Source organism: Culex pipiens, chromosome 2, assembly GCF_016801865.2.
Source record: "Culex pipiens pallens isolate TS chromosome 2, TS_CPP_V2, whole genome shotgun sequence".
Taxonomy (NCBI): domain Eukaryota; kingdom Metazoa; phylum Arthropoda; class Insecta; order Diptera; family Culicidae; genus Culex; species Culex pipiens.
This window is the reverse complement of record NC_068938.1, coordinates 72,225,433-72,340,819: the sequence shown is the minus strand read 5'-3', so window position 1 is coordinate 72,340,819 and position 115,387 is coordinate 72,225,433. Positions and strand designations below refer to the sequence as shown.

At 36.8% G+C, this 115,387-nt stretch overlaps 6 protein-coding genes, 1 long non-coding RNA gene and 2 pseudogenes across 8 annotated transcripts; 5 read left to right on the top strand and 4 right to left on the bottom strand.

Moving 5' to 3' along the window:
• The first annotated feature begins 3,094 nt into the window (after positions 1–3,094).
• Positions 3,095–12,721, top strand: LOC120422812 (putative beta-carotene-binding protein). The gene is made up of 5 exons (XM_039586352.2): positions 3,095–3,280; positions 11,050–11,138; positions 11,918–12,209; positions 12,278–12,424; positions 12,482–12,721. Exons 1-5 carry the CDS (start codon positions 3,193–3,195, stop codon positions 12,637–12,639), a joined length of 774 nt encoding a protein of 257 aa, XP_039442286.1. The 5' UTR covers positions 3,095–3,192; the 3' UTR covers positions 12,640–12,721.
• A 9,389-nt stretch (positions 12,722–22,110) lies between these two features.
• On the top strand, positions 22,111–44,561 carry LOC120422978 (transmembrane protease serine 9). Its single transcript, XM_039586590.2, has 7 exons — positions 22,111–22,586; positions 28,676–29,421; positions 43,400–43,545; positions 43,650–43,785; positions 43,843–43,987; positions 44,049–44,194; positions 44,257–44,561. The coding sequence occupies exons 1-7, from the start codon at positions 22,469–22,471 to the stop codon at positions 44,413–44,415; spliced, it is 1,596 nt and encodes a 531-aa protein (XP_039442524.1). The 5' UTR covers positions 22,111–22,468; the 3' UTR covers positions 44,416–44,561.
• LOC120422987 (60S ribosomal protein L7-like) lies at positions 34,907–36,215 on the top strand (annotated as a pseudogene).
• On the bottom strand, positions 39,748–41,051 carry LOC120422996 (60S ribosomal protein L7-like; annotated as a pseudogene).
• A 5,185-nt stretch (positions 44,562–49,746) lies between the features above and the next one.
• On the bottom strand, positions 49,747–69,880 carry LOC120422502 (probable phospholipid-transporting ATPase IIA). 2 transcript variants are annotated; one of them, XM_039585960.2, is made up of 6 exons: positions 69,335–69,880; positions 58,962–59,622; positions 56,639–58,898; positions 56,446–56,575; positions 56,304–56,377; positions 49,747–50,548 (listed from the first exon to the last, which is right to left on the bottom strand). In XM_039585960.2, exons 1-6 carry the CDS (start codon positions 69,511–69,513, stop codon positions 50,415–50,417), a joined length of 3,438 nt encoding a protein of 1,145 aa, XP_039441894.1. In that variant the 5' UTR covers positions 69,514–69,880; the 3' UTR covers positions 49,747–50,414. The 2 variants fall into 2 exon arrangements, with proteins under 2 accessions (XP_039441894.1, XP_039441902.1); XM_039585968.2 differs by lacking the exon at positions 69,335–69,880 and adding an exon at positions 64,929–65,206.
• Positions 69,881–73,296: 3,416 nt separating this feature from the next.
• LOC120422381 (uncharacterized) lies at positions 73,297–74,205 on the bottom strand. Its single transcript, XR_005606122.1, has 2 exons — positions 74,042–74,205; positions 73,297–73,674 (listed from the first exon to the last, which is right to left on the bottom strand). It is a non-coding gene; the product is annotated as an uncharacterized LOC120422381 (long non-coding RNA).
• Positions 74,206–75,414: 1,209 nt separating this feature from the next.
• On the top strand, positions 75,415–82,781 carry LOC120422712 (uncharacterized). The gene is made up of 4 exons (XM_039586240.2): positions 75,415–75,796; positions 77,653–77,776; positions 77,891–78,076; positions 81,904–82,781. The coding sequence occupies exons 1-4, from the start codon at positions 75,647–75,649 to the stop codon at positions 82,761–82,763; spliced, it is 1,320 nt and encodes a 439-aa protein (XP_039442174.1). The 5' UTR covers positions 75,415–75,646; the 3' UTR covers positions 82,764–82,781.
• On the top strand, positions 82,423–99,614 carry LOC120422699 (triokinase/FMN cyclase-like). Its single transcript, XM_052708545.1, has 3 exons — positions 82,423–82,563; positions 97,667–97,762; positions 97,827–99,614. Exons 2-3 carry the CDS (start codon positions 97,706–97,708, stop codon positions 99,582–99,584), a joined length of 1,815 nt encoding a protein of 604 aa, XP_052564505.1. The 5' UTR covers positions 82,423–82,563; positions 97,667–97,705; the 3' UTR covers positions 99,585–99,614.
• Positions 99,608–100,573, bottom strand: LOC120422708 (uncharacterized). The gene is made up of 2 exons (XM_039586226.1): positions 100,329–100,573; positions 99,608–100,272 (listed from the first exon to the last, which is right to left on the bottom strand). Exons 1-2 carry the CDS (start codon positions 100,387–100,389, stop codon positions 99,743–99,745), a joined length of 591 nt encoding a protein of 196 aa, XP_039442160.1. The 5' UTR covers positions 100,390–100,573; the 3' UTR covers positions 99,608–99,742.
• Between the last annotated feature and the right edge of the window lie 14,814 nt (positions 100,574–115,387).

Here is a 115,387-nt window from a genome sequence, read left to right as displayed (position 1 = left end):
CAATTATTTGATTAGCTAACGCCCTTTTCAACTATCATTCTCAAATGCAACTGGGTCCATAAACACGAAAATGGCTATTAGAAGCCTGTATACAAATTACAAAACTAACTTAATCCACCTGTGTGTGTGTGTGTGTGTGTGTGTGTGTGTGTGTGTATGTGCCCAAAATTCTTGCCAAGTTTTCTAAGCACTGGCTGGACCGATTTTGATCAAACCGGTTGCATTCGACTTGGTTTAGGGTCCCATAAATCGCTATTGAATTGTTTGATGTTTCGATAAGTAGTTCTAAAGTTATATATAAAAATGTGTTTTCACATATATCCGGATCTCACTTATATGCATGAAAACTATGTCCGGATCTATCATCCAACCCATCGTTGGTTAGGTTATCAAAAGACCTTTCCAACGCGTCCAAAACATTGAAGATCTGGCAACCCTGTCTCGAGATATGGCCACTTAAGTGATATTTATGTACATTTTTATTCCGGATCTAAAAAATAGATGAAATTTGTGTCCAACCCCATCATATCACCCATTGTTGGTAATGAGTGAGGAAGGCTCCAACCACATAGGTGCATTAAGTTAGTTTTTATGACAACAATGCTTTTCAATGCATGAGAGATTAGTAAGAAGTTTATTCTTTAAGTAATATATCGATTTTTGCCTTCCTCACTGAGGTAAGGCTATAATCCTGCTCTAAAATTGAACTTTTTGTTTAAAGCTCGAAAACCCCCCTTGATGTATACATATCGACTCAGAATCGAAAACTGATCAAATGTCTGTGTGTATGTGTGTGTGTATGTGTGTGTGTATGTGACCAATAATGTCACTCAGTTTTCTCAGCACTGGCTGAACCGATTTTGACCAAACCAGTCGCATTCGACTTGGTTTAGGGTCCCATACAGTGCTATTGAATTGTTTGAAGTTTCGATAAGTAGTTCAAAAGTTATGTATAAAAATGTGTTTTCGCATATTTTCGGAAGATGAATAAATGGCAGTAAACTGAACCAAACATCTTCATGTTATACATCGTTAGTTAGGTAATTGAAAGACCTTTCCCAGGAGTCCACAACATTGAAGATCTGGCAACCCTGTCTCGAGTTATAACAAATTAAGTGATATTTATGTACTTTTTTGTAGCCGGATCTCACTTTAATGTATGTAAACAATGTCCGGATCCATCATCCGACCCATCGTTGGTTAGGTAATTGAGAGACCTTTCCAACGAGTCCAAAACATTGAAGATCTGGCAACCCTGTCTCGAGTTCTGATCACTTAAGTGATATTTATGTACTTTTTTTGTAGCCGGATCTCAATTAAATGTATGCAAACGATGTCCGGATCCATCATCCAACCCATAGTTGGTAAGGTAATCGAGAGACCTTTCCAACAAGTCCACAACATTGAAGATCTGGCAACCCTGTCTCGAGTTCTGACCACTTATGTGATATTTATGTACTTTTTTGTAGCCGGATCTCACTTAAATGTATGTAAACAATGTCCGGATCCATTATCCGACCCATCGTTGGTTAGGTTATCGAAATACCTTTCCAACGAGTCTAAAATATAGAAGATCTGGCAACCCTGTCTCGAGTTATGATCACATAAGTGATATTTATATACATTTTTGAACCCGGATCTCAATTAAATGTATGCAAACGATGTCCGGATCCATCATCCAACCCATAGTTGGTAAGGTAATCGAGAGACCTTTCCAACAAGTCCACAACATTGAAGATCTGGCAACCCTGTCTCGAGTTCTGACCACTTATGTGATATTTATGTACTTTTTTGTAGCCGGATCTCACTTAAATGTATGTAAACAATGTCCGGATCCATTATCCGACCCATCGTTGGTTAGGTTATCGAAATACCTTTCCAACGAGTCTAAAATATAGAAGATCTGGCAACCCTGTCTCGAGTTATGATCACATAAGTGATATTTATATACATTTTTGAACCCGGATCTCAATTAAATGTATGCAAACGATGTCCGGATCCATCATCCAACCCATAGTTGGTAAGGTAATCGAGAGACCTTTCCAACAAGTCCACAACATTGAAGATCTGGCAACCCTGTCTCGAGTTCTGACCACTTATGTGATATTTATGTACTTTTTTGTAGCCGGATCTCACTTAAATGTATGTAAACAATGTCCGGATCCATTATCCGACCCATCGTTGGTTAGGTTATCGAAATACCTTTCCAACGAGTCCACAACATTGAAGATCTGGCAACCCTGTCTAGAGTTATGACCACTTATGATGCCACTTATGAGCCCTTGAGTGATATGTGTGTTTTTTTGGACCAAATTTGTGTCCAAACCCATCATATCACATATCACCCATTGTTGGAAAAGAGTGAGGAAGGCACCAACCACATAGGTGGATTAAGTTAGTTTTTCTTTTTACAATGATTGGTGGTAATATAATTAACTGAATCAATATAAATTATCTTCGTTTTAACCCACCTACGTCACCCATTCATGTATACTTTTCACACCTTCAACAATCAAGTAATTATTATGCAACTGCCCACTACAACTCCCTTCCTGCGAAAGCCTTATCCTACCTTATATAGTCTTTATGGAAATTAGCGGGCATTTAATCATGCTACCTTTTAACGATTAACCGGGGCGTCATTTCAGGATTACCTTTGAACTTGTCCACAATGACGTGCCGGCGAGGCTTCAGCCTCCGTCGACTTTGAGTGTTTAATTTCCGTTTTTCCTCTCCGCTACAGTCACACACCTGTGGCTGAATGTTGTCTACTACTCAGATTTATTCCTGCGATGCTGATGTACTAAAGTAAGTGGGAAAAAGAAGTTCTTAAACATGCATATGCGAACATCAACTCCACAAGATACGAGTCGTCACCGTACGGAGTTTGTGTAGGCTTAACATGGACAAAAAAATACCAGTAATTTTCAATTCAAGGCAAGTCGGTTAAAATCTCCTCACTGCTGTTGTGTGGTACAGGAGAGATATGCAGCAGCAGCAGCACACTACTTGCACTCTGTACTAAGATGTGTTTCAGCGGCGTTCGTACAGTACTACTAGCTACTAAATATAAATAGAGGTTGTTCTCGGGCAACCACTTCCAGATTACATTCTGAGCCGGGCGGTGCTATAGCTTGAAAGTGGTGATTGTTAATTTTTTTTCGGAGGCAGTTGAAAGTGCAACGAATTGAAATGAAAGTTGTGATACTGCTTTTGGGCGCCTTGTGCGCCTTCGTCGCTGGTCAGACGGATTTCGTGGACGATCCCGAGGCTGAGCTGCGTAAGTGAATTCGAGTGTAAAGTGACTTGTGGAAATTGAGCGTGTAAATTATTTGCAGGCGTTTGATTCGCAAAGTGATAAACCGTTTTTGGGACTGTTATTAGTATGATGTATGGTATTATTTTTGGTGAATTACAAAAATCATCATGAGGAAGTGACAGTTGCTCAACAAATGAGAATACTGAAATGATAGGTGACATATCAATCAGATTAAGACATGTTTAAAAGTCATTCAGGTTATTGTGTTCACTCGCACTCATTAATTAATTTACGACTTGGTATAATAAACACAAGCAGTTGAGCTTTACTTCAGAATTGGTTGTCTTATTCCACTTTTTTTTGGCTGTGTTCGCTAAGCTGTAATATATACGTCTTAGTTCTATCATTGTCGTTAACTCTTACGCGTGTTTTCATTTCGAGCGTGATGCAGCTGTTTATTACCATTGTGGTTTGTCATTGTATCAGCTGTATAGCTTGCTTCAACAACTTTTTTATAGCGATTACAAACGAAATATTAACTATACGTACGTGCTTTACTCACATCCGATTATTTATCATTAAGAATATGCCTGTTCCTCGCTTAAATTGCATTGAAGTTTCTCTCAACTGCTGTAAATGTTTCGGCAAGATTCGTAAAGCAGTTACAGTCGTGCCTCGGTTTAGCACCGCATATGGGGGATGCAAAACCGAGGCGTGCATAACCGAGGCACAGAGCTTATAGGATTTTGGCTATATGGGAGACATTGGCTTTAATCGTACGAAAAATCATGCAAACATCAAAAAATTATAGTGTTTTGGAATCGGGATGATGTCAGCTATCCATTAAAATTATTATTTCATGAAAATTTTCACAAAAATACGTATTTTTCCTGTATTTCGAAAATGCATATTTTTTTCTCTAAAGAAACCAAAAATATATTGTTATCGCGATATGGGTATCAAATGATCAGGTTTTTTTTAATACATTTTGGATTTAACAATATAATTTTTTAGAAAATACTCAAAATTTTAACAAAACTACGTATTTTCGAAAAAAAAATACTCAAAATTTCAATTTTTACAATATGGGTATCAAACGATCGGGATATTTTCATACATTTCGTATTTAATAACAACATTTTTAGCAAATTCTCAAAATTTCACAAAACTACGTATTTTCGAAAAAAATACTCAAAATTTTAATTTTTACAATATGGGTATCAAACGATCGGCATTTTTTTATACATTTCGAATGTAATAACAACATTTTTAGAAAATACTCAAAATTTTCACAAAACTACGTATTTTTAAAAAATACTCAAAATTTAAATTTTTACTATATGGGTATCAAACGATTGGGATTTTTTCATACATTTCGAATGTAATAACATATTTTTTTGAAAATACTCAAAATTTTCACAAAACTACGTATTTTTGAAAAAATACTCAAAATTTAAATTTTTACACTATGGGTATCAAACGATCGGGATTTTTTCATACATTTTTGAATGTAATAACAACATTTTGAGCAAATTCTCAAAATTTCACAAAACTACGTATTTTCGAAAAAAAATACTCATGAAAAAATCCCGATCGTTTGATACCCACATTGTAAAAAATGAAATTTTGAGTATTTTTTCGAAAATACGTAGTTTTGTGAAAATTTTGAGTATTTTCTAAAAATGTTGTAATTACATTCAAAATGTATGAAAAAATCCCGATCGTTTGATACCCACATTGTAAAAACGGAAATTTTAAGTATTTTTTCGAAAATACGTAGTTATGTGAAAATTTTGAGTATTTTTTAAAAATGTTGTTATTACATTCAAAATGTATGAAAAAATCCTGATCGTTTGATACCCACATTGTAAAAACGGAAATTTTGAGTATTTTTTTTTCGAAAATACGTAGTTTTGTGAAAATTATGAGTATTTTCAAAAAAATATGTTATTACATTCGAAATGTATGAAAAAATCCCGATCGTTTGATACCCACATTGTAAAAAAGGAAATTTTGAGTATTTTTTCGAAAATACGTAGTTTTGTGAAAATTTTGAGTATTTTCTAGAAATGTTGTTATTAAATTCGAAATGTATAAAAAATCCCGATCGTTTGATACCCATATTGTAAAAATTGAAATTTTGAGTATTTTTTTCGAAAATACGTAGTTTTGTGAAAATTTTGAGTATTTTCTAAAAATGTTATTGTTACATTCAAAATGTATGAAAAAAACCTGATCATTTGATACCCATATTGCAATAACAATATATTTTTGGTTTCTTTAGAGAAAAAAATATGCATTTTCAAAATACAGGAAAAATACGTATTTTTGTGAAAATTTTTAATGAAGTAATAATTTTAATGGATAGCTGACATCATCCCGATTCCAAAACACTATAATTTTTTTATGTTTGCATGATTATTCATAGAATTATAGCCAATGTCTCCCATATAGCCAAAATCCCATAAGCTCTGTGCTTCAGTTTAGCACTGGGCCGTGCTTAACCGAGGCAGCTGAACGGTGCAAAACCGGGGCAGTGCAAAACCGAGGCGTGCAAAACCGAGGCATGACTGTATTTAAGAAAATCAAATAAGTTTAAAAAAATCAATCTTCTAAATACTGAAAAAATATAAAGAGCTTTTTGCCATGCATTGTGTACAACTGTCCGGCAAGAAATGGAACATTTTTAGGAGTTTAAATATTAAATTATTTGTAAATGAAATCAATTGAAATGGAGTATAAAGCATGTTGTGATACTTTTTTTTATAAATGCATCATGCATTTGAACTTTTTTGCATTTAACTTTAGATAGGATTCTGAATACCTTGGTAATAATGTATAACGTTTTATCAAAACTCGGCCCAATAAAATCTTCTTTTCAAGCTCTAAAAGTATGATTCTTTGGAAACTGAACATCGATACTAGGCTAAGTGATTTCTCACGAAATTTTCAGAATTTTTTCAATTCTCTCGAGGTAGAATATACCAAAACGTTAAATGTAGGAAATTCTTGAAAATCGTCAAAATGAAAAGGAAAACTGGTTTTTCTCAATTTCCATTGTGAGACTACTTACTTTTCCTGAATTTTAGAATGGTGAAACGGCCTACTTTTAATTGCCAAAAATAACTCTTTAGCATCAATTTTAGTGCATTGCCTCATTTACAATCAAACTTACGCAAACTCTTGGCTAACCATTGAAATTTTCATCACTTTTATATGTTGGAGTTTGACACATATCTTGACGGAAAATAACATACAAACGGGGAACAAACCTGTCACTGGGAAACCCATTTCAAATGTTATTTTAAGAATCGCAAAAAAAGGAAGGTCATCCCACATATTCGGAACGGTTTACAGATCGGCCGATGTTAAAAAAATCATAGGAAATCGATAGTTGCTATTGACAAATTATCACAAAAGTGTTCCGAATTTGTGGGTGTTCCGAAGATGTGGGATGACTGTAACCGGTTGCAAAACTTTATTTTTTCAGAACTCGCGGTTAAAAAAATCTTCTTTTTGCAACTGGTTTCATATACTACATTTTTAATTAGTTTTAGGCAATCCAAGATACTATAATAGATTAAGCTATGATAGCAAACACGTTATGCAATTTTGTTATTTTAATTTGATGGACTGAAAAATATAATTTTATAGAAAGCAATGTTACTGTCACATGCTTTATGTTTGTCTATAGACATTTGAATCTTTACAAAACAAAACCTTTCATAAGTTTAAAATGTTTTTTGCTTCTTATTCAATACTTTTTAACGGTGCACATCAACCAGAGCTTTTGCACCCAGATTTTTGTTACAGACATTTTAGTATCTTCAAAACTACGAGTACTATTGAAATAGTTTTTTATTCATCCCCTAATGTACTATCCACAAAGTAATTTACAACAAAGTTTGACTAATTTTACAATCCCGATGTTGCAGGAATGGGTCCGTAAGTTTGACAATTTTGGAATAAGAAGACAACAAGTTCCTACAATGAAAAAAAATGATGGTTATATTCACCAGGAAATTCTGACAGATTTTGTGTCAATAAAATGTGTAATATTACATCAGGAATTTGTAAATATTCAGTTTTTGATGAATTTTCATCAGGTTCACATTTTTACTCATTGTTAAGTAAAATTAATCAAATAAGAGGTAATATTCAACCAACCAAAATTTCAACCTTCCAACATTAAACTTTTTTTTCTGTGTATGGGGTGGCAATGTATGAAACATGATTCGTATCAAAATTCATGCATTTCATGACACTAATTTTGTCGTTGACATTGCGCTGTTAGATGGATAACTGATTCACGTTGTTTCAATATCAGGTGACGAGATCATGAAAGATGAGACATTTTTCAATTAGGCTTTTTCAAATATGTACCCAGAAAAAGCATTCAAACTCGCATGATTTCTTTTGAAATGTAACATTTCTGGGAGAAACCCACATTTCACAGATTTCCCTTATTCCATGAAAACGTTAATTTACTGAAAAAAAATCATTTTTCTAAATGAACTTCTCTCACCAACGAAAGAGAGAGAAGGTGAAGGTAAATGAAACTGCTCCCGAGCTTCCAATAGAACATCGAGATTTTTTCAAGATTCAATGTAAATGGGCCAATATCCTGCTCCAAAATATTAAAGATCTGGCAACCCTGTCTCAAGGTACGACCGCTTAAGGTGAAATTCTAGTACAACAGAAAATGGCAGATGTATCTTTTTTTAGGGGCAAGCTTGCAACATACACTCTTAGGCAAAGTTGTAGAGCACCTTCCAGAGCATCCGAATATGAATCCGGTTTTAGTACAGCGTGAAACGTGAATTTTATAAACATCAAATTCCAACAGAAAATTAAATTGCTTTGCCCAAAGTGAGGACTAATCCAATCGTTCCCAAACTTTGGGGAGTTGTTTAGGTCCCCAAAAGGAACTGAAAAAGTGCTGTGCTGGAAAATCAAATATGAATCGTAAGACCTTCCAAACGAGTATAATTATTGAAAATATTGAAGATCTGGCAACCCTATCTGAAGTTACCACTTAAGGGTACACAGCGCTCAACGAAGTTGTTGTCTTCTTATTCCAAAATTGTATAGCTTACGGACCGAATCCTACAACAATCTGAGTGTAGAAACAGTCAAACTTTGTTGTACATAATTTTGTATTCAGTACTTTAGGGGATAAATTGTAAATTACAGCGATAGTTTCCGTAGTTTGTAACAAAACTCAAAACTGCAAAAAGCTCAAGTTAATACTTTCCGTTATGTGATATTTATTAACTTTTTTTTAAAGCTGGATCTCATCCGGATCAATCATCCAGAGTATCCTTGGAAAAGTCAACGAAAAAACGAAAAAACGAAGTTGACTTTATAGCTGTCGGCCACTATTGCTAGTACCAACCACTAGTGTATTCCTTTTATCTACAAGGACTTCGCCGCCCTGGTCTCCTAAGTATTTGAGTACGGCACGGAGCGACGGCGCCGGATACCCCTATTTACACAAAGAATTTTGGAGCGCCCGCCGCGGGATTCGAACCAGCAACCTCTGGTCCAAAATATGGAAGATTTGGCAACCCTGTCTCAAGTAATGACCACTTACGTAATGTTTCTGTACTTTTTTGAAGCCGGATCTTTTGTTTTTTGATTATTATCGACCAAAAACCATTGTTTGATGTTTGATAGGGGTGAGGAAGGTACCAGCAACATAGGTGGGTAATTCTCTACCAACTCACACGAAATCGGGAAAAGTTGCCCCGACCCCTCTTCGATTTGCGTGAAACTTTGTCTTAAGGGGTAACTTTTGTCCCTGATCACGAATCCGAGGTCCGTTTTTTGATATCTCATGCGGAGGGGCGGTACGACCCCTTCCATTTTTGAACATGCGAAAAAATAGGTGTTTTTCAATAATTTGCAGCCTGAAACGGTGTTGAGATAGAAATTTGGTGTCAAAGGGACTTTTATGTAAAATTAGACGCCCGTTATCGCGATTTTACGAAAAAAAGTTTTGAAAAAGTTACTTTTTGCGTTTTTCTTTGTTTCGTCGTCCGTGTCTGTCGCGGGTGACCATGAACGGCCATGATCGATGACGACCAACTTTTTCAAAACTTTTTTTCGTAAAATCGCGATAACTCGTGATGTTCATAAGCAAACCCCTTATGTCTACATATTTAAATTTTTGTAATTGTCTGCTCTACAACTTTGTAGAACATTGTTACACTCTAAAAAATAACCCTGCAAAGTTAGAAAAAAACAAGAAATTTTAAAATGAAAAATTTTGTTCTAAATGAAAAAATGACCCTTCTGGGTCAATGTAGATTCGAAAAGTACATTAAATTTCCCATAAAATAACATGTTCCAAAAAAATTTACAGTCGTGTAACGGAAAATGGGATAGTTTTTAAAACTTTTTAAGTGTTTTTTTCGATGAAAATTACGTTTTTTTTTAATTCTGAGTACGCCATCAAATCGGGCGTCTAATTTTACATAAAAGTCCCTTTGACACCAAATTTCTATCTATTCACCTGCAAATTATTGAAAAACACCTATTTTTTCGCATGTTCAAAAATGGAAGGGGTCGTACCGCCCCTCCGTCACGAGATATCAAAAAAACGGACCTCGGATTCGTGATCAGGGACAAAAGTTACCCCTTAGGACAAAGTTTCACGCAAATCGAAGAGGGGTCGGGGCAACTGCTGTGTGAGTTGGCGGAGAATTACCCAGGTGGATTTAGTCAATTTTTCTAATTAGGTTAGCGGATGCACAGAAAATCAAGAGTAATGTGATTGGATCACGCACGATCAGCAGTGCGCAAATCAAGATGTTATGATTCCCTGCAGGGTTACGATATAATAACAGTTCGATGTATACGAACTAATAGTAGCACACGCGTCCATTGTTTCGCGCGGGAATCAGATGTCTGTTGCCATGTATTTATTGACTTTGTGCTTCGAGGCTTCTCAGATCAATTTGAGGCAAATATTTGATTATTTTTTAACGATGTTGCATCGTAACATGCGTAGATTCAACGACACCTTTTTTGAAACTGTAAGATTCTTTATTTTAATTTTAAAATAAGCATATGTTAGGTTTATTTAAACAGTATCATATTCGAAACACAAATTCACCACCATCCAATGGTAAACGCCTTATGGTTATGCAACTAACTCACCATGAGCAGTGTTTATTCAGTCCCCGAAGATGCGCAATTTCTCAGTCATAAATCATGAATGAACGCACAAGAATAAATTAACTTAAGCTAGAATCAATTACCTGCACAATTAGTACTCAAAAAGATAGTCATGTACGTCGATTCACACGTCGCAAGCCGTGCATTAATACCAGTCACAGCTCAATTCAAGTTTCAGAGCATCAACTCTCTATAAGGTCCGCATGTGTGTGTGTTTTGTGGATCTCACGGTCAACGTAACGGACAGTCGTAGACGTTGTAGATCATTGGCCATTACGTAATACGGGCAATGTCAAGCCAGGCTATTGCACCGGTTAATGGGTATTTAATTTGCATATTGTGCATATGTGCATATTATTCGCAGATCCAAGCAAATGTGGCGTAATCAAGTAAAACATCTTGCTAATCGTTCAAGTGAGAGAAACTCATAAATTAATGAAGATTCAGTGAAGTCAATCAATACCAAGAAAAACCAAAATCACATTACAAAGTAGCAGGAAAGGTGACATGTTGCTCACCTTAAGTTCGATCAGGTTTATAAATCGCTCAACAGCCAAGTCGTTCTGCTTCGATCCCACTTAACTGATTCTGGTTTCTGTCTTCTTTTACAGCATCGTACATGAGCATTTGCCGCCGTGACGACCCTGCACTTGGCGAGTGCATCAAGGATTCCATCCAGCGGCTGCTTCCGGAACTGCATGTGAGTATGATCGAGGATTATCGAATGTTATTGTTTGCGGAAGTAAGGGGCTCGTTTATGTTGACACTGACCACGGGTTAGATTTAACTGGTTGTTAATCGTGATCATATAATTACTGACCAGCAACTTAGAGGCCATTCCTAAATCGTGTGATTTAACTAAAGGTCTTTTTATATACATTCTACAATTTTATGGTACATGTTTTTTCATATATTATGTTTTGAATGTGCTACACTAAGTTGCCTAAAAAATCTTTTTGCAATTCCGTCGTACTTACTTTTCCTGTCATTCTTGAACGACGAAATAGCCTACGTTTCTGTACCAAAAATAACAGAATCGAATAGCAACACTTTTCAAAAGAAATGCTGAAAAGTTCTACTTTTCAGCACTGAAATGGGTGCTGAAAAGTTGAACTTTTCAGCACTTGTTTCGAAAAGTAACACTTTTCAACATTTTTTTGATTTAAACAATTTATTGACAAAATACATGAAAATTCGACTTAAAATTTCACTCAATGGGTGTTTTTCGAAATTGCAAAAAATGTTGTATGGAACTCGTTGCAAAACTTGATTTTTTCAGCACTCGTCGTATTTATAAATGTACGACTCGTGCTGTAAAAATCCTCTTTTTGCAACTTGTTGCATAAACTACTATTTTGAAATTTTTAAAAAGACATTTCATATAATATTATGAAGGTTGATATAATTTTCTGTAAACTAGCATGTCAACAATACAACAAAACCAAATTAATAAGAAATTTAACTCTCTTTTTCAACCAGGCCGGCATTCCCTCGATTGGCTTCCCCCCGCTGGAACCTTACTCCCAGGAGAGCAGCTACTTCGAGTACAAGAACCAGCAAATCCACGGCTCGGTGCACATCAAGAACGGAAAAACTTTCGGCATGACCCGGGCCCAAATCCGGGACGTCCGGGCCACCGCCGACGACGACACCTTCCAGCTGGAGGTGGACGTGCGCTTCCCGAAGCTGATCTCCGAGGGCAAGTTCAAGGGCGAGGGTCGCTTCAACGCCATCAAGATCGTCTCCAAGGGATTCTTCAATATCACGTTCAGTAAGAAGATTGAAAAAAAATTAAATTTTTGAAAAGTTGAAAATTGACAATTTTATTTCCCTCCTCAGCTGATGTCACCACCACTTGGCAAATGTCCGGCAAAACCGTCGAACGAAACGGTGAAAAGTACATGCTGGTGGACAAATTCGACATGACTCCGGAGGTCGGTGACATGAAGGTCTACGCCACTGGACTGTTCCCGGATCCAGGACTAAGTATGAAACATACCTCAAAATTTCTTTACCAAATTTTAAACTTAACCGCAATTTCAGACCAAGTCGCGCTGGACTTTGTCAACCAGTACTGGCCGGCCCTGTACAAGGAGATGCTGCCGGAAACGCGTCGGTCCTGGGAACCGCTGATGCTCGATGTGGTCAACAAGATGTTCAACCGTGTTCCGTACCGAAGGCTGCTGCCGAAGTCGGAATAAACGCGGTGCAGTGTAGTGCTGTGATTTGTGGTTTGGCTATTTTTGAGTTATGTTAAGGTCAATAAAAAGAAGGAAATTGTTTAAAAATGTGTATCTTGTGATTCTTCGAAGTTCAAGTTGAGAATTAAAATTTTGAAGCAAATTTCGAGATTTTTATATTATGTATTTTTTTATTTGGATTGAATTTTTTTTCATCAATTCCTTACGTCCAAATAAGGCCATTGCAAACTTTATTTCAAGTTTTGCCTCCCTTCAAAATTTTCTCATCAATACTCAGGGAGCTAAAAAAAATATTGACAAAATTGAATTTACATTGAAAAAACTTGTAAAATCGATTGTAAACAATTCATAATACATTGCATAATGCACATTTATGCATTCTATATCGAATAAATAGCTTTCAATCTACATATTTACACATTTTTAGTTCAGGGACCACAGATTTGAACAAAACGTAAAAAGTTTATGAAAAAAAAATATTTGAATGAATTCATTGATATTTTCCATTTTTTTTTTTATATAGAAGCATACCTGTAATGATGTTCAAAGCATTTTGGAATACATAATTGATGTTTCGTAGCTTAGAAAAAATAAATTCAAGCCCTCCCAAGCCGAGGGACAAATAATTTCAATAACATTTGTATCAGCCTAAGCTATTTTGCATCATTAACCAATAGTAGTCTCCACACTAGCGGTGGACAAAACTGCTCTTTTATAGCGCTTTAAAACCATTGGTCCTGTCGGTCTCTACATCAAAATTTCTACTCAAACCTTAACGTTTGAGTAATTCAATCGCACCTGAACTAGAATCTAGGATGTTGAAGAAAATTGCAATGAATTTTACGAAATTTTGTATATTTCTGTCATAATTATCAGAAGTTTAATCGAATAAGAGGATTGAATATTTTCCCAAAATCTTGTGAGCTATTCAGTAGATTTTTGGTAAAGTTAAGCAAATTTGAAATGCTCATATTTGTATTCGGGTAATGTGCGATCAGTTGTACATTTTTTTTATTTTGTTTAGAAAATCATTCACTATTGGAACTTCAAAGAAAACTAGGAAACTGAAAATATGAGTTTGAAAACTTTTAAGTATTCTTGAAATATGTATTAGAATAAATGCTATTTAGAGTATTTCAATATATCAATGCCTCTGTGCTTTCTTGTTCTAAGCTTGCTGATTTTCCTATCTTTTTTTCTGTTTGAGTATTAAGACACTGAATCCTGATTACAAGGACTATTGTATCGTGTTACCCATTTTTACTGTTATTAAGCATTTCCAGATATATAACACAGTCCCTATTGAGAGAGAATGTGCTGTTCCATCCAGATGCTGTAAACTCCATTCCTTGTGCCTTGTGCGCTATGTATCGCTAGAACCGCGGTAACAATTTTTTCGTGTCATTTTCAAGCTCTTCCCAGCAGCTATTATTTGCCGCGCGGGGTCTTGTAAAGACAATTGTCTTTTTGCAGCGCTACTTTTGCGGTGTTCCCTTTGCTCTGATCTGGGAAGACACGAGGAATGTATTTTGGGAAAGAGGCGCAAAGGAATATCCCAAGATCGATCACATGCTTGAAGAGCACGTGAAGCAACCGTTTTATACTCATGCGGTTGCTGCTACCTCTGAACTTAAACCTAAGGCTGCCACCCTGAGAAGAACCCATGACTTTCCGCTTATGAGGCGAAACCCGTAACCATTCGGCCACAGGAGGTTGGCGATTTTCCTATCTAGTTAGCATAAGAGAGCAAAGAGGCATCGATATATTGATAATAAACAAGAACGGTTCTTTCAAAAGGCCGAAGTCTCAAAAAATACTGCGGCTCTTTTTTTGTGAGCCATGGTTCGTTTGCTCATTTTAGTGAACCGGCTATTTGAGCAGCTCGCTCTTTTTTGTCCACCTCTACTCCACACAAATTTTTCCATGTAAAAGTGCTATGGAAAAATTCGAAAATCTATTCCATGAAAAGGGATTTTCTGACCGATTTGGTGTCTTTTTAAAGGTGATTGGGACAATTCAGAAAAAAGGGTATACGAAAAAACAATTCCCAAACGTTGTTATTTCTCTTTTTAACACATGACTCAATTTTGATAAACTTTATCCACTTTGTTTTTTTTCTTTGTCGTGTGTTCTAGTAGACCAAAACCCAGTGAGAATTTTGGATTGCCAACTTTTGAGTTACAGTTAATTTCGTCCAATTAATGTTTTTTAATTGTGATTTTTGAAAAAAATACAAACAAAAACAAAAATCGTTTAAGGATGTGAAATTGAATATGCAACTGAAAAGGATTTATGTTTTTTTTTTTTTTATAAAGTAATGGGTTTCCGAGACATACTAATTTTCGGTTATTTTCTTAAAAAAAACCTTTTTCGAATTAAATAGTGTCCATCTTGGATTTTGGGAAATTGTGTACTAACAAGCCTTACCCGACAAACTTCGTTCTGCCCTTTTTAGGTTTCCTGACGTTTTTAACTTATTTGCTTCTTCAGCCTCGTGTGATCTAAATTTGATTTTACGTAACATTTCCCATACAATCTGCAGATTTTCCGGAATCGGTTCCAGAGTGGCCAAAGTTGTAACTTTTTGGCGTAAGAACCTTCCTTCGACTTATACGAACCCAACGCAACAAAGAGCACCTCGATCCGACGTTCCGTGATGAATTGATTCGCGTTCGTACAAAACCGTCGAAATTTTTTATATATATAGATAAAAAAAGTTGATTGAAAAATCGGCAAAAATTTCTGTGTACTTATTTTTTTGCTGAATAGCCCTCATCAATACCTATAACTTTGCCGAAGACACCAAATTGATCAGAAAATTCCTGCAAAAGTAACAGATTTTCAAATATTTACTTACCATTTTTGTATGGACAGATGCCAAATTTTTTTGGAGACTTGTAAGAGTGAACCAATGACACAAAATGGCTTCTTTGGTCATCGTGAAGGTTTGAGCCAAATAAAAAAATACAAATAAAATATATTTCCAGTTTTGGTAGAGAACTGTTCAATTGATTCAAATACATAACTTAATGACCTTAACGTCATTCCACTTCAATCGTAGTCAAAAGAAAGTTCAAAAATTAAATCATCTTGTTCTGATCAAATTAAAAATCTATGGGGCTGTTAATATCATCAAAACAAGCAAGAATTTCGTTTTTCCCACTCTCTCTCTCTCTCTCTCTTTGCCATCACCCCGAAGAAAAGTTTTTTTCATGAATTTTGTGAAAAACATTAATTTTTAAACTGTTATAACTCGGAAACCACAAGTCGTATAAGGTCGATCATGGACTCAATTTGAAGAAACTTGGACGCCTTTCCATTTTTTCAGCATTTTTCTGTCTACATAGGTTGAGGATGACTTTTGGTGAAGTAAACTTAAAATTTGATAATTTATTCACTTCATTGCCTTAAATGTATGGAAAGAATTTTAATATTAGAAATATATAGCGACGAGAAGGCTTTCGGTATTCATGTTTTTTTGTTCTTTTCAACACTAGTTGTACAATACTTATATTTTTTTTTTGTAAATTTCAGCCATTATTATGGGGATTCTGGGAAAACGAAATTTTTTACTGTTTGCTATTCCAAAAATTAAAATTTCTGTTCTGCAATTCCATAGATTTTAGTACGAGAAAGAACATTATCAAACATTCCGAATTGTTCGGACCAGATCTGACTGGTAACTGCTCTCACATATGAAGGCATTCAAGTCAGGTTTAATTTCCGGAAATTCCCCAAAATCCGACAGTCGTCTGTGTTTCGGCTGTTTAACCCACTTAAAGTTTCAACTGAATCACGCAAAAGCACGTTTTCAGATTAACAGCGTGGCGCATTTTGCTTTCTTAATTTGATAAAAGCCACATTAATCAAATTGTTTTCACATTGTCAATTTGTGATGGGAAATTCCATGACTCACGTATATTTTGTAGTTTACCAAGAAAGTTCGCAGTGCAACGCTGAAACTATTCATTAATCGAACCTGACCAGTGTACCAATTAGCAACATCGTAAACACACAGAAAGTTACAGTTACTTAGATGTGCATTCTTTGAAATTGTGCAAACATTAAAAGTTCGCGTATACGAGAGTTCCACTCAATGTAGGGCAGTTCCCGGTCGTGACTTTGCCTGCAGAAAGATAAATAAACAAACGCAAACATCAGGGCAGGAATCTAAATACAAGAAGTACCGTATTTAATGGGTGAATAGAACCAATTACAGGCCTAGTCTTAGGAGCAAGCTCGTAAAAATTCGCAACATTTCTTCTTCCTCAAGAGAGAAAAGGTAACGAAGCCACAACAGATCCTCTTGAAGATACTTTTAATTTGCCAACATAAATTGCCAGCTGAACACGACCAGACCAGGGGAGGGCACGCACTGGAGACTTGAACAAGAACCAGCGACGAACCCGCTTTGATGTTCCTCAATGCAGTAGACAGACCAGCGTCGGTCGGCGCTGCACTTGTGTACTTTCAACGCTGAACGATCGATCGAAGTTGTGGGCAAATAAAAATGGGAATAATGCGAATCGCGCTAATGCACTTTGGAATCGAGGTCCCTCTGAAGTCGCAGGTTGCAGAGTTGGGAACGGTGGCCGCAACCTGTTCCTGACCGCGGTGATTCGCACACAGAATTACAATATCTTAAGGTGTTCTGTTCGTAGAGCAGAGCAATTGTCGTGCCTACGATCGCTACGCAACATGAATTGACAATCGAACATAACAGCCGGTGCGTGGTCTGTACAATTTGCAAAGTTTTTTTTGCGAAATTCCTGCAATTGTAATGAGCAAGTGTCGCAGGACAGAATGAGGGTGGTTACAGCTTTAAAGTTATCGTTTGGCGAATTTTGTGATTTTTAGCGAATTTCTTAAGTCTACTGTAACGATCGCGTACCATCCTGAAGGAGTTCACCGCTGCAGTGACATTCAAGCGACGAACCCCGGCCGTCCAAACAAATGCGCAATACTCGCAATCGCCGGTAGTTCTTGACTTACAAATAAGAAGAGGGGGCAATATATTTTGCAAGAAATCAACAACCCCAATCAAATTCAAACCGAAAAAATATATTTTGAACAAAGACACTTTTTTGTAGGTGCAACGATCGCTTTATATATTATTATTGAACGAATAAAGACAATAAGTTCTGCGCGTTTAAGTATTCAAAGTGTGGCCGGAATTCCCAAAGTTCAGTCACCCCTTCCGGTTGGGGAGGTTTTGTTGACCGCAAATCAGGACGGCAAGGTGTTTCTTTTCTCTGGATTCGCCAACCAGTTGAACGATATACCAGTATTTATCATTTCATATGTCAAGGCTAGTTACTTTTTCTGATTGATCTTTTTTTTTTGTTCTGTGCCAAACAAGGGGAACGAAATTGAGGCAACCAGTTTTACCTGCTGAAGTCGAGATTAAATCAAAAGGGGAGTCTCTGGATGAGTGCTTGGAGGCGTTTTTTTGTGTTCGCAATGAAGTAATCTGGAATTCTGGTCTCTACCTCCTATGTTACGCGTTGATGATTCTTTATTTTCGTTGTTGACTTTGAATTTGAAGTTCAAAATCTTTAAAAAATTAATTGTAGTTTAACTTTTATGAAAACATTACGAAAGTATAAATGCCATGCGTCTCCATAAAAGGCAAATAAAAAGTCAAAACTTCATTATAATCTCCCCTACCGTGAGGATTGCGGTTGATTGGATTATCAAATGGCAAAAGCGTGCTTCCGCCAACCCACGCTTAAAAAACGCAAACAAAATAGTTGATGCCACGATCTCGTAGTACAGGACGAGCCACGATTGTCAAGATCAGCTGAATATTTACGCCCAAGAACCTGCGTACTTGCGTGTGGTTTTAATGTTAAACAGAATCTCTATAGGTGGGCTTGTACGACAAATTTGTGGCCAACCAGAATTAAAAATAATGGTCGATCGTAGGAGAACTCGTGTCTCACGACAAGTCTCAATTTCATGCCGAAAGTTGATCTGGAACAAGAGCTCGATTCTTGTGTGATTTCTGGACTAGTTCACAGCACCTTTGCTTGATCGTTGGCCGAGCAGCTCAGGTTTCTAGTTCTTCCTACGAAGGAACAATCAAGGGGTCATTCGAATATTACAAGACGAACAATTTGGTAAACCTCAACCCTCCTTCACCCTACGTTTAGAATTTTCCAGTGCCGGCACAAAGATTTCCTTGAAAGTGTCACGTAATAGCTGAATGATCCCCTCTAGGGATGAAACTCGATGGGTTTTCCGCGTCAGGTTCTGCGAGGCCAACAAGACCACTAAACCGAAAGCAACGATTTGATTTCAGCGGACGGAATCAGGAAGCCTACTAGGGTGGATGGGCAATTGCTTCGATTTTTAATTAATTTTTAATTAGGATGAACAATGGACTCATTGTGTGTTCAACTGCAAAGTCATCTGATAAGTTGAAAAAAAAATCATATTGATTAAATAATTTTATTATGGATTCTCGGTACATCAGAGTTTTAAGTGAAAAATACTCCAATTTGCAGTTTAATTTGATGTTTATTTTTGAACTTTTTATTTATAGATTTTGTCTTAGTTACAAATTATAGAACTAGGGATGCCAATCAGGACTCATTTTAAATAAAATTTTACGTAAAATAAATTGGTGTAGTCCATTTTTCAAATAAAACTGCTAAATTTTCCCATTGAGAACCATTTCTGTTGCCCAACAAATAGACATTTCCGATTGGGTCCTAAAATTGAGTTTAAATTTTTGATATTAAAGTTCACAACGATAAAGCTTACATTTCTGAGTACAATGACCCTTTGTACGACCGCAAAGGATTTAAAATCAATTTTTAAATTAATTTAAAAAAATAATAACTTCACGACCCTTCTTGACAGAATGGTTCTTGACTTGACAGCTCGTTCCAAGGGGACCATAGTTGACTCATCGAAAAAAAATGTTGTCTTGTCAAAAAAGTGATCACAAATGGTTTTTAATCGTGTTTTATACCGTTGTACACAAAAAATTACATAGTGCTTTAGGACCCTATTTTCAATACTACAGACATCGAGATTATCTCAAACTAACCTTGAGATGAAATTTTCTGAATAGTTCAATAAGAAAAGAACAGAAAAATGAATTTAATTAAATGAAATTTAGTTATTTCATCTTATTTTTTTCCGCTGAAATTTCGGATAAATCTGAGGAAATTTACATATTTTTCCCACGAATTCCCACGATTTTATTTTTCGCGGGACGGGAAATTGAACGCATTATTTAACCCCTTCCCGCCCAGAGCAAAATCGAGATTTTTACGTTTTTCTACCAAACTTGTAACTGGATCAACCAAATTGGATGAAATTTTAATGGTTGTAAGTTAAAATTCTATACAAACTAATGCAGGTTGAACCAGGTTGAAAAAATGCATGGTTGCAAAGAAATTTAATTTTGATGGCAAAAATAGTGGTGCTCTAGAGTAACCATGCGCATTAAAGAATTAAATAAGCTTCTTTGGTCATAGCGAAAGTACACACAAATTTCAGCTAAATCAAAAAAGTTAAAAAATATTGTGTTCAAAGTTTCAGAGATTGATTGATTGATTGATTTTAGAGGAATGGTTGTATAACTACTATTATTTAAAATTTTATTTTGTATTTTTCAATTTGGATTAAACTTTGTGTGTATTTTTTCTATGCCGAATTAGGTTATTTTGCACCATTGGCAAGTCCATACAAGTCTCCATTCAATTTTGGCAATCGTCCATACTTAAAGGCTATTTAAATATTCCAAAATCGGTATCTTGAAAGAGGTTTTTTTTTTAATCGATTTGGTGTCTTTCGCAAAGTTTTATGTACAATCAGAAATTTTCATAAAAAAATTGTTAGAGTCCGAAAAAAATTAGCTAATTTTCAATGGGGCTTTTCACACAAATAATTTAATTGCGCAAAATATCAATTTAAGAAAATACTAATTTTTGAAGATCTTTTAAAGACAAAACATGCCATCTTTTGAGCTATTTTTCAAGTTGTTCAAAACTCATTTGGCAGTGTTGCCAATTTTGAAGAAAATAATAATTCATGAAAAAAGTCGATTTTTTTCCAAATTTTCAATCGATAAGTATTATTTTAAAATTAGTCACATAAATTTCGATATTCTGCGCCGTTTTCAAGTTATAGCCACCAAAAATTGTTTTTTTTTTTGTTGCTAATGTGACTTTTTGCCTTCCTCACCTTACTGAGGAAAGGCTATAAAATCACTCGAAAATTGAACTTTTTAATACGAGCTCCTAGACCCACCGTCACGTATAAATATCGACTCAGAATCAAAAACTGAACAAATGTCTGTGTGTGGTGGGATGTTGATCTCTAAATTTGCACTGGGTTATCTCGGCATTGGCTCAACCGATTTTGTCTTGACCACCTCGGAAAATATTTTTTCGAAAATGTCAGAAAATTTTCTAAACATTTGCTTTTAAGACATTGAACATATGGTTGTTGAGATATAGCCTCTGAAAGAAAAACAAACAGGTACAATAAGGGTTTCTATGATGTAAAGAAAATAGCAAAACAGCGTGCATTTTTTAGAGACGACTCCGATTTTCAATGTCTAAAAATTATAAATCGTGAAACTTCCTGATCTTTCGAATACATATTTAAGAAAAATCAAATCAGCCTCAACTTTTGAAATCTCAAAAACACTTTTTCCGACCATATCAAATAAATAGGGCTGCTTTCAAAATTTTTAAAATATTTATATTTCAAAGATTGGGAAATTTTACAATAAATTAATTTTCTGACATTGAAAATCGGTCGCATATTTGATGTGTTATCACCTCTTAAAATTTGAAGCTATTTTGGTGATGTAGAGAAATCTAATTTTTGTTGCATAATTTGGTTTCGGAAAAACCGTTTCAGAAAAATATATATTGAGAACGGATTTTTCAAGGCATTGACTATTAAAAAAATGAAAATTCTTCAAAAATTACATGATTTTTAAAGAACTTTTTATCTCAAAGATTGTCTGAGTACTAAAAAATTCCAAAAAGTATGTAATATTTTTAAAACTTCAAATTTTTTAGTTAATAATGGGATACATTTGAAAATTTTGAATTTTTGATCCATATATATCTCTTAGACTTGAAAGGGTTAAAAAAAGATCAATTCAGTATTTTTTTATTTACAATCGGGTTTAAAAAAAAATCACGTTTTGCAGTTTTTATATTATATAATCGTGAATTTTAATTCAAACTATTTCAACTAATTTTAATAAAATTAATGATTAGTGGTTGATAAAGTTCATCAGGCAAGATTTTTTTTTAAATATCCAAATCCACCCTAACCACTCAGATCGGGAACGACCACGGCGACGAAGGCGGTGAAGCGTATATCCCAAAACAAGTAGCCTTCTTAAACCCTGGAACAACGAGGGGGAGTCGACGGTGGACCCTCGGCGTTGAGGAGGGAACCTTCCCCCAGAGTATATAAATACATCATCAATAACCAATTCACATTACAGTTCATTTTCAAACGGTTTCGAGTCAATGTCACGGACGGGCGTCGTCGCGGTCTTCGTCGCTGGTTGGCCATTCTTCGGCGGGTCTTGGCAGAATCAGAACTAGACACCTTGCGGACATCGGGGTGGCCACTGCGCTCAGTTGGCAAGTGGCCGTCCTCGGGTTAAGACCTAGGTGCTCTCCCGAGGGGAAGAAGACGGGAGTTGAGTGTGAAGAGTTGAGTAAAGTGTTGAGACAAGTGTGTTGATTGCTGTCAGAGCATGGTCTGAAACAAAGTGAGGAAGATTTAAACTGGGCAGCAACAGGTTCAATTATTTATGGTGGATTAAAACGCGAACAGTGCGTGAAAAATGAAGATATTCGTGGGATTGGTCTCAGGGCTAGCCCTGCTGGGATTGACCACAGCAGCAGCAGCAGCGGTAGCAGATTCCCTGGAAGAAGAACTCAACGATTCGGAGGTTGTGGAAGGTTGGTGTTGATCGCGGAGTTTGTTTGAAGGCAATTTGGCTAATGATGAAGTATTTATGTTTTTGTGGGATTATGCAAAGTGAATAGAAAAGGTGTCAGATCAGCACCCAAGTGGACTATTTTGGAATTCATTAGCGGAATAGCGGGTAGCAAGTGTGAAGACAAGCCAACGGAAAATTTTGAAGCACGGCCAAATCCTGAATTTTGACTAAGACTAGAACGGGATCGTGATGCTGAGGAAAAAAACGATTCTAGCTTTTTGTATGGGATTGATAGCATTGGCGTTAAAAATGGTATGGTGGAATGTGATTTTTTATGAAGAGGACTGTAATACCTGTAACACGCTAATGGGTCCTGTTTTCAGAGGGATAAAGTTAATGGTTAGCGATGCTGATGCAAACAAAGAGGTGAATTTCATCAGAAAAAATCTCTGCGGGATTCCTTTTTGTTGAGTTCTTTTACCTTTTCGACTAAGCGAAAAATTATACAATTTTGAGGAAACGCATTTCTAATTCATTTTGAGTTTTTTACTGATACTTAAAAGCGAAGGATAGAGAAATTGTCTTGAATGCAAATAAGTTTTACTGATTGAATACAATTCTCAGCTCATTAAAATCAAATCATTCGCCAACACCATGTTCTTGGCAGTCTTTATGTCAAAATGTCAACTCGGCTCTAGATGTTCAAAAAATTGAATGGTGAGACAATCATACCTATTTTACACCTATCCTCCCGCCCTTTCACTTCGGGATTCGAACTGACGATCTTTGGATTGTGAATCCAACCACCGACCAGCGAATCTACCGAAGTATGCTTGATCTGGTACCTGCATTGTACCTATAGCAGAGACTGACCCAACGACCTAACCTCTAAAGCAGGTATTAGACTATGGCAAACAAACAAAAAATGACACTTTTTGACAGTTTGCTTGTTTGTTTGTTTGCCTGCATTTGTTTGCAGAAACGTCGGCTGCATACATTTTGCTTTGTTTGCGATTTCGTCGCAAACAAGTTTGCGAGTTTGGCAAACTGTCAAATACGGAAAAGTGCGAGTTTGTTTATCATAGTCTAATATCTCCTTAAGCTATACGGGGACTGAGATTGAACCCAGGCCAACTGGGATAAGAGGTAACCACGCTTACCACTACACCACCGCCTGCGGCAACTCTCAGCTGATATGTACTCTAAAATATAAAATCATCATGCGTCTCCACTAAAGTGATCCATCATTAGGATGTGTGTGAGATTATAGAACGAAACAATCAAAGACTGCTGACTGGGAGGGACTGAAAAATCCATCGAAATAGAATGGTTTGTTTAGAAAACAGAGAGTCGACTATAAAACAATTCATACAGAATTCTAACAGATTTCTTTTAGTCAGCATTCTCAAAGTTTTGGCTGGGCTGCTGTAACTCTTCTACGGGTCTACATGAAAAAAATATCTAAACCATTACTTAGTAAAAAGAAAATTCTCAATATCGCAGACATTTTTCATTCTTTAGTGGAATCAAAAAACAATTACTCCACCCACTTCTGCGTCACGCCAGGCGACCAAACGAATATGACACACAAACCATATTCGTTCTATTAAGCCACAACACAGCTATTAACAAATCGCAACCGAACAATCTTCCATAATAAACAAACGCGCAGGGTTACCAAAAAAATCGCACAATTGAATACTTTCAATTTTAAACACAGCACTATGTTCATGCGTTGAATAACGGAAAACTTATTGCATATATTTTATAAAACATTTTTGTGTAAAAAGTGTAATTTTACACCAGGAACTGGTGAAATTTTCATCAGTTTGTGTTGAACTTCACATTTTAATCAATATTTTGGTAATATTACTCATATTTTCAACCCTCTGTTTATTTAACTGTTTTGTTAACCTTTATTAAATTATTGTAATGGTATACAATTTCAATGGTTTGCTACAAGAAATTCGCTTGATTTTTATTGTGTACGGCATATCTTCAATTCACATCAGGCACGTATGACAGAGTTAATGGATACTTGGCAGCACTTTCCTTCCTTTTGGCCAAGTCTGGGCAGTGCCAAAAAATAAGAATACGAAAAAAAATTCTATCTAGCCACCACTCATAATTATGCAAATTGTTGGAATTGCTGAGACACGCATATTTCGTGAGTAATTCCAAAATAATAAGGCAGAGTCTTAAATTCAAATACCTAAGAGTAATTTTTTACTTTTCTTTGTAATTTAAGATTTGAGTGAAATTTTGTCCAATGTGCATACTGCATTGTAAACAATCTGTGTCTTAAAAAGAGAATTTCTGATCGATTTGACAACTTTTCTCTAATTGTAATCAGAGTAATTAATCGATAAAATTTCGTCAGAAAAATTGCCAGAAAATCAATTTTCGATGCGCCGTCGTTCGAAGCGTTTAAAACCCTTTTTTTGGATACTAAAAATTGTTGGACCTAATCTTTAAATTTTGAAAAAAGAATTGCTGGGTTGCTTTTTCTTCAGGTAAAAAAAGGCGTCTTTGACATAGAGCAATTCCATCTCAAATCAGGATTTTTTTCTGATACTTTTGTACCCGATCCACTCCGATTTCAATGAAACTTTTTAGAAATTTTATCCTAGGCCTATATAAGCCATTTTTGTGTATATGCAGCCAATTGTACTCAAATATGACATTTGAGAAGGGCGTAAGTTATTTAAATATTTTTGTATTTTGTAATTTAAAAATTACTGTAACTCAAATTGCATCGAATCAAAAAGTGATCAAAGCCAAACTTGTAGGAAATTGGACGGGGTTTCTGAAAAAAAAAAACACGCCACTTCTATGAGAGTTTTCAATTATTAGGATTAAAAGATAAATTTTAAGGTTATGTCACGTTTTTTTTCGTTCAAAATTGTTGAGGAAATAGCCTAAGATGTTACAAAAAGACTCACGAAAAATGCAGGATGGTATGTCTCTCCTAACCGAAAACTGCAGGATGGTATGTCTCTCCTAGCGAAAACATTTTTTTTTAGAAAAATGGTCTGAACGTCAAAATTTTGTAAATCCGATAGTGGGAATCGGTTCCCCAGACCATTTTACATAAAAGTCTCCATATTGACCATTGTCCTATGTCCAATCCTTTTAAAGATACAACGGGTTTAAAAATAAAAATGTTGAAAAAATAGGTTTTTTGGTGGTTTTTTGGCAATTTCTATATGACAGACTTGATTTTTCAGTCTCGAAAATATTTTAACCGAAAAGCTCGTCCAATTTCCTATAAGTTTGCCTTTAACAGCATTTGAATTGGATGTATGGGCTTACAGATATAAGCATAACTGAAAATAGTATATTTTTTCAGAGTGGTAGAAACCTGAATAGTAAATGAGCTTACGTAAATATTAAAACGAGTCTAATCTTAAAAATTGAAAAATCTCATAGAAGTGGCGTGTATTTTTCTTTCAGTGTATTTTTTTCAGAAAGCCTGTCCAATTTCCTGCAAGTTTGTCTTTGACCACTTTTTGATTCGATGTAACGGCTTTGAGTTACAGTAATTTTTAAATTACAAAATACAAAAATATTGAAATACCTTACGCTATTCTCAAATGTCATATTTGAGTACAATTGGGTCCTAAAATGAAGCTTAGATTGCTGATATTATTGTTTACAGCGATAAAGCTTACTTTTCTGAGTACAATGACCCTTTGTACTACCACAAAGTGTTTAACAGGGATTTTTAAATCAATTTGGAAAAATTATCCTCGCGGTCCTTCTTGACAGAAATGCTCCTACTTGACAGCTCGTTCCAAGGGGACCATAGTTGATCCATCGAAAAAATGTTGTCTTGTCAATATTTTTTTTTGGCATTAAAATGAAAAAAAGTGATCAGAAATGGTTTTTAATCGTGTTTTTTACCGTTGTACATAAAAATTGACATAGGGCTTTAGTACCCAATTGGCTCCATATACACAAAAATGGCTTATATAGGCTTAGGATAACATGTCTAAAAAGTTTCATTGAAAACGGAAAGGGTCGGGTACAAAAGTACCAGAAAAAATCCTGATTTATGCTGGAATTGCTCCATAAAGTTTCATTAACATTCCAACGCCCAAGGCTCCAAAAAAGTTGGAACGGTAACTTCAACTCAATGGTTCTCGGGCATTACTCAACCAATCAAGATGATTCTTCTTTCCAGTGATTTGTTAGGATGATTCTAGAACTTTGGAGAACTTAATTTGATGAAATCTGTAATTTTTGCAATCAAAAACATCGTTCCAACTTTTTTTTTTCGCGTGTATGAAAAATTCGCCAAAAATTCCGCGGTGGCAGTCGTTTAAAAAAAGGTGGAACGATGTTTTCGGTCGCAGAAATTATAGATTTGTTCAAATCAAAATCTGCATAATTTTAGGATCATCTAGAAATTCTAACAAATCACTGGAAACAAGAATCGTCCCGATTGATTGAGTAATGCCTGAGAACCAGCGAGTTGAAGTTACCGTTCCACCTTTTTTGGGAGGCTTGTGCGTCCGTGTAAGTTGGACATGCGTTGGGCGTTCCAGTGTTAAAATAAAAAAAATATATAAAAATCTCGAAAATTTGTATTTCCGAATCGTGTTTCAACTAATTATTTAACAGATCGACGCTGTCGTGCTAACTTGTCGCAAGTCGCTTTTTGACGTTCCGAGAAAAACGCGTTTTAGTGATGGTGAATAAACCAAAACGAGAGCACGCAATGTAAACAATAACAAACACGTTTTGTTTGGTTGACACCTTTGTGCATTGTCCTGAAGATTGGTTGAATTTGGTTGCTGAAGTCCCGAGTTATAATTACACATGTTTACGGTAGTCGAGCACGTAATTGTGTCAAACGCGTTCTTACCTGAAATCCATTCGACCAGTTGTCGCACTTGCATCAATTTCCACAGTGTGTCAGGATAGCACGACAAGATTGAAATTTCTTTCATATAAAAAGTGACAACAGTGCACGGAGTTTTTTCGGTTTTTATGGAATATCTCAGGATTGAAATCGGATTTTGAGGATTTGTGAAGGTCAAAAGGTGAGGCATTGTGAGCTGCACCAAATGGTGTTTTAAACTCAATTTGGCCCAACATTCACGTGCGACATGTTAGTACGACAGCGACGAGATGATTCTATAATCTTTCCCAAAATTTAAAGACAAACAAGGGATTAAAGAAAGAAACATTAAAGCACGCAGACAATTACAAACGAGAACAGGTCATAAATCAACGTCGAATCAGTCGTGGTCGTGGAATGAATCACCCGCCCGTCAACCAGTCGTCAAACGGCGACTGCAGCCCGCTTTCGGGGTTCATTCACTTTCCGCGGGGGAATTCTACACCCCCTTCCCCGGACAATGTGTCTGGAATGTATCGGCATAAATTTACATCCCAAGCAGCGGCAGCGGCCCACCGTAAGTGCGGTTTATTTTTGTATCCATCAGCGATCGCGATCAAGTTGAGGTGGGTCTCCGCGCGAATTATAAACCTGTTGGATCGCGGGATAGCACGTTACAACAGAATACCACCTCTTGTGGATCGTACAGAGTGCAATGGCAGGTTGTTGAAAAGGGGGGCAATCAAAGCAACCTGCTGCCGGGACGGGGTTGAGTTATTGCGTCTTTAGCTGCTGGTGCAATCACTAAGGGAATCTAGAAGTGAAGAGTTTCCTTTTCTGGACAAATTCTGAACACCTTGACTTAACAACTTGCCAGCTATAAGAAAGTAGTTCAACTTGAACTATGCGGTGAGAATTGGCACCATGTTGCGAAATGGGTCCTGCAAGCACTGTTTATTTATGCCAACCACGGCCGGCTACCGGCGTGAGGAACGTAAACATTAGCCACAGAAGGAAGCTGCCGCTGTTGTGCCGGTCATTATAACAGTACTCTTGAGAGTACTATCGCGAAGAGGTGCAGAGCTAATTGGAGAATTTTGCGCGCGCTTTTACCACATTACGCATGGAGTTTTCTATCAAATGCTTCTTGTAGAGATCCTGTCATATGTAGCTCTTTTCTATAAATTGTTTAAATATTTGAATTTTATTTAAATTATAATTTTTGTTTTGTTTCATTTTTCTGTCCTTGACCCGCAATCCCTCAGCCAGCGAGCTCAAGCCGCGCCAACCACGATATCTCTGGCTGACGACGCGTACGACCACGTGGACGCAAGCACTCGGCGATGGTAGCCCGTGTCTCACCTCCAAGGGACACCTCGGATCATGCACCTCGTTCCGCAAGTGCTACCCATACTTCAAGGTGCCCGACCTGAGCGTCTGGGAATCCTGGGTCCTCGGAAACTACGACACCTGCAGCTACTTCAACGACCAGGGCCGGCAAGCATTCGGCGTGTGCTGTACGAACCCAATCACCCCGATGCCCCCAACGGATTCCTCCGCCGAAACCACAACCGCAGCTCCCCCAATCGTCGTAGCCGGCAGTGGCAACGAACTCGGCAGCGAAACCCAGAAGAAACCCCCCAAAAACAACAATTACCCAAGCTGGCCACCACCAGTCCCAACCCATCCACCGGACCACACTGCGGCCACTCATCCACCCTCGTTCACCTCCTCAACGCCGGCCTCGTTCGTGACGACGGAAGCGCCAACAACCGCCAGACCGGCCTCGACGACGTGGCCAACGAAACCACGACCGCCCTCGGAAGGGAACCAACCGACGAACACACCTCCGGCGATGGTTTGGCCACCGCCAATTCCGACGCACCCACCCATGCCGCAGGTTGAAGTGACCACCACCAGTCGGCCGGGAGCAGGTGGCGGTCAACCAGGGGAAGGGGCAGGAATTGGAGGTGGATCTTTCTCACGGTGTGGAGTCAAGAACGGAAATCCGGTAGGTGATTCTTCCCTGATCTTTAATGATATAGTGTTTAGAACAAGGTTGTTAATCGAAAAAAATATTTAACAGTTGGTCGTAAATCCCGTAAAATGTACACCAAATAATTAAACTAAACAAACTCACTCAACCCAGAAACACAAAGCTGAAAAGGAACCTCCTGAGCACTTGAAATGTACAACAAATGTAAAATTAAAAACAGGAATGAAATTAATTTATCGATAATATTATCGTCTAACGATAACGATAATGGTTATCGTTATCGTCATTTCGATAATACTATTGCCATATCAAGTTATATAAACATATAAATTTGCAATGCTTACACTAAGAATATATTTTTTGAAAATGTAGTATGTTTCAAAGAATGGATACTCTAATTTGTTCACAAAATACCGTATTTTTATAGTGTTTTATGTTAATAGGTCCTACAGTCATGCCTCGGTTTAGCACCGCATAAGGGGGATGCAAAACCGAGGCGTGCATAACCGAGGCACAGAGCTTATGGGATTTTGGCTATATGGGAGACATTGGCTTTAATTGTACGAAAAATCATGCAAACATCAAAAAATTATAGTGTTTTGGAATCGGGATGATGTCAGCTATCCATTAAAATTGTTATTTCATGAAAAATTTCACAAAAATACGTATTTTTCCTGTATTTTGAAAATGCATTTTTTTTCTCTAAAGAAACCATAAATATGTTGTTATTGCAATATAGGTATCAAATGATCAGGTTTTTTTTCATACATTTTGAATGTAATAACAACATTTTTTGAAAATACTCCAAATTTTCACAAAACTAAGTATTTTTGAAAAAAAAATACTCAAAATTTCCGGTTTTACCATATAGGTGTCAAACGATCGGGATTTTTTCATACATTTCGAATGTAATAGCAATATTTTTTGAAAATACTCAAAATTTTCACAAAACTACGTATTTTTGTAAAACTTTTCAAAATTTCAGTTTTTACAATATGGGTATCAAATAATCGGGATTTTTTCATACATTTCGAATGTAATAACCACATTTTTTGAAAATACTCCAAATATTCACTAAACTACGTATTTTCGAAAAAAAAAATACTCAAAATTCCCGTTTTTACAATGTGGGTATCAAACGATCTGGATTTTTCCATACATTTCGAATGTAATAACAATATTTTTTTAAAATACTCAAAATTTTCACAAAACTACGTATTTTCGAAAAAAAAACTCAAAATTTCCGTTTTTTAGAAAGTGGTAATCAAACGATCGGAATTTTTCATACATTTCGAAAGTTATTAAAAAAATGATTATACTTAAAATTTTCACAAAACTACGTATTTTTGAAAAAAAAATTTGATTATTTGATACCAATATTGTAAAAACTAAAATTTTCAAAAAATTTACAAAAATACGTAGTTTTGTGAAAATTTTGAGTATTTTCAAAAAATATTGTTATTACATTCGAAATGTATGAAAAAATCCCGATCGTTTGATACCCACATTGTAAAAACAGAAATTTTGAGAAGTTTTTCAAAAATACGTAGTTTTGTGAAAATTTTGAGTATTTTCAAAAAATGTTGTTATTACATTCGAAATGTATGAAAAAATCCCGATCGTTTGATACCCACATTGTAAAAACGGAAATTTTGAGTATTTTTTTCAAAAATACGTAGTTTTGTGAAAATTTTGAGTATTTTCTAAAAATGTTGTTATTACATTCGAAATGTATGAAAAAATCCCGATCGTTTGATACCCATATTGTAAAAATTGAAATTTTGAGTATTTTTTCGAAAAAAACGTAGTTTTGTGAAAATTTGGAGTATTTTCTAAAAATGTTGTTATTACATTCAAAATGTATGAAAAAACCTGATCATTTGATACCCATATTGCAATAACAACATATTTTTGGTTTCTTTGGTTTGGTTCATTTTCGAAATACAGGAAAAATACGTATTTTTGTGAAAATTTTCATGAAATAATAATTTTAATGGATAACTGACATCATTCCAATTCCAAACACTTTAGTTTTTGATGTTTGCATGATTTTTCATACGATTAAAGCCAATGTCTCCCATATAGACAAAAACCCATAAGCTCTGTGCTTCAGTTAAGCTCTGGGCCGTGCTTAACCGAGGCAGCTGAACGGTGCAAAACCGGGGCAGTGCAAAACCGAGGCGTGCAAAACCGAGGCATGACTGTATAAACATATGAAACACAATAGCTTAACCCTTTCAGGCCTGATTTTTTTTTAAATATTTGTTTATCTAATGATGGGAAAATGATTTTGAGGACCATGCGAAAATTATAGGCTAGTTTAAAAAGAACGATTTTTAGGTCATATATGACCATCAGGCCTGAAAGGGTTATAGGACCTATAAACAAAAAACTCTAGTTATTTTTCTAAAGTACTCAAATTTTCATTATTTGCAATATGCTTTTTGATAGTTTTTTTTAAATACTAATTTTTTTACAAATTACGGTATTTTTTCGAAAATACCCAAATTTTCAAAATTTGCAATATGGGTATCAAACGAAGCAGAATTTTGTGTGCGTATTCCCATCATTCGAGTTTTTTTTTTTGTTGAAAATTAAAATTTTCACAAGCTATCGTATTTTTTGGAAAATACTCAACTTTTCAAAATTACAATATGGGTATCAAACGAAGCAAAATTTTGTTTGCGTTTTCACTTTTTAAGAGTTTTTTTTATTGAAAATGTTCACAAAATACCGTATATTTTTCGAAAATATTCAAATTTTCAAAATTTGTCATAAAGGTATCAAACGAAGCTAAACTTTGTGTGCGTATTCCCTTCATTAGAGTTTTGTCTTCCTCACTTTACTGAGGAAAGGCTATAAAATCACTCGAAAAATGAACTTTTTAGTTAGACCTCCTAGACCTAAAGTCATTTATACATATCAACTCAGAATCACCAGCTGAGCAAATGTCTGTGTGTTTGGCTGTATGTAGACATGTGTACCGAATCAATGTCACTGGAATATCTCGTATTGGCCTCATTCGATTCGTCTTGGGGTCCCATAAGTCCCTATTGAAATTTATAAGATTTAGTAAAGCACATCAAAAGTCATGCTTAAAAAACTGCTGCATATAAATTTCACAATTTGCAAAAAAGGGTGGTTTTTGCATGGAAACATGCCATATTATATATTTTTAGAAAGGTTCTGAAATTAAAATTCTTGTGGATTAAGAATTTTCAAGATCTGACTTACCTATCTAAAATTCCAAGCAATTTAAAAAATGCTCTGAATTTACATAACCTCAATCTATTTCCCCACGGCGTTGTAGTAAAATCTTGACAAAAAGTCTGTAGGGGGGAATTCATTTTATAAATGAGAGGAAGTCACCAACCACCTAAGGGTGGAATATGTAACTTTTTTTTGTTAAATCAAACGATCAAACGAAGCAAAATTTTGTTTGCGTTTTCACTTTTTTAGAAATTTTTTTTTTTTATGAAAACTCAAATTTTCACAAAACACCGTAATTTTTGAATTTTTGAAAAATACTCAACTTTTCAAAATTTTAAAATTTGCAAAGCAAATTTTTGTATGCATTTTCACCTTAATAGATCTTTTTTGTTGAAAACTAAAATTTTCACAAAATACCGTATTTTTTCGAAAATACTTAAATTTTCATAATTAGGGTAGGGTAGTCATCAATGAGACACTTTTGGTTTTTAAACTTCAACGATTTTTGTATTTTTTTCATTAGAATATTTTAAAGAACTTTTTGTTGCATTTTCTTTCTTTTAGTTTGTTCTAACATTGATCGATCTGACGTCTACAGTCAGAGTTATTCAACTGTCTCATTGTAGACGCACTTGGCAGGAACAATGAGACAGCTGGGGAACAATGAGTTCATCATGTTTTTATATTGTTACATTGCAGGTGACTTGCTTTAAATATTTTTAAGCAATTTTGTCAACATGAAACTTCAATTTACAAAAGTTATACTAAAAAGTATTTAAATTTTGTAAAATCTATATATTTTATCAAATAACTTTATATTTTTGGTTAAATGAAGTTCAAACTCAATAAATATGCCAAAAATCACTTCCAATTCATGTTTTGAAAGATTTCCACAGATTTTGAAAAGTTCAATGAAGAAAAATCAAAGTGTCTCATTGTTACCCATGGGTAGAAGAGAGCGAGGAACAATGAGACAGCCCTGGATTCTGGGTATATTCTAAATTTTGGTCAAACCCAATAAAAGGACATTGTAGCCCAACTCATGCCCTGTAAAATGACGAAAGAAATTTGGAGAAATATTAGTTTTTGTGTTAATGGCAGCCTATGAGCGAAAATGTAATTTTTACAAGGGAGCATCCATAACCAAAGCCACAATTACGGCAGACGTGTATCTAGTAGACACACCTTTCCCCCAAATATGAGCCTGATTGATTAAAACTACGTCTTGTGAGAGCCATTTTATCATTGTTCCCCGTGTCTCATTGATGACTACTCTATCCTAGAAATAAAGGTATCAAACGATGCAAAATTGTGTATGCATTTTCATTTTAATAATGTTTTTTTGTTGAAAACTAAAATTTTCACAAATTCGGTATTTTTTGGAAAATACTCAAATTTTATAAATTGAAATATGGGTATCAGCAAAATGTTGTATGCGTTTTCATTTTATTAGTTTTTTTTGTTAAAAACTAAATTTTACACAAAACTTTGAAAATTTTAGTATTATTGAAACATACGGTATTTTGAGAAAATTTTATACTAAAATACTGCAATACTAAAATACTAAAACAATAAAATACTGAAATCTAGAGTAAATTTTCAAAAGGTCCTATGCGACAAAAGTAAACAAACTGAGTTATTTATTGCATTACATTCTGCAAGCTGGAAACTACACTCACCGCTGATCCAATTTCTTCAAAGCCTTTTATTTTTAAAGTTATTGATAAAATACAAAACAACCTAAAAGCATTCTTAATAAATTCTACACCAAATAAATATAGGTCGTTTTACCACACGGGAGTCCTATGTGCAATCGAGTGAAACGTGCACATAGAACCGTAGCAAATCAACCTATGGAACATTAATATAATTTTTTAATGCTGATGCACATACGCTCATATCAAAATGACCTATGTACATGTTTATTGAGTTTATTTGAAAATATGTATAAGTCGTTTTTTAATAAAATTCTAAAACATAAATATTTTACAATCTTCATGTTTGTACAATCCACGCACAACGTGTAGTCATCAGCTGGGAGAGAGCATGAAATGTTTCAATGCTGTCAAAGCAAAAGAGAGAAGTTCAATTCAACCTATCTGCACTCTCTCGAATTTGACAGATACGCCACCCAAAAACTTGGGAGCATAACACCAACAAGGCAGCATAAAAAATCATAACATTTGTGCATATAGGTCGTTTTGCACGGTTTAGTTTTTTGTTGTTTTTAAATGCGATTTTTCATTGATGGAGGTAAGTCTTCATAAAATAGATAAGTCATTTTTTTTTTTTGAAGGGGTGGAGTGATTTGGAGAGAGTTTTAACAGGTTGTAAAGTGAGAGTGATCATTATTTTCTGTTTGTTTATTTTTTCTCAGAAGTGTCGAGGTGTGCTCCACCGGGGGTTTTTAAATCGCCTCATTATGTTCGGCACGGAACCGTAGCCTAGTTTTAAATCCCAACACAAGCATAACTCGAACAAGATACTTATCCGGAAGTTGCCGTCTCCAGCTTTTGTTCGCGGGTGCTGTACAGGTGCGAAATTACCTGCTGATGTTTCACTGCACTCAGCAGTGTTGCTGGCGGAGTTTAGTGACATCATTCATCAGTTTGGACTACGTGTGTTTTGCGTCCGCTGTCAGACCGACTTTCATTCTTGATGTTACGCTGATCGTACCGCTAGTTGGTAAGTTCCTCGATATTTTCCTACTGTGAACAATTGCTAAACTCACACCTCCAAAGACAGCACATTCCGAACGAAATTTCCGCCTTTCACGGTGACCGAAGTGTTGGAAGCGGGCAATCGTCTACGTTCCAAGGAATCCCTAAAACTCCCGGCGGTGCCAGAATCCAAGCTGAAGGCAACGAAGGCTAAGTTGTTGGCCCACCCGGAAAATCTGCGCCGCCAGCTGCAGGCCGTCAAGCTACTTCGCGTTAGGTAGAACCTGCTGCGCGCGGCCAAGTACACCAAGAAGTATGCCCGGATGGAGCATGAGGTGGTGGACAAGGCACGCGAGGTTAAGAAGGCCGGAAACATCTACATTCCGGGCGAGCCGAAGGTTGCCTTCGTCATGCGTATCTGTGGTATCATTATCAAGCTGAACAAAGTCACCAAGAACTTGCTGCGTATCACCGCCCCGACATCACCTAGGGCTATCCCTTGCTTAAGTTCGTCAAGCACCGACAAAACCGAATCCCAACTACGGACTTCTTCGTGATCGACTGAAGCTGCGTGCCGCGTACAAGCCTCAACACCCCGACCGGTGAATGGCGCAAGTACAACCAACTACGCAAGTACAACCACTACGTCGAAGACGGAGACTTTGGCAACCGCAAGGAAAAGATCAATCAGCTGATCAAGCATATGGTTTAAGTGATACATAGCGCGTTGAGGGAGAGTGTTGAATAAAACAAAACCAAGAATATAAATAAATTTGGTTTGAGAAAATCCTGTATGTTTAGTACTTCATTTAGGCAGCAATCGCGTGTAAGTTGAACCCACACACACATGCGCGGTCATGTCCGTCGTCTAGCTTTTGCCACGCGTGTTTCAAGCGCTGGTGTTCTATCTTCCAGGGGAACGCCAACCAGACCAGCTGAGTAACGTACAGAAGATCACCCTGCTGAAAACGCTCCTTCTAAATTCTAACTTTTGCGTCAACGAACACTGTAGAACGTTCTATGTGTAAATTGGCAGCATTCAGCGACAAGTTGTAACAGCTGATGACCAATTGCGGGCGGATCCGATACACTGAACCCGGTTCGTCGAACTGATGAATTCTGATCTCTTGATGACCATGAGCTACCATTTGACCCCTAGCTCATTGCTTTTGATCTAGTCATCCGCGGAAAAAGTAGGCACACACGGCTTCCACGTAAAATAATATTATTTCCTCGACTTGTCCAATATGCGACAACACGAAAATTGAAAAATATATTTAAAGTAGTTAGAGTCAACGAATTCAGTTTTTTATTTTGCAAATCCAAACGGTATGAATAATACGGTCAAAAAATCATCAATCTTCCTCCTCTTCCCTCGGGCAACATCTTCTGGCTTTTGGACATCCTCTGCTAGTACAGCCGCTTCCGCTTCCTTCTGCGTACCTTCCTTGCCGTTAGTTGCACTTTGCTTCTCTTCAACCTTTATCTCCTCATCGCCAGCGACCTTCTCGCCAGACTCCTATCCATTCTGCTCCTCGGTCGATTCCTGCGACTTGGCGTCCTCGTCCTGTCGGGTGCAAATTTCTATCAGTTCGAATACTGCGGCACAATGCTAATCAGCATCAACCGTTTGGTCACTTCTACGATCCCCGAGTTCTTGACGCTGATCAGTTCGGCGAGCGCGTTGGTAACGATCTCGCGTTCCAGTCCGTTGTTGATCATCGGTTGAAAGTGACCGCGAACGTTTTCGGTTCCTTCACAAGTACAGGACAGCTTGCCGGCGCCGTCCATAATGTCCTTCAGGTTGGCCTTGGTGATTGAAACTAGCCGCACAATATTTCTTGGTTCCGGCCGCGTCCTGCAGAATCTTGAGCGCCAATTCCGTCGAATTTTCAGCCCGTCTTAATGAAGCAGATGTTTTTTCGCCCCGATGACTACCGACTCAAACCGGTACTTTTTCTTCTCCATTTTGGCAGATTCGGCTTGTTTTCCCACAAGCAATGAAATGTCCTCCCCCTCCTCGTCTTTTTTTTGCTCTGCCGCGGCCTTTTCGACAGGTTGTTCGTTGGTCGGAGGCGGAGAATCACACACCTTCCCGTACAGATCGTTGGCGTACTCGTTTGTGATCGGTACGTGTCCCGGGTTTAGTTTTGCTCGATCATGTTGCACGTCACAAGGAATCCGCGCTGGCCCGCTTCCAGGTAGGCCGGTTTCTTCCGGTGAAGATTTACGCTTGCTTGTTTTCTGACCAGATCTGTAATACAAATTAAACGAAAAAAAAAAAAAACACAAATTATAAGCTGCCACTGTACTGCATACTTGAAAAAACTCACCTGAACCGCTTACGACAGGATTGAATCAAAAACGCAAAAAAGCAAAAAAACAATTCTAGAGTAAATTTTCAAAAGGTCCTATGTGCAAAAACCTCAATCTAAGTAAATTGATGTCAAAGTTTTGCTGGACAGTTTTAAATCCCATTTAAACAAGGTTGGGTATTTTTCAATTCTAAAAACGCACAAATGGACCTAGAATGATGCTTTTTAAGTGTACTTAACGGGAACTATCAAAAATTTAGTTTAAACTTATTTCTGAATAACTTTGTTTCATACGACCTTTTAGTGCACATAGGACACGCTTCATAGAACTTTTTTTGCAGATAGGATCAACCACATTGGAGCAAATATGTGCAGCATTGCACATAGGATCTTTCTAAACTTAATTTAAATCTTTATTAAATAAAATTAAATTTTAAATTTAAATTTTAAAAAGAACAACTTTTTCATGATAATTATGATTACCCAATCCTCGCGCAACGTGTAGGCAACAGCTGATCGAGACCATGAAATGTTTCAATGCTTTCCAGCGCGAGAGAGAGAAACCGTTACGAGAACAAATCGACCAATCACAGAACTCGTCGGCATCTGCCGGATAGGTGCTTACAAAACATCCTATCCGACAATGTAAACAAAGTTTAACTGAGTGCGCATAGAACTTTTCTGGTTTTTTTTTAATTTTCAATTGTTTTTTTGCTTTTTTGCGTTTTTGATTCAATCCTGTCGTAAGCGGTTCAGGTGAGTTTTTTCAAGTATGCAGTACAGTGGCAGCTTATAATTTGTGTTTTTTTTTTTTTTTCGTTTAATTTGTATTACAGATCTGGTCAGAAAACAAGCAAGCGTAAATCTTCACCGGAAGAAACCGGCCTACCTGGAAGCGGGCCAGCGCGGATTCCTTGTGACGTGCAACATGATCGAGCAAAACTAAACCCGGGACACGTACCGATCACAAACGAGTACGCCAACGATCTGTACGGGAAGGTGTGTGATTCTCCGCCTCCGACCAACGAACAACCTGTCGAAAAGGCCGCGGCAGAGCAAAAAAAAGACGAGGAGGGGGAGGACATTTCATTGCTTGTGGGAAAACAAGCCGAATCTGCCAAAATGGAGAAGAAAAAGTACCGGTTTGAGTCGGTAGTCATCGGGGCGAAAAAACATCTGCTTCATTAAGACGGGCTGAAAATTCGACGGAATTGGCGCTCAAGATTCTGCAGGACGCGGCCGGAACCAAGAAATATTGTGCGGCTAGTTTCAATCACCAAGGCCAACCTGAAGGACATTATGGACGGCGCCGGCAAGCTGTCCTGTACTTGTGAAGGAACCGAAAACGTTCGCGGTCACTTTCAACCGATGATCAACAACGGACTGGAACGCGAGATCGTTACCAACGCGCTCGCCGAACTGATCAGCGTCAAGAACTCGGGGATCGTAGAAGTGACCAAACGGTTGATGCTGATTAGCATTGTGCCGCAGTATTCGAACTGATAGAAATTTGCACCCGACAGGACGAGGACGCCAAGTCGCAGGAATCGACCGAGGAGCAGAATGGATAGGAGTCTGGCGAGAAGGTCGCTGGCGATGAGGAGATAAAGGTTGAAGAGAAGCAAAGTGCAACTAACGGCAAGGAAGGTACGCAGAAGGAAGCGGAAGCGGCTGTACTAGCAGAGGATGTCCAAAAGCCAGAAGATGTTGCCCGAGGGAAGAGGAGGAAGATTGATGATTTTTTGACCGTATTATTCATACCGTTTGGATTTGCAAAATAAAAAACTGAATTCGTTGACTCTAACTACTTTAAATATATTTTTCAATTTTCGTGTTGTCGCATATTGGACAAGTCGAGGAAATAATATTATTTTACGTGGAAGCCGTGTGTGCCTACTTTTTCCGCGGATGACTAGATCAAAAGCAATGAGCTAGGGGTCAAATGGTAGCTCATGGTCATCAAGAGATCAGAATTCATCAGTTCGACGAACCGGGTTCAGTGTATCGGATCCGCCCGCAATTGGTCATCAGCTGTTACAACTTGTCGCTGAATGCTGCCAATTTACACATAGAACGTTCTACAGTGTTCGTTGACGCAAAAGTTAGAATTTAGAAGGAGCGTTTTCAGCAGGGTGATCTTCTGTACGTTACTCAGCTGGTCTGGTTGGCGTTCCCCTGGAAGATAGAACACCAGCGCTTGAAACACGCGTGGCAAAAGCTAGACGACGGACATGACCGCGCATGTGTGTGTGGGTTCAACTTACACGCGATTGCTGCCTAAATGAAGTACTAAACATACAGGATTTTCTCAAACCAAATTTATTTATATTCTTGGTTTTGTTTTATTCAACACTCTCCCTCAACGCGCTATGTATCACTTAAACCATATGCTTGATCAGCTGATTGATCTTTTCCTTGCGGTTGCCAAAGTCTCCGTCTTCGACGTAGTGGTTGTACTTGCGTAGTTGGTTGTACTTGCGCCATTCACCGGTCGGGGTGTTGAGGCTTGTACGCGGCACGCAGCTTCAGTCGATCACGAAGAAGTCCGTAGTTGGGATTCGGTTTTGTCGGTGCTTGACGAACTTAAGCAAGGGATAGCCCTAGGTGATGTCGGGGCGGTGATACGCAGCAAGTTCTTGGTGACTTTGTTCAGCTTGATAATGATACCACAGATACGCATGACGAAGGCAACCTTCGGCTCGCCCGGAATGTAGATGTTTCCGGCCTTCTTAACCTCGCGTGCCTTGTCCACCACCTCATGCTCCATCCGGGCATACTTCTTGGTGTACTTGGCCGCGCGCAGCAGGTTCTACCTAACGCGAAGTAGCTTGACGGCCTGCAGCTGGCGGCGCAGATTTTCCGGGTGGGCCAACAACTTAGCCTTCGTTGCCTTCAGCTTGGATTCTGGCACCGCCGGGAGTTTTAGGGATTCCTTGGAACGTAGACGATTGCCCGCTTCCAACACTTCGGTCACCGTGAAAGGCGGAAATTTCGTTCGGAATGTGCTGTCTTTGGAGGTGTGAGTTTAGCAATTGTTCACAGTAGGAAAATATCGAGGAACTTACCAACTAGCGGTACGATCAGCGTAACATCAAGAATGAAAGTCGGTCTGACAGCGGACGCAAAACACACGTAGTCCAAACTGATGAATGATGTCACTAAACTCCGCCAGCAACACTGCTGAGTGCAGTGAAACATCAGCAGGTAATTTCGCACCTGTACAGCACCCGCGAACAAAAGCTGGAGACGGCAACTTCCGGATAAGTATCTTGTTCGAGTTATGCTTGTGTTGGGATTTAAAACTAGGCTACGGTTCCGTGCCGAACATAATGAGGCGATTTAAAAACCCCCGGTGGAGCACACCTCGACACTTCTGAGAAAAAATAAACAAACAGAAAATAATGATCACTCTCACTTTACAACCTGTTAAAACTCTCTCCAAATCACTCCACCCCTTCAAAAAAAAAAAATGACTTATCTATTTTATGAAGACTTACCTCCATCAATGAAAAATCGCATTTAAAAACAACAAAAAACTAAACCGTGCAAAACGACCTATATGCACAAATGTTATGATTTTTTATGCTGCCTTGTTGGTGTTATGCTCCCAAGTTTTTGGGTGGCGTATCTGTCAAATTCGAGAGAGTGCAGATAGGTTGAATTGAACTTCTCTCTTTTGCTTTGACAGCATTGAAACATTTCATGCTCTCTCCCAGCTGATGACTACACGTTGTGCGTGGATTGTACAAACATGAAGATTGTAAAATATTTATGTTTTAGAATTTTATTAAAAAACGACTTATACATATTTTCAAATAAACTCAATAAACATGTACATAGGTCATTTTGATATGAGCGTATGTGCATCAGCATTAAAAAATTATATTAATGTTCCATAGGTTGATTTGCTACGGTTCTATGTGCACGTTTCACTCGATTGCACATAGGACTCCCGTGTGGTAAAACGACCTATATTTATTTGGTGTAGAATTTATTAAGAATGCTTTTAGGTTGTTTTGTATTTTATCAATAACTTTAAAAATAAAAGGCTTTGAAGAAATTGGATCAGCGGTGAGTGTAGTTTCCAGCTTGCAGAATGTAATGCAATAAATAACTCAGTTTGTTTACTTTTGTCGCATAGGACCTTTTGAAAATTTACTCTATTGAAAATTAAAAAAAAACCAGAAAAGTTCTATGCGCACTCAGTTAAACTTTGTTTACATTGTCGGATAGGATGTTTTGTAAGCACCTATCCGGCAGATGCCGACGAGTTCTGTGATTGGTCGATTTGTTCTCGTAACGGTTTCTCTCTCTCGCGCTGGAAAGCATTGAAACATTTCATGGTCTCGATCAGCTGTTGCCTACACGTTGCGCGAGGATTGGGTAATCATAATTATCATGAAAAAGTTGTTCTTTTTAAAATTTAAATTTAAAATTTAATTTTATTTAATAAAGATTTAAATTAAGTTTAGAAAGATCCTATGTGCAATGCTGCACATATTTGCTCCAATGTGGTTGATCCTATCTGCAAAAAAAGTTCTATGAAGCGTGTCCTATGTGCACTAAAAGGTCGTATGAAACAAAGTTATTCAGAAATAAGTTTAAACTAAATTTTTGATAGTTCCCGTTAAGTACACTTAAAAAGCATCATTCTAGGTCCATTTGTGCGTTTTTAGAATTGAAAAATACCCAACCTTGTTTAAATGGGATTTAAAACTGTCCAGCAAAACTTTGACATCAATTTACTTAGATTGAGGTTTTTGCACATAGGACCTTTTGAAAATTTACTCTAGAAATACTAAAATACTAAAACACTAAAATACTGAAATACTAAAATACTAAAATACTAAAATACGAAAATACTAAAATACTAAAATACTTAAATACTAAAATACTAAAATACTAAAATACTAAAATACTAAAATACTAAAATACTAAAATACTAAAATACTAAAATACTAAAATACTAAAATACTAAAATACTAAAATACTAAAATACTAAAATACTAAAATACTAAAATACTAAAATACTAAAATACTAAAATACTAAAATACTAAAATACTAAAATACTAAAATACTAAAATACTAAAATACTAAAATACTAAAATACTAAAATACTAAAATACTAAAATACTAAAATACTAAAATACTAAAATACTAAAATACTAAAATACTAAAATACTAAAATACTAAAATACTAAAATACTAAAATACTTAAATACTTAAAAACTTAAATACTAAAATACTAAAATACTAAAATACTAAAATACTAAAATACTAAAATACTAAAATACTAAAATACTAAAATACTAAAATACTAAAATACTAAAATACTAAAATACTAAAATACTAAAATACTAAAATACTAAAATACTAAAATACTAAAATACTAAAATACTAAAATACTAAAATACTAAAATACTAAAAAACTAAAATACTTAAATACTAAAATACTAAAATACTTAAATACTAAAATACTTAAATAATAAAATACTAAAATACTAAAATACTAAAATACTAAAATACTAAAATACTAAAATACTAAAATACTAAAATACTAAAATACTAAAATACTAAAATACTAAAATACTAAAATACTAAAGTACTAAATTACTCAAATGGTAAAATAGTAAAAATAGTAAAAAACTAAAATACAAAAAAAAACTGAACTGCAAAAATACAACCAAAACAAAAAAATTTTTTTAACAATTTTCAATCATATAATATGAAATTTAAATTAGTTGACCACAATCTTTCAAGTGTGCATGATAATTCGAATCAATTTTATTAACAACCCTTTTTTCCAGGACACGGAACGCATCGTGGGCGGCCACAACGCCGACCCGAACGAGTGGCCCTGGATCGCGGCCCTGTTCAACAACGGGCGCCAGTTCTGCGGCGGCTCGCTGATCGACAACATCCACATCCTGACGGCGGCCCATTGCGTGGCACAGTAGGTCTACCTTCAAACGTGTTAATCCGGATTCTACAGATTCATACGTCTCATCAAGATCTGTTGTAAGACTAACTCTCCGTGTTCTTCTTTCTATATTTCAGCATGAGCTCCTGGGACGTGGCCCGGCTATCGGTGAAGCTCGGTGACCACAATATCCGATCTACCACGGAGGTGGTGCACGTCGAACGAAAGGTCAAACGACTTGTACGACATCGTGGTTTCGATTCGCGAACTTTGGTATGAAAAGGTCATTCAATTTTAAAGATTCTTGAAATTAAAGGTGTTATTTTGCAGTATAACGACATCGCGGTGCTGACGATGGATCAACCGGTTCAGTTCTCGAAATCGGTGCGACCGATTTGTCTGCCAGGCGGTGATAGCTCCCGGGCCTACAACGGATTGACGGCCACCGTCATTGGCTGGGGTAGCTTGCGAGAAAGTACGGACTTCGTGATTTTACCCCCAGGACTTTATTACCAACCAAAATGCTTATATTTCAGACGGACCTCAACCGGCAATTTTGCAAGAAGTGAACCTTCCGATTTGGACCAACCCGGAGTGCAGTCGAAAGTACGGGGCGGCAGCCCCGGGAGGAATCATCGAATCGATGCTGTGCGCCGGACAAGCGGCCAAGGATTCATGCAGTGTAAGAATGCTCAACGGGTTCGAGTTCGTCGCTTGTTCAAACACTCAACTCGTTTCTTTTAGGGTGATTCCGGTGGTCCGCTGATGGTCAACGACGGCGGCTGGACACAGGTCGGAGTGGTCTCGTGGGGCATTGGCTGCGGCAAGGGTCAGTATCCGGGGGTGTACTCGCGGGTGACCTCATTTATGCCCTGGATTACGAAGAACACGAAGGATACTTGAAGGAGCGGGTTCGCGGGCGTGGGGCGTGATTTTGCTTTTAATTTTTCCAGCAGTAATGCTTGTGATTGCTGCCAATTTTTAACTTGAAAACAGTATTGTGTGTATAAAAATAAAACTTTCAGCGAAAATTAAATTCTGTTTGAATATTAGCAGTGATCAAAATTTACATCGAAATTCCCTGCAAATTGATGGTCTACTAAAAATGTATGTTACTAAATCTTGACCATTTCAGGCTGAACATTATTGAAAAACTCGTCTTTTCCGAATGTTTGAAACTGAAAGGGGTCGAACCGCCCCTTCGTCACGAGTTATCGAAAAACAGACCTCGGAATCGTAATCAAAAACATAATTACCCTTTAGATTAGGAACTATGGTCAAAACCAAAGTATATAGATTAGATAAGGTAAGGCGGGTTTTCCAGCTGTGAACAAATAAAATAGCATAGCAATAGAAATTTGACCATTTTCCGGGCAAATCAAAGGACTTTTTTCTGTAGGGTTGTTAAGCATGCCAAACTGAAGGGACTATTCATAAACCACGTGGACACTTTTTAGGGAATCGAGTTTTACAGCTTTGATATGTTCTACAAAGTTGTAGAGCATAAAATTTTCAATAAGAATCTCACTTTTGGGAATATTTGAATGGAAGTAGCGCACCATGCAGACCAAACCGTAAACCCTAAAGTGTCCACAACCAAAAAACGCTTTTTGCTAATTTTTTTAAATAATATTTTTTTACTATTTTAATGTTGATTGTAAATTTTCTCAATTTTTTTTCGATAGTCGACGTCCTAGTTTTTTGAAAAAGATTATTTTTTAAATTTCTGTGAGTTCCATGTTCATAAATTCGTTAAACTTGAAAAGCTTTAGAAACAATCTTTTCAAATATTTTTGGGATGTTTTGAATTTTAATTCTTATTTGAACATTGAGAATTTTTGTGAGGTTTTACTAAATACTTAATTGAAAATCAAACAATAGCCCCATTTTTTTTTAACTTTCCATAACTTTTCCTAACAAGTAAAAGTTATACTTTTCAACATTTTTTTGATTTAAACGATTCATTGACTCAATGCATGGACATTTGTCCTGTAATTCTGTTCAAATTGTGTTTTTCGGAATTGCAAAAAACATTGTATGGAACTCGTTGCAAAACTTGATTTTTTCATCAATCGTCGTATATAACCATTAGAGTGTAACAAAAATGACTTTTTGGCGGGCATTCAAGGGTTTGTTCCGGTGGGCATACTAAGCCCAAATCCAAAATATGAGCTTGATTGGACGTAACAGGAGCTGGCGCTCCGCCCTTCAATTTTAAATGGGATCTAACCCGTAAAAAAAGATTTTTTCAAAAATGTCACTTTTTAAGGCATTTTGGCCACTGAAGCGTTTATTTTCAACATCATTGGCGTGTAGGCCAGATCCTTGCGCATCTTTTGGTATATATAACATTGAAATTTGGAGCACCCTGGAGCTCGGTACAGACCTTCAAAGTTTGGAATTTTTTCGAAATATCGGCCCCGGCAAAATCAAATGGCGTCTAGGGCGTCGCGAGGCGCGACGCATATCTTTTTTGCCGGGACCGATTTTTTGAAAAAATGCCAAACTTTGAAGGTCTGTACCGAGCTCCAGGGTGCTCCAAATTTCAATGTTATATATACCAAAAGATGCGCAAGGATCTGGCCTACACGCCAATGATGTTGAAAATAAACGCTTCAGTGGCCAAAATGCCTTAAAAAGTGACATTTTTGAAAAAATCTTTTTTTACGGGTTAAATCCCATTTAAAATTGAAGGGCGGAGCGCCAGCTCCTGTTACGTCCAATCAAGCTCATATTTTGGATTTGGGCTTAGTATGCCCACAGGAACAAACCCTTGAATGCCCGCCAAAAAGTCATTTTTGTTACATCCTAATATCCATCTCGGTTGGATAAATGAACGACTCGAGGTGAAAAAATCTTCTTTTTGCAACTTGTTGCATGAACTACTATTTCAGGAGTGTTTTTTTTTTTTCAAAAAGCGTTTTTAAAATGCAAAAAAAAAAACAAAAATGTATACCTAAAATCAGCTTTAACTCAAAAATTATACATTTCATAAAACAAATTGTAATGTACTTTTTGGTTTCAAAGTCGACATTCCTTTAAAAAATGATTTTCAATAATTTTTTTGTCCAGGTTTTCAATTTTTTCCAAAAAAAACACGATTTTTTTCAAAACATTGTATTTCCTAAACCAATTTTTGCACCATTATGCACCGTGGCTCAGAAGATATATTGTTTAATTCCGTAAAACAAATAAAAATCGAAAATTAAAAAATACGTATTTTGGGAACATAACTTTTAGTCAGAAAAACTCAATTAACCCTCTAACGCCGATGGTACTCGAGAGCACCACAAATTTTTGTGTACAAAATTAAATTTCTCTGCAACCATGCATTTTTTCAACCTGGTTCAACCTGCATTAGTTTATGAAGAATGTTAACTTATAACCATTAAAATTTCATCCAATTTGGTCGATTCAGTTACGAGCAAGCTTCCCATGCGCCAGTGCCAACGCACACCGCGGGTTTGGTTTTCTAGCTTCGTTACGTGCCTGAACCCATTTGTGTATTGGTATCTTGGTACATCGTACCAGCGCACCACGACACTCTCGGCTCGCCCCATAGGTTTTGTGTCTGGCACTCACCCATGGCATGAACCCAGCGTGCGGTGGTACGCGCCGTGGTATTGAACCCGTTTTGTACCACCAGCGCGTACCACGGCACGTACCTCGGCTCGTACCGAGTGAATCACCTTGGTTCATACACCGGGTTCATGCCATGGGTGAGTGCCAGACACAAAACCGACGCGGCGGACCGAGAGTGTCGTGGTGCGCTGGTACGATGAACCAAAATACCCTCGGTTCGTGTGAGTCGGGTTCGGGTGTAAACCGAACAAAGCAGGCGCAAAGCAAACCCGAGGTACGAGTGAACCGCGTGTACCGCACGGAGCAGGGAAGCTTGGTTACGAGTAATGGTGAAAAACGTAAAAAACTCGATTTTGCTCTTGGCGGGAAGGGGTTAATAAAATAGGATTTTTTACGTGTACCTATTTTTTTTAAAGTCCAAATCATACAAAATGGGTATGTAAATGTATTAAAATCTGTATTTTGAGAAGAGATTTGTAGGGCAAAGTTCTAGGTTATGATTTGGAATGATTTTATTATTTAAATAATTATCATTAGAAGTTAGATTCAAAAAATACGTATTATTTTTTTGACTACTTTTGATATAAATGCATGGACAAATTTTCATCCAAACAAAAACATACATAAACAAAAAACGATTTGCGAAATCGTATAGAACAACTCTACACAAAATAAAACCAACATTAAGAAAGGTTTTGGTGTTTATGTTACAGACATAACCCGAATGATAACATAAACATTGTAAGATAATAAAAAAAATCAATCACTTTGGTTGACCATATTGCTTTCATGGTTCATTAAATGTCTTCCCGTCTGTACATCCCTGAGGGCACCGACCAACGAGGTTGTTACCAATTCTGTCGAAATAGGATTTTCTGTATGAGCAATTACAGCTCAAATCAGGAATTTTTCTTGTACTTTAGTACCCGACCCTCTCCGATTTCAATGAAACTTTGTAGACATGTTATCCTAGGCCTATATAAGCCATTTATGTGTATATGGAGCCAATAGTACTCGAAAATAACAATTGAGAAGGACGTAAGGAATCTTAATATTTTTGTATTTTGCAATTTAAAAATTACTGTATCTCGAAGCCATTGCATCATATCAAAAAGTGGTCAAAGACAAACTTGTAGGAAATTGGACGGGCTTTCTGAAAAAATACACTGAAACAAAAATACTCGCTAATTCTATGAGATTTGTCAATTTTTAAGCTTAAAACTTAAATTTTAAGGTGATGTCACGATTTTTTCTGCTCAAAATTTTTGAGGAAATGGAAATAGATGTTACAAAAAGACTCACGAAAAATGCAGGATGGAGTATGCCTCTCCTAAAAAAATACAAAAATCATTTACTAAAACTGTTTTTTTTAAGTGGTCCAAACGTCATTTTTTTCAAAAACCGATGGTGGGAATCGATTTCCCAAACAAATTGACATCCATATTGACCATTGTCCTATGTCCAATCCTTGTGACCCTCTGAGAATTTTGGCTCGAGCCTCGACTCGATTCAGGCTCGATCTCGAGCCCTTGTGAAGCCGTTGTATCTTCACAAGGATTGGACATAAGACAATGGTCAAAATGGATGTCAATTTGTTTGGGAAATCGATTCCCACCATCGGTTTTTGAAAAAAATGACGGTTGGACCACTATTCAAAAAAACAGTTTCAGTAAATGATTTTTGTATTTGTTTAGGAGAGGCATACCATCCTGCATTTTTCGTGAGTCTTTTTGTAACATCTAAGGCTACTCCTCAAAAATTTTGAGCGAGAAAAAATCGTAACATCACCTTAAAATTTAAGTTTTAAACTTAAAAATTGATAAATCTCATAGAAGTAGCGTGTATTTTTGTTTCAGTGTATTTTTTTCAGAAAGCCCGTCCAATTTCCTATAAGTTTGTCTTTGACAACTTTTTGATACGATCAACGGCTTCGAGATACAGTAATTTTTAAATTGTAAAATACAAAAATATTTAAATACCTTACGTCCTTCTCAAATGTTATTTTCGAGTACTATTGGCTCCATATACACAAAAATGGCTTGTATAGGCCTAGGATAACATGTCTACAAAGTTTCATTGAAATCGGAGAGGGTCGGGTACAAAAGTACCAGAAATATTCCCGATTTGAGCTGGAATTGCTCGTATGTATGATACCGATAATGACCGAATTTGTATGATTCGAAGATTAATTTAACCTCTTAATAAAAGATAATAAAAATCTTATTATCTTGAAGTTTGTATGGATTTTCGGATCAATAACAAAGCAGTATTTAGTAAATTCAAGTTTTGTTTTAATATTATTTTCCATTTAATAGTCATCATAGAGTCTCTTCTCTGTCATGCATAAGTTCGTCATTGTCTCCTCTCGATTTACATTCTCTTTGAACCTATGCCCTATGATCTCCCTCTCTCGATTAGTTTAGACACGCCTCAGCCCCTCTCGCTCGTTTACCATCGCTTTTCGAATAAATAATTGTGTCGATTTCAGCTACCAACCGTATAAAACACAAATTTAACGACTCATACTCTTTTTTTTTTTTGCTTGACGACGCGAACAGCTATTTTTGTTACTGAATTGTTAATTGTGGTGTGGTTTGTTGCTTGTTAAATCTTTCTCTCCTGATTGCATGTACGACACAATGTGCTGATGTTTTTGTTTTTTAATTGCCACGATTTTTGAAGAAAAAAATAAAGTATTTAACATAAGCTGACGTAACGAGAACTAAAATTATATATCACGAACATTGATCCTTAAAATCACAAGACAACGGCAGACCTGTTAACTGTTCAAATGTTGCTTTTCGTCTCTTTCTCTGTTTTTTTTTTTTTTGTAATAAGGCTTACCATTAATGGAAGAAAAATAGAGGGAGTGGGTTGTGTTTTAAACGTGTACAGAAATATATTGTTGTGCTAAATAAAATTAAACTGTGCGACTGTGTAAAGCAAAACGATAAATAATACTTTGGTGATGATGTAAAAGTGCGTCGAATATAAATCATAGATCCTTTCGTGTTTTGTCTTTTTTAGGAAAATTTAACTAATATATTAAACAGTAAATTAAATAGTAAATAGAAACAGAACTTTCAGCCAAATATAAGTTTAAATTGTGAGTAACGATAAAGGTAAAGCAATAACACTCATTTCAGTTCAGATGTCTCGTAAACCACGTTTTAGCCTTGTTTTATTAGTAGTGTTTTTTTGTTGTTGTTTCTTTGTGAGGGTCGAAAAACTTGCGACGAAAGTTTAAGATTACTTTTTTCGAATTTTCTTTGTGTTGTTTAGTGTACGTGTATCTCTCTTGCTGCTGCGATGCCGTTACCTTAGGAAAGCTTCGAGTACGACGGCGGGGAAAACTTTTTGCGCAGGAATTTCAAAATGTACAGCGGCAAACAGGACACGAGCGTAATCACCAGGACCTTCCACAGGAACTCCCACGACCAGATGAACTCCCAGTCTGTTGAAGGGGGGGATTTTGTTTAATATTTAGTTTTAAGCCAGATTTATTTAAAAAAATATGTTCGATATATGTAGTATGAAAATATTTCAGTTACAAAAATGATTTTCTATTCAAAATACAATATTATGTATTTCTAATAAACTGGCGAGTTGAAATTTTTTAAAAGAAAACTTGGCCTTTATTTATTCTAATTATTAAGTTAGGGGTTGTCCATAAACGGCGATATTTTACTCTCATTGTTATTGTCCCCCAGGAGCTGGACTGGGCACGCTAGTGAACTCTTCTTTCCAGCTTTTATTGAAAAAATATATTTACAAAACAACTATGTTTTATAAGAACAAAACAGTTTTTAGTATGGTGTCCAATAGGGTGTAATATCTAAATCGATTTTCCAGCACAGCAATTTTTCAGTGCCTATTGGGGTCCTAAACAACTCCCCAAAGTTTGGGAACGATTGGTTAAGTCCTCACTTTGGCAAAGCGATTCAATTTTCCATATAAATTTGTATGGGAAAACCAATGTTTTTGGATTTTGATATTTATAAAATCCACGTTTCACGCTGTACTTAAACCGGATTCATATTCGGATGCTCTGGAAGGTGCTCTACAACTTTCCCGAAGAGAGTATGGTGCTAGCTTGTCCCTGAAAGAAGATACAGCGTCCTCAAAACTCGTCTAAAACGTGATTTTCGAGCAAAAACACGATTTAGACGGGTTTTGAACACGCTGTATCTTTTTTTTAGGAGCAAGTTAACACCATACTCTCTTCGGGAAAAATAAATATCAAAATCCACATTGGTTTTCCCATACAAATTTATATGGAAAATTGAATCGTTTTGCGCAAAGTGAGGACTTAACCAATCGTTCCCATACTTTGGGGAGTTGTTAAGGACCCCAAAAGCAACTGAAAAAATGCTGTGCTCGCTAAATTTGGACAACTTTATTTTTTCCATACAACCATATTACACCCTAGTGTCCAACTTTCCCGAGCTTTGAATTTTCTGGGAAACGAGAAAAATATTTTTCAAATCCCGAGTAATCCCGTAACATTTTCTAAATGGTCCTAAAAAAATGTTCAAAATAATTCTTAAGATTTTAAAGCTTGAAATCAAAAAAATGATTGATTAACATTAACTGATAGATAAAAGCATTAAAAATTTATGTAATTTGTAGTGCTCCGGATTTTAAATCAATCACAATTCTTTACCCAATGTCATTCAGATTATTTTATTTCCTTTTTTTTTTTTTCAAGTGAGGCCGTTGCAAATATTTTTCAAGGTTTATGTCGCCCCCCTTTCAAAGTCGGCCTGAATAATCAGGGGGCAATTTTTTTTTTCGAAAACTTAAAAATTTTAAAGAAAATTAAAGTTCAATCAACTGAAAACCAGTTAAAATGTGTTAGCATGTTTGAACTCCTTTGAAAACATTTTAAATTTTCATGAAATAGGGGCAGGGGGGCAGAATGGCCCGGCTAAGTAAAATGTACCGAAAATCTTACAAAAACTTACAAATTTATGAATCCAGTGTAGTAAGCTTATGCTTTGGGATGTTTCCTTCAATGTTGTATACTGCCGTTCTACGCATAATTGTCCCATGTTCGAAAAAGTGCAACTGAGAAAAACGCGATTGAAATTTTTCGATCGATTTCTGTGTTTCTACGCATAATTGTCCCGTGGGTTCCTATTCGCCCTATGTGTCCCTAATCGCCCCAGTTAGCAGTGTATCACTCTTTTTTGTGATCCTCTTGCTAAACAACAGGTAAACACGACATAATGCTTCATAAAACTATTGATTCCGTATGAGAAAATACTTGGTGGGACAATTATGCGTAGAAGTACAACGATGGGACAAACAGACTTGATGTTGTTTTCAGTGAGTTTCCGAACAAAGTACCAGATTTTATGTGTTTTTCTAAAAGTATACGACAAACTAATCATAAAAATGGTAAAAAGTCAAAATCGACAAAAAAATGACATGGGACAATTATGCGTAGAACGGCAGTATACTGGTTGATGAAAATTTTCAGCAAAAAAACTATTTTTGATGCACTTAAAAAAAAGTGTTTTTTCGACTTCTTTTCCAGGGTGCGGGGCAGAATGGACCACCCTGCGGGGCAGAATGGACCACCTTAGAAAACAAGCCATTTCGTCTAATACAACGTCGAAAGGTGATAAGAAATGACTTAAGTAACCTTTCCAACATAGTTTCCATGAAGTTTGATAACTTTTCGCAATTCGCAATTCGCAATTTTCAGTGTAAGAACGGGCCTTGACCGATCTTATGCACCAGGTTCCCGACGAACACGCACTGCCCTTACACCTACATCTCACCCTTGCTCTGAGTCAGTACGAGCAGCACGCTAGAACACGCTTTGAGTGTTCGTGCCAGGCATGCACACCTTCTTTTCCGGTTACGCATTTTAACTCGGCCGGGGGTGGTACATTACGTAGGGTTTGATGTAAGTATAAGCGCCTAACCATTTAAAGTGTGCCTATCAATTTTCATTAAAGCAAGAACTGTTATATTTTTAGTTTGAATTCAAAAACTATTTGTTATTTTACTGTATTATTGTTTTCTCCTGAAATCTTACCTATTGTTGAGTCGTGTTAATCTGTTGCTATTTCTTTTGTCGCGGTGTTTTGTTACAATATTTTGGTCCTAAGCATTTTAGAAAAGTTTTTCAAAAGTACAATAGTAATATTTGTGTTAATCCTTTAATCATTCCATAAATTGAGTAAGGGCTCGAACCTTACTTGTTTGAAAAAAGGGTGAAGATTGAAAACAATAGACAGTAAAAGAGAATATATTTTATAAAAAATCAAGAATCAATAGTAAGAGAATGATGAGCGTATTTTAAAGAATAAAAATGAGAAGCTGGATGTATTAGATGTAAAATAAGACAATAGTTAATAAATAAAGATACAAAACAAGCTTAGATTATAGTAATGATAATTTATAGGACAAATAAAGAATTGTTCAAATAAATAAATTCGCAATAAAATCAAAAAAGATTAGGCAAATGATAAATAGACCTGATATTACTAGTACATTAAGGAAAAGTATATTTTTAAGGTTACAGCAGTATCAATTGGTAAAAAATAGTGGAAAAGTTTGAGAGATAAGACAATCAAAAGTTAGTAAAATCAAAATCAAATGATGGATATTAAATTGAAGAATCAGTAAAGAATTGAGAATCAGTAGAGCAAAATAAAAATAGGAGATAGGTGGTAGCTGAGAATGAAGAGAAGAGAAACCCGTTGTGCGATGTTTCAGGTACATCCACAGCAGTTGACTCAACATACTGCGAATCAAAACAATACCGTCTACAATCACAAATTACTTCCCTTTCCCACACTGTCGCGCCCCTTTCTTTTAGCCGTCTCGACTCTGACCCGCGGTGGTTAAAGGTTTACGATCCGTTTCCACAGGCCACCAGCTAGGTCATCATGAAAACCAAGCCAACGTGGAGGTAAGAAAATAGGACACTCGCAAGGAACCAGAGCTATACTGTTCTGATCAAGATAATTCGGATGATCTAACAGAACTACGGATGTAGTTAGTTACGCTCCTTCCAGGATGTTCCTTACGTGGACGTCAACCGAAGAGCACGCAACAAGGTCAGTGCCATTGCATGCTCTTAGGTATCAATCCTTGGCCTGCATGAAGTTTGATAACTTTTATAAAAATATTCACTTAACAAAACAAACATTTTTGAAAATAGTGTAAATATGTCGAAATAAGACACTATTTTTACAAATAAGCATCAAAACAAGTAAAAAATCAACTAATGTTGCATTAAACGTGATTTGTGAAGCTACCAGGAGTGAAATAATCCATTTAGCTCAAATTTCGTAATTTTTGATTGTTTTTATAAGGCAGGAAAAGAGTGGTCCATTCTGCCCCCAAGTGGATTTTAATTTAACAATTCCACCACCAAGCCTCTAAATGATTTGAAGCTTCCGTTCTTGTTTGATTACCTTCGTAATAGCTTCTGGTAAAAATCCAAACATTGAACAAACTTTTTCAAACAATCCAACATTTCAGAAAGCTAATTTAAAAACAACTTTTGCGTGGTTTTTCAATAAATTTACATTTTTGCGCATAATTTGAAAAATACAATGAATTCAAACGTCGTTTTCGGTATGGTGATGTTATTTGACGTACTTTATAAAACCCTTGCCTTAGAGTTGGTCTAAATCCATTCTAAAGCCCAAAACCAAGGGTGTCCCATTCTGCCCCCATGGTCCATTCTGCCCCCCCTGCTCCTACCAATGTACAGTCCCAACAAACAAAAGTTTGTTTTTTTTTTGTTAAAAAAAATTCCGTCAATATCTCGATATTTTGAAAACTAATGATTGGAAAGCAACTAGACGCGTGAAGAATGCATTTTAAAGCACTTTTTTGATCCAAATGTTGAAGCCTAGGCTTGTATTTTCATTTTTTTATGATTATTATTTGCCCCCCCCCCCTCCCCCCCCCTTGACTTTGGTCAGAGCCGAAGGACATAAACTTCAAAAAATATTTGCAACGGCCTGACTGGAAAAATTAAAAATAAATATTGATAATTTCTAAAAAATAAAACAATATACAAAAGAAACGGAAAGAAAGAAAATAACATCCAGTCAATGTTAAATTTTATACAGTACGAATCAAGAAAAACATTTTTTTTCATTGTTTTATTTTTAATGATCGAGCTTTAGTATGACCCATAAACTACTCCAAAATGATGGTGGCCAAAATGGCGGTGTCAACATATTGAAAAAAAAATGCATTTTTGAAAACCACAATAGGGTCTCAAAACTCTTGTTTAATGTTAAAAGTAAGAAAAAAAAAATCCGATTATCCGAAGTTCGAAAAATTTCGTTTTTTTTTAAATTCCAGGAAATTCTGTCTCGGGAAATCCTGGAATGGACGCACTACACAGCAAAAAATTGTGTAATTTTGGAAGCTGTAAAATTGGAAGGATTCAATATTACCTCTTTTATGATGTAATATTACATCAATTTAGACTGAAAAGTAGCATAACAACGAAAAAGTGGTAAATTTTCACAATTTTAGAGGTAAAATTACACATTTTATCTGACATAAAAGATATACTCATTTCCAGATGTAATATTACCATGATTTTTTTTACTGTGTAGTTTTTATCAATTTGAGTTTTAAACAAAAATGGTTATTTTGTGAAATCCATGTATAATGCGGCGTTTATCTCAACGTTCTCTTGGTATTAAAACAATCACATTTAAAGTATTGGGTTCCTTTCAGTTCCGTTCAAATTTGGCTACTGTGGCTACCGGAAACCTGCCTCGACCGAAACAAAAGTTGTTTTTGAGTCCCAATTTGATCCAATATGGCCGAACATGTTTACCTTCGCATCTTTACAATTCTTTTTAAAAGTCTTTTTTAACTTATTTTGAAACTTTCAACAATTTTAAAGTTTTTTTTCCAAGTTTTGCAGGCCATTGCAACTTAGAAATTCAATCAACCATAATAAGGGAACAGCATCTAATTCCAGCGTGCCTCTAATGTTGGCAGGTCAGAACTTTGACATTCAATTAAAGCTAATTAAAAGCGTTTTCAACTGAAATGGAGTGATAAATAGCTCAATAAGAAGTGAGCAAGCCAGTTTCTATCAAAAGTTTTGCAAAATTAGTTGTTTGAATAGTGAAAATCAACAAATTGGATGGAGTTAGGAGCGAGTGCTTAACCTGCCAAACATACGAGAATTTCCCCTAGATTTAAGCTTGACTTACCAAAGTATTCATGCAACACCGCCAGTGAGATTATGTAGAGCACTAAGCTAAACAGTTCGGCAAGCACCATCAATCTAGAATAGAAGACAAATACATTAAAATTAAAAATTTAAAAGCACATCGAATGTTATATCAAACTCACTTGTGCCATGTTCTGATGGTTAGCGCGACCATAATGAGCTCGGTCAGAATTAGTGCCGAGAAGCTGATCGCCACAATGTGGATGAACTCGTCTTCGAACAGGATTAGCGCGCCGTACATTATGACGCCACCTTAATTGAATGTCAAAACAGGGGTTAGTTTAAAGATTCTTAAGCGAAAGCGATCAACATTACCTTGGTAGATGCTGATTAGCACCCACATGAAGAACGTCTTGTAGCTCAAGCTGCGTCCCTTGGACAGTTCCTTGTACAGCTCGGGGTAGGTGAGCGCAATGTTGGAGCTGATGTCCTGGTCCAGCACGAGCGAAAACACCGGGAACATGGTGTACAGCGTCGCATAGCCGACCATCAGGAATCCCTGGTATAAGGCCACGGAGGAAAGGTAAAACACGGCCGAGAAGACGGCCTGCATCGTTGATATGATCAGACCCCGATGGATGACGAACTGGGAGAGTGCGGCGGATCGTTTGTACGAGCGCCGACCGTGCACGATCAGCAGTTTGGCGATGTGCGAGAACTGCGGTATGCTGAAATCGCCCGCGAGGGAAGCTTGTTTGCCTTCGCGACCCTCGATACCGATACCGGCGTCCGCCTGCTGGATCATGCTGACGTCGTTACCGCCGTCGCCTACGGCGCAGGTTCGCTTTCCGGAGTACTTCTGGATGAGGGACACGACTTGCGCCTTTTGTGTGGGGCTGCACCGGCAGCAGACCACCGCCGGGCAGGCCGTGGCCAGTTCCATGAACTCTGGCTGGTAATACTGCAGACAGATCTCTAAACTCTCGCCGGAAACCACCAGCGCGCAGTCCTGCTTCCGCCGGAACTGGTTCAGCTCCAGATGGGCGTCGGTTCGCGTGAGCACACTCTTCAGCACGTGCACGTTCTGATTCCGGCCCACGAGGTGGGAACTCTTGGCGATGCAAGTCGCCGTCTCCAGCTTGTCGCCCGTCAACATCCAGATCTTGATGCCGGCGTTGCGCAGCAACTCCAACGTTGGCCGCACCCGGTCTTGCAGTCTGTCCTCGACGCCCGTCAAGCAGAGCAGCTCCAACTCGCGCTCCAGACTCTCGATGACGGCGGAAACCTTCGTTCCGCGATCGGTCACGCTGACCTTGGCCGCGTTGAAGCGCGTCTCGAAATCGTTGTACTGATCTTCGGTGAGCACCTTCTTGGCGACGACCAGCGTGCGAAGGCCCTCGCGGGCCATGTTGCCACTTTCCTCCGCCAGCCAGTCGTTGTACTGGACGATGCCGGACATGACCACGTCGGCACCTTTCAGGTAGAACGTGATCTCGCCTGTGTTCAACTCTTTTACGATAATGCCCATGCGTTTGTTTTCACTCGTGAAGGGGAACGTCTGCAGGATTTGATACTTCATGAGGCCTCCATTTAGCGAGTTCAACGAGGTCACGCTGCCCGAGCTTGACGGCGAGTTTAGGTCCGTCTTGGAGTTCACCGACAGGTTCGTGACCGTCGTGTTGATCGAGGCGTTCTCGTTCATCGAGTTCCGTTGGGTTTCTTTCTCCCGGATCTGCAGTGTCATGTGGTTCAAGTCGCGGTTGATCAGTGTCAGCCCAACCGATTCGGTCCACTTGACGAGCGCAATCTCATCCGGGCTTGACGCCTGGTAAGTCTTTTCCGGAAGCTTCGACGGCTCAACGGGTGCCTCAACGGAAATTGATCGCGTCGGGGAGTTCCTCCGATCAGCACCGTTACCATTGATTCCATTACCGTTGTCGTAAGACGGCGTCACGTTGTGACACAAGGCAAGCGCTTTTACCGATTCCCAGATGCGCCACCCTTCGGGCTTCTTCAACCGCGGTTGATACCCGGAAGGCTTCGCCGGCGACGCTTCCCCGTGCACATTTATGCTGTTGTACACCGACTGAATCGCGCTGGAAACCATCGGGAATGTGTCCCGTCCGTAGGCCGCCGTTCCGACGTGAATCTTCTTGAAGATCATCTCGTTTTGAGTCAACGTGCCCGTCTTGTCGGTCAACAGGTACGATATTCGACCCAGTTCCTCTGGAATGGTCGTCGATCGTACCACCGTTCCTTGAATTTCCTCGTCGTTTTGAATCTGCCACGAGTAGAACGCCTTGCCCATGTCCAGGTTAACGCGCAAGCTGATCGGGATGATGTACGAAAATAGCAACACAAACCGGAACATGTACCGATACCACGGCCCGTTGAATCCCTTCAGACACATCATCGCAAAGGACAACCCGATAACGGCACAGAACAGCACCTTCGTCAGCCCGTTGATCTCCAGATCGAGCAGTCCCACCTTGCTGCGCGGCTGCGAGTTGTTCATGACACTTCTTGTTTCCGCCCCGGTGTAGATGACGATTCCAACGGCCGTGCCGGACGCGACCACCGTGTTGGCCCACAGCGTGTTCTCCACGGTCAGACCTTCGTCCTCGGAACCTTCCAACTGAAACGAACAAACCCGTTACAAATCCATCCAATCAATTCCCACACAATACCAAACCCATACCTTCGAATACGTCCCGATGAACGTGTGAATGTCCCGCTGCGGTTTCTCCACATACAGCGACGCCCCAATGCTAAACAGATCGTTATGACTCGCCAACTTCTGCGTCGCCGGCACCGCCAACCTCAGCTTCCAGTCCGTCTCCCCGTCCAACATGTCCGTCCGCACGAAAACCGCCCCACTCTTATCACTGGTCCGCAGCAGAATCAAATCCGCCGGCACCCGCTCATCCTTCTCCACCATCACAATGTCCCCGACCTTCAGCTTCGACGACGAAACCAGCTCCGGCGGTTTATCAACCCCCCCGAACCGCTTATACTTTTGCGAGTTGACTTCGCGATCGCGCTTGTGCCGCCGCAGATCGTCCACCGCCTCGCGACAAATCGTCACGGCCAGCACGAACCCCAGCGGACCCCAGTACGTGTACAGGTAGCCGATCCGGATGTCCGGGATGAACTGGCTGGCGGCCATGATCAGGAAGTACAGATTCAGAAAGAACCGAAACTGCTCAAAAAGGACCAGCGGCAGGAAGGTGAAAAAGTTGTACTTTTGGTTGCGGATCTCGTTCGGGGGGAACTTTTCGGCCGTCGGACGACCGATCAGGATCGTCCGCGGCTTGAGCTCCTTGGAAGCGCACCATTTCCGCCAGGCCCAGCACCAGCAGCTGGAAGAAAGGATAGGGTGATTGTTTAGTATGCTGTTGTTTGAATAACAACGAATCACAATCAATTCTCAAAAGAATCATCTTTTCGGTTAATCTTAGTGATAAGGTCGGCCTGGCCGCTTTTCAAATCAAAGACTTAAGTTTGTGATGCGAATCTTAATTATAATAAAAGAATGCAGACATTTATCGAGCATAGATTCAAAAAAAATCAAACCATCCACATTAACGACCCCCGGGTCTTTTGTAATCTCTATTGCAAGTTTCTGCTCGAACCTAGGAGTCCGAAGGCTTGAATGGGGAGAGCACCCAAACCTCTTTCTACTCCAAGGAACCTTCCACCCCAGTGTTTGAACTGACGACCTTTGGATTGCGAGTCCAACCGCCGCCAGCGATTCCACCGGAGTAGGCTTGGTTTGGTGTGTTGTTTGTACTTATGGCATGGAGACGACTCCTACACCTGGAATGACTTAACGGCCTAACAACCAAGGCCGGGACTGACATTTTACTTTCTCATCCGATGGAAGGTTGGAGCAGATGGGAATCGAACCCAGAATCATCCGCTTACAAAGCGGACAGCGTAACCATTCGGCCACGCACTGCCACTAGATTAGAACATTGTAAAGAAGCCGTCCTAGTAGCAACAAGCGTTACTAACATTTCTTTTTCATTCCCCGAGATCTACCAACTGACATGGTAGGCACCGTTGGTGACCAACAACTGTTAATTAATAGCACAGAGATTCGAGTTTTATTGTTCTAGGCGTTCACAGTTGATACCCAAAACTTGTGACAGGTAGGGGTTGATTTTTTTATGTTAAAGTTTTTCATAGATCACGAATGTGGCTAATTTTCATGCACAAATATCTATAAACGAGTGTAAATAAATGCAACAAGGATTTTTTTTTTCAAAAATAAACCGTTATTGCCTTTTTATAGGATTTATAAAACAATATTGAGTTGTTGAAAACATGAGCAGTTTATTTTAAAATTGTTTTTTTTAAGTGGTCTAAGCGTCAAAATTTCTAAAAACTTATAGTGGGAATCGATTTTTCAGACAATTTTACATTGAAATGAGAAAAAAAACATGCAGAAATTATATTTTTCATGACAAATTCTGGTTTCAGCTCTTGAACAAATGGTAAAGCTTTTTAGTGTTGGTTTTACTCCAAACAACCCAATGTTTTCAAATATTTGAAGCAAGCTTTGAATATATTTTTGCATTTTTTGAGAACAAACATCATTTCAATGATTTTTTTGTTTTATTATGCAACATAATTTAAATTATACGATAAATTAACATCATTCCACAAAAAGTCTTCAATTTTTTCACATTTAACCCTCTAACACCTGTAGTTGCACCAGTGCTCCATAATTCTTTTACTTCAAATTGTATTTTTTTAGTACTAGGTATTCAACCAATTGAATTGAATCTTTTTGCACAAATTCGATTTTCATCTCATTTGATCATGGTAAACAAAAACGCAAAAGAATCTCAATTTTAATTTGGAGGTAAGGAGTTAATATTGTTTTGATGAAATAACATCAATCTGTAAAAAGCTTACCTAATTGTAATAATTTAATAATCATTAAGCAAGATCTATTCCAAGTTGCTTCAAAAATTAATATCATCAGAAATAATTCTGATATCATAATTTCTGATAATATGATTAATTATATATAAACCAAACAATACATTTAATTGAACAAAATCATGTTGAGTTTGTTCATTTATTATTTTTTCAGAGCATTTTCAAAAAAATCTAAAAATTTGGAGCCTAACATTTCAAAAGGGCACATAACTTTTGTAAACAATAGTGTATCCCTTTCACTCAAATGACAGTTTACATAAGGTGTGAAAGGGACACACTCTTGCTTAAAAAAGTTATGTGCCCTAATGAAATGGCAAGCACGATTTAAAAAAATGTATACTTCCGCTTGAATTTCGGGAATTCCCGGGAAATTTACACATTTCCCGGGAAACGGGAAATATTTTTTTCGGGAAATCCCGGGAATTCCCGGGAAATTTACACATTTCCCGGGAAACGGGAAATATTTTTTTTCGGGAAATCCCGGGAATTCCCGGGAAATTTTTTCCCGGAACGGGAAATTGGAATCTCTAAGTTTTGGCCATTTTTGGCCATTTTTATATGACAGACTTGATTTTTCAGTTTCATAAATATTTTTACCGAAAGTTCGTCAAATTTCCTATCAGTTTGACTTTGACCACTTTTCAATTGAGCTCATTTTATTATTTATGTAACGTCAGTGGGTTGTGACATTTGGTCTAGGGGGTGAGATTGGGTCAAAATGAGGTATACGTTTTGGCCAAAAATGACCTCTCGAAAAATCAGCTTTTAAATATTTTTGTTGGAATTGCTCGGAAAGTACCCAAATGTTAGAAAATCTATACTACATAGAAGCATGTCAATACGATTCCCTCGAACAAGAAACACTGTTGGATGACTTGTTTTACCATTTTTTTTTTGTAGTTGAGCATCATTTTTGTTTCATTTTACCCAATTTGGGTCAATTTTTAAACGTAGAGTTCATCAAATTCCACCATATTTTGGGAAAATTTTAGTAAACTATCTAAGAAGAATTCAATGTTGATACATTTTCGATGTTATTTTAATTGTTTTTGTCATTAAAAATAGTAAATTGAAATGATTAGTGCGCTGACCACGGGGACGCGCTGTCTTGTTTTGCATGCTCATTTTCATTTCTTTTGTGTCGCTGTTTGTGTGCTTGAGTGCGTGGTTATTATAATTAAATAATGGCATCATTAGTGCTGAGCGGTCCCGCCCGTGTGGATCAATCGGATCGCGCACTGGACTCACAATCCAGAGGTTGCTGGTTCGAATCCCGCGGCGGGCGCTCTAAAATTCTTTGTGTAAATATGGGTATTCGGCGCCGTCGCTCCGTGCCATACTTTCATACACTTAGGAGCCCAGGGCGGCGAAGTCCTTGTAGATAAAAAGGAAGACACTAGTGGTTGGTACTAGCAATGGTGGCCGACAGCTATAAAGTCAACTTCGTTTTTTTTTTTTAAGTGCTGAGCGAGTTGTGGCGCTATAACCACGGCAAATAGTGTCCTGGGCATTTGTGGAAATTCAATGTCCCATCCTTGAGGGTCCCGGAGCACCAAAACTTCTTAGCATGGTGCTCCCAACGAATAATAACTAAAACCAAAACTCGGAGCGTATGGTGGTGTGTCCCCACGCTTCTTCCTCCCCTGTAGATTCAGAACTGTATTGTGGTTTGAACACACAACCCGTGCTCAAACTCAATTTAATTCAACGAATCATCTCTGCGGTAAACTTTACACAGTAGGCCAAGTTAGAGAAGAAAAGTGTTTGGTTTGGTATTTTTTTTAAATGCTGATTAATTTCATAAAAAGCGAGATCAAAACCCTTCCTTTGAGCAATTTTGGAAAAGAAATTTTAGTCGCATTGAATTTTACCGAAAAATACAATTGTTACGCTTTACTAAACCAACAAATCAATACGAAAACTGAGACAATTCCAAATAACAATAAAAAAATAGGTTCATTTTATTTGAGGTATTTGTCCCCCACCCTTCAAAATTTTCTTTAAAAAAATCAGGCAATAAATAATAATTATTAAAAAAAATTGAAAAAATCTAGAAAGATACTTTATACGTTTTACGGCTGGTACAAATTTTATTTAAAGTTATTGAAATGTTTTCATGTGATTTCACGTCTAAATTATGAAGCAATTCGAAAAAATAGGTTTTCTGATGTTTTGAGCCGATCTTGATAGGGGGAGGGTGTCATAAGCTTTGAAAAATAATTGCAACGGCCTAAAATATCAAATAGTATCAAGTTACAAGTATTAAAGTTTAATTCATTGATTAACTGATGTTAAAAAAATGCTGATTTTTTATTTTTTTCTAATGCGTCGCCAAACAGCACGCGGAAAAAATATCCAAAATTACGAATAAAAAAAAAAATCTGCCCAATTTCATATCTTTCATATTTTTTAAACAATAGAAAAACTCAAAGAAATAATGGTTGAAAATCAAAAAAATATCTAAGAAATGAAAGGAAAATAAATCAAAAAAAAAAAAAACAAAGCAATCCACTTTAACGACCCCCGGGTCTTTTGTGGTCTCTGTTGCAAGTTTCTGCTCATTTCTAGGCGTCCGAAGGTTATGTGTGGTGAGTCACCCAAAACCTCTTATACGCAAATGGACCGACGTTTTACTTCCCCTTCCGATAGAAGGCCAGGAGGATAAGGCGGGAATCGAATCCGCACCCCATAGTAACTTAGGGATCGGCAGCCGAAGCCGCTAACCACCGCGCCACGAGGTCCTTCAGAAAAATAAATCAACAAGGTTTTATTTATCGAATGCTTGAATGAATGCAATATCTTACAGTTATCTTTTTATGGAAAGTCGATTATGTTCTGTTTTTTTAGGAGAGACATACCATTCTGCATTTTTCGTGAGTATTTTAGTAACATTTTAGCTTATTTCCTCAACAATTTAGAACGAAGAAAAATCGTGACATCTCCTTAAAATTTAACTACTAAACTTAAAAATCGAAAAATCTCATAGAAGTGGCGTGTATTTTTCTTTCAGTATTTTTTTTCAGAAAGTCCGCCCAATTCCTCACAAGTTTGTCTTTGATTACAACTTACGCCCTTCTCAAATGCCATTTTCGAGTATAATTGGCTCCATATACACATAAATGGCTTATACAAGCCTAGGATAACATGTCAGCAAAGTTTTATTGAAATCGGAGAGGGTCGGTTTCAAAAGTACCAGAAAAATCTTGATTTAAGCTGGAATTGCCTTAATATCTTTATAAGATCTAAACAAAATTAGATGGTTCCATATTCAATATTTTCGTTGGTTCTATGGGTCTGTATCTTTTGCAAAGCGAATTTAAAGAGTACTCAAGTCCACGTAATTTTTAATCATTCCCGATAGCTGATAACAAACTTCCGGCATCGAAAACCGACGACACTACCAAGAGACAGACAGATACTTCGCGAACAAAACACACAATAGTACTATGTATCGCTCACAGGTGAAAATCGATACAAGATTTTGCCGTGCACTTTATTTTTAGGTCATCGACGTCACTTTTACGCCACAAACTATACCGCAACGCGGTTTGGAACTAAATATTCATAATAATTACTATTCGCAAGTGCAAAAACGGTAATTCCCAGAAACACCAAGTCGTATCGTGGGTGAAAATGAAGTAAGTTCCTGCGCCATCATTGATTCGTCACCATCCTCCTCCTCCAGGTCTCTCTCGTGTGTGTGCCTCGAGTTACGTACCTCAGCCAGAGGCGACTTTTGCGATTTTTCTCAATCAGCGGAACCGTTTCTTTGGTCACGATGGCCGCAGGATTCGACGACGGGGCGGGCTGCGAGGCGTCCTCCATCCCGCGGATTACTTGTAGCTCATGAATTTTGGTGGCTTTTTCTGCGGACGCGGACCGAGCTTCGAGAGACCGACGACGACGGGTTTGTAGAAAGTTTGCCAGAAACTATCGGAGGGGCAGAAAACAGCACTTTTTTCGCGAATAAAGAGAACGAACGACTGACATCAGCCAGCAGCAGTCAGTGACGGTGTGTGATGATGCACCCCTCTTTTCCTCCTCTTCGCTCTCTCACATTCATTGACGTTTCTCTCTGTTGAAGTTTTCAACGCACACAACAACGGTACCGTTTCAGTGGGTTGTTGTGTTTACATGAATGAAGGGAGAAGGCCAGAAACAGCGTTGACACAACCGACACTCAACTCCAGCCGTGGTGAATTGAAGGTGGGTTTACAGTGGATGCGTTAGTTTCATTGATAGATTCAAACCTCAACGTCTGAATTTTGGTTAATTTTGCAATTTTTCAATTTTCTTTCATTTCCAGAGTTTTTTTTTAAAAGGTCCTATAAACATATAAAAGACAATACTTTATAAGACCTTTTCAAAAAAACTCTTGATTTGGAATATTGGATTTTTGTTTAGTTATTTTTAGATGAGCAATTCACTTCGAAATCGGCCGATTTCGACCATTTTTATTTTTTTTTGTATTTTTTTTATTTGCAAAATGACGTCAAAAACGATTTAACGGTGCACATCAACCAGAGCTTTTGCACCAAGATTTTTGTTACAGATATTTTAGTATTTTCAAAACTACGAGAACTATCGAAATATTTTTTTTATTCTTCCCCTAAAGTAGTGTCCATAAAGTAATTTACAACAAAGTTTGATTAGTTTTACAATTCCGTTATTGCAGGATTGGGTCCGTAAGTATGACAATTTTGGAATAAGAAGACAACAACTTCCTTCGTTGCTGTGCACCCTTAAAAATTGCATTTTTAAGTTTAAAAAGCAATCAAACATTTAAATTTTACTGGCTGCCAATCCCAGGGGGACCAAAGAGTAAAAGATAAACATACTCAAGACACTAATATTGGTGCACACAAAATAGAAAAAACAATTTTGCAAAAAAAAACTTATTTTTTCAACTGAAAATCTGTTTTGAATACTATAAAATGATTCAATTAATTGGCTTCTTGTCAAAAGCAGATAAAATAAATATATTTATAGCTCTGTTTTGAAAAAAAAAATGAACCGAATTTTCGGTGTTCACCTTAAGCTTCTTGAAATAAGATATGCGGAATTGTGAATCTTCTGCTTACATCACCCCAAAAAATGTCCAACAAAAATCACAACTTTTGAGACAATTGAGAAGCATGCCGCCGAGTATGATTAAAAAAATGTGTTTTTTAGCAAAAAATAGAAATTTTAGTCGGTTTTTTTAACTTTAGTCTTTAATGTAAAATTAAATATGCAAATTTACAGATTTTTTTTATAAAGAGCACCGTTTTCAAGATAAAGAAATCGAAAGTTTAATATTAAATTAAAAATTTGCTTTTTCTCGATTTTTTTTTAAATAGTGTCCAAATAGATTTTTTTTCGAAAAGTTAAGGAAATTTACAATCAAATTGCCAAATTTAAAGATTAGACCTCGAGGCATCGCTTAGGAAATCTAATTTTTTCCTGTTTTATATTTCTTTGCATGCACTGAAAACCCAACCATGGTAATTGCTACCATATTGTAGGGTTAAATTGAGAACACGCACCAACGTATTTTTGCTGAAAACATTCCGTGCTTGGATTCACTGATTAACGCAGTCAGTTTCACTATGTCGAGAGCGGTATGGTAATTTAACCCTACAATATGGAGAGAATGATAATGATTTCCTAATTGCTGCCATGCAATTTTGTGGAAGCATGGTACATTTTACCATATTTGCGTTTACTTCCACCAAAAAGCCACAGTTAAATTAATAAGCAGCATTTTTAGCAAATGTTCTTTAAAATTACCATGGTCGGGCGTTCAGTGTGGCCATATCCAGGGTGACTACTCAAATCCCATTTTCAAATTCCCGACTTTTCCATAAACTCAAAAAATAGGCATTTCTTATAGAAATAATGATTTCAAATAAAGTTAATATCAACCATCGAAATAATCTAAACAAATAAAAAAATCAAACTATTTACAATTTTCGTTAAAAAAGAAACTCAACAACAAACTCCTAAAAAATACTTTTAAAATGGAAGCACTCATTATTTTGATTCAGGGTAAAAACGTAAACAAATAATGGTCTGTGGAAAATAACTGAATGCTTAAAAATACTTCTAATTTCAATGTTGTTTTTTAAAACTGAAAAATGATAGTTTTTGATTCTTCATTTCAACTTGAAATGGCAAAAAGTTAAAGATAATTGAATATAACATTTTATTTTTAATTTTATTTTATTTAAAATCATAGAACGCTTAAAACATGATTACACGATTTCAACGAATTTAGAAAAATATCTAGAAATTCGTTTATTTTTTTTAGTTCCCTTCTAAATTTTGAAAATATTGATCTGATTTATCCAGTTGTTAGTATTTAACTGTTTTAATTTTTTCAATTGAAAATTTGGTTTGATAAGATTCTATGTTTTACAACATACTTTATGCGCAATGTTTCGAGAGACAAATACTTTAAACAAACGTATTTGCAATCATTTAAATCAAAATTTGTTATTTTTTTTGCTTTTTTAATGTTTTTTCATGTTACAAAACGTAATAAAGTTTTAATTTTTTTTTATTCAGAACGAACAACGATTGGATTTTATTAGATATTTAAGTTTTCCAAAAACTGAAACTTCAAGGTAAACCTTTGGAAAAAAATATTTGAAATGACCACCAAAAAAACCATTGCCAAACTCTAGTTGGAATCTTTTTTCAAATATTCAATCAATATTTAAACAAAATCATAACTTTACTTTAGTCAAAATTAGGTTCTATTTTTCAAGTAGTTTTTGATTAACTTTGTTGTTGTTTCAGTTAAGTTTGTTTGATAAATAGATCTTGTTTGCTGAACAAAAATTAGTAAAAACCTTTTACAAATTAAAAAAAATATATGAAAATCTGTGTTGAATGCATTTAATATTTATTAGGATTTTTTATGTCTTAAATGGCCTTTTTATTCTGAAATAAATTTAAATAATGAAAGGAACCTTGAATTTAAACAAAGTTACTTAAGAAAAATTGATTGAATTCAATTTAAAAACTGTACAAAATATGACAAAATTATTCAAGAGTTAGGAAATAATTTTCGAACAAGTATGCTTGGGAGTCCCGACTTTTTGACAAATAAAAAAAAAACACAAAAATTCCCGACTTTTTTTTGCGGATTTTGATGAATTTCCGACTTTGTCCCGACTTGAGTGGCCACCCTGCATATCTCTGGAACCAAAGGTCGTATCAACAAAGTTTAAGAAAGCAAAATATAGGAAATTTTCTCAGCCAAAAAATAAAAAAATAAGCTTCAAGAATGGGCAAACATGGCCAGTTTTTTTTTTTAATTTCATACTTGCTCCTTTTACTAAAAATACCTTGAAGTGACTAAAACATGAAAACAGTGCACATTTTTTAAATTTCACCGAAGTACTTCTTGATTGCAAAGTTAGTTTTACATTAAAAATAAGAAAAAAAAATTACTTGTTTTTGTTTTTTTAACTCATTTTTTTCAAAATGTAGGACTAGGTCAAATATTTCTAGCCCGTTCTAGAATTTACTGACCAGATGGCAGTTTATCAAAAAATATAAAAGAGATTTTTTCGCAAAATGTAAGTCACGAATTAAATTATTCTTAGGATTAGTAGGAAGTAGTAGAATTCTCTAACACGAAACCAAATTCTTTAAAATGCATTTAAAAATATTAGCTAAGATTTATAGTTTATAAGTGGCGAGATACCATAATAAAAAAAGCTTAATCAGATTAAAGGAAAATTAATTTAAATTAATTTAATGATTTTCCAAAAATAATGAAAATTAAACACAGTTGATTCCTTTATAAAACAGCAAGTGCAAAATGCGAAGAACAGTCAACAGAGGAAAGCAGATAAGACAGCTTTTATTAACACACAAAGGTGGATAAATTGGATATCTTATCAGGCAGATGATTCATCAAATTTTCTCCCTTTTGAAAGCAGTAATCTGGGCTGGCCCTACGCTGCAAGGGTGTTGGCACATAACTAGTTAGACCCACACGCACCGTGCCAAAAAAAACATGTGAAGGCCACACTATTTCCAGGGACCGATTCCGCACCTAATCGATCCACCCAAAAAAAAAGGGGGATGCACACTTTCAAGGACGTTCCAAGGCAAACAAAGCGCTACACTTACCAGAACAAATTTTTCAGAAAGTTCCCCAGCTTGAACGGTTCTTTCCGCCGGTATCGCAAGGAACGTGCACCACCGTACGTGGTTCGCGGGACACCCCGTCCGGACGAGGCAGGTTCGCGTTCGAGAAGTAGCTCTGCTTCTGAGTCACTGATTTCGAAATCGCGCAGTTCCACATTCATCTCCCACCGAGCCAGCCGTCAGAGGGAGGCTAATCTTTATCAGGCCGTGCCAGGGCGGCCCCTTTCTTCCGCGGTTCAATGGCACTGATGTGTTTTTGTTACTTTCTTTCACTCTTGATTGTGTCAGAAATTTTCACTGCAGAGCAATTTGAGACAATTCGACGTTTTTTTTTTCTAAATTAATATTCAAGACACTTTCATTCGTTGTAATTCACCATTTTAAGCAACACTAGTGGCAAATAAACCGCCTAACCGACCAACACACGCGCCGCGCTACTCATCCAGGTTGTTTTCATTGCTTATCAGTGGCGATTTTGGTTCCGGAGCTGATAAAACTTATCACCACGCAATTTCGAGGAAGAATCGACCCCGAACAACGCTACGAATGACCGCGAAGGAATTTGCAACACAAAGCAAAACAAACGAAAATGTCAAAGCAGTGCATGCACTGGGGAAAATGTACCCCGCTCATTTGGATTTGAAACTTATCGTTTGTTTGGTCGATGAGAGCAAGCACAGTGAAATGAGTCGACACCAGCGCCTCGTGTGGGAGATAGCAGAACCCGAGCCTCCCTTAGGCTCTTTTTTTTATTTGCAAAAAATGGCATTTTTGGGCGCCCAAGGGCCTCCTGAGGGCGCTATATCTTTGTCATGAAGACGCAACACAAATCGGCAACTTGGCAAATTTGCAAAATGCAAAGTTTCTCTTGGGCCCTGCTGAGGGCGCCAAATTGTTTAAGGAGGGCGACATTTTTGGTAAAGAACTTGTTAGTCGACGACTAACCTCGACTAACTTACAGCTCAGCCCTGCCCTAGGCAGAACCTCTGTCGCTAAATTTAAAATGTTGACCAAGCTGAAGAACACAATGTCCAAATTTTTTCATACTTTTTCTTGAAATTGGGTTCTAAAATTGCGTTTTGGTTGTTTATTTTACTAAACACAACGATTAGGCTTATTTTTTGAAATTTCATAACTTCATAATTTCATAATTTCGTATTTTTATAATTTTTAAACTTTCGTATTTCTAGTTTTAGAATTAAAGAATTTCAAATTTTCTGTTTTTTTTATATAAGAAATTTTTAATTATTGATAAATAAATTTTATTTATAATTAATAATTGTTGTTAAAAGTTTTTGGATAGGCATTTTTAATCTATTTAGTTTAAACTTTTTGAATATTTACCATCTTTTTATGTTTTCCCTTATTCGCGATTAAAGGCTCCATAATGCCGGCAGATGGCGCAAAGTATCGAAGAATGACGATTCAAATTTTCGCCGTTCGGTTACATAGGAATGCAAACTTAAAATTGAATTTACAGCTCTTAGAACAACTTTTGAGAAAAAATTCAAGTAGTACGAGTGTAAACTTTTTGCCCTCTATAGAGGATCAACATTTTTAGGAAACTTATGCTGGATTCGGATGAGAAAAATTATTTCCAACAATTTGGTGTACAACTTTCCAATATTTGTTTGATTTTTCTATGAGAAAACTGTAAATTTAGAAAGTATAGTAATTTAGACTATTTGGCAAGAAAGTCTGTCAAAAATCAATAAAAATGGTTGAATATACGTTAACGCATCTGTTATCAACTATATAACTCTTTATTTCATTGATCAAAATCAAACCATCCACATTGACGACCCCCGGGTCTTTTGTGGTCTCTATTGCAAGTTTCTGCTCGAACCTAGGAGTCCGAAGGCTTGAATGGGGAGAGCACCCAAACCTTTTTCTACTCCAAGGAACCTTCCACCCCAATGTTTGAACTGACGACCTTTGGATTGCGAGTCCAACCGCCGCCAGCGATTCCACCGGAGTAGGCTTGGTTTGGTGTGTTGTTTGTACTTATGGTATGGAGACGACTCCTACACCTGGAATGACTTAACGGCCTAACAACCAAGGCCGGGACCGAAATTTTACTTCCTCATCCGATGGAAGGTTGGAGCAGATGGGAATCGAACCCAGAATCATCCGCTTACAAAGCGGACAGCGTAACCATTCGGCCACGCACTGCCATTGATATATAGGGCTAATACGCAGCTCCCAAGAAAAGGGGTCAAGAAATGGCTTTACGAACAGCAGAACAAAGAAGAGAGAATGATTTCTTGGGGCTTTTCTTCACTTTTCTTCATTTTTTTCTTGGCCGGTTCCTTCCGAAGTGCGTTTACAGCTATACTAGGAAACTAATTTTTTCGTGTTCTAAAACATGTTTTTTCAAGAAAAAGTTCACAAAAAATTGATTTCAGCTGATTGCACTTAAATTCCCATTAAAATTTTGAAGTTTTTTTGAAAAAATATTGTTTTGCCCCTCGAATAAAGTCGAGCCAAACATTTCATTAGGGCACAAAACCAAAACGTAAACATTTGGGATTATTCCACTATTCCATTCATTAGTACACTCCCTACATGCCCTCCAAGAATCAGATTGATAGCAAACAATTTCCGAAAAAATCAAAAAAACAAAAGGGCACATAACAATGTTCACTCCAAACCAGAAAAAAAGTTCAATTGTGCCCTTTTCTTTTTCGTTAGTTTTTCGTGGTTAAGGAACTTTCTATGTTATAAAGTGAACTTTTCATACATTCTTAACACTAATTCACTTCAAAACAAAGTTTGGTTTAAGTTTCACCAAGGATTTCTGCAGAAAAAAACTTCGTCGAAATACAATATTTAATACGGCCTGCGGCTGCTGTTCAGTACACTTTTGAAGAATTTGTATGTTTCACATGCCTTATCTACACACAAAACTTCACCAATAATCAAAATTTCTACTGAATTCCTCATTATTTCTTACTAAACAAAAGGGCCCGTAAACATCATTCAAAACAACAATCAGGTGACAACGCTTTAGTGCCCTTTCAGCCATAGACTAATAAAAGACTATACAGTGGGATCTGAACCATGACTCAACCTTTTTATGACCCCTCGGCACGGCCGGTTCACTGTCAAAAATGACAGATCAAAATGTCAAGAACTGGCTCCACTGACGATTTTCTGACGTTTCTTTTTTTTTGTTTTGATTGGTGAATCTAAACAAACACACAAATTCGATTTATTTGAGGATGCATTTGCCATCCCAAAAATATCGGAGAACCGGAACGACCGACAGGTTGTTCAGGCTGATCGCCAAAATTTCTAATTTAATTTTAATTTTGCCTTCTATTTCCGTCGATTTCGTAATAAGTCGCCGATTGAACAAATGGCCATTCGGCATCGGTTCCGGGTTGATCAGCAGGTGCTGCATTCGGTCATGTAACATCCCTTGGTACTTCCGATTACCGGTTTCACAAGAAATTAAGCACGCGAGAGCAACGATTGCAAAAGGCTTGTGTGCTTGCCGGAATGAACACGATGGTGGTCGGTTTGAAAGCTTCCGGTTCCGGTACACGGAACCCCGGGGAAAGTCGTAGAATCGAATGTATTTGAACCGATCGGAACCAGGATACGCTGCAGCTTTTCTTAGACGCAATCCCTCCTGATTAGCATGCTGTTCAACTCCACCTTACAGGACATTTCCAACCAAGGTTCCAACTGATATAGCTCTAAGTTGTTTAGTATCAATTAAATTTTCAATCGAAAAGTTCATTCAAACTAAAAAAGATGTCTAGAGTGTTGATTAGATCAATCATCATTTACAATCAAATTCAAAATGAAAAAGACTTGTAACAATATGATTGTATTTTGCTAAGTCACGGTCATCAAAAGACATTTCTGTGGCTAAGGAATTTAAAACCAGGTTCTAACATAACAGCTCGGGAAACGGCATATTTGATTAAACATCGACAAAAAGCTGTAAATTTTATATATTTTCAATTCAAACTTAACCACAAATTTACATCAGTAACATACACACAAATACACCCACACATAAGTCGACGACTTGGCTGCGGTAGCCCTAGGTTGGGCCTTCCCCTCGCGGATGCGGTTCTTCTCGGTGGCAGGGTCTACGTTGGTAGGGAAGCCTTCTTCTTGCACACGTCCTTGAGAAACGGTAACGGCACTCTTCAGCCTGGTCATTTCACGCCTTCCCTCGAGCATTTCTTCTCCGCCAGTTCTTGCTTTTCCTTCAACTTGTTTTGGTGGTAGTGGGCACCGAATGACCCCGCTCCATTTATCTGGGAGGCCGGTGCACGGGCGTGGTCAAGGACATGACAGCGAATTCCCTGGAAAGAGACAAATGATTTCTCGCTTAAGATAGGAAAATCTGGTTAATATGTCGGATTAGTTTTCAAAAGGACGTAAGAGCCATTGGTAAATAAAGCTCTTTTTCATCGGTATTCGACCTACTTACGAAAAACCAATTACGAAAATGCTTGAGATTGTTCATCTACACGTCCTTCAAGTGCCCTGAACTAAACAAAAATGAAATTTTGTTTCAATTTGGAGAAAACCCGGAAATAAAGTCAGAGGTCAAGGTGGCTCTTACGGCTTTTTGAAAACTCATCCGAGATATGTTCAAATCCTCATATCGCAAGAAGAGTTTGAACTACTCAACTGATCTTATGCTATTTAAAAACACATAAATCTTACCATTTTGTTTGAATAATAATCGAAGGAGTTCTGCAACAAAAACAAAAATTCCACCGTCCAGCTGATGCGAAAACAAAAATAAACACGATGCGCGCCTCGATGCGATACGCGCGCAAAACAGCACAAAGCAAAATTGAAAAAGGCAGTGCGGCCAAGGAAATCTGTCATACGGGGGGGTAAGCCGATGCGGTTCAACGTGGTTCACGCGGTTCACAGCATATGAGTCATATTTTTTTGAAAAAAATGTTCGGAGTGTTTAGTCTTTAATTAGTCTATGTTTCAGCTCTCTTCGAAATTGCATTTAGAAAGGGCCCATTATGAACAACAGTTGGAACGTTAAAAGGGCCCAATAGTGAGATTTTTTAAAATAATGAGTTTTATTGCGAAAATCAACATAAATTAAGAAGCATTAAAGCAGAGCTGAGGATAATGATTTGTTTTATCGTATCATCAGTAAAAAAACCACCAGTCAAGCTTTCTTTTTAAATAGGAATTGAAACAAGTTGTCCACTTTTTGCCAGCGATTTTCTCGAATTGCGGTTTTTGGTTTTGTGCCCTAATGAAATGTTTGGCTCGAAGTCTTGTAAAGACTGATAGGCCCCCAAAACCAAAGCTAAAAACTCGATTCGCCACCTACATTCGAGTAGGAGAACTTTGGTGCAAGGTTACGTTTACGTTTTTGCGCGATAAGTGCAAAGGGGAGTGAAAACTATTTTAAGGTTTTTTAAAAGAAAATTGATCTTTTGGAATAAAATAAAGTTAACAGGGGTAAGAAATAAAAACTTCTATCGATTGACTATTTGATTTTTTTGCTAAGTTGCCTTTTTCATTGAAAATTCTGAGATCCGGATTGAAAACGCGAGAATGAGGTTAGATTGCAAATTTTGAAAATCATTCCAATTACCATTTTTCAAGCAGAGCTTTGCTTTTATGGTAGAAGTGACTTCAAAAAATATTTGTCCACTTGAATAATCTACATTCTCAGTTAGGTTTTGGTTGATTGAAACATTCCATTATTTTGAATCAGATAATGAACAGGTTAAATCGGCAATCACAAAAATATTTTCGCTTATATCAATTAAGCTATTCATTTCTTACCTGCAAATGGTATAATTTGCTATAAATGTCGATTTTATGATGAAATAAAACAATTTCAAATTTCAAACCAACTTACTTGCTGTAGGTTATAATGAAAACATCACCCCAAGTTTCAGCGCCCTCTAGTGGGGGGTAATTTTGACGTTTGATTTCCTATCGTACAAAATATTTTTTTTCTTCGTGTATGAACACACCGCGTTCAACGGCTGTGCACTTGGTCGATGAGGCGCGAAATCAAAAGAGAGCGGGAGATCGCGCAGTCGCGCAATGTAAACAAACACAAAGCATAAAACGGCGAGAGAAAGAAGCAAGAGCATCGTCCGCATCAGCAACATAAATGCCTTTGGATTGGCGAAATTTTCGCACATAAACAAACCAACCTACACACGGTCCGGTTCGGTGGTTTCTGGAGCGCGCGCGTACGACTGTGTCCTTGGCCAGTGTTGGGTTGTTCCTTTCGTTGGGTCCTTGGAAAAGTAACTGCTAGTGTTCATTTGTGAAGAAAAAATGTTCAACATCCGGTCGTCCCCGAAAAAGTCCTCCGGCGCTGGTCCACTGCAGGGCTACAAAATCACCAACGAATTGAGGAGCAAGAAATACGGAGTGGCCGCCAATTCGCTCCGGATGCTTCGGATGAAGGCTGAAGAAAAATTCAAGGTGAATGACCCAGATTGTGGTGGGAAAGGGATTTGGTGGTGTGGTGCGAGGAACCGGGACAAAAACCCATTCAGAAATTGCGTGGTGTTTGTTGAGTAAAGTAGATTCTTTTTTCACGATTTGCTACTGTGAGCAAGTCCTCTTATTTGGGACTTCCCAATGACAGGTTTAAATTACAATTCTTAAGTTCTTAAAATGCTACTAAAAGAAATTTCAAATCTCAAATTTCTTAATTTCCGAAACAATGTTTGTGTGTTTTTATTTAAATATTAAATATTTTGAGTGCCATCAATTACAACTTTTACAATAATTTGACTTAAGCTGTAGAAGTCATTCAATGCCTGGTATACAACATGATAGGATTCCATCATAACCTTTGACCATTCTTGCCTTATCCGGCCTTGGCCAAAATGTCTTCTAATGACAAGCAATATATTCAATCCTTTTTGCGTAAATTTAGACATTCAAGAAATTTAAGAATTTAAGAATTTAAGAATTTAAGAATTTAAGAATTTAAGAATTTAAGAGAATTTAAGAATATAAGAATTTAAGAATTTAAGAATTTAAGAATTCAAGAATTTAAGAATTTAAGAATTTAAGAATTTAAGAATTTAAGAATTTAAGAATTTAAGAATTTTAGAATTTAAGAATTTAAGAATTTAAGAGAATTTAAGAATATAAGAATTTAAGAATTTAAGAATTTAAGAATTCAAGAATTCAAGAATTTAAGAATTTAAGAATTTAAGAATTTTAGAATTTAAGAATTTAAGAATTTAAGAATTTAAGAATTTAAGAATTTATTTTCAAAAAAGTTACCTAAAAATGGCTATAACTTGAAAACGGTGCACTTTATCAAAATTTCACTAAAGTACTATTTGATTGAAAATTCGATTTAACATAAAAAAAATTAAGTTGAAATATTTTTGAGACCAATATTTCGATTTTTTGAAAAAGTTAGCATTGATTCAAAAATCATGACTCGGTCAAAGATTTTTTTAACATTCTGGAAATTTTTGATAAGTTGGCATTTGATGTCCCCTAAAACATACCAAAAATTAAAAAAATAAAAATATTGTTTATTTTTGCAAATCAAGGTTTAGTGACGAAAAGTGAAATTATAAATCCCCAAATTTGTTTTTTTTAACGTGTATCATTTTTTTGCAGTGTAGTCCTTATCCATACCTACAACTTTGCCGAAGACATCAAATCGATCAAAAAATTCCTTAAAAAGATACTTTTTTTTTGAAATTTTCACACATCATTTTTGTATGGACAGTTGCCGAATTTGTATGGAAAATTATATGGACAAACTAATGATGCAAAATGGCTTCTTTGGGCATACCGAAGGCACCAAAAAAGTTTCAACCGGATCAAAAAATACAACAAAAATCGAATGACCGAAATTTCAGTGAATTGCTCAGTTATGGGTTCTAAATTAACTGAATAAACCCAACCCTTCTCTCCCCTATCCTAACCCTGCTCCACCATATCGAGAGTCCTCGACGCTTTATGCTATAAAAGGACACAACTGTGAATTGTGCAACATAGACGACGACGCCGCGTCACTTCTCTCTCTCCCATCTCCCCACCCGAACCAGTTCAGTGGCCTTCGATCGGGAGAGACTGCAAGCGCAAGTGCACTCCACTGTGCCGTGAGAATTCCAAAATGCAACGGGCGCACAGCGCCGAGGCCAATGACATTGACCTGGTTGAATGTCCTTTCGGGTTTCGAAGAGTGGAATGCTGATGCGTTTCCTGTCCTTATTTGGGAAGTGACCTAGATTTTTTTTTAGAATGGTTCAAATTTGGATAACTTTAATTAAAATTCAAAACTCATCATTTTTATTTCATTTCAGCTGGAAAATTGTCGCGTATATCTGGCCCAGGACGGCGTAGAAGTCCTAGACGAGGACTATTTCCGCACCCTCCCAGCGCAGGTCCTGTTCGTGGTGGCCGAGCGGGACACCATCGTAAAAACTGGCAAGTGGCGCTTGTTTTATCGACCGATGACCATTATAAATATAACCATTTTCCATCCCTCTCCCCCACCCCGCATCGACCGTGACCCAATTTTGGACAATCCGGATCCGGCAGACTTTGAGCTGATGTATGACGCAATCCAGCAGACCCATAGCGAGCTGATTGAGGCGGGCAGCCTGGCGAAGCAGTTCGTGAGCAACAACCAGACGCAGATCGCCCGGATGCTGGAGGAGGCGCAGCGCGCCCAGGACGAGCGGACCGCCAAGAGCCGGCGCAGCGAGCACGCCGAGTGGTTTGAAGGTACACCTACGCGCAAAGGGAACGCTGGAACACACTTTTCGGGGATTGCAGGTGAAATTAAGGAGAGAGGGCAAATGTACTTCGAGATGATTTGTAGTTAATGGGCTGGGGAAGTACCGAATTTGGAATTCAAGGATTTTACATTGGCCATGAAGACGATGCGCAAAAATGTTGCGTAAAAGCGTTTCTTTGATTTAGGAATTATGCTAGCTCGAAAAAAAATCGTTTCTGATGTAGGAGCTGTGTTGTACTGCATAACTTAATTTGAACATTTCTACGCAGATTATCGAAAAACTTTCTAGTTTAGAATGTGTGGGGCCCAACTAAACTAAAACGATGCCCCATAAAAAAATATGGTTCATCTCATTTTTCAAGGTTGATTTGTACAAAACTATGCATTTTTGGACATTTTTTTTCGACTTTTGCAATCGTTTGAAATCCCATATTGCAAAAAATGTGAAAAAAAGTTTTGAAAAAAGCAGATTATTTTTATTTACCTTTAAAACATTTTTTTTTATGAAAAAGTATTTTTTTTAGAAACGGAACAATTACACATTTACTCCAGATTTTTTTTGTAATTTTCAAAAATACGTAGTTTAGTGTTAATTTGTTATGCAATACAGGTCAGACATAATTATCCGAAGCCTCGATTATCCAAAGTTTCGATTATCCAAAGGTTTGTATAGAACTTCAGATAGTCAAAAAAAAAACAAAACAAAGTTTTAATTTAATTACAAAATGTATTTTGTTAATATTCAATTGCTGCCATTTTGGCCGCCATCTTGAATTTCAAAATTCTAAATTAATTACATAAAAAAGAAAATCTGAATAAATATAAATTTAAAATAGTATTGTTTGTTTGAAATTCGTTGTTTTGTTAAAAAATACGTATTTTTTTTTTTAAAGTCAGTTCTAAAAATTTAAGATTTGAAACTCAATTTTGAGAAAGTCTGAATATTTATAGATAAAAAAAATATAAGGCTGCTGACTTTTTTAAGGTGGAAGTATTTGCGATGGCCTTATCTTCCTGAAACATTTCAAGCTTGTTATTTCAGTTTTAGTATTTAGGAAAGATTGTGTCCAAGATATGAATTTGCAAACAACATAAGCAAAAAAAAAAACTAAAAACTAAAAACTAAAAACTAAAAACTAAAAACTAAAAACTAAAAACTAAAAACTAAAAACTAAAAACTAAAAACTAAAAACTAAAAACTAAAAACTAAAAACTAAAAACTAAAAACTAAAAACTAAAAACTAAAAACTAAAAACTAAAAACTAAAAACTAAAAACTAAAAACTAAAAACTAAAAACTAAAAACTAAAAACTAAAAACTAAAAACTAAAAACTAAAAACTAAAAACTAAAAACTAAAAACTAAAAACTAAAAACTAAAAACTAAACACTAAAAACTAAAAACTAAAAACTAAAAACTAAAAACTAAAAACTAAAAACTAAAAACTAAAAACTAAAAACTAAAAACTAAAAACTAAAAACTAAAAACTAAAAACTAAAAACTAAAAACTAAAAACTAAAAACTAAAAACTAAAAAACTAAAAACTAAAAACTAAAAACTAAAAACTAAAAACTAAAAACTAAAAACTAAAAACTAAAAACTAAAAACTAAAAACTAAAAACTAAAAACTAAAAACTAAAAACTAAAAACTAAAAACTAAAAACTAAAAACTAAAAACTAAAAACTAAAAACTGAAAACTAAAAACTAAAAACTAAAAACTAAAAACTAAAAACTAAAAATTAAAAATTAAAAACTAAAAACTAAAAACTAAAAACTAAAAACTAAAAACTAAAAACTAAAAACTAAAAACTAAAAACTAAAAACTAAACACTAAAAACTAAAAACTAAAAACTAAAAACTAAAAACTAAAAACTAAAAACTAAAAACTAAAAACTAAAAACTAAAAATTAAAAACTAAAAACTAAAAACTAAAAACTAAAAACTAAAAACTAAAAACTAAAAACTAAAAACTAAAAACTAAAAACTAAAAACTAAAAACTAAAAACTAAAAACTAAAAACTAAAAACTAAAAACTAAAAACTAAAAACTAAAAACTAAAAACTAAAAACTAAAAACTAAAAACTAAAAACTAAAAACTAAAAACTAAAAACTAAAAAACTAAAAACTAAAAACTAAAAACTAAAAACTAAAAACTAAAAACTAAAAACTAAAAACTAAAAACTAAAAACGAAAAACTAAAAACAAAAAACTAAAAACTAAAAACTAAAAACTAAAAACTAAAAACTAAAAACTAAAAACTAAAAACTAAAAACTAAAAACTAAAAACTAAAAACTAAAAACTAAAAACTAAAAACTAAAAACTACAAACTAAAAACTAAAAACTAAAAACTAAAAACTAAAAACTAAAAACTAAAAACTAAAAACTAAAAACTAAAAACTAAAAACTAAAAACTAAAAACAAAAAACTAAAAACTAAAAACTAAAAACTAAAAACTAAAAACTAAAAACTAAAAACTAAAAACTAAAAACTAAAAACTAAAAACTAAAAACTAAAAACTAAAAACTAAAAACTAAAAACTAAAAACTAAAAACTAAAAACTAAAACCTAAAAACTAAAACCTAAAAACTAAAAACTAAAATCTAAAAACTGTTTTGTTTGTTTTGTTTGTTTTGTTTGTTTTGTTTGTTTTGTTTGTTTTGTTTGTTTTGTTTGTTTTGTTTGTTTTGTTTGTTTTGTTTGTTTTGTTTGTTTTGTTTGTTTTGTTTGTTTTGTTTGTTTTGTTTGTTTTGTTTGTTTTGTTTGTTTTGTTTGTTTTGTTTGTTTTGTTTGTTTTGTTTGTTTTGTTTGTTTTGTTTGTTTTGTTTGTTTTGTTTGTTTTGTTTGTTTTGTTTGTTTTGTTTGTTTTGTTTGTTTTGTTTGTTTTGTTTGTTTTGTTTGTTTTGTTTGTTTTGTTTGTTTTGTTTGTTTTGTTTGTTTTGTTTGTTTTGTTTGTTTTGTTTGTTTTGTTTGTTTTGTTTGTTTTGTTTGTTTTGTTTGTTTTGTTTGTTTTGTTTGTTTTGTTTGTTTTGTTTGTTTTGTTTGTTTTGTTTGTTTTGTTTGTTTTGTTTGTTTTGTTTGTTTTGTTTGTTTTGTTTGTTTTGTTTGTTTTGTTTGTTTTGTTTGTTTTGTTTGTTTTGTTTGTTTTGTTTGTTTTGTTTGTTTTGTTTGTTTTGTTTGTTTTGTTTGTTTTGTTTGTTTTGTTTGTTTTGTTTGTTTTGTTTGTTTTGTTTGTTTTGTTTGTTTTGTTTGTTTTGTTTGTTTTGTTTGTTTTGTTTGTTTTGTTTGTTTTGTTTGTTTTGTTTGTTTTGTTTGTTTTGTTTGTTTTGTTTGTTTTGTTTGTTTTGTTTGTTTTGTTTGTTTTGTTTGTTTTTTTTTAAACCCCATTCAAACTTATTCCTGCTTCCGATCAGGCAGTTCACTATTAAATGGGTTGGTCGGAGGCCTCCTTCGGGCAATCTCGTATACATTTCTAGTTGGAGAATTATTACTTTTTTGACTCGGGCTAATAAATACAACTTTGTCTATAACATAACTGAATCCGTTTTCAAGATTCAGATTTTAGAATATTAACAAACCAATTTTGTATGGAAAGTTGATGTAAACTGGCTACTTTCGTCATAAGTGAGCTCCAAACAAAGTTTAAGGCAAATAAAAATATACAAATATAAACAATTTCTGGTTTCCGGGATATTGTGGAATTTGTTACCGAATTTGAAATCAATCGTTATTTTATAAACTAATTAAATTATCACGGACATAAAAAAATCTCAATCAATGTTTTAATTTTCCTTCCCAAATCCCAAACAAAAAAAGGTTTCGACAGCCGGGCGGGCCAAACGAAGGAGGAGATCATGCAGCGCCGCGGCCAGGACCGGATCCGGGGTTACTTTTACAAAACCAAGGACGAGCTGACCAAGTGCGCCATCTACCGGGGCAACGTGATGGCGAAGGAGCTGATTGACGAGATGCTGGAGCTGTTCCGCCATCTGCTGATAGGTTTCGACTATTTTAGCGCTATTTTTGACCGCAGCCATTCGGCGCGGCTGCCGGACAACGCGGAGGTTTCAGACCTGGTCGTGGGAAGTGGCGAACGGGTCGTTGCTGCTGCTGCTGCGTCGCCGGAAGGGCAGGAAGATGAAGTGGACGCTCAGCGGATCGTGCCGAAGCGGATGAAGCTGGCGATTAAGGAGACGCTGGAGAAGGACGGCAACGCGATCGAGCGCTACCGGGTGGCGTTGTGCAATTCTCGGGGCGAGTTCCGCTGCATGGGGCTGTGGAACGAGCGCAAGTGCAAGTACGGAGCGCACGTGATCAATCCGTACGCCAGCCGGGAGAACATGATTCTGTTTCAGGTGTGGAATTTGGACCACCAGGTCGAGATAAGCCGGTCGGTGCTGCCGTCGATCGTGCAGAACGTGGCGCGGGTCGTCGCGAAAGAGGCGGATGCCATGTGTCGGGTGCACAACCGGCGAGGTAAGAAACTCTCTGTGATTACCTACTTTATCGAGCTGTTTACGCTCGGCAACCTGAAGCTGGTGCACATCGTGTGCCACGACAAAAGTATTCACGACATGATCTCGAGGGGGGCGATCATTTGCGAAAAGTGCGCCGAGTACAAGTATATTAAGGAATTCCAAAGCAAAATACGCTTCAATAAAAACGCTTTAATGTAGGGTTAAATGTATAGAGGATGCGCGTGTGTTTTGAACAGCAAGAAAAGTTGAGAAAGCCTACATATTTTGAACTCCCCAGCCCATACATTATTGAAAGAAAATATTTTCATTTCTTATATTGAAAATCTATTTTCATAGAAATAATTATAAATAATATTAAAACCTCAATTGAAACATTGTGAATTTGAATTGAATCTTTTTGTATTTTCTGTTTAGTTCTTTTGCTGTTAACCCTCTACAAACCAACCCCGCGGGCTTTGATCTAAAAATACGCCAAAAATCAATTTTCCACCAATTTTTGATCTTTGAAAAGCATTGGAAAGAAGAACTCTTAAAATATAAGAAAATTTCAGGGTTAGGAGTGTGACTTGTTTTATGTGATTTTGCCAAAGTAAAAAAATAAAGTTTTTTTATAGGATCAACTTTGGCTGTGTTTTACACTAATATTTTCTATATTATATTATAATAAGTATGCAGTAATTTTTGTATTGTCTCAGACTACGCTTCTTAGCATTTTTAAAACAATTTAAATGATAATGGTTTCATTCTAGAGCAATTCTCCACGAAATCGGTCTTTTTTTTGGAATTTTAATTTTTGTATTTTTTAATCCGACTGAATTTTTTTTGGTGCCTTCGGTATGCCCAAAAAAGCCATTTTGCATCATTAGTTTGTCCATATAATTTTCCATACAAATTTGGCAGCTGTCCATACAAAAATGATGTATGAAAATTCAAAAATCTGTATCTTTTGGAGGAATTTTTTGATCGATTTGGTGTCTTCGGCAAAGTTGTAGGTATGGATATGGACTACACTGAAAAAAAATGATACACGGTAAAAAATTTTTTGGTGATTTTTTATTTAACTTTTTGTCACTAAAACTTGATTTGCAAAAAAAACACTATTTTTAATTTTTTTATTTTTTGATATGTTTTAGAGGACATTAAATGACAACTTTTCTGAAATTTCCAAGTTGTGTGTGTGTGTGTGTGGTCCAATCCAATACCCGCTAACCGGTAGCGAAATTATGGGAAAGTATAATTTGTGTCAGACTTTGTATATGCCGAATGCTGATACAACTTATCTCAGTCCCGGGTATTAGGTGGTGATAACCCTCGCGCTGCTTCCAACGACCCATTTCAGAATGGCAGAGATCCTAGCGGCCCAATTCCGAGGTCGTTGGGCATTATCCGGCCCCGCCCTAACATAGAAGCAAGCACCAGACGGATCCTTGATCTATCTTAAGACTCCCAATCCCTTCAGGCAAATCAGGGATCAGAGCGTATTTAATATGAGAAGAATACAACATGTTTTATAACCTTTAGATGGCCGACTGGTTAGAGTCCCAGACCATCAATCCAAAGGTGTGATTTTCGAATCCCACCTGATTCTGTTTCGTTTTTGTTCATATTCAAAGTTCAAATTCCTGATTCCAAAATTCAAAGGTACCGACCGGGATTTGATCCCTGAACCTTCTGCTTGTGAGGCAGAAGCCGTAACCTTTAAGCCACGGAGCCGGTTACTTTTCAGAAATTTCCAAGTTGTGCAAAAAATCTTTGACCGAATTATGATTTTTTTTCTTTATTTTTCGATGTAAAATCAAATTTGCAATCAAAAAGTACTTTAGTGAAATTTTGATAAAGTGTACCGTTTTCAAGTTAAATCCATTTTTAGGTGACTTTTTTGAAAATAATCGCAGTTTTTCATTTTTTTAAATTAGTGCACATGTTTGCTCACTTTTGAAAAAAATATTTTTGGAAAGCTGAGAAAATTCTCTATCACGGGTCCCCCACAGACCGTTATTATGCAAAAAAAATTTCCACCCAAACCAATGATTGGACATTAGCCTGTCCCATTTTGAGGTCATGTCGGGGAATTTCAGGTGCTCACTTCTTAAATGATAGATTATGATGTTAGGAACAATGTTTTCTTAGACAAGAAAAAATAATAAAATACTTTCTCGCACCCCCTAGTCGATTTACTGAAAAAACTCATTTTTTTGAACAAATTTTCTAAAATCGCTTGGAATCAATACAAAAACTGTTTCGATCAGGTGTGTATTATCTTCAAACGATAGGTTTTTGTCCATAGATTAAGATGCACTATCAATATTGGACCAAAATTTAACTTTTTGGACTTTCCCAGGCGGATTTGTGTCGAAAAAATCGCATTTTTTCGAAACTTTTTTCAGAAATGTTCATTTAATTTAGGGTAGCCTATTTTTCCCAGTGAAACCAATACATGCAGCTTGTAGGAAATTTCATGGCGAACATTTTTACCTCTGAGAAAATGCAATTTCGACACTCTAGAGCCAAGATATTTGAGTTTTAGTGAGGAAAAAAGTGCCAATTTTCAAAATTTCTCAGAATTCAGAAGCAGGGCCTACTAATTACACGATGTAGCAAGCATATGTCTCAAAGGTCAAGGTATGCTTTTTTATAGTAATTTTGACCGCTGAATCCAAATCTGAAATCAAATTTCGTGTAAACAGTCATGTTTTGGAGCTACACCCTTTTGGAATGTTATTTGCGTGTTTAAGAGGCAGTTTTTGTAAATATTACTCGGTTTGTTCTAGAGGTCGTATCGAGGTGCTCCGATTTGGATGAAACTTTCAGCGTTTGTTTGTCTATACATGAGATGAACTCATGCGAAATATGAGCCCTCGACGAAAAAGGGAAGTGGGGTAAAACGGGCATTGAAGTTTGAGGTCCAAAAACATAAAAAATCTTAAAATTGCTCGCATTTTAGTAAAACTTCATCAATTCAAAACTCTCTTAGATGCATTCGAAAGGTCTTTTGAAGCACTTCAAAATGAGCCATAGACATCCAGGATTGGTTTAACTTTTTCTCATAGCTTTTGCAAATTACTGTTAAAAATTGATTTTTTTAAAACCTCAAAATCTTTTTGCAACAGCCTCCAACACCCATACACTTTTAGTTCAAAAGTTAGGGAATTTCATGGACTATAAGCCGACGGTAATAACTTTTTGGCCAATCGCAGTTTTTCTCATAGTTTTTAAATTTTTCTATAAAAACATTTTACAACGTTAGTTATTGTCCCTACAGCATCCATAGCGGCACTTTTTAGTCTCAATTTTGTCATATTCGAAATCCTTGGAAAATTCAAACTTCAATGCCCGTTTTACCCCACTTCCCTCATCTCATGTATAGACAAACAAACGCTGAAAGTTTCATCCAAATCGGAGCACCTCGATACGACCTCTAGAACAAACCGAGTAATATTTACAAAAACTGCCTCTTAAACACGCAAATAACATTCCAAAAGGGTGTAGCTCCAAAACATCACTGTTTACACGAAATTTGATTTCAGATTTGGATTCAGCGGTCAAAATTACTATAAAAAAGCATACCTTGACCTTTGAGACATATGCTTGCTACATCGTGTAATTAGTAGGCCCTGCTTCTGAATTCTGAGAAATTTTGAAAATTGGCACTTTTTTCCTCACTAAAACTCAAATATCTCGGCTCTAGAGTGTCGAAATTGCATTTTCTCAGAGGAAAAAATGTTCGCCATGAAATTTCCTACAAGCTGCATGTATTGGTTTCACTGGGAAAAATAGGCTACCCTAAATTAAATGAACATTTCTGAAAAAAGTTTCGAAAAAATGCGATTTTTTCGACACAAATCCGCCTGGGAGAGTCCAAAAAGTTAAATTTTGGTCCAATATTGATAGTGCATCTTAATCTATGGACAAAAACCTATCGTTTGAAGATAATACATACCTGATCGAAACAGTTTTTGTATTGATTCCAAGCGATTTTAGAAAATTTGTTCAAAAAAGTGACTTTTTTCAGTAAATCGACTAGGGGGTGCGAGAAAGTATTTTATTATTTTTTCTTGTCTAAGAAAACATTGTTCCTAACATCATAATCTATCATTTAAGAAGTGAGCACCTGAAATTCCTCGACATGACCTCAAAATGGGACAGGCTATTGGACATGGTTCCTGGGACCATTCTGCACCTCTGGCCCGAGTTTCAAAATATTTGCCGGCAGAAATTTCGAATACGGTCAGTTTTAGTGTTTCGAGTAGAAATTAAGGGGAAATCACATGTAAAATGCGTAGGAAAAGATCAAAGTTTCAATGTTTTAACTCCAAAACACTGGTCATGGTTTTAAATTGTATTAACATGTAGCAGAATGTTATAAAAACGATTTACAGCACTGACTTAGCCGGATTAATCCTAAGTTAAGTGACTTAAGTATATTATTTACAAGTTTACACCTTAATATTAAAAAAAAACCTCCTACATCAAGGAATTCAAAGTTAAGGAAAACTAGGTAGCACAAAAATAACTAAAAATGGGGTGACTTTGAGCCAAGGGGTGACATTGTACCAATAAATGCATTAAGATTGCTTTGATAAGCTTGAATTTTATGTTAATTTATTTATTTGTAGACGGATTAATTTGGTCTATTTATGTTCCCACAAAGCAATTTGATGATATTGCTACGCAAATCTGCTTATTCTGTTTGAATAAAGCCTGTTGATTTAAAATTTAATTAATTAAAATAAATTTAAAATCTCCTGGAATCCTCCAAATTTGAAAATTATGCTCACATTTTTCAGTTCTGAATCAATTCCTTCTGAAATCAAATAAAACAATCAAAATATTAGGGAAACAAATTTTTTAACGTGGCAAGTTTGTGACATAGCAATTAGAATAAACTTGTTCTTTTTTTGTTTTAAATCGTTTACAAATTTCAAACTTACGAATGAAATCCGGAGACAACTCCAGCTATCATTTAGCTCATATATTTTTGTTGTCCTGAGTAATGATTATACTTAGCAAAAGTTGAATGGCACAACTTCCCGCAGGATTAATATTTCAAACCAACCAATTATTTTTGAGCATTGCAGTTATCGTCTTAAAATAAAAAGAAATAAAATAAAATAACTTTTCATAATTGGATAAAATAATGTTGATACACTAATAGTAAGGATTCAATAAAACATATTATTGATCATCAAGAACGTTCACTAATAATGTATTCATTAAAACAAATCCTACTTCTGGCCAATGTGAAAACACAATCAATCTTTTAACAAGCTTGGCATATCTTAGTAAAACATGAAAATAGTACAGTTAAATATCAAATCAAATCAAATTGTTCGCTCTACAACATTACCAGCCAAACTGGGGTGAGAGGCAACCGCGTTTAACATTTTACCACCGAACCCGGTATAGTCAAGTATGTATAGGCGAAGTAAGTTTTCAATGTGACTTGTGTCCTAAAACTCTTGTCGGGGTCAAACGGTAAGGCTTATGAAACTAAAGCTTTATCTATTTTATCTATTTTTTTAGTTTTTCGTACTTATGAACTTTTTAAGGCAGAGGACATAATCTAAAAACAATATTTGCAACGATTATAATTTGCAATTCAAGCTTATCGAGCTTGGTGTTAAGCTATCTGGCCATTATAAAATCGTAAAATTTGGTACAATGGCACCCCTTGGCTCAAAGTCACCCCATTTTAAGTTATTTTTGTGCTATCTAGTTTTCCTTAACTTTAAATTCCTTGATGTAGGAGTTTTTTTTTAATATTAAGGTATAAACTTGTAAATAATATACTTAAGTCACTTAACTTAGGCTTAACCCGGCTAAGTCAGTGCTGTAAATCGTTTTTATAACATTCTGCTACATGTTAATACAATTTAAAACCATGACCAGTGTTTTGGAGTTAAAACATTGAAACTTTGATCTTTTCCTACGCATTTTACATGTGATTTCCCATTAATTTCTACTCGAAACACTAAAACTGACCGTATTCGAAATTTCTGCCGGCAAATATTTTGAAACTCGGCCCAGAGGTGCAGAATGGTCCCAGGAACCATGTCCAATCATTGGTTTGAGTGGAAATTTTTTATTTATAATAACGGTCTGTGGGGGACCCGTGCTATATTTTGCTTTTTTGAACTTTGTTGATACGACCCTTAGTTGCTGAGATTTTGCCATGCAAGTGTTTAAAAACAGGAAAATTGATGTTTTCATGGTGTCGATTTCTGGAAAAGTCAGGGAAAACCTGGAATTGTCAGGGAATTTTATTTTACCTGGAAAAGTCAGGGAAAGTCAGGGAATTTTAAGCTGGGTCAGGGAATTTTGATGATCTTAAAAATATTACTACAAAATTTCATTTCTTTTTGAAAATTAACCCTTGGTTATGTATTTCAATGTCTTCCAGGCCAAACTTTGCAACATTGATAATATTTATTTTTTTATATTGGTCAGTCCGGAAGGAACGCAAAACTCCATATAAAAAGTACTTAAGAAAAGGGTCACGAAGAAAAGGAACAGCAACGTAAAGTTGCATTTGGCACTTCTTCGCGCGTTGCTTGTTTGCAATATGTTTAGGTTTAAAAATCAAATAATTTGGATTTGCTTTGGATTTGCGTGCAACTGAAAATAACAAATTACTAGCGCACACAGGGGGGGACAATATGAGGCAGTTGCCCCCTCAGAGATTTGTTTTAAAATCGGTCGTTTGCTCAGCGGTTCGAAGGACCACTGGACTGACAATCCAGAGGTCACCGGTTCGAATCCCGCGGCGGGCGCTCTAAAATTCTTTGTGTAAATATGGGTATTCGGCGCCGTCGCTCCGTGCCGTACTCAAACACTCAAAGTCCAGGGCGGCGAAGTCCTTGTAGATAAAAAGGAAGACACTAGTGGTTGGTACTAGCAATGGTGGCCGACAGCTATAAAGTCAACTTCGTTTTTTTTCGTTTTCGTTTGCTCAGCATATAGGGACCATAGAGAGAATCATACATTTTGTCAAAAAAATTGAATGATTAAAAAAATCAAAAGTTATAAAATTCGAACAACAGAAAATTTAAAAAAATCTAAAATTCTAAAGCTCAAAGATTTCAAATTTTAAAAATTCTGGTATTTTGGAATTGTTGATTTGTTAATTTTTTAAATTTTTATTCTAAAATTCTAAAAAAATTGTAAGGTTAGAAAATATTCCAAAATTTTATTTTCCTCAAAATTTATGAACTATGATTTAAAAATGATCCAAAGTAATCTTATTTTGTGTAATCTAAAATGTAAGCAAAATAGTGATGGTGAAATGGTATTAAAAATTAAAAAATTAAATTCAAGAATAAAAGAAATAAAACTTTTTTTTTTAAATAAACAGGGTTGTTACGGACGGCGCGAATTTGGCGCGGATTTTACATGGTAGCAATTTTAATTAAAACAAATATTGAGAGAGATAAAATTACTTTCAACTTATAAAGAAAAATATTATCAAAAATCAGAATAATATTTTTTTTTTCGTTGAATGCAAAAACTTTGATTTTTTTATTGATTGAATTTTCTTCCGAAAATTTTTGTTTGTTTTTTCTCAATGAGAAAAATGAAGATGAAGATCATGAAGAGATATTTTTTTTAAATGTGTTGTTGAGGATTTCCTAAATAAACTCATTTTTAAACATACTGACTCTGATTATTTAATTTCTTTTAAGTTTTGAGTAATGTTTTTACCCTTATTTAGTGTTCTTTTATACTGGATACATTCAATTTTAAACTTGTGAAACTTAATCATATTTTAAACTCTTCCTGAAGATATAGACATAAGGATGTAACAAAAATAATTATTAGGGCATGTTCCAGTGGGTGTACTGTGCTTATATCCCAAATATGAGCTTGTTTGGACGTAACAGAAGCTGGCCTCCACCTTTGACTTTTAGATGGGATTTAGCCAGTAGAAATATATTTTTAAATTAAAATATTCTTTAAGAAAAATAAAATAAAAATCAAAATATTAAAAAAACTTCAAATTTAATTATTCAGAAATTAGGAAATAAAATTAGGAATAATAGTATTAAAAAAAACCCAAAAAAAATTATTCCTATTAAAAAAATTAAAAGTTCCAAAATTTTTAAATTAAAAATTTGGAAAATCTGAAAAAAATAAAAACTTAAATTAAAAAAAAAAAATTAAAAATCTGCAAAAAAAATTAAAAATCTGCAAAAAAATTTAAAAAATAATTTAAAAAAAAACAATCAAGAGAACAAAACAAATATTTTCTTAAATTCTTAAATTCTTAAATTCTTAAATTCTTAAATTCTTAAATTCTTAAATTCTTAAATTCTTAAATTCTTAAATTCTTAAATTCTTAAATTCTTAAATTCTTAAATTCTTAAATTCTTAAATTCTTAAATTCTTAAATTCTTAAATTCTTAAATTCTTAAATTCTTAAATTCTTAAATTCTTAAATTCTTAAATTCTTAAATTCTTAAATTCTTAAATTCTTAAATTCTTAAATTCTTAAATTCTTAAATTCTTAAATTCTTAAATTCTTAAATTCTTAAATTCTTAAATTCTTAAATTCTTAAATTCTTAAATTCTTAAATTCTTAAATTCTTAAATTCTTAAATTCTTAAATTCTTAAATTCTTAAATTCTTAAATTCTTAAATTCTTAAATTCTTAAATTCTTAAATTCTTAAATTCTTAAATTTTTGAATTTTTAAATTCTTAAATTCTGAAATTTTTAAATTCTGAAATTCTGAAATTCTTAAATTCCTAGATTCTTGAATGCTGCAATTTTTTTTCATCTTAAATTTCAGAAAACCTGATAAAATTTGAAGTACCTATTTTTGGAGTTAATTTTTTCGGTTAGAGAAATTTTGAGAAGAAGATGTCGGAAAATTTGCTTCGATTTTTCTAAGTGTCGCTTTCGTAAGATCATCGAGTATGAACTGTATCTGAAATTTAAAATCTCAAGATCGAGGATTTATTACAATTTTTAAATTTTATTGTTTTAATGTTAAAATTTCTGATTTTTTTTGCCTAAATGTTTGTTTTGGCTTTTATATCTAGTTTACCTTATTCTAGCAAAAATACATTTTCAGTGTTTCAAAATTCTGCGTTCTGAGATTACAAAATTGAATTTATTATGAAACTCCTTTATATGTTTGTCGCATAATTATTTTTCTTAAAATGACGCGGATTTTGCGCTGATTGGGATTTGGGATGGAGCGGATTTTTCTTATTTCTCCGTAAAAACCCTGAATAAAGGAATTTGAGAATTCTAGAATTTATAAAATATGGTCTCTTTGGAAAAGTTGTTTCTACTTTAATTAGGATCCAGCATCCGAGATTTCATAGGGATTGGACAACTACAAAAATGTTTTTCCCAAACAACATTCAAGGGCTTACTAGGAGGAATTCTCGTGGTCAGATCGAGCTTAAATTTGAAATCTATTCCAAAACACCCAAATATCTATGTTTGATAAATGATGACTTTTTGAATAGCTCGAGCATGTTGTATTTTGTTTTTATTTTTATAAAATGTATTGATCGTGTGAATGATCGTCTGTAGGCTCTGGTCAAGGTAGATAACACTTTTTTTTTTAATTTTACAGCAAACATATTGTTTTGTAAAATTATTTAAAAAGAGGTTTTCTTCAAATATCCATAAAACCGTTAACATTGTTGAAAAAGACCTAGATTCACATTTAATTGTATATTTTTCTTAGTTTTTCAGTTTTTTAAATCTTTATTAAGGTTCTGCACAATTACATAGTTTTGTCTCCAAAACCTTTTTTTTTTTGCACAATCAAAAATTGCATCGACCTAATTCTTTTGAAAATTCGGCAAAAGGCATCGATTTTAAAATTAAACATGACTTTTTAATTTAAATCAAATTTTCAATTGATTTTTTTGGAAAACTTTTAACTTTAAATTTTTTTTTTGGAAATAAAGTGAAATTAACTAATAGCATTTTGAAATTTGCAACAATTTTAATTATTAATTATTTCTAGAGTTTTTTTAAAGGTCCTATAAACTATTGTGTTTCATATGTTTATAGGACCTATTCAACAAAAAAAAACTAGATTTTTTGGTAAAGGGCAACATTTCAAATGACATCACAAGATTTAAAAACATAGGACATTTGTATGGTTGCTCATTTTGGATGTTCGATAAGAAAAAACGATTGACAAAATAAAAAAAAAACAAGTTTTTGAATTTTTGCAGAATCCATCTTTAAAAAAATAAAATAAAAAAGTCATTGAAGTTTTTCAATATCTTAAATTTCCAATATTCAAAAAGGAAAATGCATGAAACCATAAAAACGCTCTAAACAATATGTTAGTAAAAAATAGAAAATTAAAAAAAAATTGGTGGTCTGGAGAGGTCAGGGAAAAGTCAGGGAATTTTATTTTGGGATTTGGATCGACACCATGAGTTTTCTAAGTCTCACCCAAACAACCCACCATTTTCTAATGTCGATATCTCAGCAACTAATAGTCCGATTTACAATGTTAAAATATGAAACATTCGTGAAATTTTCCGATCTTTTCGAAAAAAATACTTTCAAAAATTTTAAATCAAGACTAACATTTTAAAAGGGCCAAAAATTCAATATTACGCCCTTTTGAAATGTTTGTCTTGGTTTAAATTTTTTTTAAATATTTTTTTCGAAGAGATCGGAAAATTTCACGAATGTTTCATATTTTAACATTGTAAATCGGACCATTAGTTGCTGAGATATCGACATTAGAAAATAGTGGGCTGTTAGGGTGAGACTTAGAAAACATCAATTTTCCTGTTTTTAAACACTTGCATGGCAATATCTCAGCAACTAAGGGTCGTATCAACAAAGTTCAAAAAAGCAAAATATAGAGAATTTTCTCAGCTTTTCAAAAATATTTTTTTCAAAGGTGGGCAAACATGTGCACTAATTTAAAAAAATGAAAAACTGCGACTATTTTCAAAAAAGTCACCTAAACATGGATTTAACTTGAAAACGGTGCACTTTATCAAAATTTCACTAAACTAAACTTTTTGATTGCAAATTTGATTTCACATCGAAAAATGAAGTTGAAAATTTTTTACGAGCAATATTTCGATTTTTTGAAAAAATCAGTATTGATTAAAAAATTTATAACACGGTCAAAGATTTTTTGCACAACCTGGAAATTTCTAAAAAGTTGGCATTTGATGTCCTCTAAAACATATCAAAAAATAAAAAAAAATAAAAATAGTGATTTTTTGCAAATCAAGTTTTAGTGACAAAAAGTTAAATAAAAAATCACCAAAAATTTTTTTACCGTGTATCATTTTTTTTCAGTGTAGTCCATATCCATACCTACAACTTTGCCGAAGACACCAAATCGATCAACAAATTCCTCCAAAAGATACAGATTTTTGAATTTTCATACATCATTTTTGTATGGACAGCTGCCAAATTTGTATGGAAAATTATATGGAGAATTTAATGATGCAAAATGGCTTCTTTGGGCATACCGAAGGCACCAAAAAAGTTTCAGTCGGATTAAAAATGCAAAAAAAATGGAATGACCGAATCTGAGAGAACTGCTCTCTAGAGTAAAAAATGTGTTTGATAAAATATATTAAAATTATAAAAAAATAGATCTTATGTTAAAAATAATACAATCAATCGCATTGATAGCCTGTTGCAATAAAAATCGTTGCTGAAATATTTTTAATTTACTGAATTAAAAATATCCGCTAAGAAAAAAAAAATATTCTGAATTTTGAATTGGAATTCAAGAAATGTGTATGAACTCGATCTGGTATATTTAGCCGAATTTTGAATCGTCGACTAGAAATTTTGCTGGACTATAAACTTTTTTTTGCAATTCCGTCGTGAAACTACTTACTTTTTCTGTCATTCTTGAACGACGAAATAGCCTACTTTTCTGTACCAAAAATAACAGAATCGAATAGCAACACTTTTCAAAATAAATGCTGAAAAGTTCTACTTTTCAGCACTGAAATGGGCGCTGAAAAGTTGAACTTTTCAGCACTTGTTTCGAAAAGTAACACTTTTTAACATTTTTTTTTGATTTAAACGATTTATTGACGAACTACATGAAAATTTGAATTAAAATTTCACTCAATGGGTGTTTTTCGGAATTGCAAAAAATGTTGTATGGAACTCGTTGCAAAACTTGATTTTTTCAGCACTCGTCGTATTTATCCAACTCGGTGAACCTCGTTGGATAAATGTACGACTCATGCTGAAAAAATCCTCTTTTTGCAACTTGTTGCATAAACTACTATTTCATGCATTTTTTCAGACTGTAATTTGTAAAATTATGATTATTTTATGTTTAAAAAACAAGCCCAAAGCACCCTGGAGATGGAGCCACACGTTGCCGTCGTTTCAGGGCTATTTGCCAAGATGGTTTCCGATGTTGATATATATCACACATTTATTTTATATTTATATACTTGTGTTGATAGAAATCACAACTTTTATACTATGTAAAATTGCAAGATATTGATTTTCTTTATTTGCATCTTAATATTCTTGTTTGTAAAATCTGGTAGGAACAGGTTTAAATCTTTTTGATACATCGTTAGCTTAGGTAGAAATTGCAGGCCAAGGATTGATACCTAAGAGCATGCAATGGCACTGACCTTGTTGCGTGCTCTTCGGTTGACGTCCACGTAAGGAACATCCTGGAAGGAGCGTAACTAACTACATCCGTAGTTCTGTTAGATCATCCGAATTATCTTGATCAGAACAGTATAGCTCTGGGTCCTTGCGAGTATCCTATTTTCTTACCTCCACGTTGGCTTGGTTTTCATGATGACCTAGCTGGTGGCCTGTGGAAACGGATCGTAATTCTTTGACCACCGCGGGTCAGAGTCGAGACGGCTGAAAGAAAGGGGCGCGACAATGTGGGAAAGGGAAGTAATTTGTGATTGTAGACGGTATTGTTTCGATTCGCAGTATGTTGAGTCAACTGCTGTGGATGTACCTGAAGCATCGCACAACGGGGTTTCTCTTCTTTTCATTCTCAGCTACCACCTATCTCCTATTTTTATTTTGCTCTACTGATTCTCACTTCTTCATTCATTCTTCTATATTAATCATTTGATTTTGATTTTACTAACTTTTGATTCTCTTATCTCTCAAAGCTTTTCCACTCTTTTTTACCAATTGATACTGCTGTAACAAACTTTGGTTTTTCCTTAAAAATATACTTTTCCTTAATGTACTAGTAATATCAAGTCTATTTATCATTCGCCTAATCTTTTTTGATTTTATTGCGAACTTATTTATTTGAATAATTCTTTATCTGTCCTATAAATTATCATTACTATAATCCTAGCTTGTTTTGTAACTCTTTTTATTAACTATTGTCTGATTTTACATCTGGGTGGGTCTCGTGGCGCAGGGGTAGCGGCTTCGGCTGCCGATCCCGATGATGCTATGAGACGCGGGTTCGATTCCCGCCTTATCCACTGAGCTTCTATCGGATGGAGAAGTAAAACGTCGGTCCCGGTTTCTCCTGTCTCGTCAGAGGCGCTGGAGCAGAAATCCCACGTTAGAGGAAGGCCATGCCCCGGGGGGCGTAGTGCCAATAGTTTCGTTTTTTTTTGATTTTACATCTAATACATCAAGCTTCTCATTTTTATTCTTTAAAATACGCTCATCATTCTCTTACTATTGATTCTTGATTTTTTATAAAATATATTCTCTTTTACTGTCTATTGTTTTCAATCTTCACCCTTTTTTTCAAACAAGTGAGGTTTGAGCCCTTACTCAATTTATGGAATGGTTAAAGGATTAACACAAATATTACTATTGTACTTTTGGTAAACTTTTATAACACGCTTAGGACCAAAAATTGTAACAAAACACCGCGACAAAAGAAATAGCAACATATAAACACGACTCAACAATAGGGGAGATTTCAGGAGAAAACAATACACAGTAAAATAACAGTTAGATTTTGAATTCAACCTAAAAATAAAACAGTTTTTGCTTTAATGAAAGTTGATAGGCACACTTTAAATGGTTAGGCCGAGTTAAAATGCGTAACCGGAAAAGAAGGTGTGCATGCCTGGCACGAACACTCAAAGCGTGTTCTAGCGTGCTGCTCGTACTGACTCAGAGCAAGGGTGAGATGTAGGTGTAAGGGCAGTGCGTGTTCGTCGGGAACCTGGTGCATAAGATCGGTCAAGGCCCGTTCTTACACTGAAAATTGCGAATTGCGAGTCCTACTTAGTATGATCGTAGTAGCTGTTTACAACAGGAATGAGTTAAATATCGAAGAATTTTGAAAATTGGCAACAATTTTCCCACTAAAATAGACATAACTTTACTGAAAATGGATAAAATGTCATACTTTTTTCTGCAAAATTGTTCTTCATTTTGTTTGCAACAATGCTACAACATTAGTTTTTGAATTCAGACATGACAGTTTATTTACCAGAACAATTTGGGAATATTTTTTTAGAAATAACACAATTTTACACCTTCTGATGACGCGGGAACTCAAGTAATGGACCGATTTAAGGTGTACTATGTCAGGAATATATTTTGGGAACTAAGAATTGATATTTTGATGAAAATCCCGAGTTAGACCGAGATTTTAGACGTATTTTTGTGGTTTTAGGTGATATATTAGGTTTTTTAACTTCAAATCGAGATAAAATCAGTTTTCACCGACAGAATATTTTGGGAATCGATTTTTCTGACTCAGAATAGTCATCCCAACAACCTCCAGGAGGAATTTCCGAGGTGCATGCAAGTTGCATAATAATCCCCTTCTTACCCACCGTGTAATGTTAACATTCCATAGGTCGCCTTCATAAGGTGTCTTTGATAAAGTCCAGCTTGTGACGATGTATTTCCTTCCCTTTACTAAGCAATCGAATCCAGAAGACCAGTTGTGTTGGTCCGAGCCGGAATTTTACCACTGGCCCTTAGGGAGCTGATAATTAAGTACATCTACAAAGGATGAGAATACTGTGATCTACATAGTTTTAAGCTTTCTCTCTGTATTTCCCCTATTCTCTGAAATTTTATTATTTTTTTCACAATTTTTTCTTACTCTTGGTAATTCTTTAGTTAAAAATGAAATAAACACAACAAAATAACTTTTTTTTTCTCTATTTGTAGACACATCAGTTGAGGGTTATCTAAATTGACTGCAAGTACATGCACGTTTGTTTTGCTGATTATCATTATTGTCTACAACCTCGACCACAACATACGGTAAGTCTCATTCAAATTACCACACAAGTTCTTTCATAATTCTTCTCCTAAAATTCTCCCCCAGGCTTCGCCCGCCCACAAAATGTCCCTAACCTCCGTCGGAACATCCCTGTCCGGCCTCATCGCCGCCCACAACGGCCTCCAACTGCTAACGCCGGGCTGCAACTCCGTCACCCGACTGGACAACGACCCCTCGGATGGGAAGGTTAAACTACTGTCCGGTGGCGGCAGCGGCCACGAACCGGCCCACGCCGGCTACGTCGGAGCGGGGATGTTGAGCGGCGCCATTTGCGGGGACATCTTCAGCTCGCCCTCGGTGGCTTCGATTCTGGACTGCTTGCGGACGGTGGCGGTGGGGGGCGAGTCGAGGGTGATTTTCATCGTGAAGAATTATACGGGGGATCGGTTGAACTTTGGGCTGGCGGTGGAGAGGGCTCGGGTTGGGTTGGGGTACGGGGATGACGTTCGGATGTTGCTGGTGGACGATGATTGTTCGATTGAGCGGGGCCAGGTGAGGGCGAGTGTGGGGAAGCGGGGGTTGGCCGGGGTCGTGCTGGTGCACAAGATTTTGGGAGCGATGGCCGAGGAGGGTGTGGGGTTGGATGAGGTTTATGGGTTTGGAGAGGGGTTGGTGCGCAACTTGGGTACGATTGGGTTCACTTTCAGGGTTGTGGGAGATAGGTTGGAGAACGTTGAGATTGGGAAGGGTATTCACGGTGAACCGGGAGTGTACACGATGCCGGCTTGTGGGGATTTTGAGGGGATTGTGGAGTTTTTGTTGAAGAAGCTGGAGAAGTGCGTACCGAAGGCTGCTGAAGTTGTACTGCTGGTGAACAATCTTGGAGGGACGTCCGAGTTCTTGATGGGGATCTTTTTGAAGAGTTTGCTTGACAAGGTTAAGCAGAGTTACACCGTGAAACGGACCTACTGTGGAACGTTTTTGTCATCGCTGGATCAAGCTGGAATTTCGGTGACTCTGTTAAACCTCGGATATTCTCCAAAGCTGTTGCAATACTTGGATTACGAAGTGTCAGTCCCTTCGATGCTTTTTGGAAGAAAACGCTGCAATCTACCTCCTTCAGCTGTTGCAACAGTGAGTCCGATGGAAGTTTTGCAAGAATCTTCGGGAGTCCCCACGTGTACAATCACCGAACAATTCGGCGCCAAGTTGGCCTCCACCGTAATCACCTTCGTCTGCGAAGCCCTCATCTCCTGCAAGGACATGCTGAACACCATCGACAAAGAGGCTGGCGACGGAGACACCGGAAGTACCATCTCCAGAGGTGCCCAAGCAATCCTAGACCAACTCAACGCCAACAAGCTAGACCTAACCCATCCCGCAAACCTCCTCCAGCAAATCAGCATCATCCTGGAGCGCGACATGGGCGGTTCGTCGGGCGCCCTCTACAGCCTGTTCTTCCAGGGAGCGTCGAAGATCTTCGCCGAAGGCGGCGATCAACGCGTCACGCTGAATCTCTGGAGTCAAGCGCTAACCGCCGGCAACGACACGATCGCCAAGTACGCCCTGACCCAGCTGGGCGACCGGACCATGCTGGATCCGTTGCGCGAAGGCGAACTTGCGCTGAGAGGTGCCCTCGAAGGTGGAAAAGCTACCCTAGAAGCCGTGGAGTGCTTCACGAAGGGCTGTGAAGAAGCGGCACGGGCCACCCAGCACATGGTGGCCAGGGCGGGACGTGCTTCGTACGCGGCGTCGTCCGGGGATGGCGACAGGAAGTATCAGCATCCCGATCCGGGAGCGCACGCCGTTTCGATCTGGGCGCGGGCGCTGCTGGAGGCCTGCAAGCAGGTTATCGTGGAGTGAGTTGTTTTGTAAATAAAATTCTATTTTGTTCGAACATTTCGTTTTAAACCGATTTTTATTAGGAACTTAGCCATCGTAACGTATTGTAATGAGAGAAAAATTTACAAATAAGAAGCAAAACTATAAATAAAAGCGCGTACATTAGTCAGCGAAAGAAATTAATCCAAAAAGTCCAAATGTGGCAGCTCCGGCTCGGGCACACTGAACAAAAAGTAGTCGGGCAAATCCCGCTGCACCGCGGGAGCCTTTCGCGCCGGCCTCTCCACCGTCGTCCGCGCCGGCATCTCGATCTCGGGCAAGTCCTGCAGTACGTTGCTGACTTTCAGCGGTTTCATCGGCTTCACCTTGCGCTGGTAGACGGCCCCGTGGAAGTCCATCATCTGCTCGAGCAGATCCTCGCGGAGGCAACTTTCCTTGCCCCATTTGTACTCGGCGTCCGCCGGGGTGAAGATTGTGAACGGGAAGGAGGGCTTCTTGGTGGATGGTTGCTGCTGCTGCGTGGAAGCTTCCGTCGATTTCTTGCCCAGAAAGGAGGAGCTTCCGGACTTTTGCAGCAGGGGCTTCTTGGAGGGGACTTCCGAAGACTGCTTACCGGTGAAGGCCGACCGCGAGGAGGCGTTGTTGGTTAGATCTTTCAGGGCCAGTTTGGAAGTGGTCCGGAGCTCGCTTTTGCCGGGCAGGGTCGTTTCTGAAAGGAAAGGATTTCTATTTTCCGGGAAGGAACCAAAATTCGAATCTACTTACTGCCATTCCGGTGATTTTCGTTGGTTTGTTCCAGGATGTTGAAGGCTCGCGTCGACGCCATTGTCACTTTATTTGTTAACTTATTTGGTACGAAAATAAAACGGGTTCCTTCGATCTGATCCCGGAGGCGCTTCTGGGACGTGAACGTGGATTTTTGCAGCGATGGCCGTTCGTTCCTTTTGTTTTACTCCCGGTCCTTTTAAACAGCCGTTGTTCTTTTGTTTTGTGTTTTGGCTCCCTTTTTGCTGTTTTCACGCGCGACGAGAAAAATAACGGTAACGATAAAAACGATAACTTGGTTTGTGAGGTGGTGCTGCTACCTTGCGGTGATTAGCAAACTTGGAGGATGGCTAGGGGAAGTTGGTTGATTTTAAATTGTCGAGAATGGCGTTTAAAAAGCGAATAGCCCTATGTCATTTTTTATCTACAACGGTAAAAAACATGCTTAAAAACAATGTCTGATTTTTTTTTGACCAGACAACATTTTTCGACGAAACAACTCCTTGGAACGAGCTGTCAAGTAGGCTGCTTTCTGTCAAGAAGAGCTGCGAAGCTAATTTTTCAAAATTGAATTGAAAATCAATTTTAAATCCTTTTTGGTTGTACAAAAGGTCATTAACCCCAAAGCGATAAATACCTTTTCTTTATACAATTTGTCATGAAAGTACAACAACAGATTTCCGGGGGAAATGGCCAATATCTCTACATATATTAAAACCATTTTTTTTTTATTTTAATGCAAAATTTGTAAGATAATTTTTTTTCGATGGATCAACTATGGTCTCTTTTTGTACAAGCTGTCAAGTAGGACCTTTTTTTTGATATTAAATCCTTTGCGGTCGTACAAAGGGTCATTGCACTAAAAAAAATAAGCTTTATCGTTGTAAACAATAAAATTACAAACGGAATGAAAAACGGAATCGACGTAACACCTTATAATGTGGCCCTCTTAAACCTTGCGGTTTCTTCAACAGATCCACAGGCGTGTATCGTTCTTTTTGCGACAAGACTCCGCCTTCCGGGTCTTCTAAGTGTGAATGTATGGCACGGGGAGAGGGCACCGAATACCTATATTAACACTTAGAATTTTTGCGTCTGTCTCAGGATTCGAACTCTGGGTTGTGAGACCAGTGCGCGGTCCGATTGATCCACAAAGGCAGACATAAAATTACAAATTCATGTTTAATTTTGATTTACGCCCAATTTAGTCCTAAAATGAGGCTCAAATGTGTGATATGATTGTTCACAACGATAAAGCTTACTTTTCAGAGTACAATGGCCCTTTGTACAACAGCAAAGAATTTGAAAAGGATTTTTAAATCAATTAAAAAAAAAATAACTTCGCGGCCCTTCTTGACAGAAAAGGTCCTACTTGACAGCTTGTTCCAAGGGAACCATAGTTGATCCATCGAAATGGCTCTAGGACCCTATTCCTTATTTTTTTTTTTAATTTTCGGATTTTGTTTTTATAGGGTCTAAAAAAAGCATTTTTGCGCATGAGTGAGACAGTAGCCTGTCCCATTTTGAGGTCATGTCGAGGAATTTCAGGTGCTCACTTCTTAAATGATAGATTATGATGTTAGGAACAATGTTTTCTTAGACAAGAAAAAATAATAAAATACTTTCTCGCACCCCCTAATCGATTTACTGAAAAAAGTCACTTTTTTGAACAAATTTTCTAAAATCGCTTGGAATCAATACAAAAACTGTTTCAATCTGGTGTGTATTTTGCTTAAACGATAGGTTTTTGTCTATAGGTTAAGATGCACTATCAATATTAGACCAAAATTTTAGTTTTTGGCTTCTCCCAGGCTGATTTATGTCGAAAAAATCGCATTTTTTCGAAACTTTTTTCAGAAATGCTCATTTAATTTAGGGCAGCCCATTTTTTCCAGCAAAACCAATACATGCAGCTTGTAGGAAATTTCACGGCGAACATTTTTCCTTCTGAGAAAATTCAATTTCGACACTCCAGTGCCGAGATATTTGAGTTTTAGTGAGAAAAAAAGTGCCAATTTTCAAAATTTCTCAGAATTCAGAAGCAAGGCCTACTAATTACACGACGTTGCAAGCATATGTCTTAAAGGTCAGGGTATACTTTCTTATAGTAATTTTGGCCGCTGAATCCGAATCTGGAACTTAATTTCGTGTAAACAGTGATGTTTTTGAGCTACGCCCTTTTGGAATGTTATTTGCTTGTTTAGCTGCAATTTAAATCGCTTGCAAGTTCGGTAAAATCTAAGATTTGGTTCAATTTTGATTGATGTTTTACTCACAGAACTATTTTAGTTTAATTTTTTCTCAAGTTCTGATTATTTTAAGAATATCGTATAATCGCATTTTGTGATTTGGCGGGTGCTTAAGCAAATATGGGTATATAAAAAAGGAAACCGAAGAAATTTTTAGAAAATGCGGCTCCATTTGGATAAATTTATTTGGACAATTGCATTAAAATTTAGTTCTAGAAGACATTTCCGAAAAATTTCCATAAAAAAAGTATGTTACAACCCTAAAAAATGCCTTAGAATTTTTATTTTTCTCTATTTATTATTCAATCCCTAAGTCTAGCCCCCATCAAATTAAAAAATGCGGTTAAACGATATTCTTAAGATAATCAAAAGATGAGAAAACATTAAACTAAAATAGTCTGTGAGTAAAATATCAATCAAAATTGAACGAAATCTGAGATTTTACCGAACTTGCAAGCGATTTAAATTGCAGCTAATACACGCAAATAACATTCCAAAAGGGCGTAGCTCCAAAACATCACTGTTTACACGAAATTAGATTCCAGATTCGGATTCAGCGGCCAAAATTACTATAAGAAAGTATACCTTGACCTTTAAGACATATGCTTGCAACGTCGTGTAATAAGTAGGCCTTGCTTCTAACTTCTGAGAAATTTTGAAAATTGGCACTTTTTTTCTCACTAAAACTCAAATATCTCGGCACTGGAGTGTCGAAATTGAATTTTCTCAGAAGGAAAAATGTTCGCCGTGAAATTTCCTACAAGCTGCATGCATTGGTTTTGCTGGGAAAAATGGGCTACCCTAAATTAAATGAGCATTTCTGAAAAAAGTTTCGAAAAAATGCGATTTTTTCGACATAAATCAGCCTGGGAGAAGCCAAAAACTTAAATTTTGGTCTAATATTGATAGTGCATCTTAACCTATAGACAAACATCTATCATTTAAGCAAAATACACACCAGATTGAACCAGTTTTTGTATTGATTCCAAGCGATTTTAGAAAATTTGTTCAAAAAAGTGACTTTTTTCAGTAAATCGAATAGGGGGTGCGAGAAAGTATTTTATTATTTTTTCTTGTCTAAGGAAACATTGTTCCTAACATCATAATCTATCATTTAAGAAGTGAGCACCTGAAATTCCTCGACATGACCTCAAAATGGGACAGGCTAGTGAGACAGTGTCAAATCTGGGGTTATGTTTTTAAAAATGTGATTTAAAAAAAATCTTAGACGCCGTCAAAAAAAAATTCTTGTGTAAAATTTAATTTGTATTTGGAAAAGACTACACATTTTGTGATATTTGTGATACTGTATTCAAGTAATAGACATTTCCGGGTGCTTTTATCTTTAAAAATGTTATTTTTAACAAAGTTTATAAAAGAAAAGCACTGCCGAGAAAACATATAAAATTTTCCTGCAATTTTCTTTTTTTTATAAGTATGGAAGTTTTGTTTCAAAAGAAGTGGGAGGGGTCCCAAATATTTTTTTTAATTTTTAAATCATTTTATTTAAAAATAATAGTAATAAAAGGTGACCAGAATATCCGAGTTTGGCGTTTGGGGTAACACAGACAACTAGAACATTTCAAATGATTATCGGTAATTGCCATCGGACATTTTGTAGTTTTAGTCTAGGGCGTCCAAATTTTTCGGGTTTTGAATTTGCCGGGAAATGGAAAACATATTTTTAGGAATTTCCGGGATCTCGGCAAATTTGTGAAACAGTCATAACATCTATGTTTTCATTATATTTGTTATGTTGTTCTAGCTTTAAATCATAGAATTAGCTCAATCATATTAACTGGTGATAATTTACTCTTCAATCTAAACAAGGACGACAAGTTTTAAATAGCTTAAAGGAAATTAAAATAAGTTTTTTTGTTCTTTGTCGTGCTTTGGTTTTTAAATAAACTACAATGTGATTAAAATTAAATAAACTTATATACATAAATATATTACTTATATATTTCTTTTCTATTTGACATGATCAGAAAAGCATGAAAAATTAATTTATATAATAAAGGTTAAACAAGTGGCAAGATTTTCTCAGCACGAGTCGTACATTTATCGAATAAATCTCGATTACTTTTTCTAAATGTCCTATGTACTTTTTAACAAAGTGGTACAATTGTGGTACAATTGGCAGTGCGTCTCAGTACTAATGAGGAGGTTGCGGGTTCAAGTCCCGCCTGGAGCCCGGTGATTTTTTTCGCTTCGTGGATCAGTTGGATACCAACAGTCGTCGTTTCTTTCGAATGTCGTCCCTAAAGTGTCCTATGTACTTAGGAAACTCTTGGCGCATTGGTTGTTTTGAAAAAGTAATCTAGAAATACGACAAGTGCTGGAAAAAACAAGTTTTACAACAAGTTGCTTATAATTTTTTTGCAATCCCGAATAAACGCCATTTGAATGGAATTTTTGCAAACATCCATGTGTTAAATAAATTCACTGCTATAATTTAAAAAAATAATAAAAATTTTACTTGTTGATGCAGCTGAAAAATTCCACTTTCACAAAAAGACTTTTGCAAAAAAACCTTTTTTCCAAATTATCTTTAAGTTACTACCGCCAACTAGGAAAAAAACAGGAATACAATTTAAATAGGTAAGGAGAATTTATAGGAATAAATTTAAAAATCGGTGTTCTGTGAAAATGTTTTGTTCTGTTGCTGTTTTAACCAAAGTTATTCAAAATTTCATGCAAAAAAGGCTAAATAGGTGTCTTAATTCGTTTCATTTGTCCCACATGGCAGTGTTTGATGAAAAATAATTTGATTTGATTTTTTTAATTTTAAATCATAAATATACATAGGTATCTCGATCTCCTAAAAATATATACAATCAAATAGAAATATTAAAAGCGCTAGGCATTTTGCGGATCGGTAAACTCAAATTTTAACAGTTTTCCCTAATAGCGTAAACTGGGGTGACTTTGAAAGGTTTTTCAAATGCCCGTAAAATTAATATCTAATCATTTTTGAGAATTTTGAGTATGTAAGCGTTAAGGGATAGCTTATTATCGAACATATATGCAAAAATGTGACTGTCACATTGGATGTATAAAAATTAGTGGCCAAATCAAATTTCTATCAATGTCACCCCGGGAATTCCCGGTTTTGAAAAAAATCCGGGAATTCCCGGGATGGACGCACTGTTGTAGTCAAACATAAACTTTTTTTTGCGTTTTTAAAATCGAGTTTTCAAACTCTTTTAAACATTTTTGTAGTTTTTATTTTACTCCTTTTCCTTCCAACTTTATGACACTCATGATCACCGCACTTCCGCACTTTGCTCTCGTTCTTATTTGACTTTCATATACAAAACAATAAAACCTCAACACTTCCACTTCCAACGAGGAAGGTGTCGAGTATGCACTTGCACAACATCCTGACGGTGTCTACTTGAAATTCTTTTGTCGAACTTTGGCCACTTTGGCGGGCGCGCATCAGAAGCTCACTTTTTTCCAACAAAGAGGTTTTTTTTTTTTTTTTGCCGGCCGGTGAAAAGAATGGGTCATCTCACACTGGAAAACAATATGCAAAACTTGCTTCTGTGTTTTCACCGATGGGATGGTGCAAATGCAAGAATAAAAGAAAGAAAAGTGGCTCGATTGTACAGGGCTCTCAAGTTTTTAAAATAATAAAGGTATAAAACTCGATGGGAAATGCTTCGCCGGGAAAAGTGTCAGCTCGCTCTCCCTGTATGATGGCGGAAAAGAAGAGGGAAGAACAAAAGGCCTCAGACAAACAGAAGTGAATCATTGAATATTTTGAACAAAATTCCTCAGAACTCTCTAGTTTTGAACACCGCACGGAGTTTGTAGTAGGTCAGTCGGAAACTCACCACACTGATTATCAATTCACCACCGATTATGCTTTTGACAGGTCGCTGAAAATGTCAAACATCTGTCAAGCAAGTGCAATGAGCGGTGGTGATTTCAATGAGGCACCGGATTCGAGTTGACCGTTAATTTTCTATTGATGAAATTTCAAAAATACTTGAGTCTGTTTGTCATTTTAAAGGCATTGAGAACTGAAAGCGGAACGTTGCCGGGAGCCGCGGGATGATGGTTAAGCACATATTCTTTATTTCGACGCCTGTTTTTTCCATGATGGCCAAGTAGCCTTTCTTCGCGCGAGGACTGTTCTTTTCTCCGGTACCACTGACAGCAAAATGGCCATAAGAAATTCAAGACAAGTACAATCTCACCTCCAGTGGTGTGCCCCTAACCCGACCGGTAGTGGCAGTACCGTCGGCTGGGGCGAATCGGGACAGATTTTTAAGCACAAAGATTTGATATTAATGATAAGTTTTGGCTATAAAAGACACAGAGTAACAATATTAATACTTCAATTTCTAATTTTGACCTTTGTTTCAGACCGTAGTCCCGATTCACCCCCAGTTTACGGTACTAAAGATTCGCCAGCGAGAGCTGCTTCGCGAGGATCCTCCAGATTCTTTTTATTTGTATTTCCGGCAGCCTTTGTGGGTAACTTTTGGCGCGCATTTCCTTTGATTTTCAACCTCACTTGATGTGAATGAAAGGGATTTTCCAACGAAAGCTGCACAGCTGAAGCTCAGCGTTGATCAATGGATGTTATGTTTGAAGAAGCTATGCATCAACTTTAGTGGTTCATGATGTTATCAACATTTGAAACATCTTCGAGTTCGAACCATTAAATTTTGTCTATGTATAAAAAAAATCCTGTCATTTTATTTAAAATCCAGTGTTGCAAATGAGTAATTGAGAAAACTATCATTTGATTATTCCGGCACCAGAATATCAGAGAGTTAGCGACTGTCACTAAAGCTTGCGAGATCTTTTCCTTTGTCTCGTGATTCTCAGTAAGGAAATTATCTTTTTATCACACATTCTTCTTTCTCTCAATTACGCGCTCTCACCGCTGAGTCTTTCATTCTCTCAGAAATCCACAACAAAAGGCGCGTTAGGGCGATTTTTCATGTGGGTAAATGGATGTAAAATAAGTACAGAATATGAAAAACTAACATAATACATAACCAATTGCTCCTTTTTACTGGAAAAAGTACCACCATCTAAACATATTGCACCGCCCCTCCTTCAGCTCAAGTGACCACGTGGCCAAGTGTGTGTGAGTGAGCCGCGTGTATTTGTAGTGCTCGATAGCATTGTTGGTTCAGCTATCACTTAAATATAAATTTTCCACCCCGGAGTACGATCCGACACTCAAAAAGCGCTGCACACCAACAACAACTGCAGACAGGCCAACTGGCCCCCCACATAAACATATAGAGAGAATACCACAACTACTTATACACAGGCTTCAATGGATACCATGCAGCAGTATGATCCCCCCCCCTCCCAGAAGTTTGTTAGAGATTTGTGGGGGGAGAGGAGGAGCAAAAGCAAAAGCATACATCAAATATCATCATCGGAATAATATTTAATATTTATCTTTCCATTCAATTTAATTCTCAACGAAATATTCAATCAATTCTTGCCTGACGCTGCTGCTGCTGCTGCTGCTTTCACTTCACGTATTATTTGGCCAGGCCCGTCAGCGGCAGAAGACCGAGTTCCGATGGCCAGTTCTAGGCTTAGGACGATGCAGTTGGACGGCTGTTGGTCAAAGCTCAGCAAACCGATTCAACTCTCCTCCCCCCCCCACTCGATCCTGAGTTGTTGGTGTGGTACTGATGGCCGGAAGGGGTGACTTTGGTCCAACACTCGAGCATTGGTTCAGTTGACACTTGGACGGGTCGCCGTGTGTGTGTGCCAATACGGCCTGGGAACTCAGTGACTCCTATGTGGAGATAGTTGGTTCTGGGGAGCATGGGCGTAACAATTGTTTATTTTTATTTTGTTGCAAAAATTTTTATGATTTAGTTTTTAATGACCACTTTTTTCTCGAGTATAAATAGCCGTCCTTGTTTGAATAAAAATCTGATTTGCAAAAACGAAAACAAAAAAAAACAAAAACTAAAACAAAAAAAAAACAAAAACAAAAACAAAAACAAAAACAAAAACAAAAACAAAAACAAAAACAAAAACCAACAACCAACAACCAACAACCAACAACCAACAACCAACAACCAACAACCAACAACCAACAACCAACAACCAACAACCAACAACCAACAACCAACAACCAACAACCAACAACCAACAACCAACAACCAACAACCAACAACCAACAACCAACAACCAACAACCAACAACCAACAACCAACAACCAACAACCAACAACCAACAACCAACAACCAACAACCAACAACCAACAACCAACAACCAACAACCAACAACCAACAACCAACAACCAACAACCAACAACCAACAACCAACAACCAACAACCAACAACCAACAACCAACAACCAACAACCAACAACCAACAACCAACAACCAACAACCAACAACCAACAACCAACAACCAACAACCAACAACCAACAACCAACAACCAACAACCAACAACCAACAACCAACAACCAACAACCAACAACCAACAACCAACAACCAACAACCAACAACCAACAACCAACAACCAACAACCAACAACCAACAACCAACAACCAACAACCAACAACCAACAACCAACAACCAACAACCAACAACCAACAACCAACAACCAACAACCAACAACCAACAACCAACAACCAACAACCAACAACCAACAACCAACAACCAACAACCAACAACCAACAACGAAATTGAAAATTGGTTCAGTTTGATTTTGCCTATGTAATTTTGTTTATTATTTTTGACAAAAAAAAAAAAAACGAAGAAATCTTCTCCTTCTCTGGAAACTACAAGCTTCGTACCCCTTCTTTCTGCTACTAATCTCTCCTTTTTTCTATTCGTATTTCGAGAATCCAAATAAAAACCCGCTTTTTGCAGTCGGACTCGGAACAGTTCGTTCCGCTGCACCGCGATTTGGTGCCACGTGGATGACGAATGAGGGCACATATAAACCAACTAAACCCAGAGTGAAAGCAGAGACCTCGTCGACAAATCCGGCATGAAATAATATTTGCCAAGTGGTGGTCCACCCCACCCCTTTCCACCACCTTTAATCGCGATGAATCTGTGTTCGGCAGAGGGCAGTCCTTGGGGTTCCCCGGCGAATCCCGATAGTTTAGAAGAAGTGGGGCTAGCGATTGTTTCGCCTGCGTCAATACCGGAGAGTGAACAGTGAATGAAAAATGGACTTGAGCCATCAGCGTTGCGTTTCTCCACCCGACCCCGAGCGCTGATGGCTCCCGTCACAGGATCATCCCGCTCGAAGCTTCCCCCAGTAAGGACCAATACTGCACGAACGAAACCCGTGGGAGATTTATTATTAGTGCGAATAATGTCAATACATAAATCATTGTCAGCTGGAACTTCCGCAGCTCGCTCACGTGGTGGGAGTTTGGGCGCGATTTTTCTATTTCGTGTTCTTTTTTTTCTGTTTAGTCTGACACGTGCGCGATTGCTGGTGATTAGATTCTACGCACGAAACGTGAAATTTGTTTTGAGAATTAGGTTAAAGTCAAGCTTGTTGATTGAGGACTTCAGGAACCAAGAATCAAATGAATCAAAAGAATCAACAGAATCAACAGAATCAACAGAATCAACAGAATCAACAGAATCAACAGAATCAACAGAATCAACAGAATCAACAGAATCAACAGAATCAACAGAATCAACAGAATCAACAGAATCAACAGAATCAACAGAATCAACAGAATCAACAGAATCAACAGAATCAACAGAATCAACAGAATCAACAGAATCAAGTAAAACAAAATGATCAAACAAGACAAACAAGACAAACAAGACAAACAAGACAAACAAGACAAACAAGACAAACAAGACAAACAAGACAAACAAGACAAACAAGACAAACAAGACAAACAAGACAAACAAGACAAACAAGACAAACAAGACAAACAAGACAAACAAGACAAACAAGACAAACAAGACAAACAAGACAAACAAAACAAACAAGACAAACAAGACAAACAAGACAAACAAGACAAACAAGACAAACAAGACAATACCATACCAAACAGCTTAGAACACCATACGCGGTGCCCGTGCTGTATCAAGAAGGTTGTTCCATGTTGCTCGGTTCTGGGCTGCAGCTCGCCAGTCTCCTAGGTTGCAGATCTTTCTTAGGTCCGCCTCGATCTGATTACCCCATCGTGCACGCTGCGCTCCTGCTCTTCGGCCAGTGCCGCCATCCGGTCGCGCGCGGTCAAAGAGCATCCTGACAGGATGGTCTTCGTCCATCCTCGCGACATGGCCGGCCCACCTGAGCCTCCCGATTCTCGCCAGGGTGACGATGGTCGGTTCTCCCAGCAGCGCGTGCAGTTCGTGGTTCATGCGCCTTCGCCACTCGTTCTGAGCTGTACGTACTCCACCGTAGATCGTTCGCAGCACCTTCCGTTCGAAAACTCCAAGGGCTCGTTCGTCCTCTTGCCGCAGCGTCCAGGTCTCGTGGCCATAGAGGGCAACCGGTCTAATCAGTGTCTTGTACAGGGTCAGCTTCGTGGCGCGTTGCACTCGATCAGATGTCAAGGTTTTCCGTAATCCAAAGTAGGCGCGATTCGCGGAGTGGATACGAGTCCGGATCTCTAAGCTGGTGTCGTTGTCGGCCGTTACCAGCGATCCCAAGTACACGAATTCGCTCACCTCCTCCAGCACATCGCCATCCACAGCTAGAGGGGTGAGTCTTGGGGGGTCAACGTCCTTTGAGCCCCTCCCTTTCATGTACTTTGTTTTCGTCGTATTCATGGCCAATCCAATTCGTCCTGCTTGCGTCTTTAAGGCGGTGTAAACCCTTTTCACCGTCTCTAGGTCTCTCGCTATAATATCAATGTCGTCCGCATAAACAAGAAGTTGGACTGTCCTGTTGCAAATCATGCCTCTCGTGTCTATACCCGCTCTTCGTACGACTCCCTCTAAGCCGATGTTAAACAGGGCATTGGATAAGCCGTCACCTTGTCGTAACCCTTGATGCGATTGGAAGGGGTCCGCTAGCTCCCCTGTTACTCGCACGTGACACATCACACGATCCAAGGTAGCCTTGATCAGCCGAGTCAGTTTGTCTGGAAATCCGTTCTCGTGCATGATCCGCCATAGCTGTTCGCGGTCGACTGTATCGTACGCTGCCTTGAAATCGATGAAAATGTGATGTGTGGGCACGTTGTACTCACGGCATTTCTCGAGGATCTGCCGGAGCGAGAAAATTTGGTCCGTGGTGGCCCGAGCGCCAGTAAACCCCGCTTGATAGGGGCCCACGAACCTCCGTGCGTACGGTGTCAGCAGACGGCAGAGGATCTGGGAGAGGATTTTATAGGCCGCGTTGATAAGCGTGATGCCGCGGTAGTTGCCGCAGTCCAGCTTATCGCCCTTTTTGTAGATGGGGCACACGACACCATCCATCCATTCTGCTGGTAGTTTCTCCTCCCTCCAGATCTTAGAAATCACCAAGTGGATCGCCCTCGCCAACTGCTCTCCTCCATATTTGAAGAGCTCACCGGGTAACCGATCTTTACCGGCGGCCCTGTTGTTCTTCAGCTGCCTGATCTCCTTCTTCACCGTCTCCAGATCAGGTGCCGGGAACTGTCCGTCGGCAGCAGGCGGTCCAAGTTGGGTTTCAAAGCCGTCTCCATGCGCTACATCGCCGTTGAGGTGCTCGTTGAAGAACTGCTGCCACCTGTTCAACACCTCGCCTTTGTCCATAAGAAGGTTTCCCTCGGCGTCCCGACAAGTGTTGGCTTGCGGCGCATAGCCTTTGCGGGACCGGTTAACTTTCTCGTAGAACTTACGCGTCTCGTTCTGCCGGAACAGCTGCTCCATTTCGGCGCGATCGCGATCTTCCAGCTGGCGCTTCTTGAGCTTGAAGACCGTTCTCTGCTGTTTCAGCGCTTGTTTGTATCTGGCCACGTTCTCATCAGTTGCAGCTCTCAGCTTCACCGCATAAGCTGCTTTCTTCTCGTCAAGTAGCCGCTGGCACTCCTCGTCGAACCAGCGCTGCTTTCCAACTCGGACCGTACTACCTAGCGCGGCTTCAGCGGCACTGCCGATGGCCGAGCATATTCTGCTCCATCCATCGTTGAGCGAGGCAGCGCCGAGTTCCTCCTCCGTTGGCAGGCTCGCTTCCAGCTGCTGCACGTAGTGCTGAGCCGCAGCCGTGTCCTGCAGCCGCTCGGTGTTGAACGGCGGTTGGAGCCGGCTCCGTCGTCGGTGGTACGTCGTCGACAGTTTTGAGTGCATGCTTGCACCCACCAGGTAGTGGTCCGAGTGGATGTCCGCACCGCGGTACGTGCGGATGTTCCGTATGTCCGAGAAGAATCGGCCGTCGATGAGGACGTGGTCGATTTGTGTTTTTGTTCGTTGGTTAGGCGATGTCCAGGTGACTTTGTGGATGTCTTTCCGGGGGAAGAATGTGCTCCGTACCACCATACCGCGGGAGGCTGCGAAGTTGATGCACAAACAAGACAAACAAGACAAACGAGCCCAACAAGAATCAGGTCACATGCACAAGTACAAAGCCCTGAAAAAATATAATCATAATCAGAACCACCCACTCGCGTGACTGACGCGAAACGATAAAGTTCGGGGCGTGAATTCTATTTATTATAATCTGTCCCACTTATTCATATTCATAACTGAACGTGAAACAACAACGTCGTCGTCGTCGCACATACGCGTCAGAACCATCCATGCAGCCATCCAATGAATCTCAAGCATCCGTCAGTCATCATCTCGGAGAGCGCGCGCATAGTTCATCTCGGCAAAAGCTCATCTTTTCGAGCATCAAACAAAGCTTCGTCCCCCTAACTCCAACTCCAAGCGACGATGTATGGCTCCGACTCTTCAGGAGTTTGTTCCGGCCGGCGGCACAACGTGATTGCTATTTGCGCCTCATCCTGATGGGGTTGGGAAACTATTTTCGACCTGCAAGCGGAAAGAAAAGTGAGGTTATAGCAGATGGGTCGAAAATAGGTACTTTCACTCGGGCCACGTAGGAGGTCTCCTCAATCATTCGTCATCAGCAGGGCCGGGGTGCTGCTGCTGTGCCACACGATTTTTGCAACAGCTTAGAGGAAAGATAGCTGAGATGAGCAACGCGCCGAATATAGAACTCTTTGGAGGTGGAGATCAAACAGGGGTGGGCTTTTCAGAAAAAATATTAATTAGTTTTAAAATGTATACAATTGTTAGGACTACACAACTGAAAAACAAAAAATTCGACATATTACAATTTATTTATACTGCGAAAAAAAGGAAAACATAATATATTTTTGCTTCATTATTTATAACTTCTTTAACCCTCTACAACCCAACCCCGCCTTTAGACGGGTTTCGATTGAAAAAATTGCTAAAAATCAATTTTTAATCAATTTTTGATCTTTAATAAGCATTGGAAAGAAGAGCTCTCAAGATTTTAGAAAATTTAAGGTTTGAAAGTTTAACTTGTTTTATGTAACTTTGCCAATGTTTTTAAAAATGACAGTTTTTTAGGGTCAACTTTGGCTGGGTTTTTAATTAACATTTCTTATAGTTTGAGTAAAAAGAAGTATGCAGTCATTTTTGTAATGCACCAGACTATGCCTTTACGCATTTTTTTTACAATTTGAATCATATTAGTGCCATTTTATAGCAGAAAATGTGAAAAACAAGCAACAAAATGAAAAAGTACCTAACTGTAAAAACTTGAAAGACTTAGATAGGCAAAATGTAATGAAAGGAGGTGGAAAAATGTGCTATTTCTGAATACCCATTGATTCAAGGATTGGTTTAGTTTATTGTAAGTTTAAGTTAGTTTTAGGTTAGGTTATGTTTTCTTAACATTTTTTTTCCTCATTGTACCTAGTGTTACAAAAATGATAAATCATATACTTTTAAAGTTATGAAAATGAACAGTGTTTAAACCACCAAAAGCAAATTAAAGCTGAAGAGCCACAGCTGACCACTTATTATGTAAACCAAATGTAAAGATTATAAAAAAGATTCAATTAAATATATTTAATTCAAAAAAAAATAATGAAAGGAGGTGGTAGAGTTAGCCAAATACTACCAAAAACAAACATAAACTAAACAAGATAAATGCAAATTAAAATACTCAACATGAAACAAGAAAAACATTAAACAAGATAAGTGAAGTTCATCTTTTTATTTAAAAACCTCAATTTTGTCAAACTTTACCCCTTCCATTTTTTTTCATTTTTTGATTTGTTAAGTAGACAAAAGTTGACAGCTTTTGATCTATAGGGTACAAGCTCTTCCCGGCAAACTTCGTCCTGCCCTTAATTTGTTATTTTGTTTAATTTGCTGTCCGATTCTATTTTTTTAAAGTTCTCATCGTTTTTACTTTTATTTTTATAAGCAATATACAGCAATTCCCCACGAAAACAGCATGATTCGAAAAAAAAGTTATCCGATCGGGATTAATTTTTTTCAGGGGGTCCCTTGGCCGAAATAATTAGACCCGTATTTTTTTTGACCATTAGGGTGACCTACGCCGTGTTAGGGTGGTCCGAAAAATGACAATTTTAGTCGATTTTTGCAAAAACCAAAATCTGAATCTGCCCTCAGAATCGAGCCAAAGTGTCAAAATATCAATTTTTAATAATAATTTTCTTTAAAACTAAACTAACTACGTTCAACGAATAGATTTTTGAAGGTTTGCTTTCGACTTGCTCAGATGTTTTCTCTAAATTTGGTCATATAAGGCGTAAGCTGCTAGATAAAATTATGGTGTCTTCAACAAAATTGCGTGGATGGCCTAGCTCAACAACTTGCTAGAGAATCTTCAAGGATTTTCCAATATATTTTTTTTAATGAT

Coding starts and splice junctions, on each gene's coding strand:
- LOC120422812 (XM_039586352.2), top strand. CDS start 3,193: ATGAAAGTTGTGATACTGCTTTTGGGCGCCTTGTGCGCCTTCGTCGCT. Junction 3,281..11,049: donor CGATCCCGAGGCTGAGCTGC/GTAAGTGAATTC, acceptor CTTCTTTTACAG/CATCGTACATGAGCATTTGC. Junction 12,210..12,277: donor ATTCTTCAATATCACGTTCA/GTAAGAAGATTG, acceptor TTCCCTCCTCAG/CTGATGTCACCACCACTTGG.
- LOC120422978 (XM_039586590.2), top strand. CDS start 22,469: ATGAAGATATTCGTGGGATTGGTCTCAGGGCTAGCCCTGCTGGGATTG. Junction 43,546..43,649: donor GCGGCCCATTGCGTGGCACA/GTAGGTCTACCT, acceptor TCTATATTTCAG/CATGAGCTCCTGGGACGTGG. Junction 43,988..44,048: donor CTGGGGTAGCTTGCGAGAAA/GTACGGACTTCG, acceptor CTTATATTTCAG/ACGGACCTCAACCGGCAATT.
- LOC120422502 (XM_039585960.2), bottom strand. CDS start 69,513: ATGAATGTGGAACTGCGCGATTTCGAAATCAGTGACTCAGAAGCAGAG. Junction 59,623..69,334: donor TTTCTGAAAAATTTGTTCTG/GTAAGTGTAGCG, acceptor CCTTTCTTCCAG/CTGCTGGTGCTGGGCCTGGC. Junction 56,378..56,445: donor ACCATCAGAACATGGCACAA/GTGAGTTTGATA, acceptor CTTCTATTCTAG/ATTGATGGTGCTTGCCGAAC.
- LOC120422712 (XM_039586240.2), top strand. CDS start 75,647: ATGTTCAACATCCGGTCGTCCCCGAAAAAGTCCTCCGGCGCTGGTCCA. Junction 75,797..77,652: donor AGGCTGAAGAAAAATTCAAG/GTGAATGACCCA, acceptor ATTTCATTTCAG/CTGGAAAATTGTCGCGTATA. Junction 77,777..77,890: donor GGACACCATCGTAAAAACTG/GCAAGTGGCGCT, acceptor CGGATCCGGCAG/ACTTTGAGCTGATGTATGAC.
- LOC120422699 (XM_052708545.1), top strand. CDS start 97,706: ATGCACGTTTGTTTTGCTGATTATCATTATTGTCTACAACCTCGACCA. Junction 97,763..97,826: donor AACCTCGACCACAACATACG/GTAAGTCTCATT, acceptor ATTCTCCCCCAG/GCTTCGCCCGCCCACAAAAT.
- LOC120422708 (XM_039586226.1), bottom strand. CDS start 100,389: ATGGCGTCGACGCGAGCCTTCAACATCCTGGAACAAACCAACGAAAAT. Junction 100,273..100,328: donor CGAAAATCACCGGAATGGCA/GTAAGTAGATTC, acceptor CTTTCCTTTCAG/AAACGACCCTGCCCGGCAAA.